The following is a 132,980-nucleotide window of genomic DNA, read 5'->3' on the forward strand; positions in this document are numbered from 1 at the left end:
CCCTTCTCCCCGCCGCCCTTCTCATCCCCGTCCATGGCGCTGAGGACTGCAGCCCCCCGCTCCGCACGTAAGTAAGCGGCTCCACCGCGCCTTTGTGCGCGGCCCTGCCCGGCCCGGCCGCGCACCTGAGCCTGGGGAACGTCGCGGGGCTGCCCGGCGCTGCCGGCCCCGCGGCCGCTGCGCTGCGGGGCCACTCGGGCGGGAAGGGAGGGGGGCGGGCAGTGCGGCTGCCGTGGCTGCGGCTCGGCGAGTCCGGCTCGCCGCGGCCCTCCCGTTTCGAAGCTCCGCTGTGGCTCTGCGCGGGGCAGCGCCGCGCTGGGGCGAGCCCCGGGGCCGGGGGTGCCCGCGGATGGGGGGAGCGGTGTCCGGCGCCCGGGGCTGAGCCCGAGCCGCGGCCGCCGGTGCGTCAGGGCGCTGCGCTCTGCCTTGCTCCTCGCAGGTGGCGGTGGGGCGGCTCGGCGCGGGTATGGACCACGGTGACTTCCCCAGCCCGGGGGCGGCGGCAGGCGCTGAAACCTCAGACCTAATGGAAACTGGGGGCGATGCCAGATCGGCACCTCGGCGGGGAGGCAGAGGAGGAGGCGGTGGCCGTGGCGGGTTTCCAGCGACTGCCGAGCCCGGCGCTCCCCCGGCTGCGGAGACGAGCATGAATATCGATGGACCCGTCGGTGACTGGAGGAACGGGGCGGCCGCAATGCCGGGAGCACCTGCCCCGCCGCTCCGTGCCCCCTGCTCCAGGGATCCCAAAATGGTCCATCAGCGGTTCCTGCGGAGGAGCGTGGTGGACTCAGACCAGGAGGAACCTGCTTTCGACCTTCCCGAGTCAGAGCATCAGAGGAAAATTATCCTGCTCCCTAAAACCAGGAGGATAATTGCAGAGAGGGCAAAGGCAGGACACGGGGCCATGGAGAAGGTGTGCCTGGAGGCTGAGCCTTCTCGGGAGCTGAAGGCAGCACCAGCCCCTGGCAGTGTCATAGGGCCTGAAGAGCAGAAGGAGGCTGGCAAAGATGTGGAGAGGAAGGAGGTGTCGGACGCTTCCAAAGATCAGAGCAAGGCTAAGAAAGAGGAGCCTGAGGAGGAGGCTGATATGAAAGCAGTTGCCACCTCACTGGATGGCAGGTTCCTAAAGTTTGATATTGAACTGGGGAGGGGATCCTTCAAAACGGTCTATAAGGGTCTGGACACGGAGACGTGGGTGGAAGTTGCGTGGTGTGAACTCCAGGTAAGCTGAGCTGATCTTCCTGTGGTTTTTTTTCTGCTTTGTAAGCCTAGGAGCTAAGGGCAACATGCCAGTGTCATCTACAGAAGCTCAGCTTTGAGCAGCCTTTATAATCACCACTGCTTAGTATCCAGTGTCTAACTATAGCGCAATATTCTCATTGGCTCTGAATCTACCACCTTATGTACACTCCTCCCAGGCTTAACCCTCTCGGCCCTGGAGTCTGACTGCTGACATTAATGATGCTAACATAGGACCTGTCACATTGCTTAAAAGGGTCATGAGTTGCTCTCTCTGAATGTGCAAAGCATGCTGAAAAGAGCTAAACGGAGCTCTTCTCTTCCCCTGAACACCCATCTGCTTCAGAAAGCAGCAGCTTGATTTAGCAGGAGTAGAGCAGCATGTCTCCATTAAAAAGACACTGAACATACATGAAGTTGGAGAGCATTTGCAGGAGTGAAAAGTTGCCTTTTTCTACAAATATGAATGCATTATGCTTTTATAAAGATTGAAGATCTGCTGTCCCCTTACTTGCCCTTTCCCCTGCTCTGAAATTGTGACTGTTGCCAGCTTCTTGTGAATCAAACCTCTGAAAGCACCTGAGTGCTTTCTGGTTTTTTAGGCATCATGAACTAGTGGGCCACTTAAGTCAGACCTGTCTATCCAAATACCTTTTAAAAGGAAGATTTTAAATAAAATATCTGATTTGGGTTCTAGATCCCTACACTGAAGTCATTCAGTAATATCTGAAGAGAGTGAAGGTTCAGATACTGTCTTTTGCTGGTTTGGGACATGGCTGTTAACCTTTTCTTAGTGATTTTTATAGTCTCACTTCTGTAGAAGTGACAGTAATATATGCTTAATATTTTTCTTTGTGAAGCAAATGTCTGTACTTCCCTCATTTCTGTTAGGTCTCATTCAAATGGATGATATCCAAGAGAAAAACCTGAGAGATTTTTTTTTTTTCTTGAGCTATTACTTCATCTGAGTTACTCTGCAATTTTGGTGGGAACTGGAAAATGTAACTATTGGGTATAATTCAGGGTCCTTAAACTGCCACTGATTGACTGAGCTTTATGGCCTATGAGAGTATTTTGAATAGTATGTAAACAATGTGATATAATAAGCTTGAGCTCCTGATTATTTGTTTATTTTTAATGTTGGCCCAGTCTGTAAATGACTCCTGGCTTCCTGGGATAGGCAGGGATGGATGTACAGCCACATCTTTATTCACTAATGATTTCATTACAGAATATAATCATCATGCACTGCTTCCTTAAGAAGTACGGGGAACACTTCTCAGTCTTCATAATCATGTGCTCCCATGGCTTTTATTAGGCAGAAATGTAAAATATAGAGCCACAGCAGTTGGGCAAGGTAAGGCCCTGAGCAGAGGACCCAAAGGGCTGGTGGTAAGGGGTTTAAACCCTCCTCCCCCCCAGCCTGGAGGAGGTCCTGGAGGACTCCTAGGGAAAGGAGGAGAGGCTGTGGGATTGCCAAGGGAATTCACAGGGGAACTGAGCAAGGCTGGCACTGCTGGGAGGAGGGCATTGTGAGCAGGCCTGGTCTTTGTCTGGCTTCAGCTTGAAACTAAAACCTGAGCATGTAAGGCTTTTACTTCAGTAGCCTGAAATTCATTTAGGATGACAATTGGGATGCTGTTGGAGGTAAGGTTTGTCTATAGGAGAAGGTTGATGTTGTGCAGCTGTCAGTCTGACCAGCACAGGCCATGTCCATCACTGTAGAGCAGTTGCACAGATCAGGAATTCATCTTGTTGCCAAATTTTTCAGTATGTTGTAGCAGAGGAACTGAAATAGATGTATTTTCAACATAACTTTCTGTAACAGAATAGCTTTAACTACAAGAGACTGCCAAATGTACTGGAGAACACAGTGTATTGAAATTCCAGTGTTTGGGTTGTTTACACTTAGCCTGGGAAGGGAAAATTGCAGTATGAAGCTTACTTGGTGACTGGCTTTCTTATTTCTAGTTATGCTTGTTCAGGAATTCTTGAACCAACTGCATGTGAAGACATAATCTGTAATAATTCCCAAATTCCCACTGGTTTGCATTATATGTGCTTCAGCTTAAATCAGATCTTACTACTAGATATTTTCAATTTAATACAGAATTTGGTTTAGGCCTCTAACTGTAGAAAGAACTCTTTATTTGACTGTTTTAGAAAAATTGGTGTGAATCTACAGAAGTAGGCGAGGGCTGCTGGTTCTCACTGTTTGGCATGCAGATTTGGAGGTGATGCCAGAGGCCAGGTAATGTGAGATGGTATGTGAATTTTGAAAGTCAGTACTTTGGTCTGGATTGAGAAAGTCTAACTGAATAACAAAAATCTTTAATCACCATGGGATTAAAGCCTGTGCTTCTAGGATGAGCTTGCATGAATGAAGCAATCAGGAGAAGGTGTGAATAGCTGTGTGTTGTCTTGGGCTTTTTGACTTGTAGAGTACTCTCAATTCAGCTAGGGAGTTTTACTGGGAAAACATTCAGACGGTGCTGTCAAGTAACCACTTTATTCATAGCATTTTGAAAATTTTTATGTAAACTGTGCCAGTTAGATATGCCCCATTTGTCTCTTTCTCTGTAGAAATTTCTAAGTTCAGATATAGCAGAATTCTAAGTTCAGTTCATAGCAGAAGACTGAGTGGAAGCCATCATCACCATGCTGTTGAAGACAAAATGACTTCCTCTGCAGTCTCACACATCAAAACCCATCCCAGAGCCTTTTTGTGGAAAAATTGCAACAAATTGTACTTTGTCTTTCTCCTGGAGATGCACTTGTGCTCGTTACTTTTAGAGCTGGAGAGTTAAAAACTAACAGTATTGAGGTTCCATGCAGGCATTAATCCTCTGTCTTTGCTCAGCATTTTTTCAGCCCAGTTGTACTGTTGCCTGGGTCTTTTTTTTTGTCTGCCTGTACAAAGACATTGCAAGCCATTCTTGTTCAGTGGTTTTATTTCATTGAAAAGATGGCTTTAGGGTTCAGAACCAAAATCATGGCTTGGATTAGGGTAGGATCCAAATGCTAACCAAACTAGCTGGGGTTTCAGACCTGTCTGAAGATGTGAAAGCTGTAGTCAAGTTCTAGCTAGAAAATAAGTTTATTGTTCCTTCCTGAAACTGAAGTATTGGAGCAGGATTAGCATGCCCTTGCAGTTTGGAAGGGTTTGCATTCTAAGGTTTTCAACAGCTATAATTTTAATTGGTAGCATACAATTGCTGTGTGGTGGGGCTTCAGCATAACAGGATTTCAGTGTTGCACTCCTAAGTAAATGTTAGGTCGTGAATAAGGAATATAGGCTTTTGCTAATCTACTGCTGGCACGCCAAATAATCTTTTAGTTAGATGGATGGTTTAAAAATTCCCATCCTATTTCCCTTTGGGAACATGTAGGGAAACTGCAGAAGTTAAACGTGCTACTACCTTAAATGCAAAGACCTCATTGTACTTTATGGTTCTTGCTTGGACTGTGAATACTGAGCTTCTGTTTGATTGTATTTAATTTGGGTTTTCTTTGTTGAAAATGTGGAAAGGATGGACTGTCTCATCCTGCTGTTGCTGTACCTGTGGTGTGGAGGCAAGAAATGCCTGTTGGTGAGCACTGCAGGGAAGCCAGGCTTTTTTCACCCATTGCCCAAGACTTGTTCTTCACTCTGTGTACTGATACTTAGATGGATGCTGGTTTCTTCAGGACACTTGGCCTCCAGGTGTTCCACATGAGAATGTGTGGGAGTCCTTGATGTTCCCTGGGACAGAGGTCAGTTCAGGTATTGGATATTAGAGGCATTTGGGGAGCTATGTAAGACTGAAGGATGGGCAGAGGTCAATTGTCCTTCCCCACCCACACAGCTGAAGTTAGAAATCAAGGGTATTGAATAGCTTTGACAGCATTTTCCAAATGGCCACCAAACCAAAGGGTCTGTAGTGGTAAAACAACCACAAATAGACATGCTGCTCTAAGGTGGTAACTTCTTCCTCCCTGCACCTGCAGCTTTTCTGCCCATCTTCTGGTAGTATAGTTCTGTAGGGGAAAAACTTAATTATCTTTACAAGATAAGTGTTTTACTTCACAGTTTTATAGCACTTTCCCTTTTTATGTCATAGCCAGTCTTTCAAACTGCCTGAACCAAAGAAAAAGCATGAAAGTAGATTGTATACCTTAAGTCACACATATTCAGGAGTTTCAAATTTTTTGGGCGCACAGATCTCAACTGCAAACTAAGTTCTAAGTGTGGATGCATTTCTGAATATTTCTTTTGTTTGATTTATATGAAGTATCAATATGGGAACAGATAACGTATTTTCTTGATCTTGTTTTTTATTCCTTAAATGAGCAGCTTATCCAGATTGGCTGGTAGCTGGCTGATTTTAGTATAGCATGAATATTCTAGAAGTACAAGATGAGATTAGGCTTTGTTTTAAAGCAAGGTGAATAAAAAAACATTTAAAAACATTGATGCTAGACCTATGTGAACTTGCTAATCTTTGTTTCTAAGGCTGATAATCTTTCCTTGAAGCAAAATTTCTAGTTTGAGTAGAAGAAGGGAGGAAAAGCACGCAGTTTATTTCTTAAGTGTGTTACCTTATGTATGAGAGAAGGCTATGATGCCTATATAACTTTTCTTAAATTTTTAAAGAGTATTTTCCATCTTATGTTGCTTAGAAGATCTGTGATAGTTGTTTAAAGCCGTACCAAAGGTCCATGGCTCAGGTGTTTTTGTGTAAGCAGGTATGTTTGCATGGTTAAAAGTAGGAGCCTGTAAAATGGACAATGTTAAAGCGAGTTCACTTTGCTCTAGCTGGCAAGTAACTTCTGGCAAAATTAAATTATGTAGAATTAAATTATGTGGAAGGAGGAGGGTGTCCTATGTTCCTGTGTCAAGAATCCAGGGGATTTCTTTCTGAAAAAGGTAATATCTTCAGGATTTTCACTGGTATGGTAGTTTGGCTTTTGTAGTGTCCTTGTTGGCTGACAGCATTCATCTGTTGAAATAGTAGCTTGTTACTATCTATGCTGTTAATTTATTGGCCAGGTAAACTTTGTAGTGTAAATGAACAGAACAATTTAGAAAATCTGTTTGGGAGAAGAAAGGATGGGGACTGTATCTGAAAGCTTGAATCTGATATTGCTGTGTGCTCATATTAACTCTAAACAGACAAAAATTAGTCTCAGAGTTAATTCTTGACATAGTGACTTCTGTTTAAATTTAAACAATTGATTTAGCTCTGCTTTACAGTGTCAATATGAAAACATGTGCCTGTATCACTGGTGTTCGTTAGTATAGCTGTTGCCCTGATGTGGAGAAGCAGGATAGGAATATGGTAGTAAACTATTAATAGGCTGCTTCTCAAATTCAGTAAATGAAATTGAGCTGGGTCAGACTTCATATTCTGCCTTTGAACTGAGTAAGACTCCTTTATTTTGCTTTTGAGTACATTTTGTCTAAAGGTTGGTTGTATGCTCTTTTAATCCTGGTTAAATTCTTCATGCTAAATGTGTGGGGTCCAGTTGTAGGAAGAGAAAATGACTTAAAATAAAACCAGAACTTGGTGTAAAGGATATTTCTGATCCCTTTGGTCATCTCTTGTCCACAGCTGACAGGGGAAAAAAGTTGATGTTGCAAGCTGTTGTCTTAAATGTTTGCACTTGAGATTCAGTCTGCCTTGTGTAGAACATGCTTACATTTATGGTCTGATTGCCTTGTTTTGTGGTTAGGGTGTAAAGAAAGCTCAGTGGCACTGCTAATTATGTGCTGTAAGAAGGGTGGCAATAGCAATTCAGCTGTTGGTTACTGGAGTTATCAGGACAATCAGGTATGAAGGGATTGTTGAGGTGGGAGGTAGTAATAAATCTCCCATGCTTCAGGAGCCCAGCTGGAGTGGTAGACTTGGGTTTGCACTCTGAGAAGAGCTTGCTACAATTGTCTGATCAGGGGCAGTTCAGTTTTTAGATTTGCCATGACATAGATGTTGACTGCCAGCAGCAGGATACTTACCTGCATGCTCAGTAGGTTCTGTGGTAGGTCTGACTGGCCAGAAAACATAAATATAAGTTAAGTGCTGATGCATAATACCTGGACAACCTGTAGGCATAAGAAAAGGGCAGTCAAAGGCATGTCATGGGAGATGATGACACTTAGCACTCCTGTTGGAAGAGACCTCTTCATTGCTCTGAAATAGGAGGGGTTTATGCAAATAATGTTTGGAGAATATCTGAAATAGTCATGCAGAAGCAGAACAGGTTTTCCTCTTGGTTAAGTCTGTACATGTGAAATTGAAGTAACATCTGGAAATGCATTATTTTCCTGAAGTGATATTGGCCTATTAGAAAACACAGGTGCTATCCCAATGCTGATTTCAGTGTGCCTGAAACCTAGCTTGGCAAGGAAGGGGAAAGTTGTGTGTAGCTGTGTTTTTTTAATGGAGTTGAGAAGTCAGCTAGAAACAGCCTTCATCTAGTATCTTGCTTCCTATGTAGCTGTGAAATGGAGGAGCCAACTTGCTACTTTCCTACTGCCCTTCTGCCTGCTCTGAGATGAGAAACCTGCCTTTCTGCCAGGACAGAGTTTTACAATTATATTCTCTGCAACATTTTAAACAATGAATGGCTGCAGACTCTTCTGCAGTGGTGTCTGGACCAGTTGTTAAAACTGCATGATGATAGATACTTCTGAATCTCTGCTGTAGACAGTGTGATTTTTTTCTTTATATTTCTAGAGGAGTCTTAGCTCCTCTTTGCCTCCATTTCAGTTCTGCAGAGCAAATAAGAAAAAGGCTTTGCTCAGCTGGTTGAAGGAGTGTGAGCTGTTTGATATATAAAAAGCAAGGCATGCACCCTCATTCTCCATACCTCTTTTCCCAAAGAGTACTTGTAGATCATTCTAAATCCAGTTTCCACATAAACCACAAAATAGAGCCTGTTTTGTGTATTAGATTGGTCCCTTGCTCTAGAATGGACTAATCTTCAAACCACAAGTAGCTTCTTGTATCCCTGATTAAAATCTTGCTGTCCTCCAAAGAAATCAAGTCCACACCTGCTTTTGGCATGATGTTTATCCAAAGCAGCTTGCCTGTTGGGAATTTTGTCCATTACAAATTAGCTTGGGTGCTGCATAACTTCTGCACTGTTCTTCTGACTTTCTCCTTGCAGATGATCATTCCTATGTAAAAGACTCTGAGAATTTGGTGCAAGGAGAAGGTCACAAATCCTGTGTCTCCTGTGATTGCCTGTGTTGTGGACACAGGGTGTCACTGAACACCTCTAAGCCTTAGGAAGAATCTTAGCTGCCAGCCAGTTGTCCATAGGGACTGATGAACTTAGACTAAGTTCTAAATCAGCTGGCAATAAATGTGTACCAAAAACTTTCTAGAGTGACCATTTTGTTTGTTAGTGGTGACTTGGCTTACTCCAAATATGTACAGTTAAATGGCATGTGGTGATATCCCTTCTACTCAGTCCCTGAAAGAAAAAATAAGTAAACTCATAATTGTACTCATCTTGAATTTTATTTTGGAAGATGCTCCATTTCAGGCTTGAATAGTCTTACATACCTGGGTTTTCAGTTCACTATCATTCCAACAAAGCTTTTTAAAAAAAATTTATTACCCCTACTAAACTTGTCATAGCCTAACCCCATTGTGGCTACAGCATTATTCCAAAAAAGCAAATTTCTGGAGCTGATGGGATTTCTTTCCTCCTTCTCTAGAATCTTCCATATAAGTGTGCATGCATTTTAATTTGTATCAGGTGTGAGTGTACACAATCAGATTTTAGAAGTGATTTACTAGAAAATATTTTTTCTGTATTGTGTTAATACAACATAATGGTTGTATAATATGGTGGTTAAATATGCAGTGGGAGTAATTGATAAAATGAAATGCTGTATTATGGGAATATACATGTTCCTTAAACTATCCAGGAAGAAGTAACTTAAGACCTAATGCCATCTGTTCTTCAGTTGTTTGCTACAGAGGGATACAAAACACTTATTCATGAGCTCTGAGGAAAACAGATAGGAGAATGTAGGCTCAAATAACATTTGTGGTTTTTTTTCTTATTTGGCTATTTCTTGTGAATTCAATCTGATCTTCATTCCTGATTTCTTAAAGAAAAATTAAACACACTTTAAGTAGTATTTGATCCTATTATGAATCTCTACAGCACTTTACCAAAGTTAATTTGAATTTCAGTGTAATTTTTGGTTAGGTAAGTAAACTTAACTACTTTGATTCCTAGCTTTTTCTAAGAAAATTAAAACCTGAAAGGAAGTGGGCATTTTTGCTACACACTAGTCCTGGGTTTTTTGCAGTGTTTTTTTTGGGGAAAGCTGTACTTTAGTTGCTTATTAAAGCTACCAATTTGCCTTTCTCAAATTCTAGAAGTCCTGCTGTAGTCTAGCTCTCCTGAAAACTACTTAAAGACTCTTTGTTTCATCTTAACCCAGAGAATTTGAATGTGAATCTGTATGGATGATGGCTGACTCTTTCTTTTTTTTGTCTAGCTTTGTTTATAGTTTTGGAGAACTATCTTACATTTTCCATTAACTATTTAGCCAAGTATGGGCCTTAATAAACTGTGGTTCTGTACTGAGCACAGTTATATTGTTCCATGTATTCCTGTATTAGCAGGGCTTGTCTAAATGCCATTGTCAGTGTGTTTCAAGTGGTTAAAACTGTCTAAAACCCAGCAAGACTGAACAGATGGAAGAAGGTTTTTTCTTTAGCTAAATAATAATTGTTTATATTCTATAAAATAAGGTTTATTAAAAAGAACAAATGACAGTTGGTCACTTCATATATGGAGAACTGAGTATTTTACAAAAGCAGATAAAAACAGGCATTGCCTATGTCTGCTTCTGAAATGGATGTTCCTTTCTCTTGCTGGCATGTACTTGAAGGATTAAAATTATGGTATTTATTCCAGATTTTTGTAAAATAAGTAGATTTTTAACATTGCTTTTCCTGATGCTATCTGGATTTTTTTTCAGTTAGAGCAACATTTTGGGTGACCCATTGTACTTTCTGGAGCTAATACAGCTGTGGTGGTTGACTGAGCAGAATCAATTTTGTCTATTAAAATAGAACAATGGTGGTGGTGGGGGAAATCACAAAATTTCCAGTGGATGTATCTCATTCCTGTAGGCCTCTCTGCTGAAACATTTGATCAAATCTAGATCTTGTAAAATGGATTCCAAATAGGTTTGTTTTGTTCTAGGCTTTACTGATTAATTAAGGAAAATTGCCATGGTTATGTTCATTTGAACTTGTTTTGCTTCTCTTTCATATCACTGTTTGTTTTGAAGATTGTTGTAGATAATAAAGCAAGTGTTGCACTAATAAAATGGACTTGCTTTTCTCTCAATTACAATAGGACTTACATTGCCTTTGATTACTAATGGAGGATGAGAATATCTTGTCCTTCAGCAAACAGTACAGTCATGACTAACATGGGTAGTTTTGCATGTACTTAATGTTGTTTGTGCATATATAAAAATTAATAGAAGAAGAGAAAATACACAACCACTTGTATTAAGCCATGGGATATAGGGGAAAATTAATTGGTAAGAATGACCTAAATGGTTGCTTATAGCCCATCTGTGATCCTGGCTCTTCAGGTTATGTTCTCCCTTGTGTGGTGTTTTTCTCGTACATGCTTCTGGAGTTGTAGCATCAGTCCCTGCTGCCCTCCAGGCTTCTAATCTTATTTTTTCACAAGCTGTAATAACTTGTGTAACATCTTCCATTGACCTTAATGAATTTAAAAAGTCATTGTGGCAGTTCAGCCTAACGCAAGCCTGTGAGCTCCAGGAATTTCCAGCACAGGGGGATAGGGGCGAGTGCGGGGGAAGAACATCATGTGATATTTGGGAGTTATTTGTATTGTAGGGGCATTGTTAATTTGAAGCTCTTTTAGCACTGTTCCAGGAAACATGGGGATTTTTCTGTAACTTCTCTCTAAAAAAAGTGAGAGGAAATCTGCTGCTGATAATCTGCTGGTCCTCAGATGCATGGCAGACTCTTGAGCTGGACTAAAGTTACCTGAAGCAAGTTTGAGCTATAAATTCTTCTAGGCTGCTGAGAGCTTCTAAGCCCCATCAGTGTCAAGTAGCAGTAATTACTTAGTCTTTAAATAGGAAACTCACTTTGGAGTCTTCATTTCAGACCTTAAGGACTGTCTGCGTAAGCTGGTTTCAGACCTGTCAGGCAGCAGGTGATAAACTGACATCTGGTGCCACTTCCTATAAAGATGGGAAGTGTAACCCATAACCTGTTAGCTCACTACCCACAACACTGGCAGCATGGCTGTGTTAGCTCAGAGCAAGGACCCAAAAGAGTAGCATGCTGATGGGGAAGGCTCCATCAAAACAGCTGGTTGCTCCACCTTCATACACATGAACTGCCTGGGAGGGAGGTGAGACCTGTGGCTAACCACTCTGCTGGAGGTGTCTTATCCAGCAGGCTCCTATGTTTCTCCTTGGGATTCATGTCTTATCTGAGAATGGAAGAATCTCTGTCCTGGAGGCATGAAGTCACAGGAGGTGTGCTCCTCACCCTTCCCTTAGCTGTGAGTGTAGTAGTTTGGAGGCTCTGGTAAAACCTCCAATGACTACTGCAGGTGGGGATGGGGATTTGGAATGAATCTCCCCTGTTCATTAAGTCCTTTGGTATTGCTATCATGGGAGGGGAGATGGGCAATAGCTCTTCTAGGTGTCATGTAAGAGGAAAGCTGTTGTCAACCAGCTCTTTCAGTGTGGTAGGTGTGCTCTGCAAGTGTCTCTTGGCTTCAACTATTTGAGAAATGAGTGAACAGTTAATTTCTGGGTCCCAGCTGTGTTTATATACAAGGGGGAACACTGACCTAAGTCAAGGCTCAGGCCATATGGGGGTGCATGCAAGAGACCTTACCTTCTGCAGGTACCTCATCTTAAGAAAAGGCATGGTGCCTTCAGTACACTGGCAGCTGGAGGACTGGGTGTCAGAGCCACAAGTGCTTTCAGAAGAGTGCATTTGGACCCAGGTCAATTTTATGCTTTATTTTTATAGTCTCATGTTAAATTAAGCCAAGTGGATAGATTCCTATGGGATACAAGATACTCCTACGAAGGCACCCTGTGGTTTCCTCTAGGCTATAGACAACTTTCTGAATCCTTGTATGTGGAAGAGGATTAAGCCTTCTTTTCAAAGTATAGAAGAAAGGACTTGTAGCAAATACCTGTGGTTGGGAGGGGGAAATGAAGTGAAACCTCTTTTTAACTCTCTGAAATAAATGATAGATATTTTGTGAGAAGTGGGGGGGTTTTTTTGTGGCTTGACTACTTGAATTCCTGTTCTCTCTCCACCCCCCACTCTTGAGCACCCTGCCAAAGCCCATACCCCTACCACAAAATATACTACATTGACACCTGGGCTGCTGATATGGAAGGCTTGTTGTATGAGAGGAGAAAAGCAGCTTCTCAGTAATTCCCATAATTCTGACATCCCATACCATGAGAAATATTTAACACTTAAAATGTATGTGATCCAAGATGTGTATCTGTTTACTTAGATGAAGCCAGCATTACAGGTTTTTAACCACTGAAGCTACAAAACTATTAGAAACAGTAACCTCTAAGTAACACCAAAGCATTAAATACAAAGCTTCTTTTATCTAAAAGTATACACATACTTTAGAGTTATCTCTCAGGTGGTTTGAGGAGGGGGGAGAACAGGCTAGTGCTCACTCACATGTGGACTTCAAAGAAAACTTTTCCTCTAAATTACTTTAGGTTTGGGCTGCAAATTCTTGTGTGTGAAATGAGACACTTGAGGTGATGGAGCCTGTGTATTCAAAAAGCAACTCTTGCAAATAAATGGGACTGTGGATGTTTATTGACTTTTGCCACACTAGTATCTTATCCATACTTTGTTTCTTTGTGATGTTGCTGAACATTAACAAGTGTTGCTGGGGAGTGCAGTCCACCTTGGAGGTGGTGTGACTGGTGCTGGTCTGGTTTTGTTACAGATTAGGGAAGGATTACACAAGGTGGGTCATAAACCTGTTCCCGCATCCCTTTGCATATTTTTAGGGAGCCTTTGCTAAAAGTGGATGTTACTTCATAAAAATTTTCCAGTAGGCTTTTAAAAAACAGTTCAGTGTTTTCCTTCTCATTCCTCCTCTTCCCTGTCCTCTACCACCACCCCAAAAGTTACAAGAACAGGGTCCTGCTCTTTAACACCTTCTGCGCTGCCACAGGGTGTACACAAATACACTTGTTCTTTTTTGTGTCATCTTCTTTTCTTTAGAGGTCATCTTCACAATTGCATGAAATTATCATCTTTGATTAATCTCATAAGATAGTGTCTTCCAGTTGTGCAAGGTGTTTTCTTGGGCAGCTGCTTTGTACAGCAATGAGACTGTCAGTCAATGACAGCTGTGGTCGCTTCTGATCTTTTTGAAAACCCTGATGAAGCTGACATGAAAATCTGAATTTACAGAGAAATAAGGGAAGATGAGGTAGCATCTAGTGAGATGAGGTGAAAAGGTGTTTTACAACCTCTTGTGCAATAATTGTTAGTTTCTGATTCTTAGCAATGACTGATACTTGTAGTCTTTTTAACTGCCTTGTTGATGCTTAGCTACCCTAATTCTGATGTTGCAATTAATGATTTAACAGTACACATGCTGTAAATGTTTTTTTTTAAAAAAAGCTTTGATAAAATCTATATATTGTGTATTTTATTCATGCTTTATCTGTGATCCTAGTTGCATTACCTCTGATTTTTAGAGCTGAAACTGTAATTTATCAATTCTGTTAAAGAAAGGAAAAAAGCCATTAAACCATTTCCACTAAGCTAATTTTTTTGTGCCAAAAGAGAGAACTCTGTAATTTCTTATGAACTGTGACATTTGTACCTTAAAAAAAATACAACATATATTTCAAAATGGATTTTTGTCAGCAGGGTAACTAATGAAATCATCTTGTAGTTGGAGTCCCTGGTACCTAGTAGGATGTGAACTCCCCATGAAAGTGCTTCTCACAGTTTGGTTATTTCTGAATGTGCTTTTCTGTGGATTTTACAGCTACTGGGTTATGCTTTTTCTGCAGTTTTTCCTTCAGTGGGGGCAACTGGAGAATTTCTTTCCCTTCTATATCAATTTTCCTGAAAACTGAAAGTTGCTTTGTTTCCTTGAGTTGCAACCCTGATTTACTCACTAAATGTATTGTGGACAACAGAGGAGACGTACGCACACACACAGAGCATCAGCGTAGTCTTATTTCCTGAAGAAACAAAGGCTGAAAAACAACCTTTGAATTTTTTTTTTGACAACCACTATAAATAACTAGAAGGGATGAGTTTTCTTAGTCTTGTCTTGCTCTTCATAAGTTTATTAAGTCTGTGAAGGTGCCAAACTCCTAGTAATTGGGGACCAGTGCTGTAATGAAAGCTGCAGCCTGCACTGACAGCATGCAGCCTGCAAAGATGCTGCTCTGCTCCTCTGGAGTAGTCCCATGGAGATGGAGGGTGGTAGCTGGACCAGGGGTGTTTTGGGGAAACACCGGGTCCTGCTGGGTCCCGCTGCTGCTGGAGCAGTGCTCTAGAGGGGCAGCACTCTTCTGCATCCCACTGACAGCCTGGCAAAGCAGAGAGCATGCTGCATTATTTATAGTGCTACAAAGAACATATTTGTATAATAATGCATGGGTGACTATGCAATCTATATGGAGGATGCAGTGGAGTGCTTCAAGTCTGTTTTAAAGTAATTTTCCAGCCTGGATGAATTAAGTAAAAACCACTCCTTGTTTATCATTTTTGCATCAATTCTGAACAGTGTGTATTCAGTTTTTCCATCAATTTAGCACAGTTTTGCATGTATCTTTCTCAGAGCATACATATTTAAGGGTCAGAATGAACGATAATCTGTGACAAAGCAGAGTGTTTAATTGTGTGAATGGAAAAATGGAAGGACTGGTTTAACTAGAGGATCTTAAACGTGCTGAAATTTTAATTACTCCTAGAGGTCTAAGACAGTCAGATGAATAATTGGTCATGAAAGCCTGTTCACCTGTTTTAATGAGCTCAGTTTTTTTTTTTAAAGCTGCATACTATTTTTAAGGTTCTCATGTACCAAAGTTTTAAAATCCCTGAGCCAGTGTTTATGCATTTGTTTCAATAAGCATTTGTTACAATAAGTCTGTGTTTCAAACTTGCTGTATATTTTGAAATGCAATAACATTCCCAGAGCAGCAGCTTTTATTCTTAGGTCTGCCCAAAATTGGCATGCAAATTTACCTGGTTTTAAAATAATTCCTTGCACTGATAGTGGTGTGATGATAGCAGGTCTTGAGAGTGCTATTTCTCTAGCAAGATTAAAGTGAACAAACAATTTTTTTTAATTGAAGAGAAATAACGAAAGCAACTGTATAACTATTTACAGTATACAGCAGGGGCAGATTGTAAGCCTGTACTAGAGCTGTAATCTCCACAAAGGAAAACACAATGCAAAATCAGCATATTTGTAAATATATATATTTTTCTGACATAGCTAGAGAGTCAGTGGTTCAGTTGATTGACTTCTCTTTAACCCTGGAGGTCAAGGTGAAAATATATGCTCAAATGCTTTCCTTGCTTTTCAGGGAAAAATCTAGTAATTCTACCTTTCTTTAAGAAACCGTTTTAAGGAACGTTATACCTGCTGTCTGGGTTCATTTTGTAGTGTTAAGCCTTGTTAAATAGCTGATGTGGTATATCTGGTAACAATACTGCAAGTGGAGTGGGGAATTCATTAAGTAATGGCTGTGTTGTGATCTGATTTAGATTACTTTGCTCTCACCTGTTAAACTGCTGTTTACTTTCATATTCATGACAAGTGTTTACTGTTTGTTTGCTTGGTCTTATTGCATGCCCATAAGATGGATGTGAGTGTGACTTGACAAAAACACACAAATGTGCAATAGTAATCATAATAAGGATAAAATGTTTGTACAAGTGAGATAAATACAAGAATCTAAAATTGTCAATGTCCTCCTAAATTTAACAACTATTAAATAAGATCATCACAATGGGTATTATTCTTTGTTAAAAGACCCTTTAAAGTCTATGTGTTTTTAAAATTAATTGCAGTATGTGGCACTCTTAATTGTAGGAGTGCAGAATATATAATGTGCTTCTGGTAGGCAAAGCATGACTGATTGATTTAAAAAAAAAAAATCTCCTTTAGTTTGTGAATTCTCAAGTGCATTCTTTAAAAAGTACCTGGAGTGGTTTGCTTTTACAAATTTTTTAACCGTTTCTTTACACTGCAACTGATGTATCAACTTTCTCTTGAATACCGTGTATAAGATGGTGCTATCAGTCGAAGATGGTAGGAAGTTGAGAAACTTGATCTTTAAAATGAAATTGCAGCTCCAAGGAAGGCTGTGCTAAAATCTTTGTTTCCTTGCAGTCAATAAATTGTTCTTAGAATTTCTAATTTTGAACACTTCTGAAAACAAATCTTTAAAACATTTTAAGTAAAACACTTTGTGACTCATAAGTAGTTTTTCTTCTATCTTAAAAATGCTCTGGTGTTTTTGTATGGGATGATAATCCATATCTAGATTTTGATGTTTTATTATTATTTCTTTATGATATTCAAACCATTGAGTTGTTTGGAAATTGGCTGAATCTGCTGCAAGACTAATCCAGCCTCCTCCTGCAAGAAGTCCTTTGCTGAATACTTCCGAGCACCCTATTCTGAGATACCTAGAATTTAACTGCAGCTACTTGGAACCTCTTGGAGCTCCAACTTGTACATTTTTAGTCTTATAGACATCTTTTAGAAAAAGAATGATATTTGCAGTAAATTATATTTGTTTCAAGAGTGCTAATATAAAATGAGCAGTCTTGGAAAGCTTTCTCCTCTAGAGCTTCATGAAAACCAAGCTTTTGTCAAAATAAAAGGCTCAGCATAGTGTGCTGATAGTAATTAATTCCCGTGGAGGCTGCCCACTGCTCTGTTTCTTTGCACTGTGGCAGAGAAATGCTGCAGATTATTTCTATAATCAGGTTAATTGAAAGAACAGGAAGGTGTAAGGAGAAATTTTCTGCATTTAATGTCATAGGTGGGGGAAAGAGTGGGAAGAGTTGATCTGGCATGTGCTGTGATGTGCTGCTTTCTTGAGTAGGAAATGCATGTTGTGTCTCAGTAGCTGGCAGCCTGTAATGCATGCTGGGAGCTAGCTCCTGAAATGCTCTTTTAACAACATACATTTTACATGTATATTATTAGAGTGGGAATCAATGGGGTTTTTCCCATGGAAATGTCTTGGGAGAAAGAGGTGTGATGAGAAAAATTTCTTTAGCCAGCCTTGACTCAGTTTTGGGGGAGAAAACTCCCAGATTCTTTCACTTAAATTTCTCCAGCTCTAGAAAAGGCTATGTGAATTTAAACACAATTAAGAAAACTACCCTAGGGTTGGGGTTTTTTTTCTTTTAAGGTCAGTAAGTAAGGGCGTTTTATTTCCTACGCATATATTTCTTGGTTCCTTTCAGAAGTTGCAGATTACGGCTAATCTTTTCCCATGGCAGCCTCCTTAGTTGAAAGTCAGAAATATTAAATCCTATAAAGGCTGAGCCTGCGAGGTTTCATTGTGTGTGTTTAGTAAGTTGCAAAATCTTAATAAGTTGCAAGATCTTACCTCCATGTGAAATATCTTAATCGCATGTAGACTTTGTTTCTTTTTGTCTACTTACAGTCTTACCTGCTGGTGCTGAAAGCTGTCCCAGCAGCAATGGCCGTGCCAGGAGCGTGCCCGCACAGCTGGGCTCTGGACCAGAGCGGGGCTCCAGGTCTGTCACAGCGGGACCAAGGGCTCCCCTTGGTCGTCTGCAGGGTGGAAATCTGGGAAGTTTGTGAATTGAATTTGTAGGCCAAACCTCTGTTCACGTATTTATTTCCTATCCTATTTTTGTCTCTTACATTTGAAACCGTTTTTATTCAGGGTAATGTTCTGGAGGACCAAATGTTGTTAATAGACTTAAAAAAAAAACCCAAAAAACCAACTGAAACCAAAACACCCTATTGGGAATGAAAGGTCATCACAGAGCTTTTAATTTGAAGACCAACCAAATGGACGTGGTATTTAATCCATCTTTCCTTGAAACAGCAGCCAACATATAAAAGCCGTAATAAGAAAATTATTAGTGACATCCTCTTCTCAAGTCTAACTGAACATCCTCTAAACTAATATGTACGGGCCTGTGGTGGCTTCCTTTAAATGTGGCTTTTTTTTTTTTCCTTTAGGTTTCTAGTAAGTAATGAGAGGCTGTCCTGGCTTACCCAGGATAACTACCTGTGCTTCATCAGTTTATTTCCAGCTAGTTATTCTTCTAGATGGGTATTCCAATTTAACTAATGTCACAGAAAATGTTTACGTGATATTACCTGAATTCTGAAAGAGCTATTCCTGTAACTTTTTCCAAGTCGTATTTCAAGCTTGTTAAGCTCTGAGTTACTTGAATTGAGAGCTGTTTTTTGTTCCAGATTTAAGTGCACAGCTTTTTTTCTTTTTTTTTTAAAGCTCGCATGTATTTTCTGCATCTGTTTTTCACGTGTTTTTTGGGTTGAAACATTCTTGAATTTCTTTCCCAAGAGCCTGCAAATTTAATTGAGTGAGGAAAGGATTTCCTCACTTTACATAATAATTTGTTTAAATTATTATGTCTCAAATCAAACTTTTATTATAAAGAAAGGAAGACATAATAATACTTGGCTGTGCCATATAATACTTTACAGTTAATGAAAAATCTTCCATATGAAGTTAAAAATATGAAAAAAATGAAGTAGATTCTTCTATGATAAAAGAACAATATTTCTCAGCTGTTGCAGATGGAGATCAACTTCAGAGAAATTTGTTCAGGTATCTTTTTTTGTCATCAGAAATGGAGCTTTGACAGCAGAGGCTGCGAATTTGTCTCCCTGAATGGCCTCTATCTCCTCCATTTCTGCAGTGTGCAGGGCAGGTTGGTCAGGGAGCATGGTGTCATCTCTGTTGGACCAACATCTATCCGTAGGGCAGCAGGCACTGGGAGAGGGAGTCTGGAAAGCATGGAGCAGTGCAAGAAAGTAAGAATTAGTTGAATTACCTGCTATGAAATCTGCTGGTTTAGCAATGCCCATGTGGGTATTTCAGGGATGGGAAACAAGCTGTGACGGGATCAGTGGGTGGTGGTTGGAGCTACTGGGCTGGGTTCTTGGTTGTTGGTGGTGGCCATGAGGCTCCTGGTAGCCCTGCAGGCACTGCTCTCCTTTGGTGTTCTGCTGGCACAGGTAAACAGGTGAATAACTTGAGCTGTTTGGAAACAGGGAAGTCTAACAGAACCTCTGTGAAAATACAGCTTCAGGTTAGACTGCCGTTAGGACTTTTTCTTCCCCCTCCATGGGTTGTTTCTGCAGAGGCTGTTTCTCTTGGTGGGCAGGCTTTGAAAGCACAGTTGCATGTGGTATTAAGGCAAGATGATGACTCATAAGAGTGAGTTCCTAATGTTCCTTCCTCTCAAAATTGCTGTGAACGTACATGGGAAAATGTGGTTAAAGCTGATATTGGAGAGATTTGTCCATGTTCAGAGGCACAGTTCTGTAACGTGGTTATAAAGGACAGCAAGTACTGTTGGCTGCTAGTGAATTGTAGGACACCTAAAATGTGAATGGTTAGGAAAGGCAGGCTCAACATTTAACACCAACACACAAAGCATGGGGAATTTGATTATTCCAGACTTCGTTTGTTTGATCCCCAAATGTTTGCATAATATTCACTACTCTTTAGGCACAGCAGAGGGAAAATGCAATTAGGGAAAGAGTTAATAAAGGTCTTTAGATGAGTGAGCCATGCAAGTGGCGCTGCCTCTGTCTGCATCAGGCACACCAAGGGCTTTCTGCCCTGCTGGTTCACCTGTGGGTAGGTTATTGTTATGGGCTATATATTAGCTTTGAACCTGATACACACCCAGCTGGTGTCAGGTTGAATTTGGCCACTGTTGGAAATCACATTGCACTGATCTTGTTTTTGGTTTCATTTTTTTCCCAGTAGTTAAGGAGGGAATAATGTAACATTAGTGCAGCAGAAAATTGAGAAGGCCCTCCAAGTGTTTTCCAATGAAAGATAAACTGTATGAATGGATGCTTGCAAGAGGGGTGACTCGGACTCAGCAGGGCATGGAGGGAGGAGAGGAATGAGGGGTTTAGATACCAGGGATTGGGAACTGTAGGCAATGTGCTGTCAGAGTGGGGGATGGCTTCCTATTCCCTCTCTCATAGGATTGTCTGAATCTCTGTCCTTGCTCCTTCACCTGAGCTGAAGCTGGCTTGATTCTTTAATGTGAGCTGGGACTTGGAGCATTTCTTCCCTCTGGGTAACATTTTGCCTGAATTACTCTTTCTCCTTGCCTATGCGTTACAGTTGCACTGAATCATGGACAGGCTCTGAGCCTTCTTCTCTGCCTTTCTGGTGTGACACAGGATCTGTGCTGCTCTTCAGCTGTCTTTCTGAGCAGCACCTTTTCTGTCTGACTTGTCACCTGTCTTGCTGTGGTGGGAAGTGAAAGCACACACTTACATACAAAGCAACGGTGCTGGGGGGAAGGTGCAAATGAGTGAGCTTGCCCAGATGGTATGGTTGTTGTAGTGGTTTGACCCTGGCTGGATGCCAGGTGCCCACCAAAGCTGCTCTATCACTCCCCTTCTCAACCAGACAGGGAAGAGAAAATATAATGAAAAAGCTCATGGGTTGAGATAAGGACAGGGAGATAAGTCACGGGCAAAACAGACTCGACTTGGGGAAAATCAGTTTAATTTACTGCCAATCAAAACTGAGTAGGAGAGAGGAGTGAGAACATGTGTAGGGTAATGAAAAATAAAACCAAATCTTAAAACACCTTCCCTCCACCCCTCCCTTCTTCCCGGGGTCAACTTCACTCCCCGTTTTCTCTACATCCTCCCCTGGAGTAGCACAGGGGGACAGGGAATGGGGGTTGTGGTCAGTTCATTACACGTTGTCTCTGCTGCTCCTTCCTCCTCAGGGGAGGACTCCTCACACTTTTCCCCTGCTCCAGCATGAGGTCCCACCCATGAGAGACAGTCCTCCACGAACTTCTCCACTGAGAGTCCTTCCCACGGGCTACAGTTCTTCACGAACTGCTCCAGCATGGGTCCCTTCCATGGGGTGCAGTCCTTCAGGAACAGACTGTTCCCTCCAGTGTGAGTCCCCCACAGGGTCACAAGTCCTGCCAGCAAACCTGCTCCAGGGTGGGCTCCTCTCCCTCCATGGGTCCACAGGTCCTGCCAGGAGCCTGCTCCAGCATAGGCTTCCCATGGGGTTACAGCCTCCTTTGGGCACATCCACCTGCTCCAGTGTGGGGTCCTCCATGGGCTGCAGGTGGATATGTGCTCCACTGTTAACCTCCATGGGCTGCAGGGGCACAGCCTGCCTCACCATGGTCTTCACCATGGACTGCAGGGGAATCTCTGCTCCGGTGCCTGGAGCACCTCCTCCCCCTCCTTCTTCACTGACCTTGGTGTCTGCAGAGTTGTTCCTCTCACATATTCTCACTCCTCACTCCAGCTGCAGTTTGTGTTCCGGTCGGTTTTTTTCCCCTTCTTAAGTACGTTATCACAGAGGCACTACCACTGTCACTGATTGGCTCGGCCTTGGGCAGTGGTGGGTCTGTCTTGGAGCTGGCTGGCATTGGCTCTATGGGACATAGGGGAAGGTTCTAGCAGCTTCTCACAGAAGCCACCCTGTAGCTCCCCCACTACCAAAACCTTGCCATGGAAACCCAATACAGTTGTGAACATGGTTGCTGGGAAAGGAGGATGCCCTGATGAGAATGATCAGCACAATCCTCTCTGAGGTGTTGGTTTGGGAGGGCGTCTTACTGGGATGTATCAGCCTCTTCAAACATTCCTGAAAAACTATTTCTGTTTAAAGATTAATGTCCCAAGTACTGCAGTGCCAATAGGCTTTTCTGGATTTTTTGTCTGACCTGGGATGCCTTGTCCTGTGGTTCTAAGGCAGAGTGAGTACACCAAGATACCTGAAGGGTTTTCCAGAAAATGGATTAGAGCAGTATTGTGTTCCAGATCCCACAGGTAAACCAAATCAACAGCTCGAAGTTTGAACAGTCATATTAACCTCAACTGGCTGCTGAGCATTGAAATGCTATCTGTTTTTCAGATTTAACATTAATTAAGAATCTGTGAAACACCTACTGAGTCTCTGCTCTTCCCAAAAGCAGGTATATGTATCAGCAGAGGGGTTGTGAACCATGACCTCTGCTTTCAGCTGATGTTCCCCAATCTTCATATACAAAATGTTGGACAATTCCCTTGGATAGCTAACAGCATGCTATCTGGCATAAACCACTTCATGCATCTCACTTGAAACATGGACTAGTCAGTCAGAATGCAGCATGTGGTACAATAGCAAGCAGAGATCTAGAGTATGTGGCTGGTAGCGAGAGATAGTTTCTCCAGTGTGGGGAGGAAGTGACTGAGATAAAGGTATTTGAAGAATAGTATCTGAAAAAAACCTCCAAAGCCTACTTAAAGGAGGATTTGATTCTTCATGCCCACTACGTAGAGTTAATTAATGGACTTAAATTGAAACCAGGAAGATGTAGGTTGGACAAAAGGGAGAACTTTCCAACTAAGAGCTGTTAAGCATTGACAGATACTCCCTAGGGAGGCTCACTGGAGCTGGTGTACAGGTCTGTCAGGAATAATTTAAAAATCATTGCTTCTGTCTTGGAGCAAGGGAGTAGACTAGTGATATTTCCAGGTGACTTCCAGATTCACTTGCCGCAATTCCCTTATTCTATGCTATAGCATTGATCACATATTCAGGATTACAAGGTTTGCATTTTTATCAATTTGGTGAGTCCTGTGAACACTGTTATTCCAATCAACATATGGTTTATGTAAGTTTGGTTTAGTTTGTTAAGGAGCCAACCTAAACTGAACAGTCATCTTTAAATTGAACAGTCAGAAGATTGTATTTGTATTTATTTCATTGAGAGTGTTAATCTGCTTTGAGATGGTGCAAGGGTTATGGTACAACTTCAAATAATAGCCCAGCAAGCAAAAATTGTCCCCATTTTGCATACAGAGGAATCGGGCACCTAAGAGAAGCAATGACTTGTCTGGGTGCAGACACTACCCTTACAGTTGTGGTCACTGTCTTCAAGAAGGAAGGCTATGTCATGTAGGGCCACCAGAGTGACTTAAGTGAATGGAAAACCTTGCTTATAAAGTAAGGCTAGTCTTTAGCTCAGCCTGGCAAACCAAGAGGGGATTTAATAGCTCTGTAGAAAGGCAAAGGGAGGGAAAACTCAGTAGAAGTAAAAGAGCTATGAAGGCTAAAGGATTAAATTCTCAGGAAGCAATGTATCTCAACTGGTCTTCAGTAAATTAAACAAAGAGTAGAATAAGGTTTTAGCATAGCTTTGCTTTAGGAGTGGCATGACAAGAATTCCAGTTGTTTTAAGATGAAGGTTGCTGAATTTATGAACAAGATTATCTGGTGTGTCTCGTAGCTGATCTCGGAAGTTCTTATGTAGGGGGCTTCCAGAAGAAGAAACTCTTCCTGCTTAGAGCTTGAGCTATTGCTTGTCTTTTTTTTTTTTTTCCAAAAGTCAGGAGCCTTATTGTCAAAATTTTCAGGTTTCAACCAACACCTGCAACATACTAGCACAAAGTGGAGACTTCAGAGAGAGGAGCATTAAAAAAAAAAAACACTTTAATTTGGAAATATCTTTTTTTTTAAGTCCTCATCTTACTTTTGAATTACAGCTTTTGGGTTTTTTTAAGGTCTGTTGTATCCTGAAGTTAGGTCAGGTTTGTAACTGCATGAGTCACTGGGTTTTGAACATACCTGTAAAAATAAAGCTTTGTGTTTTCCAGATAGTGCTTCCTATTTAAAAAAAACAGGAAGAAAGGCTCTCATTGTGTTCATGAGCCATGATACCTCTCAAGTTATGCATTTACACTTTTGTTTATGAATTTGATTTTTGTTGGAGTTATTGGCAATGGCTGGAGGCTCAGTCAGAAAACTAACGCAAGTGTCTGATGCCAGCGGAGCTTTGAACTTGAGAGCAGGGTTTAATTGATGTAACTTGATGGTTGTGTATCCAGCATAGAACACATAAACTGTTTTTAAGCAGAATGCTGTTCTGTCCGACTTTCTCAGCATGGAGAGATGATCATGGTGCTTCAGCAGCTGAGACAGTGAAGCCTCAGAGCACAAGAGCCAGCAAGGGGAGCAGACAGCATCATTGCATGGCCATGGCTCTTCGTGTCTTGCCATTCCCCTGGGGCTTACCTTCCAGCCCAAAGTAATGAGATCATACATGAACTAATTTTGTCATCCTTACTTTACTGAGCTTCATTTTTATGGCTGTGGAAGTGGTGGTAGAGTGTTCTCTGTAGATGTTGATGTTTCCTGCTGTCTTTCTGATTTTGTTTTTAATAGCCTACTTGTGTCAATTTTCCTTTTTTTTGTCTTTTTTTTAAATGACAGGATTGGAAAAGGAGTGTTCAGTCAGTGTTTCTATGACTTAATTTGAAAGGGTAACTGCACATCATACAGCAAGTCTGCAGAATGAAGGAGCCTTTTCTTGATACTTTCTAGAAATGCTGTGTCTGTGAGCATTTGCCAAGGTTGCTGTTTGTAAGGACATGATCTTCCTGAGGATGGTGTATCAAGTGTCTTGCTAGATTCTGCTCAGTGTAATCTGAAAATTTAGAGCTGGTGTCTGTGCCGTCAGAACATACATGGATATATGGTGAGTTTTGGTTGTAGTAGAAGAAAAACACGCTTCAATCTCAAAAGCAATGAAGCATTAATGTGTGATTTTTGGCTAAGGCTAAAACACTGAGATTAATGCATGATTTTCCACAAAGCCTCATCTCTTGAGAGTAGTTCTCCTGTTACTGGCTGGGCGCATATTTAGTGAAGCAACCAAGTAAATGGACTAGAAGAAATCATTGGTTATTAACTTAAGGTTGGTTAAGAGAGACAGGAGTAATAACAAGAGTAACTAATCTGATTTGCTATAGCGGTAAATCACCTCTAAATTGGTTACTGTAGTATCTTTATTTTTTGTGAAATAATAACACGTAGTTGGAAAGATTATTGCTATTTTTACTAGGCACTATTTTAACACACAGTACTGTTTCTGTAAGGACACAAAATGAGTGTGCATTTGCCCTTCTCCCTTCCTGTCTTTCTATCAAAAGTATATGGTTGCTTTTCTTTCTTCTAAAGCCTTGATGTAGTGCAGGAATTGAATGGAAATGGTGTTCCTGTTGTAGCGAAGGTTTATGTTTGTGAGCCATCTCATCAATCACACCTGTTTTCCTTCTAAATGTTTCCTATGGCAAGAACATCTGTTTAGGAGAATACCACCAATCCCTATGGGATGATTTTCCATATGCTCCCGTTTCAGGATAAAATTAAACCAATGGACCTTGACAGTATTTTCTTAACCAAAAATGGGTCCTTGGGCTTCTGTTAGCAGAACATGAACAGTATTATTTAATAATGGCATGAATCACTTCCTCTAGTGCTCTTCTGGAGAGTAATGCAGCATCTATGTGACTCGAACCTTTCTTTCGCACATGAAGGCAGATGGTGTTAAACAAGCCAGATAAGCGTCGTATGTCCAATCTGGTGCTGCCTGGCATGCTAACAAGGTAACGATTTATAGGATTGAGAGCTTGGAGGTATGGTTACCACCAGAAGGAAGAAAATAGAGCTCCTGTACACTTCCCGGCAAGATGAGTAGAACTATCAAGTGCCCAAGTTTCCTTGGGTATCTCCCCTTTCTGAGTCCATACATTTTGTCTAGAAAATGGAGGGGTTGATTGCACAATGTCCTGTATGGAAATCTTGCAGAAAAGGACAGCCCAAATGAGTTCAGACTGGCTATGATTTCTCCTTGCATCTGTAAAACACTTTGTGGTCCTGGTGTGTCTGAGAAATTAATACTAATGCACTGCACAGTGTTTATAATAAAGCTTTCATTTGGAAAGTAGTACGAAGGCTCAGAAATCCCTCACAGCTTTCGTGAGAGTTGAAGCCCGTTGATAGAGACCTGTGATAGAGGCACTAGGATAAACAGCTGCCAAGTTGCACGGTGATTTTTTTTTGCATGTGTTTTCTGAACTTTTTTTGTACCTCTCACCCTAGCATACACATCAGCGTGAGCTGAAAATAAAAGCACAAACTGCTGTTTCTGACTCCAGTTGCGTGGACTGAAAGCACATCCTGTGGCATGTGCTTTGAACTTGTGTACAGTCAGTTGTGAATGAATGCATGGCCTTGGACTCTAATGTGCTGATGAATTTTAAAGACAGCCCTGCCCTCTTATGTAAGCTTTTAAGGTATTTTCATGCCTTATTTGTGCTATTTATTACAGTATCTTACCTGAATTTATCATGCAATTATACAAAAAGGATATGTTGGGAGGAATTGGGCAAGTTATTGGGCATGAATTGATGACAAGACATTTCTGATCACTCTACTGATGAGTTGAATTAGACTCATAGACTTAAATTCATTCATCCTCTCTGTCTGCTGTACCTTGCATTAATCCAGGTTTTGATGAAATCTCTATAGAAAATGTGTAAAGAAATAAACTATAAAAGAATTAATTCAAACATAAAGTGGGATTTTTAATACTTTATGTAAAGGGATGAAAATAATGAAATTGAGACCCATGAATGCACATGCAGAGACTCTGAAATTTCTTCTTTAGTGCTGTTTCACAGAGGAGAGACGCTATCCCTTTAGAAATTCTGAGCAAAAGCATTTTATGCAAAATGCATACCTCACCACTTTCTTTGATTTCCCCAGGAAGCTTTTAAAATTATTCTTGGTGACAATTTGCCATCCTCACACTAAGCCTCGTTTTAATGCATCCGTAACCATTCATGACCTCCTCTTCCACATGAGCATGGTAGCTCCATGGTCTGAGATGACAAGGTGTGGTCCTATGTTAGTGGAGGGTGAGGCTGCCTGGTGCCAGCCAGACTAAGACTTGAGTGATGGGGAAGGGCAAAGCTGAGTGAGTGTTATAGAAGTAATGCTATATAGAAACAATTATTTTATTGAGAAAGAGATAAATAGAATCGTTTGAGGGTATCTGGTTTGCTTTTCATTTCAGTAATGTTCTTGAACGCTTTCCTGCAAGGATATATCCTATAACATTTTTTTGTCCCAGGGTAGGTCAATTAATAGAAATGTCCTGTGACATGTGGTTCAATACTGTATTTTTTTTCAGTCTACTCTGCAGACATCTGTGCTTTCATTTACCCCATTGAGTACCATTTTCCCCACGACTGAACAATAACTTGTTGACTGATGAAGCCCTTCTGTGTACTCAGCTGTCACTTATCCTGGGGGCTGTGGGAAACACAGGTCCAGGATTTACATTCTTTACAGTGAGTGTCCATTACTGGTGGCAATTAAAAAATGTCTTACTCGAATTGATGGTTCTCCTTCACCTAGTAATTAAGCTGTTGTTTCATACTAGGAAAAAGCTTTCATGCTGTGCAAGGCACAGGGACCAGCATTTGCAATCTTAAAAGGGCATATTTATTGGTCTTTATTAATAGGAATATCTCTAAGGAGAGATGAAATACCTGAATTTTGGGAAGTTTAAAGAATAATTATAAAGCATTTTAAAATCATATGAAAGCTAGGAAGAGTTCCCAGGTAATTTTTCCTAACTTCTAGTCAAGTTTTTCACTATGCTGTATTTTGTGCTTTATAGGTGGTTAACTTATACATTAATATGTTATTTGTATGCACTATTGTTTTTTTCTTTAGTTGTTTCATTTAAACAGATTTTAGTCTTTTTATTTACTGAAATTAATAGAGGAGGGCAAACACTTCTGTTGGGTTACTCCTCTGTGGGTGTGTTCAGTTCTGTAGTACCTTGTTAGTGTGCTTGAAGTCAAACACTAGCCAAATTGAAAGGAATTTTTATTTACTTTGCGTAGGTACACATCATTACAGAGTGTGCAAGATATTAAGAATAGCATCATCTTTATATCCCCCCTTCTTTAAGGGATTTTGTAGAGTAAAGCCAGCTTTTGCATTTTTTTCCTGTTTGCAGCATGTTTTGGGGGAGGAAGAGAGAACAGAAGGAGGAAGGTTCTTGTATGTTTTTCTAACTAGGATTGGGTTTTACGAATGTAGGAAATAATATGCGATTAAACATACAACAAGCCTTTTTTGGCAAATAATGTCTCTGTCGACAGTATCTTCTCCTTGCACTACTCAATGAAATCTGAGTGTGAAGCCCAAACTTCTGCCCAAACTACCAGACCATTCTTTTCCATAACCTAATTTTCCTATTTGAAAGTCTTTTAAGTATTCTTAAGCCAACCGTATCCTGGGCCGCATCAAAAGAAGTGTGGCCAGCAGGTCAAGGGAGGTGATTCTGCCCCTCTGCTCTGCTCTGGTGAGACCCCACCTGGAGTACTGCGTCCAGCTCTGGGGCCCTCAGCACAAGAAGGACATGGACCTGTTGGAGCAGGTCCAGAGGAGGGCCACAAAAATGATCAGAGGTGTGGAGCACCTCTCCTACGAGTACAGGCTGAGAGAGTTGGGGTTGTTCAGCCTGGAGAAGAGAAGACTCTGGGGAGAGCTGATCGCGGCCTTTCAATACTTAAAGGGGACATACAGGAAAGATGGAGACAGAGTTTTTAGTAGGGTCTGAAGTGATAGGACAGGGGGTAATGGTGTTAAACTAAAGGAGGGTAGATTCAGACTCGATATAAGGCAGACATTTTTTACAATGAGGGTGATGAAACAGTGGGGCAGGTTGCCCAGAGAGGTGGTAGATGCCCCATCCCTGGAAACATTCAAGGTCAGGTTGGATGGGGCTCTGAGCAACCTGATCTGGTTAAAGCTGTCCCTGCTCACTGCAGGGGGGTTGGGCTAGATGACCTTTAAAGGTCCTTTCCAACCCAAACTATTCTATGATTCTGTTCTTGAAATCTTTCATAAAATTATATTGTCGTGGTTTAGCCCCAGCCAGCAACCACACACCACGCAGCTGCTCGCTCCCTCCCCCTACCCTGATGGGATGGGGGAGAGAATCGGAGGAGTAAGAGTGAGAAAAAACCACTCCTGGGTTGAGATAAGAACAGTTTAATAATTGAAATAAGGTAAATAATAATAATAGTATAATAATGATAATAATAATAACAATATACAAAGCAAGTAATGCACAATGCGATTGCTTGCCACCTACCGACCGATACCCAGACAGTTCCTGAGCAGCGATTGCTGCTCCCTGGCCAACCCCCCCCCCAGTTTATATACTGAGCATGATGTCATATGGTATGGAATAGCCCTTTGGTCAGTTTGGATCAGCTCCTGTTGATGTTGAGGGCTGTACTCCCTCCCAGTTTCTTGTGTACCTGGCAAAGCATGGGAAGCTGAAAAGTCCTTGACTAGCATAAGCACTACCTAGCAACAACTAAAACATCAGTGTGTTATCAGCATTATTCTCCTACTAAATCCAAAACACAGCACTATGCCTGCTACTAGGAAGAAAATTAACTATATCTCAGCCGAAACCAGGACATATATGTAGTGTTTTGTCCTCATAGTTTTCTGATTGATGTTGCTTTCTGTAGAGTCTCTGAATGTCTGATGCTGGAATGTCTGATGCTGTTTTTTAAATACAGTATATGGAACATTCCTTGCATCACATTATAAAATCCATACTTCTGTAGGCTAGAGATTTTAGCTTATTAAACAGCTGTGATCAAGGGGTCTGAACACACTGACTCGTAAGAAATTTATCTATGCCCACCAGTTGTGAATCTGCCAGTGCAAGGTATGGTTTTTGTTTTGGCTGGGGTTTTTTTTGCTTATCCAATTTTCAAACTTGTGTCATGATGGGCTGCAGGAACTCCTATCACTAAGCATCACTCACATTTGTTTAGATTTGGTGCTGCTGACTTCATGTTTTCATAGGTCCTGTCTAGCCAAGATTTGAACTATCTTGTCTGCATTTGGTAACTAGCGTTCGAATTAGTACTCCAGGACCTTAGCCAAGGGCATGTGTCTTATAACATAACTATGTCGGTAACTGTCACAGACTTCGAGTCAGAAAGTACCACTGTAATCATCTGATCGAATCTCCTATGTGCCTTGGTTCATAAGTTTCTTGGATGAATCTCTGCTAATCCCTTACCCTCTCTCAGACAAATTGTGCAGACTGAACTTGTTAGTCATGGCCAGTATGGCCCAACTCTTTAGTGATTTTCACGGCCCATTCTTAAAACTGGGTCCATGCTAAGGTGCATGTTGAAAAGTGTGCTCTGCACCAGGAGATGCTTTTTGCAGCAGGAGAATACAACAGACTCTTCTTGCTTCACACTCCTGCTCCAGCCTTGCGTTATTGCTGCCCAGCAGGCTGTGCTTGGCTGTGCTGGCCTCCCCTAGGTCTCGTTTAGGATCACTGGTTAGCAAGGCTGGCTCTCCAGCCCCTGTGCCAGCTGATCTGTCTCTGGTCTGAGTTACACAACCTCCTGTCAGCCAAGTGTTGTTAGACTGCTTGCACCCAGCTTACAAAAGCATCTCAGTCTCTGTGACCTGTCATCTTTTATGCTTGAACACTCCTCTAATTCTTTTTAAAGTGTAAATTTGTTAGTAACGATGGGCTGTTTTCACAGTTCTTTATAAAAATACAAACCACTTTGTTAGAATGAAACCTAAGCCCTGCATAACCTTTTGAAAATCATCAAGGACGTGTATTTTTATGTGTGTAACTTACATTTTGTGACTGATCTCTTACCCAATTTTTAATCAATTTATGTAAATTGTTATTTTCTGTTTCATTCTTATTCTTTCTTAATGCGAAGCAAATGCATTGCAGAAATCTGCGTTTATTATGTCAGTGCTATTATCTTTATTAACCCAAACATACAATCTCATTGGAAAGTGGCCAAGATCTGTTTCTCATAAACCCATGTTGACGTTACCCTTTCATGGTTTGCTGTTCAAAGGATGGGAAGTCAAATTTTTAGCTGTTAGTATGTTTTAGCTGACAAACTAGTGTTACTCTTCTGAGCAGGGCTATAGAATATCAAGCTTTGCAGGAGTGAAAAGAAAGAAAAAAAATATTTTGGTACAAATGTGATGCTTTCAGCTTAATTCTTAACCATTATGGGACACTTTGATTAATGTTCTCGGCCAGGAGTGCAGCGTTTGCCTTTGAGTGTTCTCTAACAGGTTGTCAAGTGGTGTTAGGAATGCACGAAATGTGACAGCTCTTTCCAGCATTTAAAAAGGTTCACAAGTAAGACATTTCCAAACTCCAGATAAACTACTACCTAAGTGTTCAGGAGCTGAGATACCCCAATCTGCAATGTGTCTTTGTGGTGGTGAAAGGTCCCTGTCCCTACTTTTCCAAGAGTTTTGCAAGTGCGCTACAAGGAATGCTTGTTTCAATTCTCTGAGTTGTTACAGCAGAAAAAGATGACCTATTGGACTTTGCCTTCGTCTTTGCACTATATCCTTCCCACATACCTTTTCTTTTGAATCTTATTTCCAGCAGCAGGAAGCAGTTGGTCCTTTCTTATGTGCTGCATGCTGCGGAGCAGGGCTGGAATGAGAGCAGAGTGTTCCTGGGGCAGTCCCGAAGCCTCTGAGACTCATTGAATTTTCAGGTGCAGGAGTTTAAGTTGGGTATTGGAAATAATATGGCCCTCTGCAAGGATTTTTTTTCAAAACAGAAAAAGCAAGTCATGTTAAAGGACTATTTTTCCTGTATTCTCTTCCAATTAACTCCCCCAAAATGTCCCTAGCAAAAAACAAAAGCAAATTGGGAGGAGGAGAGTTCACAATACTGTTGGTTAGGGTGCTGCTTATCCATAGATCTCCAGGGTGTACAAAGGAACTCCTTATCCTTTTTTTTTGTGTCCTAGAGATGTGAAATGTGGGCACAGAAGAATTAAATGACTAGGTGTAGGTGGCTCAGCAGGCCACAATGTGAGGGAAGAACTGAAAAAGTTTCTCCCCAGGATCCATTAAGCCACTGTTAGAGTTTAAATTAAGGTCTGTGTAAAGACCCATCACTTTTCTGTTGTCTAGCTGTTATATATTCCTTTCCCTCAATATAGTTAAGTTCAGCATATATGTATATAGACACACATGTACTTGTTCAGTCTTAAGTGTTTGTGAAAACAAAGAGGTGAAAAGTTATGAAACGCTGAACTTACCTTGAAGGCTGTGTGGGCAAGTTTTCCTTGCTTGCCTGGCTTGTGCACCAAGACAGCTCTTTTCTGGGAAGAAAATAAAGTATGTTCAGCTAAATAAAGGCTGCAGTCATTGGGGTAATAAAGGATACAGAAGGTGCGAATTGTTCTCCCACATGGAGAGCCTGGGGTGCCTGCTGCAGCCTGGGCCAGTGAGACTGAGGGGATCTCCTGATGGTTCTCGGTGCTCTCCTGGGCTCAGCTCTGCTTTGCTGATGTGTTTTAAGGTCCTCAATGCTGCATTGGATGGACAAGAACAAGTGAGAAATGGTTTTTAACTCTGCTTTTATGTGACACGATGTGGGTTTTGTGAGAAGAATGATCAAATTAAAGGTGTATTCATTGCTGTGTAAGAACCATGATTTGAAGAACTCTGAAAAGATCTCTTTGTACAGCCTGCTACAGGCAGGGCTGTTAAATGCTTGTTAGTCCAGCTGTCTGGTTTGGTGGGGAGTCTTAGGGTGTTTTGTGCTTCAGTTTTTTGGGGCTTTTTTTACTAATTTGAAAATTTTTGAGGTCGTTTCCTAAAATAAATGTTTTTAGCCCATAATTAGAGACTATGTCTGAAGGCCTGTTTGGTGGGTATCTTCTAGGATTGGTAAGGCTGCCTAACCTGTGGTTGCCCAGCGAATCCAACACAGTTCAAGGGCTTAATTTTTGAGGCAGAAAATATATGTTCTGACTTGAATGATCTCCATTACAAAAATGATAATATATTTCCTGTTACTGCATTTCTGCTTAAATAAAAGTTCCAAATGGAATGATTTGTTTTAAGCAAGTTTTCCTAGTTAGGATATTTCACGAATGATAAAAACTAATACAAAGTGAAAACATTTAAAAGTCATTATATAAATGTCACATTTATGTTCTTCTATTTATAAGGTGTCAACAGATAGAAATTAGTCTGGTTTAGCTACTGCTTAGCTTTGCTACTGCAGCAAAGAAAATTTTAATCGTTTACAAAGTATTTTACTGAAAATGTAAAGCCATGCAAACATTTCTGTTGGGTCTTAGCAGATTTACCATTTTGACAGATTTTACCATTCAAAACACCTATGGTCCTGGAAGGTACATGTTATGTGGCTGCACTCAGGTTACAGTGAAACTGTTTTATTATTTCTGAATGTCTGTGACTGAGCATGCTATCCTCTACTTACGGCTACTGGTGGATTATAATTAATTCACTGGCAAGAATATTTCACTTTAAGTGTGTTTTACAAACTGAAGTATGGAATTGGTAGGTTATAGCAGGATGGGAAATGGTAGCAATAATGGAATGAAAATGAAATTTGCCTGTTAGAAAGGCAGGACTGAATGCTATGCGAGACACACTCAGATTAAATTTACCAGGGGAAAGCTAAATAAAAATTGACTTATTTTGTTAATTCTTTGTGCTGGGTTAATTTTGGCTGGCAAAGCTTATTGGCCAAATGAACATTAATGTTTATATGCTGAACCGTATCATTGGGTAAATAGCAACATTTTCAGTTCATCTTGGAAGGCTGAGAAAGGTGGTAGTGCCCCTCCAGCTGGGTCTCCCCGGCGGGCAAGGAATGGCAACCCCTCTTTTTTAGGACACAACACTTCTACTTAGCAAGGTCACAGCAAAGAGAAACTGAAGGGGAATTCATACCCATAAAATAAGTTGATTTGAAAATTGCCTTAGAGTAAGGAGAGAAGCTGAAAGAAGAAAAAGATTGGATGGATTCTCTCTGCGTGCAAGTGCCCTGCCACTGTACTGGTCCGGAGACAGGTTTTATATGTTGTATTATACCTGTGTTATGCTGGGAAACACCAGCCCTCTGAGGGCAGTGGCATCTCCTCTCTTCCTTCCACAAATTTTCAGCTCTCTGAAGATGATTTTTAGGCAACAGCACTGAAATGTCTCTTTCCGCTCCTGCTGTGGCCCAGGCCAGAAGGACTGAGCCTCCAAGGGATGGCTGGAGCCACCCTCCTCTGTCTGGCTGCGTGGAATAGACAAGTCCAGCACCGAAGCAAGGATAATTCATAACCACAGTGATTAAAGTTGCAAAGGCATCAGCCATTGTACTTGGAGGTCTTTATATCTTATTTCTGAGTCTTCCAGCCTGCAACTCAGACCCTTCCAAACCCCTTAGAAATTAAGAAAGAAGTAGCAGCCTGCTGCGCGTGGGACGCGGGACCAGGATCACAGGCACATCGGCATTTGGTTTCACCTGTTTGAGACATTATGTCTCACAGTGTTAGACATTTTACACACCCAAATACTGTGTTTATGGATGACATGAAGTAGGTGAAGCAAAATGCTTTTTAAAAACAGCAAAAAATGTTGCATAATCTTTAATGAACACTAGGTTCAGAAGTGAATTCCAGAAAATACCAAAATACCAAATTCTCATGACATGTCTAAAATGTTCTTTTGGTGGTTTGGATTTTTTCTTTCTTTGTGTGCAGAGGTGATCTGATGTCATGGAGTTTGTCTGTCTTTTTTCACACATTGATTTTACAGTTTCTGTTGAAAAAGTCATTTTGGGAGACAAGCCTGAACTGTTTCTGCTATTTCATCTAAAATTACAAGGTTATGTGGAACCTGTGAAGCACTGGTAATTAAGAGAGTTAATGGGGTGCTACCTGCAATTAACTCAATTGCTTGTGACAAGAACTTTTTTGTTTAACCATAGGTTATCCTAGTGCGGTTGTGTTGGGAGGTTTTCATCTATAAAACATGGTCTCTGCCCATGGTGTTGGGTTTCTCAGATTTTTTTTTTTCATGGCTCTTGTGTTGAGTTTTGTGATTTGAGATGTCGATTCACCTTCGTCCTGCACCTTGCAGGACAAGTTTTTTAAGTTCTGACATTCAGTAGAAGACGTGAATCTCATTGTTCCTCTGCCATAAGACTTTGACGTGTCCCTTAAGCAATTTAAAAAGTAGCAAGCTGTACTTGCGTCCAGCAAAAAAGCAAGCTCAGCCTTTTCTACAGTGCCAGATTTAGTCATAAAGATCCAAATTCAGCTCCTAATTTTCTGTAGATTTCTAGCAACGACTCAGGCAAATAAGTAAATCTCTCAGCCTTTCCTGTAGCTCCTGTTCATTGAATTGTGAGCATCCTTGGGGGCAAGGGCTGCTTTTTATGCATTTGGAAAATGGGTTACCACTGGGAAACCTCACTGTGCTTCACTAATACAGCTAACAAATAGCAGGCTGTAACTTCACCGAGGGTGACTTAGTGAAGAAGAATGTTGGCTGAATGCTGATGTGTAATGAAGCTGTAAAATTTTTTTCCTGATTTGCAAGTTGTCTAATGGCATCTGCTGTTTGTTCACAGAGAGGGGGTTTTCTCCTTTAGGATCGCTTTAAATGACATGTGCTTATAACTGAAGGTACAGGGGGTGGGAATAAAAGGTCCTGAATGCTATTAAAAATTTATAGCATATGCATAATAATAATAAAGGCATAGAGCTGGTACCTGAGAACAACTACTTCAGTAATATCTTGAGCTCTTCACAGTCCCAACTGCTGCATGTCCGAGCCTGCTTTTGCTCCCAGTTATGTCTTTGGGAGAAATTCGAGATTCCTTTGATAGTGGATTAGACAAGTCTTAATGTGAAATGCAAAAGATGATTGCACTAAATGAGTAAAGTTTTCATTTTAAATACAAAAATTGATTTTATTTTTTTCTTCTAGAATGTGTTATTGCTCATCTTTATTTCTAAAGACCTTTGAATTTTTAAAATTTGAAAACTTTTGCGAAATTCTGACATTGCCCTGAAGAGGCAGTACTGACAATGCAGAATTTATTGAATTAATAATCATATGCAGGTACCAGCTAACATGTCCTAAGTTCAATGTCAGAGCAAAGCAAGTTCTTGGCTTACACTGCTGGATGTCTGGGAAGGCTGCTGTCTATTCCCACCAAGTTGGGTATCTCACTGTCAAACTTGTGACTGTAGGGCAGACCACTTCTGGCACTTCTGTTCATAAATCCACAGTAAACCAATAGACAGCTACATAGGAGAAAGCTGTCAATGGATCCCACTGCTGATTTCATATCTCAAGGCAATCTCTGATTAGAAGAGTAGTTGTGGTACATGAGCACATGTACAGATTGGCATGCAGATGTAAAAATGTAATTATATGAACCGATGTTCATTCTGCTGATTAAGATATTTGATTTCTGTTCCTGCCTCTTCAGTTTTGTTTTCTTCATCACCAATATGGGTAAGAGATGTTACAGCTTCTGCATGACCGAAGTGAGCCCTTCCCTCATTTGCTGACCTGCTGCTCCTACTTGCTTCACCAGACAGACCTTAATCTGTTCCAAAATGAGGACTTTGTCCTGTTAGGCAAAATTAAATAACCATTAGTAAATGCAGCTCTGTGAGTCTAAGCATTAAAAAAACCCCAAACCCAATATTTATAGGCTCGCTGGACACAGAAGTAGAAGTCCTTAGGCCAAGAAATCTAGGTAAGTTATGCAAGTTGTGTGCCAGGGAAGGAGACATGCTCGTATAAATGCATGGGCAGGAGAGGAGAGGGCTTTCAGATGTCCTTAGCAAGACTATAACACACCAAATGGACAGCTGGAACCTGCCAGGGCTGGGGAGGAATCTCTCAAAGTAGCGAGGGGTCTTTTCAGTGAGACAGGAGAACTTTGGTTGGATGTCTGAGACCAACAGTACTGAGGCCCAGGTTCGCTCACTAACAAGTGTAAGTTTATTCTTAAGCCATTGCCACTTATAAAGTGTGTAAAGTAGTTTAATTTTAACATTACTGAAAATTCAAGACTTTAAAAGGAGGAACTTAAAGAAACACAGTGAAACTGCAAAGCAACACAACTTTCTAGTTTGGTAAGAGCTGTCCTTCAGACCCTGCTCTTACATGGTTATAGGCATTGTTATGTAAAAAATAATTTTTTGTGTGGTCTTATTTTTGTTTCTTTCATTTGATCCCCTTTCCTTATGGGGTAAGGATGTAGTTTATTCCCAAATCTGTTAGCCCCTCACAAGTAAGTAGGCAAGAAACTTAACCTCAGTTGTTAATCTTTCTTAGAAATCTTCTAAAGACTCAAGTGAAAGCCAGTCTCTTGCTTGTGTAATTTTCAAAGTCTTAGTCAGAGCCCATATGCTACAACCTGGAGGAAATGATGCTTGGGAGATGACTAACAGAACATATTCCTGCTGTTAATTTGGGTGTCATTCCAGAAATTTAATTTCTCTTTCATTTTGTTAACACATGTACTTACTAATTTCAGTCTTTGCTGTTATACCCCACTAAGGAACTTAATGAAGGGATAAATTTTATATGAACAAAGAAAGGTATTTGTTTGCCCTGCCTGCAATGAGTAGGGAGAAGCAGAGAGCATACATGTGTAGGATTAGCAGAAATATGATTTACAGATAGGAGATTCACTTTCATGTAGCTTCCTGCAGTGCAAACATCGTTTTAGTCCAGTCTCTCTGAATAGGTGTGTAATTTACCAAGAGCAAGGTTATAAAGTACTAACTGGGAATTATTTCTTCCTTCCAAAAAGAAGCAAATAGCTTTCAGTGGTTTGATGCTTAAAACTGACCATGCAGTTATAACCTGATTTGCAACAGGAAAGCTAGGAAAATTAATGAAGAAAAGGTAGCTTACAACTTAGAATCATAGAATCGTTTAGGTTGGAAAAGACCTTTAAGATCATCCAGTCCAACCATTAACCTAACATTACCAGTCCACCACTAAACCAATTAAGGGGAGAGTAGCAATTTCATATTTCCTGGCTTGGTGGTTGGATTACATGTAATGAAAGTAAAAACTAGGAATCATTAAGGTTGGAAAGGACCTCTAAGATCATCAGTCCAATCATCAACCAAACACCACCATGCCCACTAAACCATGTCTCTGAGTGCCACATCTGCCCGTTTTTTGAACACTTCCAGGGATGGTGACTCCACCACCTCTCTGGGCAGCCTGTTCCAATGCTTGACTACCCTTTCCGTGAAGAAATTTTTCCTAATATCCAATCTAAACCTCCCCTGATGCAGCTTGAGCCCATTTCCTCTTGTCCTATCACTTGTTACTTGGGAGACCAACACCCACCTCACTACAACCTCCTTTCAGGTAGTTGTAGAGAGTGATAAGGTCTCCCCTCAGCCTCCTCTTCTCTAGGATAAACAATCCCAGTTCCCTCAGCCACTCCTCATAAGACCTGTGCTCCAGACCCTTCACCAGCTTCGTTGCCCAGTGTCTTTCTTGCAGTGAGGGGCCCAAAACTGGACATAGTATTCCAGGTGTGGCCTCACCAGTGCTGAGTACAGGGGGACAATCACCTGCCTGCTCCTGCTGGCCACACTATTCCTAATACAAGCCAGGATGCTGTTGGTCATCTTGGCCACCTGGGCACACTGCTGGCTCATGTTCAGCCAGCTGTCAGCCCATGCCCCCAGGTCCTTTTCAGCCAGGCAGCTTTCCAGCCACTCTTCCCCAAGCCTGTAGTGTTGCATGGGGTTGTTGTGACTGAAGTGCAGGACCTGGCACTTGGCCTTGTTGAACCTCATACAGTTGGCCTCGGCCCATCGATCCAGTCTGTCCAGGTCCCTCTGCAGGGCCATCCTACCCTCGAGCAGATCGATGCTCCCGCCTGGTTTGGTGTCATCTGCAAACTTACTGAGGGTGCATTCAATCCCCTCATCCAGATCATTGATAAAGATATGGAACAAGGCTGGCCGCAAAACAGAGCCCTGGGGAACACCACTCGCGACCAGCCGCCAACTGGACTTAAGTTGTTGTGGTGAATGGAGTTATAACTTCTTCTTACCACTTGTTTAATATCTGTCTGTTAGATTGCCATTCATAGTGAAGGATACATTGTATAACCCCAACCCAATTAATGCTTATTTATCTATGTGAAAGGTGAAATAATGGAGCCATCAGCCAGCCAGGCTGTATGTGCGAATGGATGGCGTTTGTGTGACTGGTGATGCTGTGCCAGAGATACACCATGAATGCTCGCTGTTATGGTCTATTCCTGCAGAAGCACTCCATAAGCACTTAACCACAGGAGCCCAGAGTAGCTGTAATAATAAAATGTCAAATCCTCAATACAGGGTTAAGGCAGCCAACCATGGATCAGTGTGGCTGCACTGGGGAGTACCTTTTTAAACCAGTCTGCTTTGTAGGCTGTGCGGCAGTGGATGCAATCTCCTATCTGCTCTTGTATTTTGTATGACTTAGTGCTTTCGTTGCTGGTGGGCATGATTCTAGCTATGGCATTGCAGTAAAATAACAGGTAGTTGATGAGTTTGTGTTGTGTATGTATTTGCAAAGCTGATACATCTAAAGCTCTGAGGGTGAAAAGCTTATTGTTACTGTGTCCGCTCCCTCTGGTGCTCTGATTCCAGCTGTGCCACCAACAAAGTGTGTTCTGAAGCCTTTTAAGCTGACTATTCTTCACAGTTTATTAAGATGGAGAAACAAGTTAAATTTACAGTAACATAAGCCAAGCAGCTGTCTTGCTTCTTGCTTGGTTCTGTTTAACTTCAGTTTGTCTGGAAAAGCTGAACCAGCTCAGTGCGATTGCTGTGGACTTCTGAAAGTTGGAGTTTATTTTAGAAACCTTGGTGCTAAGTAGTAGGCTTGAGAAGCTTCCAATTATTTGAAATGGAATTACAATGTCTCCTCCTGAGCCAAGACTTTGTGTCCCAGCGAGAAGGGAAAGAGCCAAGAAGTCTGAATGCCTTATAAGGAGAAGAAGCATGTAGATATCTGCAAACTGATATTGGTATCTCTGGGATCACATTGAGAAGAACGTTTTCCAAGTTTCAAGTCTCGTGTCTTGAGGAAGCTCAAAATAGCAGAAATGCCATAAATGCAGAGGAGCAGACTGAGCAATGAGCTTGTTTGTCAAATTGGCGTGATCCCACTCTTGCACTTGTGAAGCTATGGAGGGGCAGGCTGTTGTGTGTAACTCGGCATCCCTGAGCCTCCTTGTTCAGCTGTATGATGTCATAAACATCTGCTGCTGCAGATAGCGTGAGAGTTGTTGACTCCTTGGGTGAATCTGGAAACTCGCTTCGTTCCCCCAAATTTTGATAAATTTGTGTTATGCAAAGTGATGCCTTAAATCCAGTTAAGTGGATTAGCTTTCTTTGGTATGACCTTTCCAAAGAATCCTGTTCCCCATCTTAAAATTTGATGTCCTAAGGTTGTTTCAGGCTTACCCCTACCTTCAGCATAAGGACATTTCACCTTGTGTGGATTATATGATGGGTAATAAGTGTCTGTGACCCCAGTGAAGGTTTTTTGGGTTTGGATTAAACCCCAAGTGAGTCACACAGTTGAATGTGTGTTTTTGCTGCTTCAGAGTAGGAAACAGTTAAAGTGTGAAGCCCTTTCAGAAATGGATTACGCTTTGGCCACTGACTCGTGTCAGGTTCAGCCTGCAGGAATTTAGAAAAGGTTGTTTGAGCCCTTACAGCGCCAGAGACCCCTCCTGTAGTGGGGAACACGGCACACGAGGGTGGCTGCTCTGCCCAAAGCCCTGCCTGTATGTCTTCCCTGCCTTTGCCTCTCCTCTCAAGTGTGAGTACTGGACCCAGGCTTTCTCCTGATGGAAAAAAAAATACAGATTCTTTCTATTGTAGTTATAGATAAAACACATATTTGTCTTCCAGAATCACTTTTTTGCAGTTGCCGAGCTTGCCCTCGTAGTACTTTGAATTCAGACAGCAGCCCAAGTGATCTGGCACTCATAATATGTAGAATATACTCTCTTTAAGGAGTTAGTCAGAAGAATCCCCTGGGAAATGGTCCTCAGGGACAGGGGAACAGAACAGAGCTGGCAGATCTTTAAGGACACCTTCTAGAGAGTGCAAGAGAATCATAGAATCATAGAATCATTTAGGTTGGAAAAGACCTTTAAGATCATCCAGTCCAACCATTAACCTACACTACCAAGTCCACACTAAACCAATCAAGGGTAGACTAGACTAAACCATACCCCGAAGTGCCATGTCTGCCCATTTTTTGAACTCTTCCAGGGATGGTGACTCCACCACCTCTCTGGGCAGCCTGTTCCAATGCTTGACTACCCTTTCCGTGAAGAAATTTTTCCTAATATCCAACCTAAACCTCCCCTGGCACAGCTTGAGCCCATTTCTTCTTGTCCTATCGCTAACTACTTGGGAGAAGAGACCAACCCCCACCTCACTACAACCTCCTTTCAGGCAGTTGTAGAGAGCGATAACGTCTCCCCTCAGCCTCCTCTTCTCTAAGCTAAACAATCCCAGTTCCCTCAGCCACTCCTCAGAAGGCCTGTGCTCCAGACCCTTCATCAGCTTCGTTGCCCTTCTCTGAACTCGCTCCAGCACCTCAATGTCTTTCTTGTATTGAGGGGCCCAAAACTGGACATAGTATTCCAGGTGTGGCCTCACCAGTGCCGAGTACAGGGGGACAATCACCTGCCTGCTCCTGCTGGCCACACTATTCCTAATACAAGCCAGGATGCTGTTGGTCGTCTTGGCCACCTGGGCACACTGCTGGCTCATGTTCAGCCAGCTGTCAGCCTGTGCCCCCAGGGTCCTTTTCAGCCAGGCAGCTTTCCAGCCACTCTTCCCCAAAGAGCTCTCAGTCCCCAAGTGTAAGAAGTCAAGGAAGGGAAGAGACCAGCATGGCTGAGTCGAGACATGCTGGTCAAACTAAAGAGCAAGGGGGAACTGCACAGGCAGTGGAAGCAGGGACAGGTGTCCTGGGAAGAGTACAGGGAAGCTGCCTGGTTGTGTAGGGAGGGGGTCAGGAAGGCCAAGGTGCAGCTGGAGCTGAATTTGGCAAGGGATGTAAAGAATAACAAGAAGGGCTTCTACAGGTATGTCAACGAGAAAAGGAAGGTTAAAGAAAGCATACACCCCCACACCCCAATGAGCAAGAATGGCGACCTGGTATCAACAGACAAGGAGAAGGCAGAGGTACTCAACAACTTCTTTGCCTCAGTCTTCACCGGCACCCTCTCTCCTCACCCCTCCTGAGTTGATGGACTGCAAGATGGGGAGCAGGGGGGTAAAACCCCTCCCACTGTAAGGGAAGATCACGTTCGAGACCACCTGAGGAACCTGGATGTACACAAGTCTATGGGACCTGATGAGATGCACCCCAGAGTCCTGAGGGAATTGGCTGATGTAGTTGCCAAGCCACTCTCCATGATATTTGAAAAGTCATGGCAGTCCGGTGAAGTCCCTGCTGACTGGAAAAAGGGGAATGTTGTGCCCATTTCTAGAAAGGGAAGAAAGGAGGACCCTGGGAACTATCAACCTGTCAGCCTCACCTCTGTGCCTGGGAAGGTCATGGAACAGATCCTCCTAGAAGCTATGCTCAAGCACATGGAGGACAGGGAGGTGATTCGAAACAGCCAGCACGGCTTCACCAAGGGCAAGTCCTGCCTGACCAACCTAGTGGCTTTCTATGAAGGAGTGACTGCATCAGTGGACAAGGGAAAAGCAACAGATGTTATCTGTCTGGATTTCTGTAAAGCCTTCGACACAGTCCCTCACAACATCCTTCACTCTAAAATGCAGAGATATGTATTTGATGGGTGGACTGTTCGGTGGATAATGAATCGGCTGGATGGTTGCATCCAGAGGGTAGCAGTCAATGGCTCAATGCCCAAATGGAGACCAGTGACAAGTGGTGTCCCTCAGGGGTCTGTACTGGGACCAGTGCTGTTCAGTATTTTCATCAATGACATAGTGGGATTGAGTGCTCCCTCAGCAAGTTTGCAGATGACACCAAGTTGAGTGGTGCAGTTGACATGGCAGAAGGACGAGATGTCATCCAGAGGGACCTGGACAAGCTGGAGAGGCGGGCCTGTGTGAACCTCATGAGGTTCAACAAGGCCAAGTGCAAGGTCCTGCACGAGGGACAGGGCAACCCCCACTATCAATACAGGCTGGGGGATGAAGGTATTGAGAGCAGCCCTGCAGAGAAGGGCCTTATTGCAGCCTTTCAATACTTAAAGGGGACATATAGGAAAGATGGGGACTGAGTTTTTAGCAGGGTCTGTAGCAATAGGACAGGGAGTAATGGTGTTAAACTAAAAGAGGGTAGATTCAGACTAGATACAAGGAAGAAATTTTTTACAGTGAGGGTGGTGAAGCACTGGAACAGGTTGCCCAGAGAGGTAGTGGAGGCCCCATCCCTAGGAACGTTCAAGGTCAGGTTGGATGGGGCTCTGAGCAACCTGATCTCATTAAAGCTGTCCCTGCTCACTGCAGAGGGGTTGGCCTAGATGATCTCTAAAGGTCCCTTCCAATCCAAAGCATTCTATTATTCTATGAATATGATTGTCTGCAATGTCTGATGGATATTTTTAAAAGTTACCCTTAAAGTAGCAGTGGAAAATTTTTCACAGTGCTCAGAAATCTGGAAATGAGAGTCAAGGGGTATGGTATTACTTTTTTTTTTTTAAATTAGAAGGTTTTTAAAAAACTGGTGGGTCTGTGTCACTTTCCTTTCTCTGCTAGCCCACACTCTGCTCTTCCTGTCTCATACAAGGACTTGCTCCTTTTCCTTCTTAATAGCAGTGTGTCTGATTTATTCTACAGGGTTTAAATTAAGAGGAAACTCAGCAGTAGGGGAAGAAGTGATGGATTTGAAAGCAATTCAGCAATTCTCAGGCTTTTCTGTCGTGGCTCATTAGACAGCCTGCTTTCTTTTTTTTTCCTTGTCTTTTTTTTTTTTTTTTTTTAAACTTAGAAAAAATGCAGTTGCTACAGAGCAACTGCTCTCAGCAAGTTGCTCTCAGCTGTTGGCATTCAGCGTGCTGCTGCCAGCCTGTCCCTGGCCACACCACTGGGCATGGGGTGCTCCCAGCTGCCCCTGGGGATCCACTCATCAGTCTGCATGGGGTACCCCACTGTGCCAGCCCAGATGGCTGCTGTTGCTCGGGGCAACATTAGCTTTGATGTTGCTCTATAAAACATAAAGAGAAATGGGAAGCTCCTCCGCATCCACGGTGCACGCTGCTGGGAAGCAGGTTTTCTGTCTTCCAAGAAGAGTGAAAGCATCATCATTTCATCCTGGGTTTTCCTCTTATGAAGTCTCTGTGTAAAGCTGACTTGTTTGTAGCCACAGAAATTCTCATTCCCGTATTGAGTTCTTTGCAATTGCGGATGAGTGCTGGCTATCAAAATGGCAGTGGCCCGATCCCTCTGCATCAAATCAGCTGCATGTCAATTTAATTCACTACATATTTGCTCTTATAAGCATGCCTAAGTGAAACAAGAAAAGAAAAATGTCTGATGTTAAAATATGAACTAATTAATCTTAGTGATTTGTGAGCCTCTGCTTCTGTAAGAACAATTACACAACTGTGCCTTTTTAAAGAACAAAAAAGCTTCATTTCTAGGGCAGCAGAGGGAAGTGCTCCCAGCCCAACCAACCATGCAGGGGAGACAAACCAGACGATGATGGGGTTGTCTTCAGTGAAACTCCCATTTTGCTCTTTTGCATCATCTAAAGAGACGAGAGCGTGCATCTGAGCTGCTTGTTGTAGGGGTCTCCATGTTGCTAATGAGGTCCAGGCAGCCCAGTAGGCTTCTGCTGACCTATGGGGAGGAGGAGAAGGGCTCTGTGTGCTCCTTGCAGGGTCAGTTCACAGCCTGGAGTTTATAGTAAATACTCCTAAATTTCTCTAGGAAAACCAGAGCAGTAGAACATGACATTCGTCACATTTCTAATCTAAAAGAATAAGTATTTCCATGTGGCCAATGTGCAGCCTACGGAAAAGGCTGAAGGACAGCTTTAAATCTTTCCTTTGTCAACTTTAAAGAAAAGTCTGTAAAATTAGGCAAAACAGCAAACAAATAGAAAAATGTATGTGTTTGGTTTTTTGGAGGGGGATATTGTTTTAATTTGTCCCTAGAGAAATGGGATGGGCTGTACAGCCCAGTGTGGTTACAGGGGGAGCTCACCTGCTGGTCACTGCCGTAACTTCACAGGAGCAGTCATGGAAGGTGGTGAGCAGTCACAGCTGTAAAGGACAGCAGCAGCTTAGCTGTGAGGACATTCATACCAGAAATGAAATCCTGCATGTGTTAATCTCTCAGATAACGAGCCTCACAAAACCAAAACAAGAAGTAAATAGCTGTGTGTTGATCCACTGAGCCATGGGTGCATTTATATTGCCTGAAATATTAATGCTGTCATGTAGCATAGTGTAGCACAGACATCTCTCTCTTTGGAGGCGAGTTTTTGTCTTCTTGATACTGGATTTAAGGCAAGTGCCCTAGTTCATGTACACTGCTCATCTCTTACATAAAATATTTTATAATTGCTCTTGATACAAGCATAAAACAAATCTGAAATTCTGAATATGCTAGCAATGCAGTGTCTATTTTATTTTTGTCCGTTCACTATTAATAATGTCTTATTTTGGATTACAGGACAGAAAACTCACTAAAGTAGAGAGGCAGAGATTTAAAGAGGAAGCAGAAATGTTGAAAGGTCTACAGCATCCAAACATTGTGAGATTTTATGACTTCTGGGAATCCTGTGTAAAAGGCAAAAGATGCATTGTGCTGGTTACCGAATTGATGACCTCTGGAACACTAAAGACGTAAGTACTGTGCTCCTAGTGAGGAGGCTAAGAATAGCGATGGAAATTTTTAGAAAAATCCTACTTTCATATTCTGAAAAAAGGGCATCTCCAGATAAAAGAAAAAAATTGAGCTGTTCTCTGGTGTCTGTCATTTGTCCCTGCATTTGAACTGCATTGATTTGACAGGAAAAATTTTGGCCTCCATCTCTCTTTCCCTGCTCCCCCGTTTCAGTTATGCAACTAGAAACTGTTCTCTGGTGTGTTTCTTCTTCTGCCTGTGACATTTTAATTTATCAGGGTGTATTTTTGTGATTTCTTTTGTGATTGTATTTGCATGTTTTGTTAAAAAATTCAGATAGAATAGCACTTGAATGGTAGAATCTCGTTTTGAAGCAGAAGGTGCTCTAGGTTATCTACTAAACAGTATTAATTAGTACTGACAATCTTGTTAAGGTTGACATAAAACAGTTGGCATGAATTCTGGAACAGATTTTCAGCCCCAATGGGAGCAGTACTCATCACTGCATATATCCAGTATGCTAATCTGCCAGTGTATAAGCAGGTTTTACATTTTTCCAAAATGTGCCCTCCCAATCAGTGTTTTAGGTAAATGGAAAAAATGCAGGTGCATGGTACAGAGGTCAAAGTCTTGTGGTTAAAATTAAACTTCAGTATTCTTCTGATTTGAATATGTGAAACATATTCTAAAGCTGTTCTCTGCATGAAGTGAATTGCTGGACTATTAGACTTGCAAATATTGGTTGTACTTGCACCAAAAATGCTTATTATCTTTCTCCCTAAAAATGAATGCTCTAATTCCTCCTTTGAAAAGATCTATTTCTTTCAATTTTGTGATATTTCTGAGCTGCTATTATGACATCTAATAAGGGGCTTTTATCCAGAATGGAGTTTCAGCTGTTAAAGCCCCTAGAATCTCTAATAACACTTCATTTTCTTTATACCCGCTTCTGTGTATGTTTGTGCTCTAGGTATCTGAAGAGATTTAAAGTGATGAAACCAAAAGTCCTGCGTAGTTGGTGCCGACAAATCCTGAAGGGTCTTCTTTTCTTGCACACAAGAACTCCACCAATAATTCACAGAGACTTAAAATGTGACAATATTTTTATTACTGGACCAACTGGATCTGTGAAAATAGGAGACTTGGGTCTGGCAACGCTCAAGAGAGCTTCATTTGCCAAAAGTGTAATAGGTAATCCTCCTGCTCTCCTTGGCTTCCTTTTGTTGGTATGGTGGTTGTCTTTTTAATATTTTTCTTTCACATTTTACATTAGTGGGTTTTTCACTTGTAGGTTGGTAGCAGAGATTAAAGTGGTTTTGTGACTGTTCCCTTTATACCACTATAAAAATCTCAGTCAGTAGGAAATGGTATCATGACTTCCTCTTCTCCTTCCTACTGTATCACAATGATAAAACACTTTTCTTGTTTGTTTTTTTATTGAAATATTACTTGGTATCCACAAATCCTTCTCTTCTCTCCTTCAAAAGGAGCAACAAGAGTTCTCAGCAGCTTATGTACATCATTCTTCTGAAAACAGGCTCAGTGCCTGCTGAGGGGGGGAGAAGAAAAGAGAGAGGAGAGGGAAGAGAAAGGACACCCTGCTCTCTCTCTAACAAGGGGGTGTTGTAAAAGCTTGGGAAAGCCCCCGGAGCTCTTCTGCTTCCAGTGATGCTGGGATAGCGATTTTTGCTGAAGGAAGAGGCAGTAGTGCCCTACAGAGCTGGGCTTCTCTTCTTTGCGGAGAGGTCGTAGGGGAGCTGGTCTGGCTGGAACACCTTATCCCCATTTACTGGGGCATCAGCAAAACAGGCTGCTTCTGCAGGCAACTGCAGAGCTCGTCCCTGCCTCAACGCCATCCTGGCAGAGTTCTGCTGAAACAACATCTGCCATTTATTAAAAATCAGTAGGTATGAAAGTAAAAGAAATTTCCACTAGAATATGCAATAGCTGATGCCTTTAGGTGGTGCCTGTGTGAGGAGTGTTAGAACTTGGGTTTGCTTAAACTGGGAGAACATTTTCTGAATGACTGTTGTTTCCTTGCAAAAGTTAAATTTAATGTTTTCTGTGTAAATGTAATATTTTCCTGAATTCTCAAACATTTTGTGTTTTTTACCCAAGCTTCCATAGCAAATCTCCCTTGTTCAGATCTGTAGGTGATGGTTCTAGGAAGCTGCAAATTCCTGAGAAATGATGTTGAAAGTCGGGGAAGTTATCATGCACATAGTTGTATTTCAGCTTACAATATAAATGGAAATTAGATTCTAGGTAATTAGAGTTAGCAAACTGATAGTGACAACCACTGTTCCCTTACTATATTTGAAAATATTATCCTATCTTTCAAGCAGTAGTTGCTTAAATAATTATTTTGGTATCTCAAATTTTCACACATTATAATTCTTTACAATTATTTGTACAAAAGTATTGACCTTAATGCCCAGTATTGTTGAAGTCAAAATGATAGAAATTTTGGATATGTGCTTGGCTATTGTGGGTCTGCTTACCTTTGTTGATTTTAGTGAAATCATGTTGGTTTATGTCTGTTAAGTTTCTCTAGTTTTTAGCTTCTAATAATTGGTGGGTTGATTTCTCTTGAGGGTCAGTATTTCTTCACATAATTTTTTTGCAGTATAACAATTATCCATGGGATATAATGGAATAATGTCAGTAATATCAATACAAGTTTTTGTAAAACCAGTTGTCACCACAACACCATCAAAGCACATTTGTGTCTAAAAGAAAATCAGTACTGAAAAGTGCTGCAGGTTGCTGGCAAGGTGTCTGCATTCATTTTGGCAATATAACCAAGCTTATCTTTTTCATGAGTAGTGCTGTTCCAAGGAAAGAATTAGGAGGGCTTGAAAACACTGGTGAGATGAGTAATTCTGCCCCCTCCATAGATGTAGTAGCTTTAAAGGAATATTAGTAGCTGCAATTTTACATCAGTCTGAATGGAATGAAGTCAGCATGGCTGAGGTCCAATTTTTCCCTTGCTGTATTCGTGCCATCGCTGATGCTTGTCTGACCTTGCAGTCAAGGGAGCCGAGCCAGGGCACAACTCCTTCTGCCAAAAGGAATTGAATAGATTGTGAGCAGCTTTACATTTAGGGGGTCTGTTTTGTTTAAGGATACTTGTATGTATTCCTTCCCACTCCCAAGGGATAGGGGAAAAATGTCATTTTCATGCTATTTTGGAATGGTGTCAAGAATTCAGTTTGCTTCTTAGACTATCGCTATAGCTTTTTCAGATTTGCTTTAAATGCTCCATAATTCATGAGATTCACTCCTGCCTCCGAGTCTTGTTCCTTCTAAAACAAGGTAGCAGCTCCAAAAAACATTCTCTATGGCAGTTGTTAACCGTTTCAGAGCAGCAGCCACCACCTGTGTGACAACTGGGAGAAAAACCTTAGTTTTTAACTTTTTAACTTAGCTAAGTTAAGCTTTCACAACATGGGTCTGGCTGATTTACAAAGGCTGAAGGAATGAGCGTCTTTGAGGTGGAAGGAACATAAACAAGGGGAGAGATCAATCCCGAATTTTACAAAATGAATTTTACAGAAATGCTTGCGCTGAGACTTGTTTTGTGAGTTAGGCCAAGTCTACTTCAGAAAATGTGTGAAAGCAGAGTTTTTACTGACAGACCCTAATTTTGAGAGATGTCGTTTATGTTACATTAAAAAAAAGCTTATGTCAAGTCCCCAAACGTACACAAGAACTATTTTTCCCCGGTATATGTTACTTTAATTACAATTCTGCTTTTGTTGCTGATGTAGAGATGTCATAACAAAAAACTGATGGACCCACCGGGCTGCCTTGGGGCTCTGGGGGGCAGTTTAGGTGCTGAGGCGGCTGCTGCTGGGCTGGACGGGCAGAGTTTGTCCGTGTCATTCACGTGGTTCGAGACCTCTCACGCTCCTTTTGGCATCCCGGTGCTTGCAGCTCACTGGTCCTCTCCTGCAACACATGACTGCATTGATCTCTCTTCCTTCATCTTTTCTAAATGTAAAAAGGAAATAAATTAGTCTTGACTCCTAAGCATAAATTATGAGATACAGTTCCTGGAATAAATTACCTAAGTGTTAATTTTTTTCCCTTTTGCTTTATAAGACCACGGTTTTCAGAGTAGTTTGCTATGCAAATGTTGCAGGCATTCTAAGTCACCACTTGTCATAATGCTGCAACTTCCTGTTATGAAGCAGTAAGTACACTGCTTTGCTTAATATTTATCCAGTTGCATCAGATTTCTGACACCCTAATCCCTGTTGAGTAGGACCTTATTCTGTGAGTAGCCTCATTGATTAGCCCCACTAAACCAGTGATAGCATTATGTTTAATGTTTTGTGCATGACTTTGTAGGTGATTTGTGATACTACTTGCTTTCAAAGTGCTGTCTGTCTGTCGGGTGGTTGCTGTGTATCTGGAGGGGAAAAAAAAATGCAAATTTGCATTGATAAAAACAAGAGTTAAAGTTCTCGTTTCTTCTCTCCTTTTCACCTCCACAAGCCTGTACACATCCTTCCCTCCACCCAGAAAAAGAATCCATTTCATGACTTCCAGTATGGTCAGGCAATGTGCCATATCTCATTCTCTTGTTCATTTTTGAAATTTTGATACTTGTTCTTTTTTCTTTTTTTTTTCCCCCTCTTCCCCCTTAGATTATTACCACCAAGCCATGGGTATGTAAGTGTGTGTGTTGACTTTGGGTTTCTTCCCTGGAGGATGCTTGAGCTTGTTCTAGTTACTTCCCTCTCCTGAAATAATCTTGCGTGCACCCTTACACAGCTATAGTGGGCACACTTCTTATAGGCAAAAAAGATTGTGGTTAAAGCCATTTAGACTTTATAAAAGATTTATATTCTTTTTGTGCACATCTGTGTAGGTACACCAGAATTTATGGCCCCAGAAATGTATGAGGAACACTACGATGAATCCGTGGATGTCTATGCTTTTGGAATGTGCATGTTGGAAATGGCTACCTCAGAATACCCTTACTCAGAATGCCAGAATGCTGCTCAAATTTACCGGAAAGTAACCTGTGTGAGTAAACGTCCATAATTTGTATTGGCATTTTGCAATTTGAAAGTTTAAAAATGTATTTCGATGAGGTGTCAGTACTGTTGAATGTGTAGTGTGTTGTAGAAGTTGAGGTATCTGAGCTCTGGATTACGCAAACCTGTTGCAAGTTTATTTGTAAGCTTGCAATTCCATGGCTGGATTGTGTTTGACTATGCTGCAGCTGCATAAAATATTTTCAATAATCTTTGTTGCTGATTTTGTCTCCATCAGCCAAAAATACATAAAACTTGGGAATAATGAGCAGGGAAAAAATCTTTGCTCTAGTCTTGCCTCCTAAATGGGGACTTTTCAGACTTGATCAAGTTTCCCACAAAGCTAAAAGGACTAACTTTTACATTACAGCCTAAATATTTATTTATATGATGGGGGATGTTTGATTCAGATTTCCAGCGCAGATTCTCTCTGTTTGTATGTGTAACAAATTACCTGAAGATATGAAAGGGAAAAGGTAGCAATGTTTAGTTTTTAAGTCAGCCAGAGGAACTTTATATCTGTATGTTGGAATTCTGCAATGTCTGGTAATCCCCAGATAGGAACCATGGAAATGGGTTTGCTGCATTTTCAGGTGAGGTTAGGTTGGAGAAGTCAATTTCATCTCTACACTGCATAAAATACTCTCTCCAACATTCTCACCCCTAGATGATAAATGTATTTGTACATGTGAGCTGTACTGCAAATGCCAGAAAAAACTCCTGAGTATGTAAGATGCTATCAGATTGCAGATCACTGACTGCAGAGAAATGAGACTTGCCAAAGCCTTTGGCAGCCGTGGTTATATTCTGTTCTACTTGGTTAAGTGAAACCAAGAGTTACAGGAGGTTTTTTTCAGGATAGATTATGTTAAGCAGACTGGTTTGTCAAAGATTTTCCCAGGTACTTCTTTCCATCTGGTTGCTACAAAAGAAGATAGAGAGCTGTGTGGTTTGGCCCTCGTGCATCACCAAAAGATGCAGTCTGCACACTCGGGATGTGAAAAGAGTAATCCTCAGAAGAAAGCTGCACTAAAATTTGCAAAGCTTAGCTACAGATAAGGTTGCTTGTATTTCTTTGACCTATAAGGTAGAAAGAGCAGTTAGGCTTACATAGTAGATACATTGAGCAGATCCATCTCAGTCTCCAAAAGTGTGGTCCCAAAATTAGTTTGTATTCCTCTTATCCAACTACGAGCAAAAATCTTCCCAAATGAAACTTAGTAATAACTGGTTGATTTTGAAAGGTACTTGAGACCACTTGCCTTCTCCAAGAATTTTAGTGAATCAGGCCAGTACAAATATGGTACTGTGAAATCCTGCAGTCCACAAACACTGCTCAAGGTCAAAATTGCATTTTCTGATTTGCTGTATGCTAATCTCTTACACTGGATATAGAGGTGGTTTCATCAGATACCCAAACACTTGCATGTGCTAGATGATGGGTTTATTTGCAATTTAATTTTTATAGGTATAGTTTGTATTGTTCAATATCTGTCTTTTCCCACCACTAAAGACCAGGATGCTGGGAAGTTGGTGCTCTTGTTGTAGATTGCTGTGCTAACCAGCTGTGATTATGCTAACCTGGTGGGAGAGGGAGGATGCAAACAGTTTGGGAGTCTATGTTTAAAAGTTGAAGCCAGTATCACAAGACACAGGAGGATGTCCCTGCTGGAAATGAGAGAACTGCCATGACTTTCTGAAAGCAGGAGGGCACATCTGAAGAGGGGAAACAGCTTTATCCCATTTTTGTGTAAACTGTTGCAAGCTGACATTCGTAGTTTGGTAAAGCTGAATCTTTCCCAGTGGGCTGCAACCCTGATTTCTGGTAGTTTAACCCTTCTTAGAGTATTGCTTTCAACCCATAGCTACTCAGAAATAATTAAAAAAAAGAGCGGGGAGGGAGGTGCTTCAAAAGCTGCTCAGCAGCGCAGTTAGCTTCATCACTGGCTGGAGCAGCTCCCTATGGCGCTGTAGGGAAGGGAGTGTGTGCAGAAATGGGTCTGCTTGGTTTACTGACTGCAGGCCGTTGTGCTCTGCACCATGAGCTGGCTGGAAATGCATGCTACATCTTCTCAAAGAACTGAAATAGGTTTGATGGCTCAGTTGGAGTTGCTTGCCTGAATCATTATGAGGATGGCCGCTTGTTCCATATTGTTATTCCACAGTGCTTTATGACATTGTTATTCCACTCCTCCCCTACAAAGAAAAGTTTATCTCCTTTGGCACAATGGCTTGTTGGCTTTGTTTAGGTATGTAGTCCTTTGGATGTGCTCTAAATGCCATCTTTGTAGGTAGTTTAGGAGATATATCCTCAGGCTCTAAAGCTTCACATGGTGACAACAGGAGTCTCTTCAGAATTTTAGGCTCTGAGGCCTCATCTCCTGAATGTGATACCAGTCTTGTAACCCTCGATACTGCATGGCTTTCATGAGAAGTGTAGTGTGTGCTACCTGCTGCCTTGGACAGGTGTTGCATGAGCAGTGTGCCTCATTTGTTTGTGGAGCTGCCATCATGGTTAGCTGATGTATATGTGTGTCTGCATTTTAGAGCCACAAATAATATAGATGTCTTCCATTGCTCCACATACCCAGAGAAACTCTGTATACAACTCTTAGCCCTCTGGAATATTGGTAATTAAGAGACTTCGTAAGACTCCTAAGCCTCATTTATCAAAGCAACATCGAAGATGGCAAAGAATAATGATTAATCAGAGGACTCCTAATTAGGTGTTATATTTCAATTTGCAGACTTAAGTAGTCATTTTTTTTAAACACTGATGAAAGCCTGAGCCAAATAATTTTCTGTGGCAATAACCTTTACATAGCTGAGGATTATATGGTAAATTATTTTAACTTTGTAAAACTGGTCTTATACTAGCAACTTTAGAGAGATGGAAAATAATGCTTATCACGTAATGGTGGAGAAGCTGTTGGAAGGTCACTTTATTACTCGTAAGGGGTATTTTTGAAACAGAGCTGTCTAGCAGGGAAAGCTGAGGCAGAAAACATCAGGTACAGACATAGAGGGTGTGTTTACTGCTGTTTTCAGCAGAACTTGGGGCAGTAGCAGTGGAAGCAAAGGCACCGGGATGCCTTAGATGGAAAAGATGGCATTACTGTTGTTCCAAGGAAAGGGTTAACCAACTCCCTGTGGAGAGGGAAAAGCCCTGTCAATGCCATGAGCTGCATGAACTGTCAGACAAGGAGGAGGAGCAGGGGGTGGACCTCTTGGTGAGGGTGCAAGATGAGCACCTGGCACCCTGGGGGAGATCTCTGGTCCCAGAAGGAACCTGTCTGGCAACTCAACAGCTTCTCTAGAGGAGCTGCATCTGCAGAAGAGCTGGCGACCGCAAGGGACCCTGCTTCGATCTGTGTGAGTCACTCAGCCGGCGCTGCACGGGCTGGGGGAGGAGGATGCTGCTGCTGTTGGGGTGTGGGGTCCCTCCACCTTGTCCTGAGCCATCACCTAATGGTGGGGTCTGCCCCATTAGCTGGGGCAGTGATGACTTACAGACGAAAAGACTTTAAAATCAATTTTCATGAGGAGTTAGGGTTGGTCATGCAGCAGCTATCGCTAGCCTTGTGTTTTACTAGACTGAAATATAGTATAGAAATAGAGCGTAGACTAAAACCAAGAGGCTGAATTACACTGTTTTCTTACCAGTGTGAGATGAGGTTTTGGGGTTCTCACTAAAGCAGAAGGTGGCTCTGACCTTCTCAGATGGAGGGGATCAATGGTGCAGCACTCCTGAACGCTGTCACGTATTTCAGCTTGTCAGTGAGAAATTTAATTAATTTTTGATGAAACTGTTTTTTTGCACCGGAAATGTAAACACTATTTTTAGTCTTTTAAATTGATGGTCAATGTAATGTAAAAATGGGATTGCTGTCTAGTTTCCTGATGCTTTTATTTTAAAAATGTAAAATAAAATAACTGACTAGTACTGCTCGGCATCGTGGTGGCAATCACTGGAGGTCCTAATAGCATCTAAAGGGGTTGGAATTGCTTGCTAGTGTTTGCATCAAGCAAGCAATTGCTTGCTAGTGAAGGTACAATAACCATTTTATGCTTTAGACTGCCTCCAACCTTACTTTGGATTATGCTGGGATGCACATTCCCTCTGCTGCCCAGCACAGTCAGTGTATTACTTTGGTTTTGCCATTATAATATCTTTTTCAATTGTTTCTACTTTGTGTTCTAACACTCTATCAAACTCTTGCCTGCTAAGTACATAAGATACGTCTGAAGTCGTGGCTATTCAAGTCACACGCATTGATAGTCCTTATTGGTATAGAAAATAGAAACATTACCTTTCTGAGACATTACAATTTTGTGTTAAGATATTATGCGTCATGCATGTCCGTAGTGTAAGATTATTATACTTAATTATTTCAGTAACCTGACCATATTCTCATGGCTTAATTGCTGCTTTAGTTTTCCACTCTTGATTTTACATATGGGTAACTGTATGTATATAACAGTCCAGGATAAAGTGGCAATCATTTCCCAAGTTTTTTCCCAAATGTACAGGAAGGCTCATTTTTTTGGCAGATAAGACGTGTTCATTACAACTTGTCACCTCTCTCTCTGCCCTCTCAGCCTGAATTCTGGAATGTAAACATAAAAAAGAGGATATGGAACATAAATAGAAAATGCATATTTTTCAAGCAACAGGTCCAAGCTATATTTACTGTAGTTAACTTTGAAGTGATTTCCTGGTCAGCATATTTGCAGTGACCTTCAGTCTGATGCTATAATCTCATTTTTCATGCATAACTTGATGGTTTCTCTTAGTCAGATTTTTTTTTTTTGTGTTTAATCATTCTGCCAAATGATTTTGATGTAGACAATAGGCATATTAAGTGGTGAAACATCGGAGTTTGTGACCTTCCCATGCAGCTCCAGTCCAATGTTTTCTTACTGATGCACTGCATAATGCACAGCAGACTAGCTGTATCTGCTGGGGGTTCATGGCAACCTTCTTGGGTTTAGCAGCACAAACCTGTGTTTTAGAACAACCTGCATGTTTATAGTGTTCGGTTTTGCATTTTAAGTTTTCATATTGTTTCTTTTTTATAAATGTATTGAATGTTTTCTCAGGATTCACAGGCTATATTCTATATCGTTCATACAGATGGAATAAATTCTATAGCTGTAGCACAGCAACAACAGACAATGTTATGAATATTAGTGCATTGACTTTTTGTGTGTTTCAGATATCTTCTTAGATCTGCAGATAATCTTAGATTAGCATTAGGATTGAGTACCATTTTGGAGTGAAATACAGATGAATTTATAATTGTATACAGTGATCTCGCTGCTGAATGTCGTGGAATAAAATACTGACAAAATTGAGAACTTCTCCACTTTATTGACTTCAGAGAGCATGTGGTAGGGTGGAATTTCAGTTGGAAACATGGTTTCAGCTTTTTTGGAAGAGTTTTTTTCCTTTTGTAGGAACTACATGAGTCTAGAGACTACCTTCAAGTAGAAGGTGGAATTTTAGTCCAAAGTAGACTATATCTAGACTGAGAGGGCACCTTCTAGGTGAAACGAAAGCCTTTAGAAAAAATTACTGGCTGACATGGGTCAGACTTAATGTTGACTTCTCTGGTATACGCTGTGCATTTTATAAAGCATTGTGTGTTACTCCATCAGAAGTGTGCTCTGCTGATGGAAAAATGACAAGCAGCTACTTTTAGACCTCTAAAAAACAAGCTTCACGGTTTTGCCCCCAACATAAAGGTTAAAATGTTAATGTCTTTTATGTACCTGACTGTAGACTCAATATCATATACTGGAGTGCAATGTATTTCAAATCTAATCACTTCAGAAAAAAGGTGAGAAGACTAAGTGGCAGGGAGGGGTTCAAAGTAAATCATCCTGTTTGAGACAGAGAAGTTCTCAAAAGGCATATTATTTGATTGTCTCTCGTTTTACTCTTGTATTTTATATATATATATATATATAATATAAGCATTTAAAGAATTTGTATGAAAATATCCCTTTGCACCCTTTGTCAACCAGTTGGCCCCGCATTTCAGATGCAGTGGTGTTGAATTTACTTTTGTTTACAAGACAGCTGAACACTTTAAAACTGTCATGGATAATTCCTTAGCTAATATACTTTGAATTTTGGTGCCATGTTTCCTTGGGTATGCTCAGGAAAGACAGATGGCTTTTGTATAAATGAATGAGATTAATTGTTTGATTGCAAATAGAAACCTGTGTTTTGCATAAACCCCCTTCATTGTCAGGAGGTTCGTAAGCATCAGGGTACAGCACTGTAGGGAGGGTTTGCAGCGTTACAATGAGATGCCCTGTGAGATTTTTAATGAAGAGTAAGGAGCAAAAGCATACTGTAGCATATGGGCATTGAGAAAACACTTTAGCAAAGCAGTTCTGTTCAGTACTTCACTGGGCATGTTTTGTTCTTGTTTGTTTCAGTCATCTATTCATAGCTTAGCTGTTCAGTAGATTAATACAATAGATGTTTGGAGAGGAGTCAGTGTTCCTTCAAAAGATGTTGAAAGTAAAATGGTGTTTGGAGGAGTTGCTATTTTTTTTGTGGAAGCAATTTGTAAGGTCAAAAATAGGGGTCAGTCATCAGGGATCTGTCAAAAGAACCATTTTCAGGCAAACCTAATTTCTAGATGCCCAGTATGCCCTGCCCTGCTCCATCCCAGTCATGTCAGAGTTCCAGTCAAACCATGTAAATGAAGATTGTGAATTCTGGAAAAGAAAATTAAATCAAGAGATACTGTGATATGCCTTATGCTATTTGTGTCTCTCATATGTTCAGTTTGTGTTAAGATGCCCATGAAGCACTCTGCAATTACAAAAAGCAATTGGCAGGTTCCCTTGAGTGTGTAGATACGTGAGCAATAGATTCCTATTCCTCTAGGTAGCTGAAAGCTCTTCAGGTAGTATGGTGAAAATTGCCTCTACTGCTTTGTTAGGGGGAAGGGGCGGGTGGGTGTTGGTGGTTTTTTGGAGGGTTGGGGGTTTTTTTCCAGTTAAATTGATACCAGTGAACGTTTGTGGGATATTCTTCAGTAAGCATTAAGCTATAGATGATGGTCTCTATTACCCATTCTCCCTGATAAGTGTCGCTAAGATGGAAATCAATGGTTTCCTATAGCAAACTGGAGTGTTTGAAAACATAGAGGTTCATCCTATTACTTTCCATTGTGAATTACTGAAGATTTCTTCAAACTCCTCCCCATCTGAGAACATGATAGGCTCCTGTAACTTTAGGGTGTATTAGGGTATAGATGATTCATGCTAAAAATGTCTTTCGGTGGTACTTTGTTTTCTTTTATTTCTAATTCCGGCATTGGAGGTCTCTTAAGGAACACTCTTGACACACTGTGGTGTGCGTTTGCTTGTTTTGAGCAAGCCTGGGCTTCAGTAGGCTAGACACTCCCTATCATTTTGACACATTCTTCTAATATGCAAAATTCGAACCCTCATCTCATAAGTAAGATTTAGGTTTGCTTAAGCAAATAATTCTTTTTAGTGGGTTACAGCCAGCCAGCCACGTGTGTGGATTATTTTGTTTTGTTCCCACAAGAATGGTTTTTTTTGGATCTCAGCAGCTCTCTGCCTAGGCAAAACTGGAAAGCTGAGTCTTTGTATGACTATTCAGTCTTTTTTTTTTTTTTTTTTCCTTCAAAATTTATGAATTACACATTTCCCTCTGGACTTCTAAGACAAAAAGGGAGTGGTTGACCTGAAATAAATAAATAAATCCAAATTTAAAGTAAAATCTGAGCTTGAATGGCAACAAAATTTTAATAAAAAGCTAAAAGTATAATCCGATGCTGGAATGCTGAGAAATTATCAGAGTCATGCCAGCCCTCATTGAAATTCACCCATAAAATTTATTCAAGACTAAATTCAGTGAAGTACTTCCAGACACTGTCTGAAACACATATTTTCTTTTTCTTTTAATCCAAGGCAGCACCAGGTGAGACAAAAGTCTTATCTGCCACTGCATGATCCATTGTTTACTGTTTTTTCAGGGTGAAACTTTAAAAGGATTTGAATGGAGTTAAATGTCCACTTCCCATTCAGTTATGTGCTTAATCAGATTCTGCATTTTTTAGATAAAGGAAATTGTGTTTCCTTTTTATTCTGTTTATTGACTTCATTGAAAATACCTGGGTCCTTAAGTAACAGGGTCTAACTGCAGGACCTGTTCCCAAATTAATTTTGTCAAATTTTCATCCATATACATCTTGTTTTAGTAGGTAGAGATGTTGATGTGTTTTCAAAACAGAATCAATCTTTTTGTGATTTAAGCTGAACATCACAAATAAAAAGGATAGCTTTTTGTGTTGACACTCTTTTCATCTATAGCTGAATATATACTGAAAAGTATTCACAGGAAATCTTCTGTTGAACTGAATGAATGAGTTACCAGTGTTACAGATGTTGTGTATCTGTTAGTTGCTCCTACATCATTTGACAAGGAGAGCGGTAGGGCGGCCTCACTGGAAATAATGGCCGTTCCTAGTGGAACATCCCTTCCTCCCTGTCTGCAACCTGGCATCAGAAGAAATTGTTAGCCTGGGCTTTGAAAATGCACAGCTGCACGTGTGTGTTAACTGCCCAGGTGTTCCCGCTAATTTTTTTTTCAGTATATTTTGATTATGTGTACAGAAAGTTGACATAATATATAAACTGTTATTTAGCCTGAGAACTTGCATACTATTTCTCCTACAGTCTCTCTTTATGTTGGTAAAATATATGTTTTTTTAATTAAGAGGCTACATACCCTGAGGAGGATCATGCTGAGTTAAGATCCTGGTCCTGAAATATTAGAAAGCAGGGAAAGATGACCTATGACTACCCTAGAAGTGTGTGTGTGTTTCTTTGAAATACTCTCCATCTTTTTAAAACAACCCCACCTAACCTGAAAGAAATGCAAACTATTCCTGTTGCACCTATGTCGAGCCAAAGCTCCCTACGTGGAGAAGCGGATTCTGCTTCTCTAAGTTGTCTTCTGCAAGGAACAGTTGGGTTTTCTCCTTGAAAGGCTGTGCTCATAGGTTAGCTGTTCCAAATCTAGAACTGAACACTGTTCCCAGCAAAAATGTTAACATTTGACAGAGGTTGATCTTGATTTATAGGTTACGCCTGCTCTGCCACTCATTCCCGATGAAATTCTAACAATGTGCTGGGGAAATGCAAGAGCAATACAGAGGTGTTGGACATGTTCTCCTGTTCCCCTGCTTGGTTTTGGGGTTGGGTTTGGGGGCAGGGGAAGGGTGTCGGAGAGTGTTGGGGACATAGGAAAGCAAAAGATTTGTAGGAAACAGGAATATGGGCTATTCCAAGGTATTTTTGACTCATTCTTGAAACTGGCTATCTGAAGAAAAACATGATTATTTGTCTTTATTCATTTAGTGTTTTGAGAGTTAAGGCAAAAAACATAAAAGGAATAATTTCAGAAAAGAGTTCTTTTGAAAAGTTAAAATTGGCTGTTTCTTGAATATTGACTTCAGAGTCCAGAGGATATAAAGGTAAGGTTTGCAAAGGTTAGTAAAGAAAAAGGGAGATTTGCCCTGTGTACGGCTGAATTAATGTACAAACTAGTGTGCTTGTTTTGAAGTGCAGTGGTGCTTAGAAATACGGTAGCCCTAAATCTTGAATTCAGTTTTGCATTAAGACTAACAACTTTAAAGTATTAGTTACTCCAAGGGTTGAACTGACTGTAAAATGTAGGACAAATGTCCTTAATTAAGAGATGTAATATATTCTTTTTCAAACTAAATTGTTTTTCTCTATCCTTTCAGGGTATAAAGCCAGCAAGTTTTGAGAAAGTTACTGATCCTGAAATTAAGGAGATAATTGGGGAGTGCATTTGCAAAAATAAAGAAGAAAGGTTTGTTTCAAGTAATCAAGTTTTGTATTAAATAATGTGTATGCAGGGATTTCAAAGCTGTCTGTAGATTTTTTGTTCTGGCCTTTGGGTCTCCCCTGTGCAGGAGAAAATGCAGAATGGAAATACAAATATAAATGATTGCCTGCTTTCCTGCCATATAATGTCAGGATAATTGAATAAATGCTGTTGTTGTGTCTCTCAACCTTTCAGCTTTAAGGAATAATGTCAGAAAGCATCATTGTGGACATGTGAGCTAGCATATTCTAGCACATTCTGGCGTAGCTGTCCGTATAATCTCACTCAGGAGGTTCTGCGTGGAGCATTGAGTGTGGTGGAGGTCGACCACAAATGAGAGACAGTAAATTCAATGCAAGCTGTTATAGCAGATTCCATTGACTCATTAGCCTCTGGATGTGAGGATGAATTGTGCCTTGTTTCCAGCTTCGGTTTTAAAACCTATCTTCTTATATGGGCCCCTCCTAGATTAGTGTGTATACTGTTCAGTATTTCATAACTTTCACACATACAGTTTTTAGGGACCTCAACTGAGTACCTAGAGGGAACCTTTTTTAGTACTCTTTAAGCTCAGATACTCAAGAAAAGTTGAGCAAAGCTATAATCTGCATTTCTGTATGTGCTTATGGTGTATGAATATTGCTGAAGCTTTGTGAAATAGGAAACGTCATTTTTTTCAGCAATCCTCAGTAACACTGGAAATACTATGTCTTTCTGCTAAGAATACAGATGTTATGGATGAACACCAAACATACTGTAAATGTTTTCACCAGTTTCTTGTCACAAACCTCTCTGAAATTGTTTAAGACTTGCAGTATTTGAATATTCTTTATATCCATTGCAGATATGAAATTAAAGATTTATTAAGCCATGCCTTTTTTGCTGAAGATACTGGGGTAAGAGTGGAACTTGCAGAAGAAGACCATGGGAGGAAATCCTCTATTGCCTTAAGACTCTGGGTAGAAGATCCTAAGAAACTGAAAGGAAAACCCAAAGATAATGGAGCCATTGAGTTTACTTTTGATCTTGAGAAGGAAACTCCTGATGATGTTGCACAAGAAATGGTAAAATAAACTTACCCTGACAAATGTATATATAAATGAAGTAGTGCATAAATCTCAAAGGACAGCAGGAACGAGTCTGGTACAGGAACTTCCACTTAAACCATTCCTGGTGTCTAGTTTAAGCAGCTTGCATTGATTTTAGAATGAACGCTGCAGGAAAGGGGTAAATGAGGAAGAACTGATAACTGGAAAACATTGTTTACCAAGTATGAAAACAGAGGCATGAAATGGCATTTCCAGTAGCTTAGGGACCATAGAGGTCTCTTCTACCTTTATGTTTTGAAAACTCTTTTGTCAATTTCTATTAGCTGTTGAATGTCTTTAGATTTGTTTGGAATCTGTTTAGTTTCAGACAACATCTTGAAATAAGTTAGAAGAGTTCAAAAGTTCAATCACAAAATATTCTGCACTGAATTTTTCAAAACACTTCTTTTCATCTTTTCTGTCAGTGTTACTTAGGAGGAATGTCGATGAGGAAAGTCTGTGGTCAGCCACTCTATCACCAAACATAACTAGGAAACTAGATTCAAGCCCACTGCACAGTTAGGAATAAACTTTGGATTTTTTAACAGTTAAGTTTAACTTGGTGAATTTCTGTATCTTCATAACTTGTGGGGTTTGTTAGAAAAACTATTTTGTGTTCCAATTTCACTATATAGTCCTTGAACTCGTATTTTAATGATGTCTTCACTGCAGTTGTTTAGGTTTTCTAACATTATGGAGACATAGAATCAGTAAGCACTGAGTCAAGGGTCTGAATTTTCTTGTGCTTGCAGAAATGTTCCGATTATAATCTAAATCCCAAGGGATCCCATTTAATGATGTTGTCATCATCACTCCTGTTCTTGTCATTAGTTTGCAGTAGGTCCAAATATTTTTCAAACAATGTATTGTTACAGAACTCATTTCATTTAAAAGTTGGTCTGGTACAGTTACTTGCTGTTACATTTTGCATTTAAATTTTTATGGAAATATTTCAAAGTTCTGTAGGTTACTTGCCCATAGTTGTGATATTTTGTTTTGAAGAGGAAAGAATTCTCATAAAAAGTGTATTTAAAAGGATCACTCCCAAACTACTGTGATACTATAGCCTTTCCCAAATCATTTTAAAACCTGTGTTTTACTATTACTTTAACGGTTACCTAAGTGACTGCATATGAAATGCTTTCAAACTTGAGGCTGTTGGGGGGGCAGGCAAAGGGGAACATTTATTCCTAAATGTCTTTTTCTAGCACTTATGAATTGTGAAACACCAAAGCCATGTGCTTTCATCAATTTGTGTTGCTTTATGTGCTGTGGAAGACAAGAATGCAGGAGACCTTTTGAGTATGGGGAATTATTTATCACTATTGATGGGTTTTCAGTAGTCAGGCATTCCAGCCTGTCCAACCAGTGTGGGCAAAAGGAACTTGAAATGTTCTGGTGGTTTTGCAACCTGAAGTTCCCTTTCACAATCAGTGGGTACTGTAAAATAGCATGCCTTCATTAAACTCTAACCATTCTCTATATAGAGATGTAGGAATAAGAATTGTATAAAAAAATTGTTAATGTGGCAGGTTTTCAATGCCTTCCCATTCAGCTTTGTCATGAAGAATCTACTGGGCATGTTAGTTAATACCATACAAGGTTCTCTGGACCTGTGTGGTTCTTCTCTTGAGTAACGCCCTTCTGTTGTTAGCATTTGCTGCATCATCGGTTCAGGAATGTCAGTAAGGTCTGAGGGCATAGGCAGTGGAAAATACCCATATCTATCTGTAGCTGTATTTTAAGCTGCTTTACACCTATTAATTTTAAACAGTGAAAATCTAAGCTGTAAAACTGTCTTGTGTTTGGGCAAGAGCAAAGAATGAAAACCTTTAGATTTCCTCCATGTATGTAAGTGCTTCCAAATCCATGGGATATGCATGTTAAGAATGTAGGGAGAGCAGACAAATTTCTGACAGGTCATTATTAAACTAAAATTCATACCCTATGCTGTAGGAGACTATGCAAACAAATAGCACAAAGATGAATTTCCATTTTATCTGTTGAGCAGTTGAATGCTGAGAAAGTCTGGTCCCCTTTTCAGTCAAATGTGAACAGTCTGCATTTGACTCAATTATAGGCTTTTTCTTTATAAAAGTCAATCAATACTGACTGACTTTACCATTTAAGAGAAGTTAATTTGAAATAAAATTCTCTTGATATCTTTTCCTTCGTGACTTGCTGTGGTATTAAGCGCAGCAATTTGGGAAACTGCGTATACTGGAGAGGTTAAGGCAATAAATTCTGATTTAGGGGTAGTATGGTTTACTCCAGTTGCATTGTTCAAAGAGCATTTTTCAAAGATGGTTTTTGTCTCTCTCTTGACTATTCTCTTAGTCTTTCAAAAAAACAAAAAAAAAGGGGGGGAACCCATTTGTACATCTGCAGTTAAACTTGCTCTCTTCTCAGTGGATGGTAACTGGTGAATGAATTGACCCTATATATATTCAGGTCTTAGAAATTACATATTGTTGTTTTAAAATGCATTAGTGATAGAAGTTTTATTCAAAAAAACCCCATCAAGATCTTGAGTTCCTGTTCTTATGAGGAATAAACATGTAATTCATGTTATTTCAAACTGATGTTTTCTCTGCTAGGAAGAGTTTTGAGTAATATGCATGTGTGCACACGTGTGCACGCACATCGGTGTGCACATAATCTTGCTAAGTTTATGCCTCCTCTGTAGATTGACTCTGGATTTTTTCATGAAAATGATCTCAAGATAGTTGCGAAGTCAATACGTGACAGAGTAGCATTAATACTATGGAGAAGAGAGAGAATTTGGCCTAGGATGCAGTCAGAGGAACGTCGGGACTCTGAATGTCCGGAGAAGTTGAAGATGCCGCATGCACAGCAGGTTCAGGTCACCTACCTTTCTCACACTGGTCACCACGTCCTGTCAGAGTCGGAGGAGCCTGAGGCAGACCAGCATCCCTTTCAGCAAAACCTACCCACCAGCGTCACGTCTGTTGCATGTAAGTCTTGTGTTGGTTTTCTGTGCACACGGTGATGAATGTCCAAGGGTAAAAATCGACAATAATCTGAGCTCAGCAGTGAGATGACCTGCTGTGCATGTTTTTGCACAGTATCTCAAAGAACACCAGCATCTCAGACAGATGCATAGCAATTTTGAAAGAAAGTTTCAAGAAAACCTATATTGTATAGAAATAGCTCTTCCTTCAGTAGCAATAAATGCAGAAAACATATTTTTAAATGGAAAAGCAAGGAGACCTGCTGCTAGACACAAAAAATACATGTTTTCTGTGCCAGGTAGTGGGATCAACACTAAGTTTGTGTGAAACACAGTTTCAGAGCCTGCAGAAGTTGAATTGGCACCAAACTGGTCAGAGTGACTGGGGCTTTTTCAAATTGTATTGGCAATGTGGAGATGTTTATTTAAAAGAAGACCTTACTGAAACCAAAGCGCTTGCTGTTTCTTGGGTTTTGTGAGTTACTCTTGATGGCTTGCCTGAAGCTTTTTGTGAAGCTGTGCAAAGTTCTACAGCAGAAAAAAAAAATCCACCTCTGAATGTTACATGATGTAATTCAAGATTTCCCTGTTTTGTGGGAAATATCAACTGTGGTTTGGTCACACATGTTGGGAGCACCAGACCTTGTGGGTTGACACTGTAATTATTTTTGGGGTCCTTAGGTCATGATGCAGGTGCGCTCTCTGTTCCTCCAGGCTCTCTATTTTGTCCTGAGCTCATGGCCTTGAAGCAAGGGGGTGGTTTGATCTTCATTATTGCAGGTCAGAGTAGATGGTTGCTCTCATTCATCTAGGCCCTGGTAGCTACAAGCCAATGATCAGCCAACTCTTTACATTCAGCTGAGGGCTGATCCAAGAGTAATCACTGGGCTATTTCAAGACAGGTGGATTTACATCTCCTGTTTTAATTCCAAGCACCAATTTTGGTCTATCTCTGAATAAGAAACTACCTGGCTTTTCTGGCAGAGCTTGTTGTTTCTTTGTTTTATTTCTGAGCATCAGACTTATCTCCAGCAAACAGCAAGGCATGAGGAAGTAGTGTTTTTATTTCCTTAAAGTAACTTGTCCCTGTCTCTGTCCCCTAAAATCAACCTTTTTTACCAAGTCAAGCTCTGATACTGAAATCTTAATCTATTTATACTTTTAAACATCTTGAAGGAAAAGTTGCCACACATTTTTAGCTTGGAATATTTGAAATTTTATAAGAATTCTTTTTTTTTTTCTAGCCAGTTTTTCTGATAAACTCTGAGGTACATATTTTTCTACTAAACTATTACCATAATGTTTCTGTTTTACTGTTCTGTTCTGTTCTTACATTTATGTAAGCATATTTAAATTAAAGATACATTATCTTTAGCTAAGAGACAGCTGCTGCATTAATTCAGGTATTGTATAAATTGCTATACAGAGGTCTGCTTTGAATACTAAAATAACCAAGCATGCCTCTACAAGAAAACAAACCTTTACAAGATATAAGAAATGGCCACATTTGCATAACACTCAGAATATTGCCGTATTTACAAAGCTTTTTTTCTGAAGCTAAATTGATCTCATTTAATTTTTTTGGATCATATACTTATTTCATGCTAATTCCTTTGAGAAACACATAATTATGACTCTTTTTGTTTCTAATGGTACAATGAGGCTAGTTGTGGTTCCCATGGTTCTGTTGGACATGAGTTGGCAGAATTTTATACTAAATATAACCACCCCCCATTTATTTCTTATCCCTCAACTTTTAACCAATACTTGGTATTATTTGACAATTCACTATCAGATGTCTTTGAGCATTTTCTTAGTGATGTTAGGCCCAAGACCTCTATAAATTACTGTTATACCAATTCATATAATAATCTGAGGTCAAATGTAAAAATGTAAATTAGTAACTTAATGTGTGTAATGCATGTTGTTCTATAAAAATCTGATCTAAAAATCTAATGACTCACAGCTTTTACTTTAGCACTCTACCATTATACTTTTTTTTTCCTTTGAGGTCTTAAACAACTGTTTGTAATAAAATGGAAGTGTGTATGCGGCAGAAATCCCTGCCGCCTTAAAGTAGGGCCATGTTGACTCTTTTTAGAAGTGAGCTGAATAAATATAGAGGGAAGTTTAATTTTGAAAAAAAGAAAAAAAAAAACAGTTGGGAGAATAGTTTGTGAGTACTAAGGAGAAATGTCATCTCGGGTGCTATTAAAAATAATTTGTTATTTAAAAGCAAAATAAGTAAAACCTTATTTGGAATATGGAAAAAAGAGAAAATGGAAAGTGTCAGAAAAAGAAATAGCATTTAAACTTAGCTGTAATTTAAGTTATTTTTTCTAACTGTATTACAGTTTTCTTTTGATTTTGAGTTTTAAATCTCTGTTACAAGCTATTTGTCTTTTGGATACTTACACAGTCTTGATTGTCTAATTTAATTTCTCAAATTAAGAAAACAGTAGCTTATGCTCAAGAAGAACTGGGCACCTGTACTTTACAGGCTTCAAAAGTAATGAAAAGACATTTTAAAATCAGTAGCACTCACTGGTACAGTAAAAAGATTTATTTCTGTTTGAGCAAAGATATGATGCTTGCCCAGTACCCATAGCTGTGCAATGCTGCAGGTTACCTGGGCAAACACTCTGCATGAGAAACTCCAACAGAGCTCTGAATGGTACTCCTAAATCGCTGCAAACCTGCAAATTATTTTGTTATCTGTTCTTCATCTTGAGGTATTGCTATGTACTCAAGTAGGGTATGATTTGCTGAACTAATAAAGCATGCTAATAAAAGAAAGGTGTTAAAGTCAGTGCATCCCTGGGAGATCTAACTCTAAAAGACTCCATGATCTGCTATTAACATTACAACTGGGGTTTCCTTTCCTTTCATCCTACAAAATCTATAAATGTCTGCAATTCTTAATGTCAACCTTATGCCCTTCAAAGGAAATATCAGTGTGCCTAAAATATCGTTGTGCACAGAAATCCATGGGGATGGTTTTTGGCTTAAGAGAAGCAGTATGTGCCTTTTGTAGAAAATAACATTTGTGTTGTATAATTTATTTATATAATGGAAAGGGCTAAGTTAGTAAAAATGCTAATTACATAAACCAATGTTGACCTTGCTCTAAAATCATTACTTGAACATTTGGAGTTGTTGAGCTTTTAATAAAACATATTGTTCTTTCAGCTGACAGCACATTTGACAGTGGCCAGGGGTCCACTGTTTATTCAGATTCTCAAAGCAGCCAGCAAAGCGTCATCTACTCGTCTCTGCCTGATCCAGTACCTCCTGCTATCCAACGGGTGTATAGCCCACCTCTGAGCGAGAGCCAGGCTGTGCCCCATAGCCTTCAGCAGCTGGGGCACTACCAGCAGCCCTCAGGAGTAAGTCTAAAGCTTTTCGAAATCATTTTGTATCCTAGATCATACTCATTTATACTCTTGTTTTCAGTAGGTGTGGATTCCAGGGCTTGCTTCATACATTCCTCACTCAGCTCTACCAATGCTGTCTTGCTTAGTAGCACATTTCTAGTCGACCTGAAATGTGCGCTGAGTAAATGGTGTCTGGCTAGCTATATTTGCTATTCTGAAGAAATGCTTCACTGGCAGCTGTCATACTTTCAGCAAAAAGGCTTCTTATCAATCTGTTGTCACTGAACTACATTAGTAGCTTTGCAATCACTAGTTTTAAACTCATGCATGTATTTGAGAACTGATTTTTTTTGTTTTGTTCACTGTCAATATAGCCACACATTATTGTTTCTTCATTTTAGAGCAGACTCACTCTTTCTATTGATAAGTTTCAGTAATTTTAACCTAAATGCATTACTTTTTTTGTGATTGAGGGTTTGGCAAGATAATAACATTTATTCATGAAGAAAGTATTTCTTATAGCCTTTTATTTTCTGATGGGATTTCCATATTTTTTTCTTCCTACAATAACCGAAGTAAAAAGTTCCAAGGTTTGAAAATCTCAACAAACACAGGAAAAAAAAGTCTGACTCAAAACCTTCCATTTTCCAAGAAAAAAAAAAAAATCACTGTATTAATCTGGGAGATTATTTACCAAGATAATAAGCACATTACCAGAGCTGTAATAGTGGTTTTGTTAGGCTTATGAGGCTCAGTCTGACATACTGCTTATTTTATCTACTTTGTTTGAGCTGAAATTTTAGAGAACTGCTGTTGTAACAAACCTTATCTGAATTTCTCTTAATTTTTTTTGTTTTCATTTCCGCCGTGGTTTTAATTTGTTTCTTGTTTCTCTATTCCTTTTCTTGGCATTCATTTCAAGTAAATTACCTGCTTTTATGGAAGATAAAGATTCTTTATGAAATTACAAAAATCTTTGTGAAGAGAAATTTCTTTTTCACCCAGTTAACAGCTTTGTAACTTTGTAGTAACTTTGCTTTCCTTGCAGATAATTTTTTGTATTTTTTTTTCCCCTCTGGGTTGAACCAAGTGCCCAGTAGACTATTCCCTTGCAATTATATTCTTGGTGAACAGTTGCAGAGACTCTTAACGTGAGGGTGACTCCTCTCTAAAGTAGTGCTCTCCCTCCTGCAGCCTGGCCTCCCCGCAGTTCAGGCTGCGCCCACAGTGGTGTCCCAGCGGCCCCAGCACTACCAGGAGCCAGCGATACCGTTCCCCATCGTCCAGCCCACCACCGTCACCTCCCTGCAGCTGGGACAGCCGCAGCCAGTGCTGGCCAGCCAGCAGGTGAGAGCTTGGCTGCTGCCAAGAAGCACTTTTCTCATCCCATTCCTTGCCCATGCTCTGCTCCAACCCATAGCTGTAGCAAGTTTGAGGTGTTTGAAACTATTGAACTGCAGCTGGAGAGACTTAGGGATGGGGCAAAGGGCATTGGGTTTAAGGGATGGAAGAGTAATGGGCTTGAGGACAATTGTGTGATACCTTGGAATGTCTTGATGTATCTTAAGACTTCTCTTCCACTGTAGCTTAACAGCATTGTCTTGAAGCCTTGCATTGATTTCAATGTACTATCTTGGTCCTTAGAAATCAAATAGTTTTTTATTAATTTTGTGTTATTATTTGGCACCTCCTTTCTAGCCTTTCTGAAAGGTTAGAAAGAGACTTTTTTGCCTGGTGTCAATTGTCTTTAAATCCTTGGCAATGCTGCTTTTTGACTTGTGCATGTGTGTTAAATATAGTTCAGTACAGGCATCCAGCCAGTAGCTTTATCTTCCACAAGAAGATTCTGTCTCTCTCTGAATTGTCTCCAAATAGTAATTCTTTGTGCATTTTGAATTACCGAATTCCCCCCCAAACCTGTGTTCCTTAAAGGTATTTACGAAGCACCCCTTTCAAGCAGCTGAGGGGCAGCTGTGAAGGCTGCAGTCACCTCTTTGTGCAGAGATGGTGTCAGCCTGTAAGGAATGCAGCCACAGACCTGTACAACATGGTAATTTGTGGCTCATTTTTGTGATTCTACCAAAAGCTTAGCTTGGCTTTGGTAGAAACTGTTGACAGGGCTGTGGAGTGTCTGTATATTTTGTGACTGGCAGGTATCATACCTCTCCAAACCCTTTTAGTTATCAACATTTATCTCACAGGTTGCTTTTCTTCTTTTTTAACATGCCCTATTCTTCTGAAAGCATCAGTATAAGAACAATGTCATTTGGTCTCCTTGAAAAACACATGCTTATGTGAAGTTTTGTCATATATCATGTTTTTTTCTAAAGGACAGGGATATTCTCATGGTGTTCTGAGCCAAAATTTTACACTTTTGCAAATTTAGGACCTCCACCAACAGTTGCACAGATCTCTCTAGTGGCCTCTGGAGCTTTATGCTGACAGTTCAAAATCTGTCGTTTATTTTCCCCCATGAGTAAATGCTGGTTTGGAATAGGATATTTGCCCAACTTGCTCAATTTCTTTCACATGCCCTTTCCTCACAGCATTGCTGTCTCTTGAAATAATTCTACCTCTGATAGTAACTTTATCATTTTACTTATTGCTGTAATAATAATAATACTGTAAAAAGTTAGTCTTTTATTGGGCTTCCTGGCAAGTTAGAAAAAAGAGACAGTATTATTATTACAGAAATAGGTAAAATGATAAAGTTTCTGTGCAGAACTTCCCACCTGCGTGTCTCAGAGACAGAAATACGTCTGGTGTTCCCAGAGTCTCCAGGAATGATGCTCTCAGCAGTGGAGATCTGCTGTCTTTTGTAAATGAATGGTAGGGCAGGTCAACAAAGGAATGGGAAATCAGGGTTAGAAAATTCATCTGTCTAACAGAATGGAATGTATTGATCTTGTGTGAATATTCACTGATGGCTCAGACACATGGGATCAATATTGCATCTCCTCATTACTTTTTTTTTTAATTTGGGCATCTGTGCATTTATAATGTTAAGGTTATAATGAGGCAAAGTTAGCATAATTCATTTGGATATTTTCCCCTACCTACGCCTCCTGCAATTCAGAAGCATTCTGTAAAACACAACTTGAATTGAAAATGGAGGCTTAAGGAAGCTGCATAGTTCCATGAACACAATTTTTTTGCTTTTAATGCAGTGTCCTCTCGAGTCCAAGGTGGGTTGAACGGCCTATGTCAGTGTGCTCAATCCCCAGTTATCTGTGGGCAGCCTGTCCGAGCTGCAGATTAATCCAGCCAGGGATGCTGAGATATCTGAGCTGACTCCGTGTGCTGGCAAGGTTTATTAGCTCTGGCCCAGCACTATGTGAGTGTGACTGTTCCGCTCCTGAGATTGGGCCACGTCTGGCAGGAGTTTCCCATGTTGCAGAGCTGAGGAGCCTGGTGGAGCAGACCTCATGCTGTGGGACAAGTGAGGGCTGCCCCAGTGCCTCTGGTGGGGTCCATCTCAGCCCATTTGCTCTGTCTTATCACCAGTGCCAGGCCAGCTCCTGCTGAGCCACTTATTTGCATCAGTGCTGCCAATCCCTTGAGTTTGGGATTTTAATTAGGTAAATGCCCCTGCTTTCCCAAAGCCTGGAATGGCAGAAAGTGCAATACAGAGCCACATTATTGTTTTTTTTTTTAATGTGGCAAGATGAATACTCAGACAGGACTAATAAATGCTGCAGGAGCTGAGCTGGTGCTGTGCAGAGTTATTCAATGCCATTGTGGTGGGTTGACCCTGGCTGGACACCAGGTACCCATCAAAGCTGTTCTATCACTCCCCTTCTCAACTGGACAGGAGAGAGAAAATATAATTAAAAAGCTCATGGGTTGAGATAGGGACAGGAGAGATCACTCAGCAATTACCGTCACAGGCAAAACAGACTCAACTTGGGGAAAATCAGTTTAATTTATTACCAGTCAAATCAGAGTAGGATAATGAGAAATAAAAACTAAATCTTAAAACACCTTCCTCCCACCCCTCCCTTCTTCCCAGGCTCAACTTCACTCCCAATTTCTCTACCTCTTCCCCCCAGGTGGCACAGGGGGACGGGGAATGGGGGTTGTGGTCAGTTCATTACACGTTGTCTCTGCCGCTCCTTCCTCCTCAGGGGAGGACTCCTCACACTCTTCCCCTGCTCCAGCATGAGGTCCCACCCATGGGAGACAGTCCTCCGTGAACTTCTCCACTGAGAGTCCTTCCCACGGGCTACAGTTCTTCACGAACTGCTCCAGCATGGGTCCCTTCCATGGGGTGCAGTCCTTCAGGAACAGACTGCTCCAGTGTGGGTCCCCCATGGGGTCACAAGTCCTGCCAGCAAACCTGCTCTAGCGTGGGCTCCTCTCTCTCCATGGGTCCACAGGTCCTGCCAGGAGCCTGCTCCAGCATGGGCTTCCCACAGGGTTACAGCCTCCTTTGGGCACACCCACCTGCTCCAGTGTGGGGTCCTCCATGGGCTGCAGGTGGATATCTGCTCCACTGTTAACCTCCATGGGCTGCAGGGGCACAGCCTGCCTCACCATGGTCTTCACCATGGACTGCAGGGGAATCTCTGCTCCGGTGCCTGGAGCACCTCCTCCCCCTCCTTCTTCACTGACCTTGGTGTCTGCAGAGTCGTTCCTCTCACATATTCTCACTCCTCACTCCAGCTACAGTTGTGCCAGGTTGGTGGGGTTTTTTTCTGCCTTCTTAAGTACGTTATCACAGAGGCACTACCACTGTGGCTGATTGGCTCAGCCTTGGGCAGCGGCAGGGTCCATCTTGGAGCCGGTTGGTGTTGGCTCTATCGGACTGTCCTGGTTTCAGCTGGAATAGAGTTAATTTTCTTCCTAGTAGCAGGCATAGTGCTGTGTTTTGGATTCAGGATGAGGATAATGCTGATAACACACTGATGTTTTAGTTGTTGCTAAGTAGTGCTTATGCTAGTCAAGGACTTTTCAGCTTCCCATGCTCTGCCAGGCGCACAAGAAACTGGGAGGGGGCACAGCCAGAACAGTTGATCCAAACTGACCAAAGGGCTATTCCATACCATATGATGTCATGCTCGGTATATAAAGTCAGGGGGGATGGCCGGGGAGCAGCGATAGTTGCTTGGGAACTGTCTGGGTATCGGTCAGTGGGTGGTGAGCAATTGCATTGTGCATCACTTGATTTGTATATTATTATTATCATTATTATATTGTTATTATTATCATTACTATTTTACTTTATTTCAGTTGTTAAACTGTTCTTATCTCAACCTGGGAGTGTTTCTCACTCTTACTCCTCCGATTCTCTCCCCCATGCCATCGGGGTAGGGGGAGTGAGCGAGTGGCTGCGTGGTGCTTAGTTGCTGGCTGAGGCTAAACCATGACATAGACATAGGGGAATCTTCTAGTAGCTTCTCACAGAAGCCACCCCTGTAGTCCCCCCCACTCCCAAAACCTTGCCACACAAACCCAATGCAGCCACATCCAGCGTGTCTTGCACTGCTTGCAGCATTTGGTGCATTCTGTCCTGGACACTCGATGCTAGTTGCCAAATATTCTTTTGTTCACTGATCCTTGATTTGGAAACTTACCAGTTGTGAATGAATTTTAGCTATTTAAGGGTGGATGGCATCTTGCTTCCTTGATACATCTTCTACAGTTTTATTGTATTAATACGTAAAAACTGTGGTTGAAGAATCCTGCTACTAGAAAAGTGCAGAGCAAAATATTACATACAGATTTACAATAGAAAGTGGTGAAGATGAAAGGTTATAATGCTTGGCTGTTCATTCTGTAGTTACCTTTTGACCGTCAGTCATGATGTTAGGTTCTATGTTCTGCAGAGCCCGGCTGAAGCAGTCAATCCTGTGATCCCAAGTAGGTCAATCCAGAGCCAATGTGGTGCCTCGGTGCCATGCTTCTGAAACAGAAGATTTTCTTAAAGTACTTTCAACATTAATTAGAGGAACTGAAGAAGGAGATAGCGGTAGCATGGAAAATGTAAAAGTTTGTTACTGAATATTTTCAGCTTTAATGCAGCTTTTCATTTTTGTTCTACTGTATGAAATCCGGCAGGCCAGTGTAGCACTGTTTTCCCTGGAATGGTAAAACTTTTTTTGGCTGCCACATTGTTACTACAGCACCTCAGAAATAACTGGCATCCAGCTTTTACTATAATTATTGTGGTTTAGTCATGTTTTGGGTAGTAAGTATTGTATATTTCAATGCCTGCTACATTATGTAGTCAGCTTTTGAATGCCAGGATTAGCTGGGTATAATCTGCATAGTAGGAATCTTTGAAGTTAGTAGGTGGGGATTTTACAGGGCCAACTAGAACAAACTCTGGGATTTAAAGAATCTGAGTCATTACAAATAACCTTTCCAAGACAGTTAGAACTTGTCTTTTCAGGTAATGTATCTTGCATTTAAATGTGTTTTAAACATAGGCTCTTGTACAGTGTTTAAATTAGGAGTGCCCTTCTATACACCATCCCTATTCTGAGTGACAGTTCTGTTCTGACTGTGCAGCTTGAACTAGAGAGAGAAATGGGTGGCTGTGTCTGGTGAACTGGTTCTGTCATAATATACAGGCTATAACCATTTTTTATTCTTCTTTTCTTCCCTAGCAGCAACCCATATCACAGCAAGCTTCTCTGCAGCAGGTGCTTGCCAGCCAGCCAGTTTGCCCAATCCAGCCTGCAACCCATCTATTGCCCCAGTATCAGCCCCAGACCTCTCAGGTGGCAGCTAGCAGTACACCACTAAAACCCCTTCAGATTTCAACTGTGCCACAGCTTCCACCAGTGGCCCCTTCCCAGGTAATATCTTTGAAAACTGTGACTACATCCATTTGAGGAAAGCTTTCCAGCTAATAATTAACATGATTTGCAGTTTTGTGTGGTTATTTTGAATGCATGCCATTTTAATTAGTCCATAAGAATACAGCTTTTTCCTGTATTTTTCTTTACTATTTGTTTTTGTTTGGTGAAGTAAAAATCTCCTTTGTGAGTAATCCTGTGTCATGCCTAGAGAATCCAGTTAATTAGCAGTTACAAAATTGCAAATTTTTTTTTGCACCTTCCCCTATGGCATACTCTCTTCCCCATCCCAGGCTTAAGAGCATGAGAAGTTGCCCATTTTTTCCATTTCTGAGCTCTTGACTTCACCACTTTTCCCCATCAGCCACCTGCCTCCCTCCCTAGCTCTCAGCCCTGTTTCCTTTTTCAGTAGCAGGGACGGACCCTTTCCTTGGCCTGGAAGGGTTATTGTGTTTGCTGGTGACAGCCACCATGATGTGAAGCGGCTTGCGCCAAAGGGAAGAAGCAAGCTGCTTCCATGATGACAGCGTAGTTATGGTCTTCTACGTCACTGGGAGGTTTTGACTGTAAAAACCTTTTTATGGGATCTTCCGTGCTGCCTGGGTTGCAGCCAACCTGTTTACAGACAAGGGTTTTAAATTGTCTTACTGAATTTTACATGAAACAGTTTTGCATCTTGTCTGGTCCAATTCCTTTTCATTTCTGTTAAAAAGAAAGCAGTTTTTAACTAGTATGTTGCTTGAAGGCTTCAAGCTAGTGTTAGAAATACTTTGAAGCTTCTAAGGTATAAAAACATCCCCCCAGAATGAATTTTTTTCTTTTTTACTAATGATTTAAATCGGTTTTTATTACTGTTTATAAACCTCAGGAAATGAATGGAAGTGATTAACAAACAGACATAAGTATCATCATGGCACAAGCGATTTTTATGTACTTGTATGGCAAATTAAACTACTTTGTACCATCAGTGAAAGCACTTGCAATTTATGTGATATTATATTTTTTTCAGATTCCTCAGTTTCCTGTCATTCCTGCAATTACTCCTCTGGCAGGACTTGACAGCCTTCCTCCAAACCTCTCTGATATACCTGCTGCAAACGTGCCCCCCATACCTGCTCCTTCTCAGTATTTTGCTCCAGCTGTGATTTTGCCCAGCCTCCCTATGAACCCCACTCTGCCTATGGCACCAAACTCCCCTGCCCTACCTATGCAGGCAGTCAATCTTCCTCATACAACCGTGGCTTCTTTGGTCTTGCCCTGCCAAACAATAGTGCCAAATATGTCGGCTGCTACGATACCATTGCTTGCTGTGGCTCCACCGGGAGTGCCAGCGTTGCCAGCGCATCATGGGGTGCCCCAGCTCCCCCAGCAGCAGATGTACCAGACCACCTTCCAGCAGATCATTCAGAGCGAAGTGCCCTCTCCCCATCACACGCAGAGCACACAAGCAATATCCCAGCCGCAGCAACCTCCACCTCCTCAGTCACTTCAGCCAAGCATAATTCATCCTTCAGAACAGACTCTGTCTGCGCCTGGGGCTGGTCACCAGGTAATCCACTGGGCGTGGGGCTGTGTCGATACTGGACTGTGGAGTGGTTACCGAATGCAGGCGTTCCCAGGGCTTGCTCCGCTGTAAACACGCAGTGGGGAGGTTTTTTCCTTGCTCTTAAGATGTTTTGTTAACTCCTTGACCTTGGTCCCGGAGGTGGTTGCTAGAGCTGTGAAGTCAGGTGGAGCAGGTGAGGTCTTAATCCAGGGACAGGTGAATATCAAGGGGATATAGGGAATAATCTAATGCGCTTTGGGAAGTGAGCACTTTTTGAATTCCCTCTTCCATCTCCCATCTCAAATATGAAAGAAGCATGAGCTGCCATTCTCCTGTGACAGGAGAAGAGGCTGAGCCATGACAGCAGCTGCACAGCCCTGCTGATGCCTTTACTCCAGCCTGCGCATGATGCGTACATAGGCTGTTGTATGCTCATGGCAAAATATGGGCAAGCTAGCATGAGTGAGAGAACTGATAGAGTTGTTTTGATGTAGAACTGCTTTAAAGCAGTAAAGGGAAATGGCCATTTGATAACGACTCCAGAAAACTGCACAGAAGAGGTCTATCAGACAAGAATGAATTCTAGCTGCAGACCCTTTCCCCCTTAAAAGAAATGAAGCATAAAATGGAGCTTCTAATATTAGCTCTATTTATAAAAGAACTGTTTTAGGACTTGTTAACAGAGTCTGTAAATACTACTATTGCCACATCTGTGATATGACAACATGAAATGCAGTCTGACCCAAGCAGGAGAGAGCACTAAATCTGTTAGTAATAGCATTCTTGAAAATCTGTGTTCTACTACATCACTTTGTCATAACATATTGATTAAAATTCATAACATCCCATTTCAACCTGCTATATCATGGCATCTTCGAAGTAGTACATCGTTTTTAAATTTCTCTCTTCAGCCATGTATTTGGTACAGAAATATTGTTTGTGAAAATGTGGGCAACACAGAGCCTAAGACAGTTACCACTGAGCTCATTAGCCATAGTGTTTCCAATGGCTTTAAAGGGAATTGAATCAGGCCTGTTACAGACAGCAAGCATGGCAAACACCAAAACTGGAGAACTGATATTCGCAAACAGTCTTGACAGAGTCATTATCTATCAAATATGTATGGAAGCATTGCATAGTAATTTTTTTAGGATAAAAAATTCCTATTACAAACAAAATGGACAAATGCAGAGGAACATTCAAAATTTTTCTATGTTTTAAAGTACTTTTAATGGAGAGGTATTTTTGTAAATAGAAGCTTTCCGATGCACTGCTGTTTTGGCAGTTGATGTTTAGCTCCTCTGAGTTTCTGCCCAGGTAAATTATACATTGAAACATTTTGTGAATGATTCTAGTTATGTAAGATTAAAAAAAAAAAAAATTCACTGCTCTTCCACAATGTACACCACAGTTGCTATTCTAACAACCTCCACTTAGGCAGTCATGTAACTGTTATGTGTTGCGAAGCAAACCATGTCTTTATTTTTATCCACATTAAAACCTGGAATAATAATTTCGGCTCATATCCAGAATCTGCAGAGAGCGTGCAGTAATGAAATTGTGTGGCCTAGTTCTCATCTGAGTCTTGATATTCTTTTTTAATATGTTATTCAAATAGTCTAAATCTCTAGGTGATCGTACTTTTAAAAAGTAAAAATTAGGCAGAGTTTTACCTAGTACTAAAAATCCTTTTTTCTTCCATATTTTCCTTTCTTTCCTTTTTCCTCTTCCCACAAGCTCAGTCCCCTTGGAAAAATATATGATGTACCTAAAAGGAGAATGTTCTGTTCTTAAATGTGCAACTCGACAGAACTGTTATGCAGAATAACAACATAGTCTCTAAGGTAGTTGGCATGTAATCACATCGGTCCGTTTCCCACAAATCGCTTACACACAGGAGTTATTTTAATGCGCTGAAGAAATCCACTGAGATAAATTAAACTTCCTCTGTGCATGTAACACAAGGAAGCATTTGTAGAAGTGGGGCCTTGGTGCTTAGCATGTCAAGAGTTAAGTTGTGTATTAAACGTTTAAACTAAATGGAAAACAATGTCTTCCATAAGACACTGGTGTATATTCAGTAAAAAAGAGTTGTGTGGTCTATACCAGCTACTGGTTCTACATATGAAACACAGTTTTAAAAAATCCTAATTTAGATAATGGGTAGAGTATATTTTTCTCTGCATGGACATTGTGGTATGCTTGTTGAAAGCAGAGCAAACTATTCAGGACAATGAATTCATAATCTAAGATTTTAATTTCTTAGCAAAATATGGCTTTGTTTCTACAAATTAAATAGCACCTCAGTAATATACACGTTGTCATAATGATACAAGAAGAATCCTTAGATTTTTGATTGGTCGTTTCAAAGCAAGTTTAAACTCTTAAGTAGTTATCTTTCCAAGCAGACACCACACGAATACAGTCTCACTGCAGTATTATAATCTTTTTTCTGTGAACTCCAGTGGCTTTAGTAACTTGTCATGTAAGTCACAAGCACTCTAAGTAGAGATTTGTTTTAATAGCTGTCTGTTGTGTTACAGCAGATTACTGGACACACTCAGTATGCTTTGGAAGCTGGAGCTCAGGTGCCTGTGCTGCCTGTGCAACCTTCGATAGTCATGTCACCACCTTTGCAGTTGCAGCCTGAACTGTTGCCTCCCCACGTCGCTCCAGAAGGCATTTCACAGATTCATGGCAGCCTTGCTACAGCTAGTCCGCCTGTCCCCATAGATCACTGTCTGCCTCTTCAGCCTTCTGGTCTGCTGCAGCTTCAGCCTGATCTTTCCCAGCCACTGGGTCAGCAGCTCCCAGCTCCCTGCTCAGCTGTCCAGGCAGTCGCAGAGACATCTCAAGAGGTAGAGCCGTTTCCTCTGAAGTAACTCACCAGCTTCACCCTTGACCTTCTTTCTTACTTTGTGAAATAATGGCTTATTTCACAAGGGAGATCATCCCTGCTCACCATATAGAGCCACTTGTCCTAGATGCTAGCAACTCTGGGTCAGCAAAAAATTGGCTATTTCAAATGAAGCTGGAGACTGCACGTTGTACCTTGTGAAATGTCTCCTTGAAGTAATGAGGCAGCAGGACTAAGTACCTCTTTGTCCATAGCTGAGCACAAACACAGAGCTAGCAATTACTTTAAGTGCTGTGGGTCAGTAAGAAGCTGTTCTGTAGAGTTTCATCCATGTTTTGTCCAGTCTTGTTTTAAACGTCTCAAGCACTTGTGCAACCAACCATCATTTGCCTTAAGAAACTATTTCATAATCTGATTCTTCACTGTGTAAAAGCTCTTCATGCTCCTCAGCTTGAGCCTTATTCCCATTTCATTTAGCATTGTCTCCTCCTGTATTGCCTGAATTCTAGTCTAGCCTTTGGTTTTTTGTTTCTTCAGATATTCGTAGACATTCCCAATTCTCAGTGGTCATATAGATACATTTTATTTTCTTTATAAACCAGTCAGCTTCTCCTGTCCGCTATTTTGACTTTTCTTTCCACTCCCATAATTGTTTAACCTTCAGTCTTGACAGAATGTCACAGAACATTTCCTTCTCTTCAGCTCTTAGTAGATATCCATAAGCAAAGCAAAACAAAGGTTTTGGTATTTGTAGCAGATTTCAGTAAATAAGTCTAATTTGTTCTCCGCTTCTGAATGGAAATGTACCTCAGTGATTCTGCTTTCAGAATTGTCACTCTTGAGGCTCTCTGTTCTGAGCTACCTTTCCTCCCAAAGTAACAGTTTCCATCTTTTCATGCTAAATATCTTTTTTTTTTTTTTTTTTTTACCCATGCTTTCATGCACTTGCCGCATGCCTTGACTACACAGTACAGCCTACAAATTTCATTAGAGGTACAGCTTAACTCCTCTTCCAGAAGATGTTCAGTAAGGGTGCTGCTAACACTAAAACTAGATTCTAGTTCCCCGTTTTCCCTGTCCTTCTAGTGGCAGTCTAATTCTTATCAAATAACTATTCATGCTGTGATGCAGGATGTTTCCTGGTGAATTTCTGTATACTTTAGGTTGTATATAGCAGAAATGGTAGAAGCAGTCCATAGTCCTTCACTTGCAGAATCCCCCAGTAAAGCCTGGCTGTGTCAGGCATATCCCTTACTCAAGGTATTTCTCCTCCAACTGCCTTTTTTCTGTATGCACAGCTCCTGGCAGGTTCAATGCTGGTGCCAGAGCTACAGCCTTCAATGCAGGGTCCATCCCATTAGAGTTTCTGGAAATATAAATAACCTTCATTGTTATTGTGCAGTGTTATATGGGGGACACAAGTTGACCTATATTACCTGAGAAATCCATGCCCACTGAGGCACATGTCTGTCCTGTCACTTTATCATATCCCTAGGAACATATAACCACTGTTTTGCTAACTGCATTCTCTTATTTCATCTGTAAGCTAACTCCCTTCTCTCGTTCAATTTAAGAAGTCAAGCCAATATCATAGAATGGTCAAATTGATCAACGTGCTCCCTGTGCTGATTTTATGACATACATTGCTAAGGGTTTTTTTGGTGTATTCATATCTGCATATATTCCAAACACTTCATTTTGTTGCTACTCTGCTATAACGCTTTTATCTCTTATTTTTTGTACTCACATCCAAACCAATCTGAACTGATCAGGCAAATGAGATTTTGTAAGGCACTTGATCAAGTGCATTACTAAAATGTAGATATGTTGTGTCTGTGTTCTCACTGTTCATTAATTTTGCAGTTTTATTGAAACTGCAGTCAAGCTTGGCATGGCATATGTGTGGCATTATAAGCAATGAGGGGCGGTGACTGGTTAACCACTAGGCTTTTAACTCCAGTCTACCCCCTGCTTTGGTATTAAGACGTAGTGATGACAGTCAAGGGGCTTGTTTCTAGCTGTGTCTCTATAGAAGGATTTTATAGACATATGCTTGTCTATATATATATATATATAAATATATAAATATATATAAAAATTATATATATTTATGAATATATTTGGGGTGTGTGTATATACATAGAGTTATATACATACACAGGTGTGTGTGTTTGTCTATGTACATATATGTTAAGTTTGTTGCAGCAGGGCCAGTAGCATCATCATCACAAATTCTCTGAAAACAGGTCTACCTGATGCAAAAGTCACCTATCGATGTCTATCCTAGCATTGCAACCAGTGAAGAGGGAAGCTTCTAGGGAAAATTTCTATTATGTAGAGAGCAAGAGGACATATGAGGGCAGCGTTTTTACATGATGAATTGTCATCTTTTATTTGTAAGCTCCGCAGAAATTTTCACAATAAGCCAAATACAATGAAAATACTTAACATATTTCAAGAAACTATACAAATGAAGCAAATTAGCTTATACTTTATATCGATTAAAAAAAATTATGTAGGTGCTGATGTGGATTTGTCCTGCAATCAAGTTTTTCCATTGTGATGAGAACTGTCTTGTTTCTTTCACCACCTCTTCTGCTTCAGAGACAGCAGAAGGGGACTAGCAGATTAGTGGCTCTGTCTTAAAAAGTGGTTGTACACAAATATTGATGCTTTGGACAGAAGTAATGTTGGGAGGGTACAATGGGACATTTATTTTTTTCCAAGTTCCAAGAATTGTTTAAACAGAATGGTTTAGGATTACTGGTGTCTCAACAGCAAAGCTTTCTTAAAGGTGTTTTTCATCTGCCAATGTAATGCATTTACTTAAATGACTTTTTCTTACGTTTTAGGAGCAGGCAATACAGGACAAACTTCAAACTCTGTCACAGAGCTGTGAAAGGTATCATTATGATCTCTTTGACATAAGGAATGTTTTCTTTCTGGAGGCTGTCAGCAGGAGCTGACCAGGAGAAGATGGAAAGGTGCAAGTCTAGGGAGAAAGCTGCAGATATTCTGTGTGCAGTGTGCCTATTTTAGCTCATCCAACTCCTTCAATTCTTTAGTTTGGGTGCCATATCCTAGCTTTGATGTATGTACAACAGCTTTCATTTCAGCATGTAACCTCTTTGTGTTAAGATAACTGCAGTGGTACAGTCCCTGGTTTGGATGCTGTTGAATCTGTATAAAGACATGTATAGTATAGTATATATGTATAATTTGGTTTATAGTTTATTCCCTCTTTGGACTGGATATGACTGTATCACCTTCTGTAGTGATCTTTCCCCAGGTATGTTACGGGGAATGGTGTATTGGTGAGAGCTGTGTGTTGAGCCGTTCAAGGGTATCGTTACAACAAGTGTTAGAACACACAGCCAAAGCCCATTCTGTGGTTTTGCAGTGCATGAGGTTACACTCAAGCTTAGTAATGCTAATTACAGAACTAACAATAAATAACCCCCAGAGCCAACTCAGCACTTCTCAGTAATGAAAGCAAATTTCAATTTTTGCCAGACCTCATCTGCCTGTTTCTGTACACAGAAGCAGAAGGGAAAGCAGCAAGGTTTGGAGGAAGCAGCGAGGAAGAGCCCTGGAGAGGAAGGCTCGTTGCTGGACTGGAGAGGGGCTGACTGGGGGCAGTGGATGCTGCTTCGGGGGCAGGACTGCCCCCCCCAGGCATCTGCTGCTCCCGTGCTACAGCTCCTGCTTCGGCACCAGCAGTAAGCCAGGTTTTTCAGTGGATACTGGTAGATACAAACAGTGTGTGTTCATAAGCAGCTGAATGCCTTGCCTATTGCAGGAGCCAGCACCAACTTCATCCTTATTGATTATAAAGCTTTGGGGTTAGGATTTTAGTGACCCTTTTCTATTTTCCTGAATAGACGAGTTAAGTTTATGAACTTTGAAGACGCCTCTCTCTTACTGTTTTCATTCTACCCCACCAAAAAAGTTAGCCTGACACAAGTCAATGCAACCCCACAACCTTAAAATGGAACTTTTTTTCCCAAGAATTAGCTGCTTTTAAATACTGCATGGAAAGTGAAATCTTATTTTTTGTGACTGTAGGTTAGTTCTGGCTATAAGTTACACAAAATTAGTTCATTTTGTCTATCTAATCCATTGTAGAAAGGCACATCAAATTTTCAGTCATCTATTGAATTCTAATTTGACTGTTCCAGAATTGTGTTTGAGAAGCTGACTGTCCTGACTGCAGCAGCACAGAGAGTCTGTGTCAGCACATGTCTTGTAGTTGTAGAGGGAGGTCTCTTCTTTCCAGGTGCATACATAACTGGAGTTGGGTTGCGCTTTTGTAGAGTGGAGGGTAATGGCACATGAATCAAACGGCTGGCAATTGCAGCAAAGATGTGATATAGAGTGTATCACACATAATGTGTTCACTTTCCTAACATATGAGTTACACACACAAGGTAGCTGCAAAGGGAGTAGAAATAAGCTGTTCTGTGCAACTAGTGCAGAACAAGAAGTAAAGGCCTTAAATTTAAGCAAGAGATTCATAGGTTAGACTTAAATTCTTTTATGCCTGTATGGTTAAATGAACACAGGAATAAATTGCCCAGGCATGTTACGAAATCTCATGGGAGCTTTGTAAGATCAGTTTACACAAACCTCTGTTAGGACTGGTTTAGACAGAGCTGACCATACCTTGGGGTAATAAATAGGCCAGATGGCCTTACAAGGTTCCTTCCTGACATGTTTTTTATGAACCTCTGAAAATTTCCTGCAAATTACTTGCATGTTGATGTTTTCTGTACATGTCATATTACAGTAAGGTTGTTAGCTCCTGTTTTGGCTGCTAAAAATAATATACTGTTGCTAGCTGGTCATCTGGGATATTGTGGCATAAAACCTTCTTTCTGGTTCTTGAGAACTGCAGAGAGGAGAGGCAGTCTCTTACGGGATGCTGTAGTGACTTCTCACTCCTTTCCTTCATCTCCAACAAACATAAACTGACCCTGTTTAGACCTTCTGCTGTGAGTGCAGATAGGCAGGAGTTGAGAAAACTGGACCTTAGAAAAACAGGAAATTGTGCAGTTCAGAGAGGGACTGTAAGGATCCCTGACATGAAGGGATTAGGGGGATGTTGTGGTATATTAACAGTGATGTGACTTTCCCTATGGTATTGGCAGAAGTGTTAATAGATCTTATTAGGTGTGATAGCCAGAGAACATGCCTGACTTGGAGTAGTCCCTTCAGGTACTGAGCATCTTTCAGTAGTGGGCTCAGTTTGGGCCAAAAGAGTGCAGATGTGCACTTTTTTTTGCAGTCTCTGTTGCATATCTTACCTATGCATAACTGCATCGTGTGTGATGGTGGTTTTATTTTGGGGTTTTTCTTCCTTTCTCTTACAAAGCTACATGAGTCCAGATGTTGCTTCGGGTAAAGAGATGAGTGACAGCTTTGAAGGAGCAATAGGAAGTGGAAAACAAGAAGGAAAGTCTTCAAAGAAACATAAGAAATCTACACGCACTCGTTCACGCCAGGAGAAGTCCAGCAGACCAAAGCTGACCATATTAAATGCAAGTACAATCTCTTTCAGGGTAACTTTAAGATTCCTTTGGCTGTGCCAGAAATAACTCTTGTTAATCTTTGCCTGCAGGTTTGTAACACAGGGGATAAGATGGTGGAGTGCCAGCTTGAAACACACAATCACAAAATGGTGACTTTTAAGTTTGATTTGGATGGTGATGCGCCAGAGGAAATTGCTACTTACATGGTAAGACGTGGTGATGTGGCTGCCTGCAGTCTTTTAATGCACCAAGTTGCTTCAGCCAACTTATTCTCATGTGTGCTTGTCGACCAAGCTTTCTGGTAGCTGTGGAATGGGGCATTAATTGAAACATTACTGTTTTCCTCTTTATTATGATGTGGCCTTATAGGTAGAGAATGAATTCATATTGCAGAGTGAAAAAGAGACATTTATTGAACAAATGAAAGATATTATTGATAAAGCAGAAGATATGCTCAGTGAAGATACAGAAGGAGAACGAAGTTCTGACCAGGGAACAAGTCCCCAACAAGATACTGATAGACTGGAAATGAACGCGGTAAGAAAAGATAAATAACGATTTCTAGTTTGATTCCTTTTTCTTAACAGCCAGTTACTGTAAATTAGTTTTACATCCTGTGTTTAAAAAAAAAAAATTCTTAGCTAGAAAAGTAATGCTTTTACTCCATTAAGGCTTACAATGAGTGCTCCTTAGAATGATGCTCCTCTTGCATTGATACAAGGCAGCTAGTTCTTCTATTGTTCTGGTTTTGTTTTTTAACAGGAGAAGCGTCAGTCACAAATGAAGACACCCATGTATCAACAAAATGGTAAATGTCCCTCTGAATACAAACTTAATCTTAATAAGCAGGATGAGCTTATGCAGCTTATCCAGTCTGCTGGATTTGGGAAGAAATGCACCGGTTACTGGCTGTTGGAAACATATCTAGAAATATGGGTATAACAGTGGTCCCTGCTGTTAGCAACCTCGAAGGGCTAACCTGGATGAATCTAACATCTGGGGATGTTTAGGGAAGCCCTGAATTACACAAGCTGATAATCAGTGGTGGAACAGTCAAGAAGGTACAGGCAAGCATACTCTTTCCACAACAACAACTACATTTGCAAGAGAAAGCTAAAATATTATGATTGCATTGGTAATTTAATTGAAATTTCTGATCTATAAGTTTTCAGCTACTTTGGTATTACAAGAGGGATCTTGGCCTTCTGAACACAGTTGTGTCATATGGGGTTTACAGACAAATGGAACAGGAAGGGAATTGGCCCTTGATTCTCTCTGTAAGTGTATGCAGGTGGGAAAAATGAAACCTCTGCTGAAGGAAGCATTGTTTCCAAAATTCTTGTTACTGCATGTGGCACTGTGTATTTGCCCCATGCTGACAGGGGAAGAAGGATAATTTAGAACTTCTGTGACACGTGCAGAAACTGAGTAATCCTCCAAACTAGACTTTCTGCTCAAAAGATCGGGTTTATTTTTTGCCTGTAAAGGTAATATAATTTTTTCAGTACACTTTTTTTAATATAACATTTATATTTCTACTAATGAAAGTGACAATGTGTGTATAGTTCTGGTTTTCCATTTGCATATGCCAGGCTTTGAGATAAGATGTGGAAGGAAATATTAGCTAGAAAACTCCCAACATGGAAAAGTAAAGCTGGATAAACTTTACCAAATTAACAAATTTTTCATTGTGAGAAAACTGTCCACAATAACATTAATAAAATTTTCATGTACATAACTATTACCTTTCTAAATGTATGAACATTTGAAAATAAATTTTCAAATAACTTAAAATATGTGGCAGAATTGGGAGGCATTGCTGTCTCCCTTCCAGAATGGATGAGAATGAAATTAGAAGCCATTGATTTAATCTTGGCTAATACTGTAGAAGTTCTGATTTTCTTTCCTAAACATGGAAGTTAAGACTAGGTTTTGACAAATTATGTGGAATGAATGGAAACTATTGTGTTTACTTTTTATTTTCTTTTCATCTCTAGTTTTACATACTGGAAAAAGGTGGTTTATTATATGTCCTGTTGTGGAAAACCCTACTACTGATGCACCAGAATTTTCTCCACCGGTACCTCAGAGTACACAGCAGTCTGATGGTCCAGGTATTTACAGACTTTATAGAAAATGTTTTCTTCTCTGAAGTTGCTGTGTCATCTCTCTTCTATTCTCACCTGACTTAGTTGTGATTGTTTCATTTCATTTAGTTGGAGGAAGAAAATAATGAATTTTGTTAAGTCATGCATTTTAAGTGTGTTTCTGGTATTGAACCAAATTAGGAATGTTTATTTGATTTTCAGGACAGTCTGAGTATTTTAACTCCGCCATATGCTATAAGGTAACTGAAGTTCTAGTTGCTGCTGTTTTAATAAGCAGTGTCTTTTCAGTGAAATATTTTTGCATAATGTGTAATTTTAGGTTCTAATTTGACTTGTATAACTGTTACTTTCTGATGGGAAGCACTAATGGCTAATGGCTAGATGTTATCAGTGCAGCTAACCAGGAAGTTTTGCAGTGACTTTCATTCTGTGTGGCTCATAAAAAGTTAACCTGATGTTTGTATGCTTTCTAGACCTGGAGCAGTCGGATGATCAGCAAGCAAGCTCTGTGGTAACAGATCCGCCTGCTGTCTTAGCTGGTCAGCAGCTTCCCCTACAAGCAGGTGTATGTGACAGCCCCATCGGAGCCTCTCCATCTTTGGCACAAGTTCCTGCTGCAGCATCTTCTGCTGGCTTACCGAGCCAGGCAGAGTTTTCAGCTCCAGCACTACTGGGATCTGCTCCAAATATCCTAGAGCATGTGGCTGCTAACGGAAGTCAGCTGGAGTATTCACCACTGAAGGCAGCAATGCCCGCTCAGCCGGGCACTCCTGCCCCCCATGCCGCCTTGCTGGAGGAGCCTTCTGATGCTCTCCTTGCTCCTCAGCACCTTCAGCCGCAGGCTGACGAGGGCTCGTGTGTCCCTGATGTGGAGATAGCGTGTTGCAGTGTCGGGCCACACAAGTCAGTCCCAGCAGCTCCTACAAAGCCGGCAGAGATCTGCCCGCTCCCCATGCTCCCAGACGCCGTTGTTTTGGAGCGGCAGCCTGCAGCGCAGGTCCCTCACCTGTCGGAGGCCAGCCAGACTGGTATGGTGCAGCACCCCTTCGTGAACCAAGCGTTCCCTACAGCCACTGCATCTGATCCTCTTGGTCTGGCAGGGTCTCAACTCCAGAGCCCTACTCACGTGCCAGTGGCTGCATCCCAGCAGCACGCAATGCTGTCCCAGGCACAGCCCATAGCCTGCGCCAGCGTGGGGATCAGCCTGTTGCAACAGCAGCAGCCAAGCACCGCTGAGTCCGATGGAGAGGGACCACCCAGGGTAGACTTCGTTGACAACACAATAAAAAGCCTTGATGAGAAATTGCGCAATTTACTTTACCAGGAATACGTTCCTACTTCTTCTGCATCAGCAGGGACTCCAGATACCTCCGTCCCATTAGAACAGGGTGACAGTGAATTTAACTTGCCACCTTTTCCTGAAGATCAAGTTCCCATGTTGGCATTGGATTTGAGAGAACCAGGCCATAATATTGCAGATACCAGCCAGGAGATGAAAGCTGCTGCTGAGGCCCAGTCGGTGCCACTCATACCATCTGAGATCTCACCCTACCCAATACTGGTTAGTCCAGCAATGACTCTGCCCTTTATACCCCCAAATCCAGCTGTTAGGGACAGCACCAACGCAGAGCTCAGAATCAACAAGCCTGTGGTAGGACATGTATAGATTTCTTGCTTCTCTAAACATTTTATGTTTCTGCTCCTGGGTATATTACCTTTTGTCTGTTGACTGCTTTCCATTGTGAAAGTTCTCTTAAATTTTCACTGTCAGATGCATTCTGACTCATTTTACATAAATGCTTGTTAGTGAAAGCCAAACTTTTCCTTTGGGTTTAAAAGTGGTATAATATCTTAACTCATTCTCCTTCTCTTGTGTCCTGTTTCTAAAGCAGGCAGAAATGTGGTAGTTTTTTTTGTAGTTTAAGAATGTAAAACACGAGGGTATAGTCATTCAAGTTCTGATGAAGACGATCATGCTTCAATAGGAATTTTATAGATAAATTAATGGCAGTGATTATAATGCCTGTCTTCCAAGTCAGTCTGAATAAAATGAACACTTCAGGAGCTGTAGCTTTGTTCAAGTGCTGCAGCTAAAGGAAGACACTCTGTAGGTAGAAGCTTGCCTTGCTTCTGGTAATGATTTCTTTTGTCTTCCCCTGAACTTGGCAGAGCAAGACTTCGTTGGGAAGCATTTAAGGAAAGCTGGAGCAGGTGGTCTGGGTCATTATTTACTCAGTGTCTCAATTGTGCACCTGTGTTGTGTTCTTTCAGATAAAATCCTGAGTTTATGAAATTCAACAGATTTGCAGCACTTTCTGCTAGACAATCCGTGTATATCCTACTTGAAAAGTAGCATTTCCAGAGATAATTACATCACCACTAGCAAGGATGAGTTCCATGTAGTGTCAGCCAGATGAACTGTATCAACTGTTTGAAAGATGCTGTATGTTACAGGAAAGATGGCTGCACTTGAGTAACTCTTTAGAGCATACTGTTTATAATGATAAATTACTTTCTACAGCAGATAAAATTGTCTCTCTATGAAAGGTGTTACGTCTCTCCAGTAATTTGAATTTGTCCTATTAAAATCTGTGCCAGTAAGAAAAGAGAGACATAGAATTTCTCCAGACAGACATACAGATGAAGAATGTACAGTCTGGCTGGAAAAACAAACCAGAACAAAACCCCAAACTGATATATATAATTCAGTGCCTGTTTTTTAGTAACTTTGGCTGCAGTTCCCTCTGTGACACTGCCACTGCTTTTTTTTTCTTCCAAGGGAGGAAAAAAAATGGAGAAGTTGAAGGAAAAGCTAGAAGGCCACCTTGCAGACACTATAAAATAGTTTAATATTCCACAATAGAGTGAGGGCAGAGAGGGAGAGAGAGGGAAGGAGAATGGATTGCCTTTCTGCTTCGTATGTGAGACTGAAATTCTTCTTTTTTCTCTTTACTGAAAGTTTGAAAAGTCGGAGGTCACCGGTATCAGTGCTCATTCCTCAGAAGCAAGAGGTGGGTCAGCAAGCAGGAAAGGTAATGTTCCTTTCAGTGATGAATGGCTGATCTGTACTAGTGTGTGGTCCTCTTCTCTGGTGTCCCCTTGCTGCTCACCCTTCCGGTTAACTGCAGAGCACTACCCAGCACAAGGCATTTCTGATCCTATTTGTAATATAACTAATATTAAACATCTCACTTCTGTCATGCTTCCTAGAAAGAAACTCACGGGTGGATTTATTTTAAACCATAAATATGTAATACATGTCTGTGGTGTAGGTATAGGGTATTCACATGGAAGGCTACATTCACAGTAATAAATTTCCAGTGCCCTTAAAAAGTGCAAACAGAAAGTCCCTTGGATTTCCTTGGTTTCATAAAAAATGTGTCGACAAAAATAACATGATTGTGGGTAGCCCCTCTGGGGGGAAGCCTGTAAGATTTTCAAGGAAGTCCCACAGAGAACTAGTAAAGAGTACTTTTCTTTAGGTACTTGTAGATACAATGGCACTTTCTATAATAATATAGTAGGAGCCATAGTAAGAAACTGGGTATTTATCATGCTCCATTTACCTGTCTTGCAAGTCATGGGAAGTTTTAAGAGCTGAGGAACCCAAAACTGCTCCTGCTGTCATGGGTGGGGTTAGGGAGGGCTTATAATATATATTTTTTGAGATTGTCGTGGCAAAGCTGGCTACCAGGTTTGTGTAACAACATAGATCATTCTTGTCCTGGTGGATGTAGATCATCCACTGCTTCTAGGTCAGTGTGAGAGGGGAAAATTTTGGGTAGCCTGCATTCACCTGTCTTACTACAGACAAAGAAGAGAGTATGCAAGGGGAATGCAGCACTGTGTAGTAAAATTAGTTTATCTTAGATACCATCAAGCAGTGATGTATTTCACCATTTCAGAACTATGAAATGACATATTTTTGCCTTATGTTCACTTTGTGCAATGTGCCATAAGAAAGCAGCTTTCTGAAAAGCTTGCATTTATTGGTTTAACTTCAAAACCAGTGTCTGGGTTGTGAAATAATCACGTCTTGATTACTGCCACTAATATTTTGCTTCTTACGTGCTTCTGTGGTCTGAGTGGCTATCTTTTGAGCTTATAACTTCCACTTTCAGCAATGTGTGTTTAACTTCATTTCAGGCACTTTTAGTTGTTGGTGTCAGTATCTGTCAAATGAAAGATGTGAAATACCGGTCCATCTGTGGTCAACTGCCGCATTTTGTATGCGTGAATAGCTGAGTGCAATTACTTTTTTGAGACATCAAGAACACATTAGTAATGCAGGCCCAATGTACCATACAGGTTTCATTATTATTCTGGTTTTCTCCTTAAAAATTTTCAACTGAGTAATGAAATTCCACACTCCTATTATTATTTGAATTCCCCAAATCAATGTTGAAGAGTGCCTACCTGCAAATATTTTATATTGTCATCGATATTGCCTCCTGCATTATAGATCCTGTATTACAAAGATTGGATATTTAAGTTATTCTTCAGTGCTACACTTCATCACACTTCAGTTTATCACAGTAAACACCTTGGCTTTTACTATACTAAAGCATTCCAGACTTGAATGTATGGTTTTTTTTTCCAAACTTGTAAAACAGGTTCAGCTGCAAGCATCACTTCAGCTCCTGTTGCTACAACAAAAGGCCTCCTTCAGGTAACTAGAAACTAGGAGCAGTTTTATGCTTGATTGTTACAGTTACTTTCAAAATTAATTTCCATTATTTTCTCCAGGTTGCACCTACATCATCAAGCATAACTAAACAGATGGAAAATTCTAAAAGAAGCGAGAAGGCAAAGACTATGACTTTGTCTGCACACACAGATAATGTAACACAGATATCTACAGCAGATGGGGTGATAAATAACCTTCAAAGGGATGACTCTCTAGACTCTGGTTCCTATGGAAAACAGGCTGAAACTCATGACAGCGGTACACCAGCCAAAACTATTGGCAGGTTTTCAGTAATCAGCACGCAAGATGAATTAACTTTAACAGCGCCGCACTCCTTAAGGTTCTCGGCACCCCCGGATGTCTATTTGGATGAGCTACCTTCCAGCCCTGATCTGAAGACAGCTGTCCGACGGGTGCAGACAGCTTCTTCTGTCGATGTCCTCTGTGACCAGGGTTCGAGTGATTCTGCTGATGAGCCTTTCCATTGTCAGTCAGCTGCTGCTGCCCAACTGTCCCCCCCAAGCAGTAGTGCAGCCACTGACTTAATTAAAAAAGCAGCTGCTTTTCTGCAAAGATCTGGCAAAGCTAGTTCGCCAGGCCTCGATTCACCTAACGGGCAAGGAACAAAAATTCCTACCATCAACATAACATCTTTCCACTCACAGTCGTCATACATGAGCAGCGACAATGACTCGGAATTTGAAGACGCAGATATGAAGAAAGAATTGCAGAACCTGAGAGAAAAGTATGTCGGGTTTGCAAACAATGCTAGGGAAGCTTGTGTTAAGATACCTAGGCAGCATCTCTGCATATGATGAGCAAATACATGGTTTTTGTAGCTGTAATGAGTAGACTGGTTCTGGGCAAATTAGGCATTGCTACGACCTTCCCCCAAATGTCATACTGCATCCTTTTCTGCATCACTTTATTTGTCAATTCCATTTAGAAGAATATTCAATAATAACTTTCTTAAACCCCAAAATATTTCTGCTGTGATATCCAGTTTCCTTACTGAAAAGCTACATTGATATGTTAACAAACAATAGCACTTGTAACGTATGTGATAGTAGTTTTCCATGCAGATGCTATTTAAGGCCACATAAAAATAATCTAGATGCCTGCATAGACAGCTGCCATAGTGTTCTCTTCATGCCCTTCTCTGCAAGGGTGATTTAGACTATCAGGTCTATAGACCCATCACTATTTCCAGAGTAATTTTTACAGCAGATAACCTCGTATCTATTAGGCAGGTAAGACCCTCACTTTGCCTACCATTGGATCTCTCATCAAGTCATCGGTCCGGTCTCGGCAGGAGGCTGGGTGAGCCTGGCAGGAGTCTCTGGTGCTGCCAGTCCTGAGAGCTAGCTTCTTTAAATTTGATAATTTTCTTTCTTTCCTGGCAGGTGATGGGTAAAAACTAGCATTAGATGTTAGTTTAACCAGAATGTTAAATTTGATCTTAAGGTATAATGGTTTTACTGAATACAGATGATGCATCTTTTCAAAACAGAACTACAGTAATACAAAACCTTTAAACTGACTTTTTGGCATCATGAAATCTGCATTATAAATAAAGTAATGATTCATGTGCTAATGGCATTTTTATGGGAAGCACTTTTTTTTTCTTCACGTTGAACTCCTTCAAACTGATGTACATGCCTTGGGAGTTAACTTTTTTGCAGCCATAAGTTTGAAGAGAGAAATGCTGGAGTAGTTTGGAGTTCCTGTCAGATCTCATGTCAAAATCAGTTGTTTTTACTGAGGATGTTGAAAATCTTTTTAGCTGTCTAGAATTCTGTCTCATAAATGAGTATTTGAGAAGTCAGTCACCACATTTGGCAGGTAGATTGTTAAAATTGCACATACTTTTCGATGAGCAGTTGATTGTTTTATAACCAAAGACTGTTTTGTTTCTTTTTTTATAACCAATTATGCTGTCAAGATGTGGTGCTTTATCAAATACATCACTAGCAGAGTTCTTTATTTTTTATGTTTAGGCATATGAAAGAAATTGCTGAACTTCAGACTCAGCAGAAGAATGAGATAGAGGCACTGTATATTCGGTTAGGGAAACCCCTTCCTCCCAACCTGGGGTTCCTTCACTCAGCCCCTCCAAGCAGCCGTCGCCGAAGAACCAGCAAAAATAAATTGAAAGGTGGAAAACTATTAAACCCTCTGGTCCAGCAGCTCAGGAGTGGAACATCAAGCACAAGTAAGTACACTAGGTTGCTTTCCATATGCCTGTTGTTTGTGTCAGTTGTGGTTCTGTGGTGTAATTGCATGGACTGCAGGAAAGGCAGTGAATTTTTATTTTTAGTACTGTGACTCAAGTTTGCATACTGCAAACTTTGAAGTGGGCTTCCTTTGGTACAGGCTTATAACAGCTGCCTGGTGCTGAACCATACACACCTTCTCTGCATTGGTTACAATGCTTGGCAGAGAAACAATATTCTGCTTTAATTTGGAATACAGCCTGGTTACATTTTCTCATCCTTTTTTCAAATACAATTTATTGATGTTTATTTTCACTTCTTAGGTGCTGTTATCCTCTATTGATTATATGCTGTATCTTGTTGTTGTTTATTTTCTCCTATGAGATGCCGTATAAATAAGATTGGATTGCATTTGCTCCCCCAAAGGATGGGAGGTAAAAGCAGTTATAAAACTGTGATGGATGCTTTCACCATCTGCAGTAGTTTGTGATTTTTTGAACAATAGTACAGTCTTGAGTCATTATGTCTTTGGAAAGTATAAAGGTATAATTCAACTGGGAAATGTTGATATACCCCACTACCTATTTCTTCAGCAAAATGCAGAATAGCATATGAATAATTTTTCTTCAACTTAGTTCTTGCTGTTATTTAGAGGAGCAGCAGCATTTCCAGCATTAACCCTGTATTTCAAACCCAGCAGCTCTTGTTTTCAAAGTCACTGCATCATAGGTCAGCTTCAAATTTCATTACATCAATCTTATTTATAGAGAGAGTGTTTTGGAGGTTTTTGCTTTTAATTAAGGGATTTCAACTGAGATAGGAAAAGCAAAGCTATTCAGAGGCAAGATGTTCTGTGATCCATCTTGAATCTCAGTATTCTTGCCTACAGGAACTGAAGCAATGTTCAGTACTTTATATCTCTTTATCTGCTGCTTAGCTGATGTGCATAGATTTTACTTCCTTTCCTTGTGATGAATTACTCTGAATGTCTGTTAACCTTGGTCCATTCATTTTCCAGTTTGTTCTTGGATTCTCTCTAGCCTTTTTTCCCTCTGCATATTCACAAAACCCACATCTGTCTCCAGTTGTGGATCTTGGTTCATATCAGTGTGCTACCCTAGTCTGAAGAATTTAAGCTTGTTGCTGCATAAAATGTCCCAATTCTTCTTTTTTTTTCCTTGTCGCCTTCAGTTAGAGAATGGAAATCTGCTCAGTCAGACTGCTGCTTTGGTGCATGCTTTTCCTCATGCATTTTTTCTTTTTGAGGCACCATGTAAAGTTCACATTATCTTTGAGAATCTGTATTCATGCCTGAGTCTTCTCATCCTTGGCTATGTAGATTCCTCATTTTTTGGCCTTCCTAGGTTCTTTCTCAGAGATCAAGGGCAGGCAGTTTCTCATACGGTCACTGATCTAATTGCCATTTCCACTGTTAGGTGCTTTTGCTGATAAATCCATGTAACAAATGATTACAAAGGTATTCTGGTGGTAAAGCCTCTTTACCTGAGATATCCATGTAGCTAGATATATAGATACTGATATTTACATATAGACATGTATCTATCTATATGTAGATAGCTGTAAATAAAAAGTTCCTCATGTCTTTGCAGCAACTTTTTATTTCTCTCTATTTGCTTGCTTTTACCTTTCATGTTTGAGAGCAAACCTACACATTCTGCTCAGTCATTCTGTGCGTTCATCCTCCTACTTAGGCACTTCTGCAGCTCTCACTTTATTTCAGCAGTGCTCCTTGTGAGGTCCTGACTCCAGCCTTTCTGAAAAATGCAGAAAAGAAACTGTAAAAATCAAACCTACTCTATAAGCTTCTTGGAGAAACTGGATCAGCGATAGTATGTGTAGATTGTTTTCTGGTGCAGGCTATCCATAAAGTCTGTGCTTCAGAATTGTAAACTGCCGTTCCTCTTGGTTGCAAAGTAACTATTATTTTTAGGCATGTATTTTTATTCAGTGGTTTTCTAGCATTTGCTGTTGCATGTATTTTGTTTGTTTGCTCTTTCAGGTAATCTTTCAGACTCTAAAGACTCACCCCACAAAGAACCAACTAAAACTCGGCCTGAATCTCCGGAAGCAGCAGCAGTAACTTCCCCTGCATCAGCCACCTTTGGGAAGGCTGTTCAGACACAGCAGCCATGCTCTGTCAAAGCCTCTTTGTCTTCTGACATCTGCTCCGGCTTAGGCCCTGAAGGAGGTGATGTGAACACAAGCTCTGGCCAAGGTGATTTTTTTCATACCAGCTGTTCAGCATGTCTTCCAGCACATGCTAAAATTAGTTTGCTTCCCTTATGCTTGAACTTTTTAGGAGTGGATTTCACTTCTAGTGATATAGGAACATGGACCTTTGACAATCCAAATTACTGGCTTATCTTTAAAAAGATTGTTGCAATATTGTCAGAATAACAAAAGTAAAGTATCTTACTAAGTGTTAATGGTCGGCACTCAAGAAGGCATGCTAATTTTTAGAAGGAAATACCTTTATTTTTGCTAGCAGTGGCTTTATACTGACACCTTTTCTGGAGTCTGCCTTACAGATTTCTGAGTAAAAAGAAAGGAAAACAAAAAAGATATAGAAGGATAGGAGATTGTTTCCCTTGGTTCATTTGGGGCTTTTTTAGCCCCTTGATACTGGTCGAGCCAGAGTTCCTCATTATAAACTATCAAATCATCTTGGGTGTGAGGGGGAAAAAAAAAGAGGAAAAGAAAAAAAAAAAAAAGAAAACCAAAACCAGAGAACCAAGTTATGTTTCCTTTATCTAAGAGATTAAGTCTGTGCATGATTTTGGAGTCCCAGCTAAATGACTGTAGATTGGCTGCGCTCCCCAGTCCCGACCTCTGATATTTCTGTGTATTGCACACCTCCATAGGCTTTGACTGATCTTGTTGCCATGCATATTGGAAGTTATAATGATGGTTAAAATACCTTCCTCTCATTGCACATCCTGCCAAACTAATCTACAAAATATCTATCTGTTCTCCTCTGCTGTTATTGCATCCTTTGTGTATGGTCAATTTACTTACTCCTCTTTGGCAAAGTTAAAATGGAGATGTGGATGTTTAACTAACAAAGCTGATTTGACTGATGGTATAGGACATCTATCACAGCTACTTGTACTTTATAAGTGTCTTTGTTTTCTTCCCTTTATATTCATTTGCAGGCTGGACGGTTTTCCACCAAACGTCTGAGAGAGTGACCTATAAATCTAGTAGCAAACCTCGTACCAGATTCCTCAGTGGACCTGTGTCTTTGTCCATCTGTTTGTATTTGTTCTTTTGTATTTTATCAGTCCATCTTTCTTTTACCCCCTTTTTCCAATTCCATGTTTTATATCTCTAGTATGTTTGGCAGGATGCCCCTTTTTCTGAACCATCTTTTCTTTCTTTTTATCTTTCTTTTAAGTAATCATCATGAACACACCTTATTTATATTAATTTTTCATATGAAAGCTTTTTTTGCACTGCTTTTGGCTCGTGCCTGGGCACCAAAAGCATGTGTGGAAGATCTCATCATTTATTATATAGCCTTATGGTAAATTTTACCCTGGACTTATCAAAGCTTTTGTACTTTATGTGATTTATGTTGAAGTAATTTTATTTGCAATGTGGCAAATATACATGTCTGCTGTCCCGGTTCCAGCGACAACAAAACGAAATCCATCCTTCTGTAGACGAATGGTCTCTTTCACACATGTTTGGACTATGAAGACATGCATGTAGCAAGCTGATACAATACTAGAAGGTCACTGAAGGGTATAACTTCCATACAAGGGCTGTATTAACACAATATACAGTACTGTTTATATCCACTCTATTTTCTTTAATTTTTGTTCCCGCTCTTTGCATGTGGAAATGCTGAGACAATAGTGCTCCAGCTAGTTCTTTCAAAATCTGTTTTCTAGGTGGGCTTTTCCCCATGCATTCACTTTAATTACTTTAAGTGAGCAATTTTTTACGTACTCATAAGCAGCAGGAAGATCTGGTTACTCCAAGGGAGAGTACCATCAACTTTTTTTGTGTAAGCTGATCTGGCTGAAGCACTTTACTCAGTTTATTTTCTTATGACCTTATGTGACCTCAGAGATGAAGTCAATTAGCAGTTCATCAAATCATAAATAAGTAAAATGCAATATCAGATTTTCAGATGATACTTTGAAATGGATTGCTAGGATCCAGTACTTTTTGTTTCAAATAATTGTGCACCTGCTATTTGTACCCTATTTGTATGACTTCTAAATTAATTGGCAATTCAACCAAATGACATCAAGCTATTTAATTAAAAAATTAAGACCTTTTTACCCAATCATATATGCTGCTTTTTAGGCAAACAGATTTTGCTTGTACAATAAAGATATGTTGTGCTGAACAGGTATAGGCCACTTACATATAACATTAGAAAGGCTAATAATGTTCTTGAGAAAATGTTTGGTTAACTAACTGTTCATTTGCATTAATATCAGATCTCCCATTGGAGTTCTACATTGCTCATCATTATCCAAGTGGTACAGATCAAAGGCACAAGACCACTCAAATACACTCCTCCTAATTTTATGAATAAACAATATTTAAAAAAAAAATATTGATTTTTTTTTGTTTGAGGTCCCTAAAAGTCCAAGCACTCAGGTTCTTGAAAACTGATGTTTACGGCTCAGCATACTGAATTTATTATCATACAAGTTTTTAACAACTATTGAAGTCATGAGACCATTTTGCATTCAGGGATTTTTTCTGAGAACCTGAGGGGAATTCTCAGTTCACAGATTTTCCCATTTGGTATTATCATGGACATAGTAGTTTCTTCTTCTGCACATGTAATTCCCAGTAGTCGTTTCCATTAACCTTTCACAGAATTACTATTCAGTAGAATGCAAAAAGACTGAGAGATGGCCATTAAAAACCAGCATATTAAAAATGTTTGTGTGCATGGATATTGTGAATGAAAGGGAATATGTAAATCCTGAAGTTCCCAATGCTTAAATAACTCAGCATGACTAATTGCTTTCTGTTCTCAGCCCATATGCTCTCTTCTCAGTTTCTTCTGGGTGAAGTGTTTGGAGAGGAGCTTTCTGAGTCATATGAGGAGAGTTTCAGGCACTTAACCCTGACACATCCATCCAAAGTCACCACAGCTCAGAAAGCAGAGCTTAGTTTCAAATACTGCCTGTCACTTGAGTTGCTGGACAATTTTCCACAGCTGAAACCTACCAGTAGTTTGATGGGGATAGGACGTTATTTTAGCTTGTTTTCCTAGTGAGTCCAACAGGTTGGTAGTGTGTGTGTGTGAAGGGATGAAGACGGGGCTGTGTGTGGCCCCAAGCGCAGCTGGGGCTGGGACTGCTGCTGGAAGGACATACAGCTGGTGGTTCCATCAAGCTGGTATCCAGAGCAGCCGTGACCATGGGCTTCAGGAAAAATAGTGCTAGATGATGATGATCATGATGGGAATGCCAGCTGGCTCGTGCTCCTTCCCTTCTGGAACAGACATAGGTTGACCCAGCATGTAGGCAGAGCCTAGCGTTTGGACTAGGTGCTAAGCATGTTTGCATCTTTGCTGCAAGCTTGGGCAAGGAGAGTAAGTGTTGAAGACAGGTGGTGAGCGAGTGCTAGGCGTATGAGGCTGGGATGTGGCTGTCCAGTGCAGGCAGCCTCAGTGGTGTGTCTGGGCAGTTCAGGGTCCTGGGTCTGTTCCACAAGTTGAGGTTTCCCTGGGATTTTTTGTTTGTTTGAGAGCTGTTGGGAAAAGTTTTGGTGGATTTTAGGAAATGCTCTGAATCTATACATTTGATTAAGGAAAAACAGCCATTTGGGGAGCTTGGATACTCCAGTACTGTATTAGCAGACAAATTAGCAGCACGCTTTTAAAAAGAAATGTTCAGGTGCATTAAAGATAGTTATCTTGCCCTGGTTACAAGATCCATCAAACTTGAACACTTTCACTGTGTTCTCCCAGAACAGCTTTTTGATCTGTTCCCCATGTCCAATATTGACTTTTCCTTTGCACTTCTCATGGAATAAAACATACTTGATGGGCTTCAGCATAATTTTATCCTGAACTCCTTCCCTGGGTTAAATTGCAAGAGCGTCTTAGGGAAGAGTTTTGTGCTGATTGTGAGTGGAATTTTCAAACACTCCATTTGGCTTAGACTTGGAATCTTGCATAAGGTGATTTTTGTCAGGTCTGTAGTAATTAATATATTGTATGTGCATATGCGATTATGGAAATGGTCTAACAATTTATTGCCATTTCAATTTTATTTTAGCTTTCAAGCTTTTTGGCAGCTGTTAGAGTGCAAATACGGGACAGTGGATTTTTTTCTGTCCTGTATGATATAATAGCTACTTAATTTCTCAGGTAAATCTGAAATTGGAGGTAAACACTCGCTGAACTTTTGCCGTCTTAGATTCAATCTTAATTATGATTCATCTCCTTAACTTTACAGCTATTAAACACCTTGATTTTAGAAGTAATATGATTAATCTGGTGAATTAGGTTTACCAAGTGCATTTTTAATTCAATTTGAATTTAAAACCATTTGTAGCCCATGATTGTCAGTCCCTGCTTCAGGCAATATCACCACTTAGATAATGTTTCTCATCTCTCAAGCAACATGCTAGAGTGATACAATTTGGAAGAAATTGGTGATTGACTCTCCTGTAATACTTTCGTTAAAGTTGGCTCCCTTCACATGCCTATTTTGTGAATCTGTCTAGTATCACTGTTCTCTGTTGCTTCCCCACACATATGGGGGCCCAGGTTTGATTTGGCACCCGAGGTGCTTATAAACTTGTGACTCAATTTTCAGGAAGCAGAGGGATTGGTGATTAAACTTTTTTATATGCATTTGAGCATGTACTATAGTCAGCTGCCTGCTTTTATTTTTCGCAGGCAGTTGCTTTTCATTTGCATACATATTGTGCCAACTGCTACCTATTGCTACATGCAGAATGCTGCAGGATAGTTAAGAAAATAGCATTCTAGTATTACTGCCACTGGTGTTTACATAATGGGAGTTGCTAGCTAACTTTAACAAATAGGCAAGGTAAGGTATATGTGAGGGAAAAGGGGAAAAAAATAAAAATACAACATGGATTGTTCAGTTGTGAATGTGACTTTAATTTGTTATCTAGGCTTTGACATGAGAAACTAAACTTGGTCATGCTTGCATAAGACATCACTGTAGTCATGTCCTGATTTTCCTGGAATAGAAACCTCATTAAACTACATGAAATAATAAGAAAATCTTCCAAAGCAATCCTTCTGTTCCTCCTCATGCCACCTATTTCAAAACACAAACATTTCTTCTCCCTTTTTTCACTCCCTCTTTTCTTTGCTTTCTCTTCCTCAGTCTCTGACTGATATCTCTCCTTTCTCCTTTGAAGACTCATTCAGAGCCTATGTCAACCTGGACCTGCAATCTCTGAGTTTAAAGCTTGCATTTCTGGCACAGTAATATAAAGTATCAACACTGGTTTGATGTAGAGAAAAAGCACATCCATCCTGTATCTTGCTTTTTGCCCCATTCTCTGATTTTGCTCACGTTTTCAAGTGCTTCTTCACAATAAACTTGCCATGCCCCATGTCAGATATTCATCTCCTCCCATACCATAATGATATTCTTCTTACCAAGTCCAAAATACCTTTCAGGAAATTTGGCACTCAAATAGAAACGGTGCCTATGTCTGGCAAGATCTGACAGTCAAGTAGGATTCTCGATACACTTCTGGCACTCTAATTATCTATACAACAGAATTTGTAAAATCATGATGAAGGATGTAATGAGATAATAATGAAAAAAAAGGTGTTGTTTGGTTAAATGAAAACTCAGCTACTCTGCTGGATTATTTTTCTGCACTTGGACAAGGCATAAGGGAAACTCATTCATCGTTACTTTCAATTGAAGTTCAGAATCTCACATTTAGACACAAATCCTACTAATAAAGTATTTGGAAACAATTGGCCTCAGACCTGCAGAACAATGTATCTTTTTGGACTTGTAAAACAGGACTTTTAGGGTTGTTTTACAGTTTGTCTTTGCAGCCAGACTAGCTTGACTCGTTCCTGAAAGCATTTTTGGCCTCCTATCACAAACTGAATTGACATCATTTCCTGCATAAATAGAGTAGGAATCAAAAACTCTTATTAGGAAGCCAAGGCAAGTTGAAAAAAAAAAAAAACCAAAAGAAAAAAACAGCCAAACAAAAAAAAACCCAAACCAAAAAACCCAAACAAATGCATCTTTAAGTAATGAGACCTTGCTTTTGGCATGCTATTGTACTTTTCAAAGCTTCTGAATGGCTGCACATTAAGAAAGGTTTGAGCTGTCCAGTTATTTAGACTTCCTTTACTCACCTGAACTGCTGACTTTGTCTGTTCTTTCTTGCATAATAACTACTTTTTGATTGCTTAAAAGTACAGAAGCTTGTCCATCAGATTTGTTGTGTTTAGTCTTACCTAATTCTGTATGTCTTGTATTGTTTTACCTTGTAGGGTCCACCTTGAAACGACTATGTCTAGGCAAAGATCACAGTAGTAGTAACTATCCCATTTTTGTTTCTCAGTATTTCCTTCATGGCATGGGATATTTTTGGGTTTTTTTTTTATTATTATTTTTTAGTAAAAGCGAGTTGTTTAATAAATAGAGCTGATGCACTTATACCGATATGAAATTAGACTGTATAAATTGTGATACTTTCATAATAATGCATGTGCCGTGATGTCTTGGGAACCACGCATGCTGCAAGACAGTTGTGGTATTCTTTGTGTGTAACACTGTGCACGCATGCGGCGAGAAAACTGGTTTCAGTGTTTGTCTTTCTGAAATACACACCTTTATATGACTGCAGTTCTCTTCTGGAGGAATTTATAGCTTAAAACAGTCTTGTTCCTGTTGAGCTGCATGAAATATTAAACACTAATTGAAGAGCTTTCCTGTCAAAATACTTATTTTTCTCACTGGTCCTTTCCCCAAGCAAAGGAAAAGGAAATGAACAGTATTCACTTAGAAGTTATGTTGCAGGTTGAATGCATGATCATTTAAAGCTTATTCATGTATTTTATATAACCATAGGACTAATTAGTTTACTCTGTTTCATTGGCTGGTAACTGATTAACAGAAAAAAGAAGACTGAATGTTCATGTTTGCTTATATAATAATTTTACTACAGTTCTATGAACTTTTTGCTTGGAGAGATGGTCTTTATTTCAAATCTTTAGCTGTATCAAATATGTTAGCTGAAAAATTACTTTCTATTTTCTGCTTAGGTCAAATTCAGGCACCTTCAGTTGCTGTTCCCTGCTGATCTTGCTGTATCAGACTTGTAGTTACCAACACATAAAAAGGACACATTTTTTTCCCCCCTAGTTCGTCTAGAAATAAGTGAACACATAAAATTATGTCTCTGTCAATATTGTTCCTGTCTGCTTTTATCTATACCAAAAGTTCTGTATCTTTATCTTGTCTCAAAAACTCACATACCCACTATGTCCTCCTCTCTCCTCTTTCTTCTGTACATTCATGGTCCTGATGTTTTTTTTTTTTTCCCCCAAAAATATGCAGATGGCAGAGTAAATGGTCCTAACATTGTCGAGAGAGATTGTGGGTTCCTGGAGCCTTTGAGGTGTAGGAGCCAACCCTACTTGTAACCTATATGACAATTATGTTTTTCCAGGAGGACAATAAACTTATGCAAGTAAAATAAATGATAAATTAATTTTTTAAATGCATGCAGTTTTAGCAAGTAATACATCCTGCCTCCCACTCTCTTATGGTAGTCTCCTCTGAAGAGACTTCGTAAGCCTTAGGATGTCAGTGTTACTGGGACTGCATTAGTTTCTTTTCTCCGAGTCATTAATTTCACCTAGAGAGAAGTTGTAGGCACAACAGCTAGTGGCTGAGGTAACATAATGTGATAGAAAATATGAATGCATTGGACTTGGACCATTTCTTTAAGCAAAGGTGTTCTGTAGAAAGGAGGGGGAGGGTTAAAAGTCTGAAAAGCCACCATTTGAATTGTAGTCGATGAGAAACTGTTTGAGCAGCAAAGTGGTGAAGTAGAGATGCCATCGTCAACTATCTTTGTGTGTGATTTTCCAGGATCCTCAACAAACAGTCTTGTAATGTGTCCTGAGCCGCTCCCGCAATCAACCCTGCAGGTTCAGGCCAACAACAGTAACAACAAGAAAGGGACGTTCACAGATGATCTTCACAAGCTGGTTGACCAGTGGACAAGCAAAACTGTTGGAGCTGCACAGACAAAACCTTCTTTAAACCAACTGAAGCAGAACCAAAAAAGGCAAGACATGGAGCCAAAGGCTAATCCCATGCAAACACAGAATGAGACATGTGGAGTAAGTGGCACTCCTTGAAGAACATACCTTTTGCTATGTGTCTGAAAGCCTTTGCAGAACTCAGATTTGGAGGAGGACATAGACAAAAATTACTTCAGATAGATGCTTCCTATAAATGTCCATCTCTTTTCATTAAGTACTAAATGGGATTTTTTTAAAAGTTGTCTTTTGGAATAATCTTAAGGCATATATATGGGCTGCAATATATATACACATAAATATATATATATTTTTAAATTGCAAACTGCTTATTAACAGCAATATACAGCGATACTCATACCATTAACCATATGTTGCTCAACTTAAGTTGTAACTATTCCTAAAGTTTTCTTCTTTTTGATGTTTAATATTAATCTTCCGTAGGCAGAACAGTGGCTGGGCTGGTGGCTTGGTAGTAGTTCCACTTTGCTTTAGTGGAAGCGGAGTGAGTACTGCGCTGAGATAGGGAACAGCTGAATGTGTTTCTGACCCTTGGTTGTACTGGGAATCCTTGAGGCTCTCTGCCTCATGAAAATACCATCTTCAGAAATGCTGTGAAAGTAAACTACAACAAAATGGAAATTGGAAAAGCCCCCATTCATCCACTCTTAGTAGCAGGAAAAAAACATTGCGACATGCATTTGTGTCTGTGTTCAGTGCTTGTTTTCACGGCAGACTGATGATATGGAGGCAGGCACAAAAATGAATGAAGATGTATCCAGAATCCTAGTTTACTATTCTGTCCCACCCTGGCCTGGGTTTCCAGAATTATTCTTCCTCCTCCTTATGGTTGGATGATTCTTTGACTAATAATTTTTGCTGGATTCAATTTTTTTGGAAGACTGGAAATTGAGCTAAAATAGAGGAAAATAAATTAATTTTAAAAGCAAACAAATAGTTAAAAAAAAAAAAGAAAAAAAAAAAAAACAAAAAACCAGTGAGGGACTGCTTTGTAATCCCTTAAAACCAATAACCAGATAACTGGATCTGGATAGTAAACCATTGCCTTTTTGGCATGTTGAAGGAAAAAAAAACTTGTATGGAGCAGTGGTAGCTCTGTAGTTATTCATGAGGTGAGATGTGCCAAAGCAGGAACCACACTAATGCGTCTGCTTTGGTACCTGGCTGGTTTCAGAGTTAGTAAGGTCACTGACTTCACAGGGAAAAGCATTTGCTCAAATTTATTAAGAAATTCTATGTCAATTCTTACTTGCCATAGATGAACAAACACTGGAGAGTAAATAATCCATTTGCGTAGTGATGGTTTAACTAGTATAAACCACTTCTGGAGTAACAGCAACATCTACTTAAGACCCTATTAATTCTCACAAAATAAGTCAAAGGAGGTGCTAGTAAACACAAATTGAAGAAAGTGATGGTGAGGGCACAGATTTTGTTCTGTTAAGTCACTTCTTACTGTCTTTTGATGTGCTTTTTGCAGCTTGATGTCTTTTCCCCGAGATTCCTGCAGTAGTTTGAAGTATTTGATGGGGGTGTTTTGCCACTTATAACTCTGGAAAAGAGAGTGGTTATTTTGCTTATTTAAATCACCTGTTAACATCAATATAGGGTTAATTTTACCTTCTGCAGTCTTGGTGTCTCTGTTTAAAAGCCTGTGGAGATGGCAGAATATCGCTGAGAGAGGAACAGGAACGTCCCTGTCTTAATATGCTGACTTTAGAGGGTTTATTTCTTTCTAGAACATGGCAGTTGTTCCAGGGAATTAACATGGCCTACTGAAGTCTTTTAGAGATAACTTACCAAGAGCTCAGAGAGGTTGGGATTCTCTGCTCTTAATTTCACGTCATTCCTTGTTGCTTGGAAGAGGGGCAGTCAGTTGGAGACCTTGCAAGCCCCGTGCCAGCTTGCCCTGAGTGGTTTTGTGCATAACGTCTTTGGAGGGCCACGCGGGCTGCAGAAGAGATGCAAAGGTAGATGGCAAATCTTCCTAGCATGGTTATTGTTGGGGTATTTTGGCCATGAAGATGGCACTGCATGCCAGAGATGACAGAAAACAGGGAAATGGATATGATTTAAAAGGCTTTTCAGCAGCACAAAGGCTGTTTTGGGAGTTGAGCATCATTCTATTGATTGTACCTTTTGAAATTCACCCTGAAGGGGAAATTGAAGTTAAGGGAGGAGAGGGCTTCATGATGCTGGGAGACGAATAGGCAAAAGAGGAGGAAAGAAATTGTGTGAAAGGACCCTTAGTCTGGACAGCCAGACAAGTGACCCATAATACCTGTTCTTGGAGTGATGAGTTACATGGGGAGATGTCATACCTGCACTGAATCACCATTGAGTCCACCTTGTAAAATGGTATTGAAAAGACAAAAAGAACTCAGGAAATCACATTAAGGAAGGAAAAAATAGCTTTCTAACAGGGAGCAGACAAAGCTCAGGCTGTACTTCAGTCCATCTGTTAACACCATCTTTTCATTGTCTTTTTGATCAAACACAAAAATGCCTTTGCAAGAAAAGAATAAGGAGCACTAAACAGATTTCCAGCACATCAGAGAAAGTTATAATAAAGTTTTATGTTGGAAATAAAGGCTAGATAAATTGGAAATGTGGTGATTCTGGGTTTGTTTTGTTTTGGTTTGGTTTTTTTACTGGAACAAACTAGCAGGAAACTGTTAGGGCAGGTTGTCTCATATCTTCAAACTGGGTGTTTTGTTTTAGGAGATGCTATTGTTGGTCCCGTGTGATGATCAGAAATGAGGGGCAAGGGGGAGGCAGTATTCATACCTTCACTTCTAAATTTTCTCTGGAGGTTACTGGACAGAAAGATGTCTCCTTGAAGAGTTTTTAAACAGGAGTAGGAGTGATGTGAGTTGTCCCAACCTCTGTAGGTTATAGGTCCCCTGGAACTGGCACCACACAGAGCTCTTGTACATGACACAGAGGCCATGTAGGCAATGAGCATCCTCTTGCGGTGAAAGTCTAATGCTTCTATTATACAAGGTATGACAAAGAAGGCGTCAAACCAAATGGCCCCTTTCTACTCTGTATTCATTTTTTTTTCCAATCTCTTAGGCCAAAGGAAAAGAGCAACAAATCCTTAGTGGTTAGGGGTAGAGTTTTGTTTGGGTTTTTTTAATGTATTATTTTCTCTTACTGTCCACCCACTGTTACTAATATGAAGGGTAGTTGTGTGGCTGATTTCAAGTGTTCTCTTTCACCCTGCAAACAGAGAACTAACTTTCCTGAGTTATCTTTTTTTCTTGAGATGCTTCTACCACCGTCAGCAAATTGTTTGCTGTGTGAATAAAATATATTATTGGTACCTTTTTTTAAACTAAGTGAAGGCAACTCTTTAAGGTTGGAAATCAACTCAGAAGAGAAATTGGTGGTGTGTTTAATAAGAGTTAGTCGTTTTATTTTCTTCCTCTTTATCATCAGAAGTGTAGAAAGCAATAAAATAATTGGGATGCAAAGGAAGACTTTAAATTCTGCTTTGTTTCTGTGGCAGTTACATGTCAGTTTGGCTGCAAATCCTGGTTGATACATATTAGAAGTTTGTGGGGGAACCTTCAGGCATCCAGTTACGTCACAGGAGCACTGAAATTTTCCTTTTCAAATGTTTTATTTAAACATGGAAATACACGTGGATTCTCATCACCAGTAATTTGAAATGTAATAGGAGATACTAGGAAGAACGGAAGTCAAACTGCCTGATAATAGTTATTTCTCTTGTGCTCATCTGTGTTGAAGACATGATGAAATAATCCTTTTTTACAGGTAATTGTGGTTACCACCAGTCAAGGAATACGCCTAGGAACATGAGCTGCCTTGTGTGTAAAGAATACTGAATATTGCATAGTTAAAGCTATAATTTGAAGATGACTGGGAATAAAGGGATTACCAAAAATATGTTTTCTATTCTTCATACTATTACATAGCTCCGTGGATTTTAAAGAAAAAACTATTACCCAAAAAAAGGTGTAAACACGTTCCAAGTCCATAATAAGGTTGTTTCTGTGAAGCATGCAGGTCTGTGTCAGTTGGTGACGCGTGCTGGGGCTTAGATACCATCAGTAATAGCTCCACATCTGTTTGCATTTAGTCATCTTGATTTTAATGAGCTGGCTGCCTGGGAAGCAGGCTTTCTGGAGATAGCCACAGATGCGAAAATGGAGTGGAAGGACTATTAACACCTTTTACTGTGTCCTCCATCTCCAGTGGATTGGAAGAATAATTAAAAATAGGATGAATTTGTGTTTGAAGCTATTCAACACTGCCTTCTTAGTCTGAATTTCAGGACAGCTTTCCAGGAACCTGGAAGAACATAAACACAAATCTTCAGTAGCACCTAAGAACTTTGGGTTTTCCACAAACTGGAAAAGGGTGATAAAAAAAGATATATTAGCATCCTTGCCCTGCTTGTGTTAGCAGCCAGCTCTAACCCTGTCCTGCAATTCAGACGGTTTTGTTTCAATGGTAGTTGGACCATACAGAAGTAAAACAGAAATGCTATTAACGTAGCCATCAAAATGTAGCTGGAAGAAAAATAATCTAAAGCCTGCATTTTTATAATGAGTTGTGATAGTTATGGTCAGCTTTCACAGCAGAATTACCCGGTTTCATCTGTTCTAATGTAAAAACATAAATATTTATGATGTTTATAAGTCGAACACAACTATTGGCTATCTACTTTCACAATGCTGTAGCTATGAATATGGCTAAAGTGGCACTTTAGACCTTGCTTGGTAAAGCATAATGGCAAGGTAGAGGATTAAAAAAAGTGCAAAGAACAGATTTTTTTTTCTGAACTACCATAGCCTTTGTTCAGTGGGGTTTGTTTAATTTTTATGTATGTTTTTGTGTATGTTGTACTTGTGTATATAATATCCTTGTTTTCTACATAGGTATGTATGATTATTTGGGGAAACAGGAATAAATGGCGGCAAGGGAAAGACTGGCAGCAAAAGGCAGGCATTTGGGCAAGCAGGAGCAAGAGGTGGCTCTTACCTGGCAGGGACTTGTACAAGCCCTCGGGGCAGAAGTTTATTAGTGCAGGGAGAGTTTGGCAAGCGCAGGAGAGGAGGCAGTGTCAGCGGAGGTATGAAGGCAGCAGGCTGAAATGCCGCCATACGTGTTCATTAAGTAAGTTTATTGCTTCTTTAGAGGAAGCTAATTGAGATGCAGAGAGAAAGGCAGGAGGAATTTCACTTCCTTCCCATATAATATGGGATACATTTTAGGATGTCAACCCAGTGTCCCTTCAAAAAAAAAACCAAAGACCAAAACCCTATTAAATATCTCTAGCAGACAGACTTTTTTATATGGTGATGACAGAGATAAATTTTGCAGTGCATTTGTTAAATTCATTAAGTTTGAGACTTTGTCTACCTTATCAGCCTGCTTAAGGCCAGGTCAGCTGACTTTACTAGGCTCTAGACAGGCAACAGAACAACAGAAGTAAATTACTGTTGTAATGTTAAAAATGAAGTAATGCCATCTGTAGTTGGCTAAGTCATACTCAATCTCATTCCTCGTTGCTAGTGTTGCATCATCTAAACTTGAATTAGGAAGGGAAAAGACCACTTCTGCTTTACGCTGCTGCAGGAGGATTGGATTATTTTAAATAAACCCGAAACACTTGTCCTATATGACTGCAGGCTATGGCTATAAAGATCTTTTGTTTTTCAGTGGTCTCTAAACATTGAGCTGGATACAGGAGTCTGATATTGTACCACTTGTTTTCAGTTCCCAAGACAACTAAAGTACAAAAGAAACAATTCGTACCCATATCTTCAAGCTGTGCATAGAATACCAACGTGCAGAAGATGCATTGGAAGCTGAAGCCTTGTCACTGCTAGGATATAGTGTGCTGTAGTTGATGCACATTTTGGAATCGACAGCTTGTGCCAGAACTGGCACCTTTTGAACAAACTTGCAAAAATGACAAGGTAATAGCTAAGAGGAGAAGTCACCTGGGCAAGCAGGGAGCTGCAGGTAACAAACGCATCCTTTCAGCACAGAATTGGCCAGCTCATGAGTGACGGGAGAACTTACGGGCTCACAGTTTCACTGGTGAGCTTCAGCCCCCTGGCAAGCTGTAGGGCTTGTGCTCAGGGGTGAAATACCCTTACCACTGATAAGGCACGTGGCTGTGCCATGCATCTCAGGGGCTTCCTTCAATGTACCTCCGTTAAAATACCAGCCTGATTGATGGAAATGCCGAGCGAGTTCTGTTTACAGCTGTAACTTTGACCCCAGTGTAGGTACACACCTTATCCATCACTGCATGAATGTCCATCTGCTTCCCTTTGAATTTTATGAACAAAGTGACTTGTAGTCTTCTGGGTTTCCTAAAGCTGGGAAATCTATAGCTTCTTGTGCTGTTTTGAGGACCATGCTGGTGTGCATTGGTTTTGATGTTTCAGTCAGCATCTGCATTCAGGAAGAAATGGGTTGTTTTGGCATCCATCAGTGTTGGGTCGTCATAGCTGGTTAAAAGATGATGGCTAAAAATGGCTTTGACCAAGACTTTTATTCAGGGGAAGATGCAAGAGATGTACTGTTGCCTCTTAAAGGGTGTGTTTTGCTCCCTTGAAGCATGTGACAAAGGTAGAGGAAGCAACCTTAAATCATTAATGTGCATTTGTCATGACATTAAAACAGGTTTTAATAGGTATGTATAATGGTTGTTTTTGGACCATGATGTCATTTGATTCCTGGTTGCACATACACAGCCTTAAATACAGCTGCTGCTTTACTGAGTAATTTAGCTGAGAACGAAAAAGTCAAGAAGCATGAATTGGGTAGAGGTAGATTTCTCAGCATTTTAAAAGAACTGAAAATAAACTTGTTCAAGTTAGAATTTTTAAATAAGACCACTTGCTAAAATGTCACCTTACATTTTCAATGCTACTGTATAATCTATTACTTGTATAAGAAATTATATACTTTAGTTAGGTACATTTACAGGCACCTGTCACAGTTGTCTAGTGTGGTGGAAACGACCATTTTGAGGGTGTTAAAACGGGTCTTAATAATAGGTTAAAAAAGTCTTCAGGTCTTAAAAATGTGTCCTCAGTTAATTTTGCTGCTGTTAATTTTGGTGGATTTTTATACATTAATGATGTTAAATTCATTATACCAAAGCAACTGTTTCTCTTAGTTCAGTGCTCACCATCAGATTCATTTCAGATTAGAACTGGAGACAGTGAAGTGATGAAGGATATCGGATATTTCTGTATTTTTCTAAAATTTGGTTTGGAACACAGGTTAACGCCCCAAAATAGTAAATCCCAGAGTGAAATTGCCATTTTTATTTTTAATTGAGAAGAGATACTAAAATCAGAAACACAGAGTAAGCATTCCACAGTCTTATACATATATTCAATTTTTTCCACTGAAATTTCACCTTCATACCGGTTTTATCAACTTAATGTGAAATATCAAGTTAACGGGAGATTCCAGGACCTAAATAATACCATTTTTTTCTTATGCCATGACTAGATGCTGGCTCGGTGGAAACCACGGCAGGGAGTTGTAAATTCTGTGAAATTAAAAACGTAATGCAATGCTGCAAACTCCATCCACAGAGAGAGCGGGCAGCATTTTGGATAAAAATTGTTTCCGTGGCATTGCGCATGATGGAGCGTATAATTTGGGAAGCTTTGCCATCCCACTATTTAGGAAGGATAGCTTTCTCTGTCCTTCACATGCAAAAACTGAGTAATTGAAGTGGATGTTAATAGAATTTTAGAAAAGTAGCTGGAACTGGTTCAAGCAGCCCCTGAGGCAGGAGCAGCTCCCGCTGTGTCCTTGCTGGTTTACCTCGCCTGGTCTCAACCACCACCAGTGCCAGGTATTTGACTGCTGTGGAAAATCTCTTTCTGTTCTTTGCTACCCTTAGTTCAGTGAGGCCAAATGACCCAGCACAAACAACTTGTTACAGAAATATGTGCTAGAATTTTTAAAACCTGTTCTGGGGATGGCTGTAAGAATTTGGGTTTTTTGCAAGATTTGGCTTTTTGCAATTTGGGGGTTGGGGTTTTTTTTGCAAGATTTGGGGATTGGGGTTTTTTTGCAAGATTTGGGGTGTGTGTGCAAGATTTGGGGGTTGGGGGGGTTTTTTGCAAGATTTGGGGGGAGGAGTTGCAATATTTGGGGTTTAATAATTCCGTTCAATTCTGCATTTAGTTTAATTTGTTTACTTTTATGCACAAGACCGAGCATAAAAGACACTTGGGTTACTTTGGATACTCAAGGTTTTTCATGGCTTTTTGGGTGGCATTCAGTTCTCACCTGTTCAGTGTTGCTTCTGGCCTCCTTAAATAGCAAGATTATATTCAGACCGCTTTCCTCTCATCCCTGTATCAACCTTTACTATTAATTTCCATTTTTTTTCCTTTAAAAAAACCCACACACAAACAAAAAGGAAAAAAAAACCCAAAGAAAAAGCCAGCCCCCAAGCTCCAAGGACGCCGTGCCACCCCTGTGCTCCCCCCACTGCCAGGCTGACAGCCAGTTGCAGGTGCCCAGGCGCGGGGCAGCGGTGCTGCCGTGGAGGCGAGTGGAGGCAGGCCGCGGGGCGCTGGCGGGGGCCGCAGGGCGCTGGCGGGGGCCGCGGGGCGCTGGGGGAGCAGCGCCGCCGCGGCCCCAGCACAGACACGCGTGTCTTGGCATGCCAGCGCTGCCTGCGGCAGTTGGGGAGAGAGGAGCTTAATAGCGACGCTTTTTCTACTTTTTTTTTTTTTTTTTTTTTTTTTTGTAGGTTAATTCGGTAAGAATGGGATTGGGGGAAAAGTGCGTTGTTCCAGCGTCTTGCCCCATGCCCGCTGCATTAGCTCCTGGAGCTTCACCATCCCTGCCAGTGCCTATGCCAGGGCCTGCCCTCTCTGGCACAGTGACACCTTATGTGATGCCTCTTTGTCAGTACGGAGGAGTTTTCCCTACACCCGTTTACGGAGTGCAATGGTCGGGGCCGGCTGCACGGTCTGGGATTGTCGGAGGTCCGAGCATTGCACAGTTCTCACCTCTCGGCAAAACCTGCTTGCAGATGTACCCGGTGCCGCTCCAGCGACCTGCTGCCGAGCCGCCTGGCCCGCACCTGCGAATGACATAGCTCGGTTGCCTTGCCATAGGTAACAACGGTTTCTGCGTTGTCACGGGGAGTGTTTGATCTGTAGGTGCCATATGTGTTAGATGAGGCGGGGGTCCGGGTCAGGCCCGCTAGCATACACAGCCATACACTGCATCCAGCAATCACTGTGAAATGGTTTCACAAAAGATAGTTTGTTTGTTCTGGCAATATTTGCTTATATTTCATTGCTGAAGACACTTTATTCTGTTGTGTTTTGATGTTTTACACTTGCGATCCTTAAAGTCGATGTACTTGAATTGATGACTAGAAAATTGTACTAACCCCTGCAGGAGTACAGTGCCTTGAATTTCAGCTTTTCAGTTCCAGCTGGAAAGAGATGTAAAATTATTTGAAAGGTGTATTTTATTTACAATCTGCTTGTGAGTTGAAGTTCTTTTTATTTGCACAGATATTGAAGGTTTACAGTCAACGTTCTTCATCAGTTTCATTCTGCTGTAAATGCTTTTATTTCAATTCGTGGGTTGAATTTTCATTTCTGAAGCTTTTAAAAAACGTAATTGTGAGGTGAGGTTTGTTTGAGGTGCTGATCAAAAAATTGTTTGTACAAGGAGTAGTGAAATGCACATTTTAAAATAGGAGCATTTACAGAGTGATCCAAATAAGTTGTAAGTAAGGACAGGTAATAGCTTCAGGCAGTGCAATTCATTCTCTTCCCCAGTCTTTGGTAAAGTTGTTGTTGACAGCAACTTATTTCTCTAACAGGCAGGCAAATACTGTTTTCTTCTGGATCAGCTGCAAATTGGATTACATTTTCTTTCCCCTACTCAGCTTTTATAATTTAGTTAAATTACAAATTCATGCATGTTTCATAAGTGAAAAAATGTAACTTAAATCTTGATCGTAGGAGAACACGTCTCCAGGTTACTGTAAGAACTGTGTAAGTACAGCACTTTTGTGTATTCTGGTTTCAGTTCACCCACTGAGGTTAAGAATGGTGTTTTGCCACTGACATGCTAGCAGTATTCACACTAAAATGGAATAAAAATGTGATGCTATCCTTTTTCATATCTGATACTTCAGTTTTGAAGTCTCACCACCTCTTATTTCAAATTTTATTTTTAGATTTTTTTTTTTTAGTTTTAATTAAGTTTGTGCTCTAGGTGTGGCATGGACACCTCTCTCCTGCTTGAAAGTTGTTTTTTGCCCATTTTACTGTGCATAGAGTCTCCATCTGCACCTCTCAGTCTAAAGGCACAAAACTGATTTGCTGATGGTAAGTCTCTTTTCACCAGAAAGCGCTAAGGGAGAGCATTAAAGGCCCAGGTCACGAACCATGCGGTCACATCTGAAGGCACGTTGCTCTGTATCTCTACTGCAATGACATTTTATACGGTCTGCTGAAGGGCAGAGACGTCTTGTACTGCCAAGCTGTGAATTGTATAGTTCTATTGTATTTTGAGCATTATATCTGTCTAAATTATTTTGTTTGTACCCTTTGAATATATTATTCCATCAATTCAGTTAGAATTGAATTTTATAGACGATTACGCAGAGTCTTCTGCCTGGGCAAAATACTTACTGTAGTAAGAGATTTCTGTTCTCTGTAACATGTATCTTTAATTTGTTTGGGTTTTTTAGATTCATGTCTGTATGCTTCATGAGCAAATATGGAAAATATGTTCTCACACCAGTTTTCCTTTGGCTTGCACTGAATCTTACAGTTTATGTCGCTATTGCCTGTTGTATAGTTCATCCCTTGTATACTGACAAAGTCAGTGGCACTAAAAACCCCGAGAAATTGTATAGATTAAAAAGAAGAAAAATAAACACTTTGTGCTTGAAAATTGTGTGAAAAACCCAGTATTTTTCTAAAACGTAGAATTGTGTCCATTCCCAGCTGTTCTGGGAATGTGTTTTCCGTTTGTTTTCCAGACTCTTACCCCCTGACTTGTGTAGAAGGAGCAGATGTGATGCCTCCACTGTTTCTCAGGTTCTGCCCATAAGAGACATGTCCCACCTCTTGGCAGTAGAAGTGAAATGGTGGTCCAGAAGTCACGTAGTGCCACCTCGCAGATTATGTTGCTTGAAATCCCCTGCCTGCTGCAGTATTTCTGGTGTTACGCTGCTGCAGAGCAGACCAGACTGGAACATTAAATGGGTTCCTTTAAGCAGATGGTATCTTCAGTATTGCTGGTGGTACACGTGATGATGCTAGAGTTTGGTAGGTGGTGAAAGAGGCACGTGGACTCTGTCTCTCCTACACGGAAAAGTCCTAGGGAAGCCCTTTTAACTTGATCCTGGCATCATTTAAATGTGAGGAAGCGAAGATATGAAATTCAGCCCCGATGCAAGCACCCTCTTAGTGGTCGCCGTCATTGGTGTAGGCTGCAGGAGAACTTAGGAAAAGACGTGCAGGAAGAGGTTTGATACTTCTGCTTCTGTGTTCCTGTGCATCCGACCCGTGTGGCTTTGCTGTATGTGCTGCGTACGTTTGAAACTCTGCGAGCTGTGCTGGAGCTCCTGGGAGCTCCTCTCCCAGGCCGGCGGCTGCATTGCATGCGCTGTGCGCCCAGGGAGAGCCGGCGATGGGCAGCGGGGGCAGCCTGTGATGGCGAGGCTTAAATGCAGCTTCCAAATTTCTAGTGGGTGTGTTCCTAACTATTGCATCTTTACCTGGTATTGGAGCCAAATAATGGCTCAGAGGTTGATATTTGCATTTCAGTATTTGTTATTTTAATTTTCTGATAGCTGTCTTGGCTGCAATTCTTCTGACTGTTAACTTCAAGCTATGTTTTGTTACCCTCCATTGTGCTGATTGTGTCAAAGGATGCTTTGAGCCTCAGTGGCTATAAACATGAGATTAAATAAACGGGACAACTTCTTGAGCAAAAGGTGAGCAAAGAAGTGAGAGGGACCTGAGGGGTCTGTGCTGCACCATCGGAGGTGGGGGGTCTGTACCCAAAAAGATATTCCCCTGCAGATCCCAGAACTGAACTAATTTTATTCCTGACTCTGAATATTGCTTTGATGTGCAGCAAGCAGTGGTCAAACCCACTGGGTAGAATTCCTCATCTCACTGGCTGCAGGCCTGCAGCCATGTCCCATACCTCTGCCTTCTCCCAGCATTCCCAGAGATGCTCTGCAAGCGTGTGTGTGAAGTCACTATGGATCCTTAGCTTTAAATACAAGGTTTCAATGGGAGAGTTCACAGATCCCCCAATCTTCAATCTTATAGAAGTTACAGGAACTTAATACAAATATTGAAAGAATGTTTTGAACTGCCAAATCATGCACCCAGTAGTTTAGAAATGCCAAATTAAGTTTGCCCATATGCCATTAATTTGGCTTTCTGATTGCCATACATCATGATGGAGTATCTAAATGTGCAGTCACATCCTGTTTCCCTACCACATGCCCAGCTTGCTTGGAGTAGGGCTGGGCAGGGATGAGAGCCGCTGCCACCGCTGCTGCTTGTCTGCCGTGGGAATGCAAAGCAGGGAGTGGGAGATGGCAGGGAGACACATTTGGATGGTTTAAGGCTCTTCTGCAAATCCTGATTCAACCTCCCTGACACAGATTTCATTCCAAAGAATGATATAAAATTGTCTGTTGTGGTTTCTTTGCATGTTTAACTTTGGTCTTCATTCTACAACTTTAAAGAGGAAATAGTGCTTCTCTATTACTGTACACCTATCTCCAAAGTGCTCCTCTTTTGCTGTCTACTGTAGAACTTCTTTACTTTTCTCTGAAATATTTGACAATGGTTGGTATCAAAGACAAGATGAGGGATTGACTGGCCTGAATGTGGCAGTCTCTTTGCTCCTACAGAGGTATCTATGTTTGGGACTAGGGCTCTCTCTTGTGCTAAATGGCAGTATTTCTGAAATGGACTACTTAAGTTGCAGGTTTTGCCATTTGGTATTTGTGGAAGGAAATCCCTAATACTTTTGAATCAGTCATTAGTTTAACTTGGCATTGTCGATAGTTACTCTTTCCCTTCAAGCATTTTTTTTCATGGTCTCAGTGCACTATTTTCAATTCCAAGAACATTCAGAATTTTTCCAAACAAGCCCCATGGACTTAGCACTTGGTGGGGCCATGTAGGTATTGTTCAGTTAGCCATGTTTGAGTAGGAAGAACATCTGTCCTCCTACATTCTTTGGAAGTTAGCTTTAGAGAGTTGTAATCAGAAGTCTCCCTTCTGATATGATTTGACCTCAGCATTGCTTTCCCTGTTCCCCCCTAATTAAGCAAAGGGTTCAAGTCTTTTTGAGTAAGACTGATGTCTCAAATGTTAGCTAATATGGCAGAAATTTACCTAGTTTTCTGCCTTGCTGCCAATTTAGCCCCAACCTGAGTTTTCAATAGATGCTGTTGAAGTGTTGGCCTGGAGACAGAAACCACATATGAAATAGTTCATGACTGTGTTTAATACCTTAGTAAGATTTCCTTGCATTCTCTGATTTCTTGTCTGCCCTTCTCAGTCCATGATTTCTGGTTATGTTTGTGGAAAAGGATAGCGGTGCTGGAGAGGTGTATGGTTGCTTAATGTTGGCAAGGTCTCTCTGCAGAGTATATGAGCAGGGAGTTCATGTGCTCTTCATTGTCATAGATGGATGTATATCTTGCTATGGGATTGAATTTATAAAATGGCAAAACCATAATCGTATGGAATTTCTTGCTGTGGTTACTTACTATTGATTGAATCCTTGAGGAGCATTTCTTTGATTTGTGGTGTTGAGCTGTGGTTGGCTGGTGCTTAGGCAGGCTGAGCTTCAGTTGAGTATTTGGGCAAGCTGTCTGGTGTGCTGGTCCTTGTGGTGTTTCTTCTGAAGGAATCTGGTAAATACAATTATTTTCCTGTCTATATACTCCTGAAATGAACTGTTGATCAGGTGGGAATTGTGTTGTGACTTACATGTATCAGTGACTTTTGACTGGCGCAATACTTGCTTTTTCAGGTAGGTCTGTTTGTGGAGCCATCCCTTGCAGATGCAGCAGGAAAGTGATGTTCCAGCCCTGACTGTGCTGGCTCTTTTATTAATGCAGATAAGCTCCAAAAGTGCAACAGAATGAAATGGATTTTAGGAGCTGTCAGGTTACAAATTCTGCATTATGAAAGAATTTGTTGCTCAGAGGGATTTGGATGTACTGTCATGCTGACATCAGTTGTGTCGGTAAATAGATTACGTGTAACTGATTCATCTGAAAGTCAAGCTTTTACCAGGACGTGGCAACTTTTGTAAATTATGTGGTCTGTTCTGCTTCTTTTTTCAGAGTGATAGTTGTAGTGTACTATCAAGACTGCTGCTCTATACGCTTGCATCTGTATTTGACTAGAAAACTTCTCCCTTGAAATAACTTTCACATGAAAAGTTTAGAGGCTGCATAATTCAAGCTTTGAGCCTTACATGCAAAGCCTTGTTAAGCTTTAGATTTTGCTTGGTAAGTGTGGAGAAGCTATGCATAGAAGATGACCTACTATTTTGATAAAGTATCTGTTATAACAGTGAAATTCTTGTCACAAGTTCTTGGTTTTTGAAAGTCTGGTGATTGAGGGAACCTTGGATTAATTTCTTTTGATGTAGGGCCACTGGATGAATTCACACCATATATTTAGTGTGGTGGTGTATTCACACGTTAACAAGGGTGTAGGAAAAGTTAGGATTTTTTTTTTTTTTTTTTCCCTTGGAAAGGAGCAGATCCCCATACTTTGCTTTTCATTACTGAGGCACTATTGAGTGCAGCTATGGCACCATTGCTCTTGAGGAGCTTTAAGTGACAGGATGGGCATGGTGAGAGCCTCTTGAGCCACTCTTCTGGGGACTTTTTTGTGTCTATCATAGAATTGTTTAGGTTGGAAAAGACCTTTAAGATCATCAAGCCCAACTGTTAACCTAACACTACCAAGTCCACCACTAAACCATATCCTTAAGTACCACATCTACATGTCTTTTAAATACCTCTAGGGGTGGTGACTCCACCACTTCCCTGGGCAGCCTGTTCCAATGCTTGACAACCCTTTCAATGAAGAAATTTCTCCTAATATCCAATCTAAACCTCCCCTGGTGCAACTTGAGGCTGTTTCCTCTCATCCTATCAGTTGTTACTTGGGAGAAGAGATGGACGCCTACCTTGCTACAACCTCCTTTCAGGTAGTTGTAGAGAGTGATAAGGTCTCCCCTGAGCATCCTTTTCTCCAGACTAAAGAACCCCAGTTCCCTCAGCCGCTCCTCATAAGACTTGTGCTCTAGACCCGTCACCAGCTCTGTTGCTCTTGTTTGGATACGCTCCATCACTTCGATGTCTTTCTTGTGGTGAGGGACCCAAAACTGAATGCTTGAATACTAGCTGCAGCCTCACCAGTGCCAAGTACCCGGGGACAATCACATCCCTAGTCCTGCTGGCCACGCTAGTTCTGATACAAGCCAGGATGCTATCATTGTTTTTCAGAGATATTCAGGGCTTCGACACATTGTAAAAACCTAGGAAATTTAAGAAGAAATAACCAGCTGCCAGTCCTTCTCAAACGGGTGTTCTTGACATAAAATACCCCAAAAAAGTATTTACTCTTGTGTTGTTGGTTTTTTTAAAGGTAAAAACTTCCTCAGCAGGTTTTGTTTATCAGGCTACATAGACTGTATCTAATATCATTCTCACTGTTAGTCAGCAGCCACAAGGTCTGCAATCACTGCTTTTTTCCCATAGTTGTCTCCATCACCAAGAAAATTTTGAGTATAACTGAGTTCACTGATCTCTTCAGTGCTGTTGCCCTTTCAGTCTTTGATTGAAAGTTCAGATGAACTTCAGAATAGTCAAGAGGTTGTTCTTGGGATGTGGGCTAAGCATCTGTGAGGGTTTGTATAAGAGCCAGGCACCTGGAGAGCGTGCCCTGGTTTTGGCTTTATGGCTGACCTGTGGTATAACCAGAGGTCAGGCCCACTGCTGTCTTAAGGCTTTTCCCCATTACCTGGAGAGAGTTAATTTTGTTGTATTTTGTTTTCCTGGATGAACTTCTGTGCCAAATGCTGGTTATCAATAGCGAGCAGACGTTGAGAACAGTGGTGGATTCAGTGGATCTGCAGAACTGGTGTCGATCAGAAGCTTGGGGAGGAATTATGATCCAGACATGATTTTACATCTTTTAAAAGTGATTCTTCCTACAAGCAGGCAGAGCAAGAAATATAGGCAGGAGAAAGTTGGGACCGCATTTAATAAAAGCAAAGCCTAACGTGTGGAGACCCACCAGGAGCTATGCCAAACACAGACAACGTCTGTTTGCACAGTGTGCTTTTCCCCAATGTCCCTTGCCCTCCCTGCTGTTCTAAAAGACTCACTTCATTTTTTCTGAAAGCACCTAGCAAACTGTACGCTATATAAAACCCATATACGCTTGCAGATCCAGTAAGAGCATGCATGTTTCCGTGCTGTAGAGTGAAGGGCTTTGGTGCATGTCACTGTGAATGTGTCACCACCACAGCCAATGCATACCAGTGGGGCACGTACTGTGGGATGCAGGGAATGCATGATGGCACGCTGTGTTGCTGCTGCTTCAGCCTTGTGCGTCTCTCGACGCCCTCATTGCATGTTATTCTGGTACTGTCATTTCAACCCCTCAGCATCTCTGTACCCTTTTGTGTCCAGCTGGCCATCTCGCCCTGTGGTCTGTGAAGGGTGGTGGAGGCTGACAGATCCCATCCCTGCCTTGTGTTCTGCTGGCATGGAGTACGGCATCCCTGCTTCCCAAGTGGGAAGAGGATCCTAGGCTTGGCTCCATTTCTGTCAGATGAGGGAGGCAAGCTTGAGCCATGCTGCTGAGCCTGCAGGCACCAGAGAGCCAGTGCCCACGACGTGCCCCAGTAGTCCTGCCATCCCTTCAGCAGCCTCCTGCAGCAGCTGCTGGCTGGCATGCAGTGCTGTGTCCACCTCCTCTCCTTACTCAGTGACAGAGTTCCATTAACTGAGACAAACACCGGGCATCTTTGCTGTCTTTATTTCTGCCTCCTAGGAGACTAGTTCTTTCCCAGCAGGAGTCAGGACTCCGGTCTGAGTGACTCCACAAGGTGCTTGGGTTCTACCACCAACATAAATATATTTATGTGTGTAAGCTTTCAGTACGACATGGGTGATGTGTTAATGGAGGATTTCAGTTTCTGTTTCCCTGTGGTACCTGAAACGTGCACAGCAGCTGGCACAGTCTGGCAGAAGCATCTTCTGCATGCTCCGGGTCCACGATCTCACGTGGCCCTTTTTGATTTTGTTTGGGTTTTCCTATATGTGAAATCCATATATGGATTTTTTTTTTTTAGATTCTGAAAATGAGATCATCAGCGACTGACACGTGGCCCCCTCAGCTACGGTGCCAAGCGCGAAGCCCTGCTGCGGCTAAGGAGGAGGAAGAGGAAGATGGGAAGTGACTTACCATGTGTGAGAAATTCTGTGGCATTCCAGTCCATTCAACACAATTTTGTAACTTCTTTCTAATCATTTTTTTATTTATAGTTGCAAATACAAAAATGTTATGCAAAAAAATAAAGGAGAATTATTTTGGGGGAAAAAGATTTTGTTCCAAATTGTTCCCTTCTGTTGTGAGCCAGGTTCCCGTGAGCAGCGGCTGGAGAAGAGGGAGGAGGAGGAGGCACTCCTTCAAATACTTTTTGTTTCACACAGTTAATTGTAATTTAAGTAATTTTCCAAAAGATAAGCTAGGCACGTGTATTCAGATTCTAATACAAGGAAGATAAGTTCCAATTCCTTTTAAATTTCTCACAGTTCTTTTGTAAAGATAATACTCTATTTTAAATCCTCTTAAATCAAGTAAAGAAACCTACCGAGGCTTCACTGGAGAGTAAGTTTGTACTTGTCACTTCCCTTTTTACCTCTTTCTTTTTCTTATAGACCGGACGCGTTTTCTTGCCAGACTTCAATACAGTTCTCGAGTCACTTCTAATTTTAAATGTAAGACTAAAATCCTTCTACAGATGAGTTGGTAATTGCAGCAATTTTTAAAAGACTTTAAAGTGCCTTCAACAAGCTAAAATTATGTAGTGGGAGATTTCTTTTTCTTGATTCACTGACAATGGGTTTCAGCTGTCCCCTGGGTTGAGGTGATGTACAAAGTAGTTTGTAGCAATAATCTCATGAGTAATTATTTATTATAAAGGACTACTCAACTTTTTTTTTAGAAAGATGGGTTTTAGCACTATTCCTAAGGAGTGGGAAAGAGTGCTGCACTTACTGTTACATTTGGGCTCTAAAGTCTTCTGACCCTCTGCTGCTGTCCTATGCACCCAAGGACCTCAGTTGCTTCCCCCTTAGACAGTTCCAGACCATGATGTTCTGACCTTTTCACTCTCCTGTTTTTGATACCAGAAAAATAGGAATTTCTATTTGCCCAAAAGCCTTTCAGTACCATCCTTTCTTGCAGCTGGAGCCTGGCATATTGTTTCGATGTTATCTGCCATGTCTGTCTCTTCCAAATCTCATTTCTAAATAATAAATCTTATTTTGATGCTGCTGTTCCCTATTTCCTTTCCACCTCAGCTTCTTTTGCCCATCAGCGAGGGTGATGAGAGTGCAGGTGGATTTAGATATATTGCTGAAGCTCAAGAGCCCTGAAGCAAAGAACCATTCAAACACTTTGTAAATTCAGAGTTTTGAATCCCCAGGGCCAAATTATATATATTTGTGTTAACTTTGTGCTTCTCTGGGGTGCCTCCTGTCCTATCCCCATCTAAGGAAATGGGACTGATCTCCCATATGAGAGCAGAGGCTAGATAAGTGGTAAAGGCTGTCACTTAATTGTTGCTTACCTTGGGCTTTTCTACTTGTAGGAGGAACCAGACCTGTTTCCCTTTCTAATAGGTGGGAGATGTGGGGTCCAACCAAGTGCTAGACCTTTCATTTTCTATTTTGGTTGCTGTAATCTTTCCCTTGCCTGTGAATACACCTCCCTCACCCACTGGCCCCACACACCGCCACCAGCATGCTGAGTACAGGGGACAAGGGTGTTGTGTGTCTGACATGCTTCTCCAGGGATAAGTCACTATTCCAGTGATCATGGCAACAAAACACTGTGCCCTCACCTGAGATTTTTATTCCCTAGAAGTTTAAAAGGCTGCTTTCTCCATGGGAATCCTGTGCTGGGTCTCCTGGGGTCTGGGTAGTCTTCAGCGTGGGCAGCCTTCATCAGTTTTGATGACTGACTCTCTTCACTCCTCCTGCAGAGCCTTGGGCTCTTCCATGGCCCCGGCTATAGCTGTAGGAAGCCAATGGGCCTCTGTCTCCAGATAAGCAGTTTGAAAATAATTATTAATACTCAGATTAAATATAAGGACTAGTATCAGGATGAAAGGTCAGGAGTGGAAATTGTGGCAAACCCTGGATGGTGGTTGCTCCCCACCTCTGCCAAGCCTGCCTAGCTTTAGATAATCTCTTCTGCAAAAGGCTGCTCCATTTTGGGGTGTAGCCCATGTATTTACTGCTTGTGTTGCAGTTTGAAATAAAAGCTGTAAGAGGTGCTAAGGGTCCTTGAGCTCCTTTGGTATGGACAGCTGACTGGGATCCTCTGTGGAGGAAGAGCTGGACTTCGGTGCTTTTCCTCCCTACCTGCTGTCTCCAGTTTCTCTCTTCCTTGCAGAGCAATAACAAAGTTATCCTCTCAGTGTAATGCAAAGCTAACATTATGGTTTAGATTTTAATCAGAAATATTTTCTGCTGGCCATAATCAAAAGCCCAAGGAGGCAAGTATGACCATTACAAGGTTTAACATAGCATGTAAGATTGAAAAGGAGGAATACGAAGACTTGAGCTTTAACTTTGCTCTGAAATGCAATGCTTAGTCCCTGCTTCCATCAAGGTGCTGACGCATTTTCTCGCACAGAGGCTGGACATGCTTGTTCCAGTTTATACCTGCGTTAAGCTCAGCAGCTGCTGGGGCAGTGCACAGTGGGGACCAGGGACAGGACCCGTGAGTGGACAGCCGTGTCCACCTGCCAGCTGCCAGCAAGCAGCAGCCACTGACTTTCCAGCAACAGAGCCCCTTGGGTTTGACCCTTGGGCTGTTGGGAGTGAATTGTTTTTAGCCTCCTTTGTTTGACACGCACACTGATTTCTTTACTGAGGTGATGAGATGGGTTAACTGTGTGCATCTTGTACCTGCTGGCTGACTGGAACAGCAGTGCTGAGCAAGGAGCATCTAAACCAGCTCTCTTCATTGCACCCATGAATATTTCAAGGCATTGGTAATGTCTTCAGCTCTATTTGCCTGCTCGGAGCTGCCAGCAGTCTCACCGTCTCCTCTGAATATCTCAAATGTATTTGCCATCCTAAAATGATTAACTCTGTGCTGAAGCTTATTGTGGTGTTCCTGGATAGTGTTACTTAAAACACCACCTTGGAGCTCCCCCTTTGTAGTGCTGCCATTGCCTTTGCTGCTTGGCTCGAGTTCACAGTGAAACCCAGGAGGGTCCTCTGCCAATGCTGTTGCCTCTCAGAAAGCCTCCGACTAATGTTGATCCCTGAAAAATACTCTCCCATGCTACCTGTGAGTCACTGCAGTTCATATGGGCCTGTACCACCTCTTGAAAAAACACCTCTTTAAAAAAGAAAAAACAAACCTTCCAGTCTGGGTGCTAGGTGCTATGAAAGCAATACATTTGGTTTGACCATGAGCATGCCCATAAGAATGGGACTGCGCGGTGTTGGCTGATTATTCTGAAATTACTTTGAATATAAAACAAGTGTTTAGGGAAAAAATAAACAGTTTATTGCAACCTAGCTATTGATAGTATAGTTACGAGGTTTAGAGAGAGTTGTCTTTAGCTAAATTGTACACCAGCTCCTAGAGGTTGTTCTCCCAAATTCTTCCATCCCAAGATGTGGATGTAAAGCAACTGAAGTCTTGGGATAACTTTCAGTAAAGATTTTCTGGGTTATTGGTATGGGGTATCTTCATATATGCAAACTATCCTTGGGGACATCCTCAGAGTCGGGCCTCGGCTTCAAGATTTTCTGTTATCTGTTAATCAGTGTGTAATCATGCAGGAAAAACAGTTTGAGTTATCAGCTACCCCTCAGGCTTCTATAACAGCTAGAGGAGTTAGCTAGTCAGTAAAGCCTTTGTAAGTGTGCTAACAGGCTGTACAATCTTAGTTATAACTATGCTGAATGTGATGCTTTCCTAGCTCTTAGCTGAGACAAAACGATGGCTCCCAAACCCCCCAATAGCCCAGCTTTGGGGGCTAAATGGCTGAAGAACCGAGGCATCCCCAAAACTAACCAAGCAGGTACATTTGGATAACAACTTCTATGCTCTGACAAAGGAATCCAGAAGAATGATGCAGCTGATCTGTCAGATCCTTCTGAGATCTACTCATAAAATGCAGAGTAAGTACCAAAATGTTCGTCAGTTGCAGTCTTTAGAGGATAGAGTGACTTGGGCTGTAGCTTGTCTCCACTTGGACGCACTGAGCATAACGCTGGTACCAACACAGCACTGGGAAAAGCAAGGTGAGATTTTAAGTCTGTATGCTATCCAAATTCTGATCCACTCGACAGATCCTAAATTGCTCTGCAATGTGTTACCCTAAAAGCAAGTGAGGCTGTGGATCCAGGGCCGCCTGGCCCAGCAGCACACCTTTAATCAGGATCTGGTGTGCAGGCAGAGGTGTGTCTCTATTGTGGGTGGGTCACACCTGAGCAGAAGTGTACAGTCAGCCAGAACAGTAAAGTTACCCTTCATGTTTTGTGCACTTTTCTAAAATGGACCAATAACTAGAGTTTAGGAAACAGACTTAAGTTTCTTGAACTTACTTCCATGCTCTCAGGCTACTTTTGCCCATCAGAGCCCTATGTGTCTGGTCTGCTAGTACATCCCAAGGGGGGAAGCTTGGGCATGTGCTTAGGAGAATTCTTTAAGAGCTGGAGGAACAACCGGTGCAGCTCTTAGCATGTGAAAGAATGAAGCAGCCCCTGCCAGGGCTGACCTCCTCGCTGCTTTGCAGGAAGGTGTGCTCCCTCTTGGCAGTGGCTCTTCATCCCAGTGTTGCATCCCAGCCTTTATGCTGGAGAAGCAGGGGTATGGGTGCTGGGTGTCTTTGTCAGCTGTTGAAGGGAAGAATGGGGGAAATTACAGAGACAAATGGGGGTGCCTTGGGCTCTGTTGGGCAAGGACTATTACAAACAGCATTAAAGTTTATGGAAGAATTCTGCCTTTTTTCCCTGGAACAGGGGAGTTCTTATTGAAGCAATAAGTAAGAACACTTCGTATATTAGAACAGCTGTGCATTTTTTGGAAAGAAAGACACTTTAATTTGACAAAAAATATTTGTGTGACAATAAAAGGAAATAATTGCAAATGTTAAAAATGTAGCGTAGTTTCCTGCAACAGGGGCTTCTGAACCAGTGACGTACTTCGGTGGCTACTGATTTAGGGGGGGAAAAAAAATTTAAAAGGTTTCAAATCCCCTCTGGATTTGTACAGTTTCTGTGAGACTTAAGAGCATATTTGAATAGTTTATTTTCTGTCTTCAGTTTCTTGGTGCTTTAGTGCTCTGAGCAGGAGAATTTATGGAAAGAAAAGGAGGAATAAATTTGGTGAGACACTGATTTGATGCTGGGGGCATATGAAAATACTTGAGGCTGTTAGATGTTTAACAAGGATTCCAGGGGTTGTTAACATAGTCATGGAAATTGGGAGTCAGTTAAAAATGTCAAACATAGCAAAATAATTCTCAAATATTTGCTAATTGCATGTGAGCGCTCGGCCGGCCAAGGCTGTTGGGTACACCAGTTGGCTGCTTGCGACAGTCCATGTGGTGAGTGCTTTTGAAAAGAGGTATGAATAGAGACTTGGTAGGACTTTGCAGCCTTAAACTTTACATTTGGGGTGTTACTTTAGAAGGTAACCTGGTTTTGTTCTCCTTTTTGAATCAAAGTGTGTATTGGTTTTAAAAAATACCATAAATTGGAGTCAGTGAAGCTCAGCATTGCTGCGCCTGCCTATTGGTGGCAGAATGAACCTTGATTTTCATGTCCAATACTGTCTTGTAACACTGGGGGGAGCGGGGAGAGAAGAAAGTGGCAGGCAGCTGGGAAGAAGACATACTTCTCCCGACAAGTCCACCTTGTTAACACAGTCCCTGTGATTTTGCTCTCACTGGCGTGAAGTAACAAACAACCTAAAAATTACTGGCAGCTCTTGTAGTAGGATTCCAGGAAGGTATTTCTGTATATATATTTTTTATGGTGAATATTCATTGCTGAGAGATGATAAGAAAGAAAGATGGCAATTAGCAATGTGGAAGGAAAAATATTTCTGTTTACTGACCAGCGAAGATAGGTAAAGGGACACACATAGAGTTAAGTAAGCACTTGGAGCCTTTTATTCATCCTCTTTCCTTCCGTTATTCTTCTTTGTTTTCTAATGTCTATTATTATAAAAGCAGACAAGTAAAATTGTTCAAAAATTACCTGCCTGGATGGCTCCTCAATGGGACAATATAGTAGCTGGAAGAGCAAAACTCAAATACTCTGTTTCGGTTTGAGCTGACACTATTAGCAGATTTCCTTTGTCCAGCTCCAGCTAACTAGAAACAACTCAGAGGTAGGCTATCCCACCGCCTGCCCCGTGAGAAGCGGGACCATCTCACAGGTAGGCTTTGCTCTCCATCACTTTTTTTAATAAGCTCTGAGACGTTTTTTAGTTACCTCCTTTGAAATGAGCACCTTGTCCACACTGACAGGCTTGCAGTGCTATTTCTGTTAGGCAGATGAATTGATTACATGTCTTCCTGGCAGCGCTGTTAATTTTCTTTATTTGCCCTTTTTGGGTAAACTTTTTGCTTTGCTACGTGTCAGATGAGTTCAGGCTAAGATAATAAATGAGTGTCAACAGGAACGATGGACTCTCTGTGAAAGGGCAGTGTGGGATGGCTGCTCTGGGCACGGAGGGAGGGACCCACCGATGGGTGAGGAGGCGGCGGGGTTTTGGCTGGAGCAAGTGGTCCCCGCTGGACCGCAGCAGGGTGGGGGTGGGGTGTCAGTATGAGATGTTGTTTTCCAGATGAAAAAGCAAAGCACCCCTTCTCCTTCTCTCCACACTGTTTTCTGCACAGAAGGAGAACCTTGAGGGGCTGTGCCTGCCCTGTGGAGGAGGGTCTCTGAGAGCCAGGGGGCTGCTTAATGGGGGCACGAGAGAAGAAAACAGGACAGAGCAGGATGAGGGTGTACATGCCTGCACACTATGCGAAAGTTTAATCCCTGTGGTTGCAAACTAATTTCAGAGTCTGTTTCTTATGAGGGTGTGAACCGGGGGGAAGGGTTGGGAGCAAACGTGTAATTTTTTAATTGTCCTTTTTAATGAGATGTAGGACAGAATCCTCAGCGTGCACGCTGGCAAGCTGTGCACTGCCAAGAGCAGCATCCCCAAGCACCCGGCCGGCTCCAGGGCAGGCGGCGAGCCCAGGCCAGGGGAGGCTTGGCCAGGCAGGAGGCTAGGGGCCAGGCAGGCGCAGGCATGGAGGCAGGACAGCACCAGCCTGTAAATATTCAGTTCTCTTTATTTTTTAAGAAATAACTGCATTACATCCTAGCTTTCCAAGATATTGCTGTTACCAACAGGTAATGAAATCACATGGACGCTTGTGAGCTGCCCAAAATCCATTCCAAAATATTTCACAGAGCACTAAAACCTGAGCATTAAAGTAAACCAATGACAGCAGGATGTATTTTTCCGTGTACACCAAATTTCTGATGGGCCCAAGTTAGCTTTTCTGTGGCAGCAGCCTGCTTCTCCTGTTCTTTGTCATGGTGATTCAGTAATGCTTTAATGTTGTCATGGTTGCAGGGTTACTACTAAAGCCAAAGCAACTGCACAGCCCTTTTATTCATAGTTTCAGTGTATAAACTAATTAAGTAAACTGAAAGCAGCAGTCTATTCCCTGGGCCTTGTTTTTATGATACGCAGGATCAGATAGACTCAATTTCTGCAGTCCTCCTAAATATCAAAGCTGACTGTTTTTGTCTCCTTAGATGAGTTTTGTATCTTAAGACCGGGCAAAGTTCACTAATCATTTAATTGCCCAGAAATGTCCTCGCAAAATTGAAAAGGTCTCTGGAAAATCTCTTTTGAGCTGCTAAAATAAAGCTGGGAGCCAGCGTGTTTCAGCTGAGCTGCATTCCTTATCGCTGCTTTAGTTGTGGCAGAAACCCAATCAAAATGTTTAGTTTCTAAGTTCATGCTTTGCTGTGTAAAAAAAAAAAAAATAGTGGCAAAATGATGGGGGGGGGGAAGGGGGTGTCTGCAAAGCTCCTCAGTCCTCTCCCCACTGCAGAAGGCCGGGAGCGCAGGAGGGATGAAGAGCAATAAACACCGTGTGGTACCAGCTGCAGCCGGCGGACAAAATGTTCTCCTCGGCTGTGAGAAGGTCAGTTGCACAATGACATGTGAGCTCATTTTTTATTGAAAACTTAATATAAGCAGAGGATCTATCTGCAAGCTCTGAGAGCGATGAGAGGAACCCAATCGTTTTTGCATGAGATGGGAGCAGTTGTGCTGGTATTTGCCTTTGTTGGGGAAGGGTTTAGAAGATTTAGTGTCCCCAATTGGTGTCCTGTTTACTGATCAGCTGCTGCTCTGCGCTTGGCAATCGTCCTGCTCTGCTATGGACAACGGGGAATTTAAGGAGAAATTGAAGCAAAGTAAAAACCTATTTCTTCCTAAAATAAGCTTCGCCTTAAGTGTTCCCTTGGTATCTCCCCAGGAGGATGCACTCACTCTGGAATCCAGTCCCAGGGAGCACAGTGCTATGCAGGGTCAGCCCTTCACCCTCCTCCTGCAGAGGGGAGTGAGGATGCGGGAGATGTTCTCTGCTTCTCTTTTAAGCTGGGCTGAGGACGCAGGTGCTGATCAGCTCATCTCAAGATGTGAGGGGAGCTTGAATTTCCCACCTTGCCCCATGCAGAGCTGTCGGCCATGGGCACTGCAGCATCCCCCTGGCTGCTGGTGGTCCTTTCTCTATGTCACTGCTGCAGAGGGGAGCGGTGGGAGGGCATTCAGGGTCCCTGCCTGTCTGGCAGTGTCAGGTGTTCGTCCACTCCCCCTTGTTAGCATGGTGGGGATGGGGTTCAGCAGCTGAAAGGGCTCTGCTGCTTCAGGAGGGTGGTGAGCATGGGGCTCCTGGGGAGCTGCCCCTTGTTGAGACGAGGGGACCAAGGGGCCTCCTGCAGACCATTTAACTTCCCTTTTTCACAAAAGCTGAAAACTCCCCAGTTCTTGTACAAACTGGCCCCACAGAGAAGTTTCTTTCTGCTATCAGTGGTCCATCCCTCTCCTCTATCTTCTCTGGGGTGTAAGAGCAGCAGGACCCCAGCTGGGATGCCCAGGACTGAGGGGTTCAGAGGCAAGCTTGCTGTGCCGTGGCTCCTAGTTACTTAGGGCTTTCAGGATTTTGCATTGTTACCTATTGCTCTTGCAGGACTTTTTTTTTTTTTTTTTTTAATTATTCTTCACATATGGAAAAGACAAGAAAAGAAAAAGGGCTCCTCTAAAGAGAATGAGCCCAGGAGAGGTAGTGGATCTACAGTGATACTTGTCATTCTTCAGAATCAACTTTTTTTCACTAAAGCTCCAGCTAACTGCCCAGAAAGCTGTCCCTGCAACACCCTGGGGAGGTAAAAAGGGAGAGGGGGCCCATGTGCCTGCGGGTGCCAAGGCCAAGAGCTGCTTGCGTTAGCAGCGTGCTGCAGAGAGGGTGTTATTTGATTGCCTGCCAAATAAATAAGGAATGTTGGCGGTGCTTAAAAGGAAATAATGAGCAGTAACAATGGACTTCCGTTAGTCCAGGAAGCGGTGCCGTCTGCTGACCCAGAGAGGGAAAATAGCTTTCTCCATGCTCCGTGCTCATTGCTTTTGGGAGGCAGAGATTTGTTTTGCATGGCAGCAGGGACGTCACCGGGGCATGATGGAGGGGGCCCTCCACATGGCTGCAGCCCCTCTGCCACCGCCAGTGAGTCCGGCTGCATGTACAGCATCCCCTGCTTTCTGTCCCTTCCCTTTGCCCCCTCCATCTGAGGTGGGTGCACATGGCCCTAACCTGCAGGGAGCGTAAGGTCACTAAGCCACAGCTGGAAACGCGGTGGTGGTTAATGTGAACGACATCCGTGCACCGTCCCTGGCCACAGGTGGCTGGCTGCTCCTGGGTGCCAAGGGCAATGGGGCTCTGTCCAGCTGCCAGCAGGACATGATGTGTCTTTGCTGCTGGGAGGGCTGAGACGCAGACACAGCAAATGCCAGGAGCTGCCAAGCACTGGTTGGGCTGATGTCAGCTGCTGGACCACCAGGATGCCCAGGGAAGCACTGTGCCCTCTGCTGCAGCGTGGCTGGGGGTGTCCACGTCGTGATGCTGGGATGGCTTTCCTGAAGGCCAAGGCCAGCAACTGGAGCAGCACAACTGGATTCACCTGGACTAAAACACAGTAACCATGTGCATATCATCAGGTCTAACCCGGTGCTGCTCAGTCTGGAGCAGGTTGTATTTGCTGCAGCCTTGCCTGTGCCAGCAGGTTGTCACAAGCCACAGCTGGCCGGCTCAATCGCTGCATTTGACAGCTCTTAAGAAAGTGCATTTCAAAAGAGGCTTAATTAGGTGAAAGTTAAGAAAAATAACCATGATTTCAACTTTTTTTTTTTAATTTAGCAAAGCAGTGTTTCAGAGCCTGCAGCTCCCCTTATACCCAGAAAGTGCCATCTCATTCTGCAGATGCCACCTTTTCCCTTTTTATTAGCAGAGAGATAGATTTCCTTGCTCGCACCAGGAACCAGGCCGCAAGTGTAACAGTAAATCAGATCAACATGGGATCACTTCCTTGGACATCCAGATGCTCTTTGCTGGGAGATGCTCTCCTAAAAGGCAGTTCATAATCTCCAACCACTGAGCTGACTCCTGGTTGTTAGTAGTAATGAAGACAGAAATATTTTATCTCTAAGGAGTGAAATTTTCCATGCTGCCTTTTGCTTTGAAAATTAATTTAATTAAGGCAGCATGATCCAGTGTAACTTCAGCTACCTAACATCAGTTTTGCAAAGTTTAGCGTCAAGCATTTTAAATTTACTAAATCCCTATCTTACAGACAGCAAAGGGATTCCTTTTCCTTTCTTTAAGGGATGGCTAGAAACATTTTTCAATACTATCAGTTTCAGCATGGTGATCTAAAAACCAATTCTGTAATACAGAAGGGGAATTTCCTTTGAAGATATGTCAAGAGTTTCTGAATATTTTTCTTGCCATTCCTTAAAAAAGTTCAATATTTGGTTTTCCTTAAGTTGGAGTACTTACTTCTTTTGGAGGAGTCTGTTTACATTGAAT

General features: G+C 41.2%; 1 protein-coding gene across 1 annotated transcript; it reads left to right on the top strand.

The window, feature by feature from the left end:
- The first annotated feature begins 466 nt into the window (after positions 1–466).
- WNK2 (WNK lysine deficient protein kinase 2) lies at positions 467–113,634 on the top strand. The gene is made up of 28 exons (XM_075713519.1): positions 467–1,222; positions 45,922–46,094; positions 47,066–47,286; positions 50,972–51,129; positions 60,941–61,029; positions 61,889–62,108; positions 64,819–65,107; positions 68,293–68,489; positions 69,693–69,824; positions 75,086–75,277; positions 76,287–76,826; positions 79,367–79,681; positions 82,533–82,582; positions 85,052–85,217; positions 85,298–85,414; positions 85,578–85,745; positions 85,971–86,016; positions 87,206–87,322; positions 87,790–88,967; positions 90,276–90,348; positions 91,930–91,985; positions 92,063–92,748; positions 94,001–94,215; positions 96,237–96,452; positions 97,390–97,488; positions 102,717–102,761; positions 104,323–104,576; positions 113,284–113,634. The coding sequence occupies exons 1-28, from the start codon at positions 467–469 to the stop codon at positions 113,632–113,634; spliced, it is 7,119 nt and encodes a 2,372-aa protein (XP_075569634.1).
- The last annotated feature ends 19,346 nt before the right edge of the window (positions 113,635–132,980 follow it).

This window comes from Pelecanus crispus, chromosome 7 (genome assembly GCF_030463565.1).
Source record: "Pelecanus crispus isolate bPelCri1 chromosome 7, bPelCri1.pri, whole genome shotgun sequence".
Classification (NCBI taxonomy): domain Eukaryota; kingdom Metazoa; phylum Chordata; class Aves; order Pelecaniformes; family Pelecanidae; genus Pelecanus; species Pelecanus crispus.

Bases quoted from the DNA above. Each gene is read 5' to 3' on its own strand.
- WNK2 (XM_075713519.1), top strand. From the start codon at position 467: ATGGACCACGGTGACTTCCCCAGCCCGGGGGCGGCGGCAGGCGCTGAA. The intron at 46,095-47,065 runs GTAAGTACTGTG...TTTGTGCTCTAG, and splicing joins ACCTCTGGAACACTAAAGAC to GTATCTGAAGAGATTTAAAG. The intron at 85,415-85,577 runs GTAAGACGTGGT...GTGGCCTTATAG, and splicing joins AGGAAATTGCTACTTACATG to GTAGAGAATGAATTCATATT.